Source organism: Sus scrofa, chromosome 2 (assembly GCF_054392235.1).
Source record: "Sus scrofa isolate SSC_HxYL_T2T_F1_AM1 chromosome 2, Sscrofa_HxYL_maternal_Yorkshire_Landrace_v2.0, whole genome shotgun sequence".
In the NCBI taxonomy this organism is placed as follows: domain Eukaryota; kingdom Metazoa; phylum Chordata; class Mammalia; order Artiodactyla; family Suidae; genus Sus; species Sus scrofa.
Genome location: NC_139384.1, coordinates 18195588 through 18300000, shown reverse-complemented (window position 1 = coordinate 18300000; position 104413 = coordinate 18195588). Strand labels below are relative to the sequence as shown.

Sequence of the window (104413 nt, the reverse complement as noted above, 5' to 3'; positions counted from 1 at the left end):
CCGGAAGCGCCCCACGAGGTCGGAACTCTTCTCCAGCACCTTCATCCACACCTGCAGCGCCTTCTCTGTCTGGTTAGACTGGTACAGCTGGAGCCCCTTCTCGATCTGCTGCTTCGTCTGGTCCTGCCCCATCCTCAGAGACCCTCGCCGCCCGCGGAGAGACCCTGGTGGCTCTGTGCCTCTAGGCACTCATGGCAGGGAACCCACTGTGCCAGCTGCCCACTGAGCCCTCAGAAGGAGTGGGGCCTGGATGGAGAACGGGCGCCACCCTGGGAACAAAGCTGGTCCGGCCCCTGTCTGCAGCTGTCCCTGCCAGTTGGGGCCACGTGGCTGCTGAGGAATGTCAGGCACAAGGTCACGCGGGCCTCTGCCGCACCCACCCCCAAGCTGGGAGGAAGGTGTTCACTGCCCCCCACCCCCCTGCCCCGGACAGCCCCTTGGGGCATCTCTTTAGCACCTCTGACAGTGGCCCTGAGCCCCCTGGCAGGGCAGGCCTCCTCGCAGCCCAACCAAGGAGCTGCCTCCAGGAGTGGGCCGAGAGCGGGAGGAGGAAGGGATGAGGCTGGGTACATGGGCGGCCGGGAGGCTGAGGCGGGTGCCCAGCACTGAGCCCTGCCTCTCCTGCATCGCAACCTCCCCTCTCTGCCCACCCTCCCGAGGCTCTGTTCCTGTGAGTCACCAGCACCGAGGTCACTTACCCTCGGTGCCCCTGTTCACACCATCCCCACACGTTGTCCTAACTCACAGGCTGGCCCAAGCCGATCGCTCACCTCTCTGGGCCTCAGTGTCCCCCTCTGCAACATGAGGCTCTAACAGGCTAATAAACCCTAACTCGCAGGCTTGTTGGGAGCAGCATCACGTGGTGGGTAACAGCCTGGACCCCAGAGCCAGCTGCCAGGGTTTGAATTCTGACTCGGCTGCCTGTTAGCTGTGTGGACGGCATGACTTTGGGCAGGACGTAATGCCTCCTACTCCACCGGATTGTTAGGGGGACTACATGACTGCATCAACAGTGCCCGACACCTAGGAAAGACTGTGTGACATGAGCGACAGGTTCTCTTGAGCTTTGTCCATCTACTCTGTGGAAAACTGCCCACCCGGAATAGAAGTTGGCCTTTGAAGGTTTAAAAAAACACCCAACTCCAACCCCAGTCCCAGTTTGAAAGAGTCCTTGGGAGTTCCCTATATGACTCAGTGGTTAACGAACCCGACTAGGATCCATGAGGATGAGGGTTTGATCCCTGGCTTTGCTCAGAGGGTTAAGGATCCAGCATTGCCATGAGCTGTGGTGTAGATCGCAGATGCAGCTCAGATCCTGAATTGCTGTGGCTGTGGTATAGGCCAGTTGCTACAGCTCTGATTGGACCTCTAGCCTGGGAACCTCCATACATGTGGGTTCAGCCCTAAAAAAAGACAAAAAAAAAAAAAAAAAGGTTTGAAAGAGTCCCTTATAATGAGGTTAATGCCAGGGAGCGTGGACAAGGGCCAAGTTGTTTTTGTTTTTGTTTTGTCTTTTGTCTTTTTAGGGCCACACCCGAAGCATATGGAGGTTCCCAGGCTAGGGGTCGAATCGGAGCTGTTGCTGCCCGTCTACTCCACAGCCACAGCAATGCCAGATCCGAGATCATTAATACACTGCACCACAACGGGAACTACCAGATACTGTATTTTTCACAAATTGAGGTTCTGTGGCAACACTGCCTTGAGCAAATCTATTGGCAGATCCAATTCGCCTCTGTGACCTACACCACAGGCTGAGTTGGCAACGCCGGATCCTTAACCCACTGAGCAAGGCCAGGGACCGAACCCACAACCTCATGGTTCCTAGTCGGATTCGTTAACCACTGCACCACGACAGGAACTCCAGACATAACTTTTATACCCACTGGGAAATCAAAAAATTTGTGTGACTTGCTTTCCAGAGATACTTGCTTTATGTGGTCTGGAATGAAATCTGCAGTGCCTTTGAGGTGTGCCTGTACTCACTAATTTGTGCAACGATCACCACTACTACCAGAACATTTTCATCACCTGAAAAGAAGCCCCGTGCTCATTAGCAGTCACCCCTCATTCCTCTGTGTTACGGGTAGAATTGTCCCCCATTCATATGTGGATGCCTTAACCCCAGTATCTCAAAATATGACTTATTTGGAGACACTATCGTTTTGCTGCTGTTGCTGGCTGCCCCATGGCGTATGGAGTTCCCAGCCGGGGATCAGTTTGGAGACCCAGTTGTGACCTACATCACGCTGGGGCACTGGCGGATCCTTAACCCACTGCAGCGGGCTAGGGATTGAACCTACGTCCTAGCTTTACAGAGACGCCACCAATCCTGTTGCACCACAGCAACTCCTGGAGACACCACCTTTAAAGAAGTAAAAAGAGGCCATTAAAATGGACCCTGATCCAATATGACTAGTGTCACAAAAAGAGATTAGACACAGACACATAGAGGAGGAGAAAGAGGGACATTGACAAGGCAAGGAGAAAGGCCTCCCATGAAACCAACCTTTTCAACACCTTGACCTCTGATTTCTGGCTTCCAGAACTCTGAGAAAATTAATTTCTATGTTTTAACCCCCTCCTCATTGTACAGTGTCATGGCAACCTGAGCAAACAAATGCAACTTGCAGCCACAATCTACTTTTATGGACTTGTCTATTCTGGACATTTCATATAAACAGAAACGTATAGGAGTTCTCTGGTTGGTACAGCAGGTTAAGGACTCAGCATTGCCACCACTATAGCTCGAGTTACTGCTGTAGCTTGGGTTCGATCCCTAGCTCTGGAAATTCTGTATGTTGTGGGCACAGCCAAAAAATAAATAAATTAGAAATTAAAGGAATTGTACAATAGGTGGCCTTTTGCGATTGTCTTTTTTTATTTAACATAATGTTTGCAGGGTTCGTCTATACTGCAGCATAAATCAGTGCTTCATTTCTTTTTTTTTTTTTTTTTTTTTTTGTCTTTAGGGCCACACTCGCGGCATATGGAGATTCCCAGGCTAGGGGTCGAATCAGAGCTACAGCTGCTGGCCTACACCACAGCCATAGCAACTCGAGATATGAGCTGTGTCTTCGACCTACACCACAGCTCGCAACAATGCTGGATCCTTAACCCACTGAGGGAGGCCAGGGATGGAACCCGCGTCTTCATGGATGCTAGTCATATTTGTTTCCACTGAGCCTTGGCAAGAATTCTTTCATCTCTTTTAATTGCCGAAGAGTAGTAATTGAACAGATATACCATTTTGTTTATTCATCAGTCGATGGATATTTGAGTTGTTTCCCTTTTGGTTACTATGAACTATGACGCTATAAACATTCACGTGCATGTTTTCATGGGGACGTATGTCTTTTTGTATGTCTTGGGTGTATACCTACGAGAGGACCTGCTGGGTCACAGGCCATCCTGTGTTTAACTTGTGGAACTGCTCACCTCTCTGCCCTGGAGCCTTTGCCCCTGCTGGGCCCCTTCCTCCTCCTCCCTGCCCCAGCATCCTGCCCAGGAGGGTCCTAGTTGGAATGGCTTAGCTTAGGACACTCTCACAGAGAATGACATTCCATTCTGATAGGAGATTTATCTCTATAATTTTATATTCTTTTTGGGGGGGGTGCCCAGTGATCAAACCTGGGCCGTGGCAGTGACCTGAGCCACTGCAGGGACAACACAGTGCACTTAACGTGTCATGCCGCAAGGGAGCTCCTACAAGCTTACATTCATTAATGAGGTTATTAGCATAGTGTCTGTTTCCCCATTCAAATATGGGGGCAGGGATTTCATCTCATTCATCATTGATTGTGTCCCCAAAAGGAAGACCTGGGACACAATAAATATGTGAAATGAATCAATGGGAAAAAAGAGGAATGGAAGCTTAGTTCAGAATTTCTTTCTTTCTTTCTTTTTTTTTTTTTTTTTGGCCACCCACGGCGTATGGAGTTCCAGGGCCAGGGATCAGATCCCAGCCCCAGTTGTGATCTACGCTGCAGCTGTTGTGACCTATGCCGCCGCTGTGGCAACTCTGGATCCTTTCACTGTGCTGGGCTGGAGATCGAACCTGCATCCTGGCACTGCAGCCAGACAGCCGATCCTGTCGCGCCACAGCAGGAATTCCTAATTTTGAAATTTAAAGCAAATGCTCATGTCTGCCTCACCCCAGGGAAACTGAGCAGAGGCAGAAATGATCTCCTATTTACTGAAAGCAAAATGGGTGGAGAGAGGGGCAATCCGGGAGGCAGGTTGTGGGGTTGGTCCATGTCCCAGGGTCACGGCTCAGCAGAGGTCAAGGGGATGGAGAAGCAGGCCCTTAGGACTAGACAAGAACACCAGCACTGTAAACCAGCTATGATGGAAAAAATAAAAATCATTAAAAAAAAAAAGACCACCAGGACGCCCCTGGGGAAATGCTCTTGAACTCTGACTACAGGAAGCTGGGGGAGCGGGGAGAGTCGGGGAGCCACTGGCACAGGAGAGTTGGTGGGTCCTGGGTTGAAGTTAACCTCCAGAGGGGAAGGAAGCTGAAGAGCCAGCAGATTCTCTCCCTGTGGAGTCCAGATGCGAGTTCAACTTGAATCTTTGGCAGGAAGGAAAGGAGATGGGCAGCTGGTTTCTCCCCAAAGGAGTCTGGGACCACAGCCTTCTGGGTACCTGGGAAGTCGATGATACCAAAACTCAAAATCTTGGGAGTTCCCGTCGTGGCTCAGCGGTTAACAAACCCAACTAGCGTCCATGAGGATGTAGGTTTGATCCCTGGCCTTGCTCAGTGGGTTAAGGACCCGGCATTGCCGTGAGCTGTGGCTGCTCAGATCTGGCATAGCTGTGGCTGTGGTGTAGGCTGGCGGCTACAGCTCCGACTGGACCCCTAGCCTGGGAACCTCCATATGCCGTGGGTTCGGCCCTAAAAAGACAAAAACAAACAAACAAAGCAAAAAATACTCAAAAACTTGACAGGAAAAAGGCATCCTCTGTCCCAGCATCAGTGAGGTCGAGGTCAAGGTCATGCTCCTTTAAGGCAAGGGTGTGGTCTTGGTACCACTAGCACCTGCACAGTCCCCGGCAAAGTGAGAGGAGACCAAGAGAAGGAGAGCAACTACCATTTTCTAAGGTCACTGGGAGGCACCCAGAGGTAAAGTGACCTGCCCAAGACCATACAGCGACCTGGAGACAAACAGGGACTGGACTCTAGGGGTGCAGCATGTAACCATAATACTATCCCAGAAGAGGAGAGGGAGAAAAGGGAAGGGTGACAGTGGCCAGCTGTCCTCAGGAGTCACAGTGATGCTCACCAGACACACCCAAGCCCACTGGGAGCACTGTCCAAGGCCCTGGCATGGGTGGACAGAAAAAGATGGATACAAAAAGGCTAAGCAGAGGGTGTATGGAGTCAAGCCTTGCCCATCAATGGGCTAACAAAAGGCCCCCAGAAGTTGGGCAGGCGAGCCTCAAAATGAAACGGTACTTTCTGGACCACTGACCTCACAAGGTGATGGGCCAGCATGGCCCTGGGGCTTGTTCCATGTCCCTGCCATGTCCACTATCAGCGACATGCCCTACATTTTAGATCCCTGTTTTATAATCCAAAGTAGAGAATGAAGCTCGGGCCTGAAGCGAGGCTCACAACCTTGCATGTGAGGGTTGAAGATTTCCAAGTGGGTAGGCTACACCTGTCATCTGGGAGGCTGCATATAAAAATCCGAATTTCGGGAGTTCCCATTGTGGGCACAGAGGAAACAAATCCGACTAATAACCACGAGGTTGCAGGTTCGATTCCTGGCCACGTTCAGTGGATTAAGGATCTGGTGTGGCTGTGGCTGTGGCATAGGCCAGCAGTTGTAGCTCCTATTCGACCCTAGCCTGAGAACCTCCATATGCCGTGGGTGCGGCCCTAAAAAGCAAAATGAATAAATAAATAAATAAAAGCAATCTGTATTTCCTGCTTCTCTTGACGACTGGAAGCTCCAGCAAACCCCGGGCCTGTGACTCTGCCTATCAACCTGTCAAAAGGTTGGTGTCTGGCCCTGAGAGACCACTCCCTGTCCGCCACTCCCCGCTGCTCCCCTTGACACTGAAGCCATGTCACTTGTCACCTTAGATTGGCTTCCTTTCATATGCTTGCATCACCCATCTGGGCCCTGCAGCACCTGCACTTACAGCCCCTGCACAACAGATACAACTGGAGGGGACAGTCCCAGGCCCCTTCTGCCACAATGAGTGGAATCCTTGGGATGTCAGTCCCTCTTAACAAATTCTTTTCCTATTGATAGATGGGGCTTTACCTTTCTAATATGGTTTCTGTGAAAACCAAATGACATGATAAAATAAGAACTTGGGGTTTCCAATTTGGCTCAGCAGTAATGAACCAGACTAGTATCCATGAGGATGCAGTTTGATCCCTGGCCTCACTCAGTGGGTTAAGGATCCGGCGTTGCTGAGAGCTATAGTGTAGGTTGCAGATGTGGCTCAGATCCTGTGTTGCTGTGGCTGTGGTGGACGCCAACAGCTGCAGCTCAGTTCAGCCCCTAGTCTGGGAAATTCCATATGCCATGAATATAGCCCTAAAAAGACAAAAATAAAAATAAATAAAGAAAGAAAGAAAGAACTTACTTTGTGGAGTTCCCACTGTAGCATAATGGTATGGGCAGTGTCTTGGGAGCACTGGGACGCAGGTTCAATCCCCTGGGGTTATGGATCCAGCGTTGCCACAGCTGTGGCTTAGGATGCAACTGCAGCTCGGATCTGATTCCTGGCCCCGGAATGCCGTACGCTGCCGGGCAGCCAAAAAAGGAAAAAAAAAAAAAAAAGGACTAGCTTTGAAAACACGATGTTTTACTAATGCCTCTTGAATGGACCTCCTGAAGTTTCCTTGAATTGCTTTTTATTGTTTTTAATAGTGAAAAACCTAGAAATAATTTGTGTCCAATAGGAAAGATGCTGAGAAACCATGAAATGCTATATAGCCTCTAAAAGTGAAAGCTGTAGGTACCGATGCATGAGCGCAGATGGAAGGACACCCGTGACACCATAACTGAAAAACTGCACACCACAGAACATTCTGCACATTGTGGCATGATCACATTTTTATTAACCAAAATTATATATGTACATACTTTTGTATATAGATAGAAACTGGAAGCAGATTTCCCCATCTGTTTAGCGATTATCAATGGGTGGTGGGGTGGGGAAAACGCTCACTTTTAACTCGGATGTACTTATGGGTTGCTAGCAACCTGAACGAGCACTTTTGCCAATGGCGGCACCATGACAAGCGCTGGAGACAATCTCTTATCTTGCAAACCCTGTTGAATGGGTGTTTTCATTTCCATTTGGCAGATAAGGAATCTGAGACTGAAGAAAGTCCCTTGCTCAAGGTCACACAGCTGGTATTACAACCAGATTAAGAGACTCCTAAACACAAGCTTTTCCCACTGCATGCTCAGGCATATGAGGTTCCCAGGCTAGGGGTCTAATTGGAGCTACAGCTGCTGGCTTTCGCCACAGCCACAGCAACACCATATCCGAGCCGAGTCTGCGACCTACACCACAGAGCACAGCAACGCCGGACTCTCAACCCACTGAATGAGGCCTGAATCATCACTCCTAGTCGGATTCATTTCCCCTGCGCCACAATGGCAACTCCCTCTTATGTTTTGCATTAAAAAAACCCAAACAACAAAAAACCCCAAACCCTCAAATCTTAAAATGACTTTAATAAAAAAAGGCCATTGTGGAGTTCCTGTTGTGGCACAGTGGAAATGAATCCAACTGGTATCTGTGAGGATACGGGTTCGATTCCTGGCCTCACTCAGTGGGTTAAGGATTCAGCAATGCTTTGAGCTGTGGTGTAGGTTGAAGACTCAGATCGGATCCTGCATTGCTGTGGCTGTGGTGTAGGCCGGCAGCTGTAGTAGCTCCAATTCAACCCCTAGCCTGGGAACTTCCATATACCGTGGGTACAGCCTTTAAAAAAAAAGGCCACTGTGTCACATAATCCCCAGGCTCTGGGCACTCTCCACTTCAGGAATGACCAGGTGGTGGCACTTGTGGGGCCGCAGGGCCACATGTAGCACCCCCTCCCTCAGGGGCCTTCTGGCTGCCAAAGGGGCTCTCCAGCAGCACCGGGGGCTCTCAGAGCAGGTGCCAGCATCAACTTTCTCACAGGGCAGAAAGCTCTAACAGGATTCCTGTAAAGCTGCTCTAAGGGACTCGCTTGTCATTTGTTTCACAGCCACAGAGGGCCTACAGAGAATTTGGGTACAGGCTGGTAGCTAGTAATCTATAAACAGGTGTGAAAACAAGCTATTCTTTTTCCTAGAGTGGGTGGAAGTTTCTAAATTAAAATTCCAATGTAGCCGGTGGGGAAAAAAGCACACCAGTGAGCTCCTGGACAAAGGCAACTGTCATCTTTCGATATTTGTTACCCACTCATCAAATGTTTCCTGGATGCTTATGATCTGCCAACTCCTGAGGCTTCAGTGAAGAGCAATACATAGCCCCTGCCTTCATGAAGCTCTATTCTAGCGGTGGAACTGAAACCAGGGTGCCCAGGGTCCCCCATTCACTCTCAAAGGAACATGCTCTGCAGAGACTTCGGAGTCTGGATGACCCGAGTGAAAACCCACGTCCCAGTCTAGCTGTGAGACAGAAGAACTGCAGTGTATCTGTCTCAGTCTCCACCTCCGACACTGCCAGTGGCTGGGTGGACTGGGACAGGTGCTACAACCCATAAAAAGTACTGCTTTGGCTTTCTTTTTTTTTTTTTTTTTTTTTTTTTGTCTTTTTGCTATTTCTTGGGCCGCTCCCACGGCATACGGAGGTTCCCAAGCTAGGGGTCTAATCGGAGCTGTAGCCACAGGCCTACGCCAGAGCCACAGCAACGCAGGATCCGAGCCGCATCTGCAACCTACACCACAGCTCACGGCAACGCCAGATCGTTAACCCACTGAGCAAGGACAGGGACCGAACCCGCGACCTCATGGTTCCTAGTCGGATTCGTTAACCACTGAGCCACGACGGGAACTCCTGCTTTGGCTTTCTTAATAGCAAAGCAACTCTTCAGAACAGTCCTGACCACCATGACTGACTGTGATGATGGAACTGTTCCCTGCCCTGCAGAGTCCGATACGGCAGCCACTAGTCACGTGCAGCCTCACGGTGAAACTGAGAAATGAAGGTTTATTTTACTTTTTGCTTTTTAGGGCCGCACCCTTGGGATATGGCAGTTCCCAGGCTAGGGGTCCAATCGGAGCTGTTGCTGCCGGCCTACGCCAGAGCCACAGCAAATGCCAGATCCGAGCTGCGTCTGTGACCTACATCACAGCTCACTGCAACGCCGGATCCTTAACCCACTGAGCAAGGTTGGGGATTGAACCCACAACCTCATGGTTCCTAGTTTCTGCTGCTCCACAATGGGAACTTCGAAATGAAGTTTTAAATTTAATTCATAGCTACAGTAGCTAACAGGTTATCCTACTGGACCAAGCAGGCAGGTCTAGAAGACTGTCAGAGTCTGGTCACGGTGAGTGATACAGCAGGTAAGAGAAGGAGCTGGGAGGAGTGGAAGGGACGGGGCCTTGCAGAAACACGGCTGAACTGCGAGAAGACAAGCTCAGAAAGGCTAGAAATGGCAGGAGCAGGTGGTCCAAGGCTAGTGCTGTGAATAGTTTTCAAGCACGGGGAGGAAAGGAGACCTCAGGAGGTAGGCTAAGCGAAGGCCGGACACAAAAGGCACCACACTTAGGTGACAAATCCAGAAGAGGCAAATCTACAGAGCAGAAAGATGAGTGGTTGCCAGGGGGTGGGAATGGGGCTGAGGGAGGAAGGGGAGTGACTGCTAATGTGTATGGGGTTTCTTTTTAGGGTGACGAGAATGTTCTAAAATTAGGTTGTGGTGATGGTTGCACAACGCTCAAAACCTGGCCTGGATGTTTTAAGTGGGTGAATGATCTCTTAGGCAGTTGGAAAACACCCTCAGCCTCAGGAGGATTCAAGGCACCGGGACCCTGCGCAGGGCGGGCTGGGAATGGAGGCAGGTCCTACGCACTTGGCTGCAGGAATGTTGGGATGGTCCTTCCTGGCTGAAGTGTGTTTAAGTTCCCATCCCAAGACCTGACTTTGATTCAAAAGAACAAGAGCCCTCCCTCGAGCCGGAACCTTTAGCAGTAAAGAGAAAGTCAATGTATGCAAAAGAAATTAAACACCAGATTTGGGGGGGGTTGGAGAGGACTCCCGAGAGAGAAGGAAAGCGCTTGGAAAAGGCAGAAGGTGCGAGAAAAAGCCATCTAGGCTCCCTCCTGGAAGGGCAATGTAATCAGACATTGGTTTGACATTCTCAGAGGTGAAGAGACAAACCGCCTCTTTCATTTCTTTCCTGATGGCTTTTCACCATCGGGGACTGAGATGCTCAGGTGTGAGCACAGTATGTAAAGTACCTGGGAGCATTAGGGACGCTGGGTACTGACTGAGAAAGCCAGTAAGCCAGAACCAGGGGTGTGGCAAAAATCAGGTGCTGGAAGAATCTCTTCAAAAATAAATGGTGACTGCACATGGGCTTTTAAAAGAAATACGAACAGTTTAACTAAGACACAGATATATGATTATAAGGATGCATAAGCAAAAACATTTTTTAGAGGTTAAAAATATTATCTCTGACATATTCCCTTTTTTTGTAAATTTTGAAGTGAAATAACAGCCTTTAACTATGATGATAAACTGGAAGATGTTCAAGTTGTACTTGACCTTCTATTTTTATACCAAGTTCTACATCAGGAATACTAGGTGTCTAAGGCAGACTTACAGAGATGCTCTACCACCTGGATCGTGAGGCACAGGAAATGTGCTGGGTGGGAGACAACTTCAGATTCAACCACTCACTAGTCACAGGGAAGCCCCTGACTCTCTATCCTGGCCCAATTTCCCAAAGTGTGAAATAGATCTCTTTGAGAAGGCACCCATGGACATTTTACATACACTGATGATTATGTAGCTTCATGCCTATTTTTCATTTTTTTTTAGGGCCACACCTGTGGCATATTTAAATTCCCAGGCTAGGGGTCAATGCAGCTGCCGGCCTGCACCACAGCCACAGCAACACCAGTTCCAAGCCACATGTGCAACCTACACCACAGCTTGTGGCCACGCTGGTTCCTTAACCCACCGACTAAGGCCAGGGATAAGACTCAAATATTCATGGATACTAGTTGGGTTCTTAAACCGCTGAGACACAATGAAGACTCCTACAATTTCTCTTTTTTTCTTTTTAGAGCCACACGTGCAACTTGTGGAAGTTCCCAGGATAGAGGTCTAATTGGAGCTGTAGCTACTGGCCTACACCACAGCCACAGTAACATGGGATCCAAGAGGCATCTGCAACCTATGCTGCAATTCACAGCAACACCAGATCCTTAACCCACTAAGCGAGGCCAGGGATCAAACCCACATCCTCATGGATGCTAAACCCCTGAGCCACAACAGGAACTCTTCAGGTATATTTTTAAACATATATTAGGACATCAAACCTGTGACTTCACAAGTACTAGTGGTCAGGATGAAGTGAGGGTTTTTTTCCCCCTCCTTCAGCCACCCCCACAGCATACGAAGTTCCCGTGCCAAAGGTCAAATCAGAGCCAGAGCTGTATGACCTATGCCACAACTGCAGCAACCTCAGATCCTTAATCTACTGAGCTGGGCCTGGGATGGAACTGGAGCCTCCACAAAGACAAGCCAGATCATTAACACACTGTGCCACAGCAGGAACTCCCCTGAGGTGAAGTTTTAAAACAAGTTGTTTTAAAACATTAGTTGATGATGTTGGACAACACTGTGAATGTAGTCAATGAACTGTTCACTTAGTAACCATGAGGATGTGGGTTCAATCCCTGACCTTGCTCAGCGGGTTAAGGAGCTGGTGTTGCTGTGAGCTGTGGTGTAGGCTGGTAGCTGTAACTCTGATTCAGCCCCTAGCCTGGGAACCTCCATATGCCTCGGGTGCAGCCCTAAAAAGCGGAAAAAAAACAAAAAACAACAACAAAAAAACCAGTTAAAAAATAAAATTGTTCTATGTATTCTATCATGAAGGAAAAAAAAAAAAAAACCCAAACATAGACAAAGCATTGCTTGGGTGGTAACAGATCTAGCAGAGTGTGCAACGGAGTGATGTTTTGCAAACACTCCAGTCCTCATGGGAAGTGGTACCTTGCAGGAGCAGGCTGACCAACAATGTGGAGCATGGAGTTGCCAGTGAACCCCTTACACAGCACTTTTGAGAGCAGAGCTGAAATGATTCACCATTGAGGGAGCCACAAGAGTTGTAGGGTCCCCCACAGCACTAGAGCCTAGAGGACAGCATGCAGATCACATGTGATGAGGCTGCACAGACTAGCTAAAGCACACTGACCTGCTTTTATTGACTTATTTCCTCAGGAGCAGTAAAGAGAATGGGCCTGGGAGTCAGGCAGACCTGGTTTGATTCTCAGTGCACACCACCTTCCAGTGGGCAACCCATTTCTTTTTAGTATGAGTTGTTTTATTTTTAAAATGTGCACAGGGAGGGAGTTCCCCCATTGTGGCTCAGTGGAAATGAACCCGACTAATATCCATTAGGATGCAGGTTTGATCCCTTGCTCAGGGGGTTAAGGATCCAGCATTGCCGTGAGCTGTGGTGTAGGTGGCAGACGTGGCTCGGATCCTGCATTGCTGTGGCTGTGGTGTAGGCTGGCATTTGTGGCTCCAATTCAGTCCCTCATCTGAGAACTTCCATATGCCATAGATGCAGCCCTAAAAGGCAAATAAATAAGTAAAATAAAAAAATAAAACGTGTACAAGGGAAAAACATAATATGAAATATCACATAATTATATAATAACCAGAAATATAATAATAACTGGTTATTTCTGGGGAGGGGTTAATGCTGCCTTTTTTTTTTTTTTTTTTTGCAACCCAATTTCTTTCGGTCTCAGTTTACTCATCTGTAAGATGGGGGTGCGAAGAACAGCAGCTCCCTCTCGGAGGTGTTACAAGGACTAGAGCACATAAGGTGTATGGAGTGTTTCCCACAGCACCAGGACAGTGGTAAACAGTCAAAACATTAGTTAGGACAATCAGTGCATAAACATTTCATGGGCTAGTACACAGTTCAGCTTCCACTGGGATATGCTACGCAGGCACACCCCACATAGCGGGACTCTGGGTGAGGAGGTTGAGGCCTAGTCCACCCATAGGCCATGCTGGCTGCATGCCTCTGGATAGGCACCAGTTCATAAGGACCGGCCTCCTGGTCCAGGGGCTGACTGAATCCTCATTTCAAGAGGTCTGAGGCAGCCCAGGTACAAGAGTCATCTAGAATTTCTGAGTAGTAAACCCAGAAAACCTCACAAATGCCCCTCTGCGATCTTGTTCTGAGGTCAGAATGATGGGGAAGGAGTGGTGAAGGTATAGAGAAGAGAGCCCCACGCTCTGGGCTTCTGTGCTGGTTGGCCGCCACCCCAAGCACAGAACTCCAAGCAGCCAGGGAAGGGACTTGCACACACTAGGCTGGGCCAGTTCTGCAGGTGGCTGCCACTAAGAAAAAACACAAAAATGAAGGGTGCCAAAAGAAAATTTTAAGTGCCTCCCTATTATCGGGGTGTTGAGAAGAATGCAGGATGACAGAGAAGGCAGTTTTCTTGCAGAAATCCCATTTTTTCCCCCCCAGGAGTCCAGGGTGGTTCTGACACACACCGACTAGTACATCAAAACAAAACCATACCAGGGTGCCCACCCCTTGTAGGGGAATGCCACCAACCCCTCCAGCCCCAAGGACCACAGCCCACCCCGGCAGTCAAACACTCTGAAGACAGCATCAGTTTTTCTCAAACAGTTTAATAGCAAATAAACAAAGGAAGGTACCACACTTGGCAGATACAAAATGACTTTTTGTCCGTGTGTCTGTGCAATTAAAACAGATTTAGGTTCCCCATTGGGACAAAAGGAAAAACACACAAAAAAGGAAGGAGAATCCTTTTAAACACATACTCCCTTGCTTCAAACAATTTTTTTTTTTCTTTTTTAATCCACTACACAAACTCTGTGATCAGGTCAGAAAAGCAATAAGGGCTCTTCTTGCCTTTTTTTTTTTTTAAACCATTAAAGTAAAATCCATAATTTTCTACATAGTACAACACAATTTCACACAAAAAAGACATTTTCTTTTGCAAATCAAAACAGGAAAGAAAGGAAAAGCTCAAACAAGGTAAAGAAAAAGCATTTCTACGGCTGAATCACGACTTTGAGTTGATTGAATCCCGTTTGTTGCTGCAAGAACAGACTGTGCGTTTGGTCATAGTGGCAATTTTTTTTTCTCTTCACATTGTGAAATCACTTTACATTGTTTTCTAGTAGAAAAGGCAAAAAACTGTACAAAACCCCTAGTGTTAAATACAACGTTTGTACCAATAAAAAACTCACACAGGTTTGTCTCCAAAATGTAAAGTTTCTTTTTTTTTTTTTCTTTTTAAATTATTCACAAAAAGCAGCTGGAAATCAGAAAGGCAGCTGCCGCTCCAGGGTCTCAAATCCATTAAAACCACCACAGAACAATTAAAACAATCAGAGAGAGAAAAGGAAAAGAAACAATGTCCAACGTTTGGCATTTGGTTTTATCCACAGGTTTTCCCAGAGCTCCTCTTGGAATTGAAAGCAAAATATCTTGGCAAACACGGGTTCTGAATACACAGAAAGGGGAGCCTCAGCGCTTCTGCCAACAGAGGCAGCTCTGTGCAGTCAGACTGTGGGGTGCACGGCAGTCTCGCTCAGGCTGGGGTTCCTGGCCTCGTTCCATCCAATCACCCCTTCCAAGAAATTAAGCAGCCTACCATTCATGGGGCCATTTGGCCACCCTCTCCTCCTAGAAAGAGTGGCCCCAAGCATAGTACTAGGCAACCTGCTGGGTCCCAGAGCAGAAGTTCTGCTGGGATCCGCTCCTTCATCAACCCCAGCATGGATGATGCTAACAGTGCTTCTACCTTCCCCACCCCCCACCCCAGACCCTCGGCTAGCCCTCTCCACCCTTCCCTGACAATCCTACTTCCCAGCTCTCTCACCCACCAGCAGCTCAGGCCTGGGTGGGATCTATCCCCAACTCCTCCCTCTGCAACCTCTTACCTCCACAGACCCATCCTGTGACCTCTCACCTCCTCTGGCCTCTCCCTCTGCCATTCACATTCTTACTCAAGTCCCTAAGACCCTGAGGCTGGATGGTGCCACAAGAGAGGAGGGCAAGTTCCCCTCAGGGAACCAAGGAACTAGCTTGCCTGGCACCCAGGGACAGTAGCTATTTGGCTCTTCACCTGATTTAAAAAAAAAAAAAAAAAAAAAATCCCCGCCCTTACCCCCACCCCACTAGCTAAGCAAGAGCAGAGCTGTGGTGAAGAGCCAGTGTGGGGTGGCTGGTGCCCAGGGCTGTAAACAGTGTGAAGACTGTAGTATTGTGCTTGTCACCTAGGAAAAGCGCTGGCAGGTGTGGGGCCGCTTAGTGCACAGACGGCTTCCTCGAGTGGTTAAGAACACCCTCTTCACTCGGGGCCGAGGGATGCTCACTACCCCTAACGCGCTAAGCCTTTCATCCACCCACAGCCACCTTCTGGGTTCTATCTCTGCTCCTCGGGCCTTTCTGGACCCCCTTCCCTCCCGTCTCTGAGCAGAGCAGCCGGCCTCCTGGAGGCCCCGCCGAGGCCTGGAGGCTGTACGAGGTGACAGTCTAAGTGCACAGGCAGACGCTCTAAGGGCAATAGAGGAGAAAGTTGCCACTTCAAAATAAAACAATACAATCTCGAAAAAAAAAAAAATCAACCCCACAACAATTTAAAACAGCTTCTTTGAAACCCTTTTAAATCGGTCAGTTTTTGCACAAACTATAGAAAACAGAGAGGTGAAGGTGATATTTACGAAGGTGTGAAGAAACAGCAGGAAACATGCAAAACTTGTTTTTTCTGGGCATAATCTTAGTAGGAAAAGAAAAAATTCAAAACAAAAACACAAAAACAATACAAAAACAAAAAAAATCAAAGCATCACATTTTGCTGTGGAGACTGTAGGAACAAGCATGGAGGCGGGCATGGTGGAGCTGAAGGGAAGGGGCCAGAGGGGTCTGCACACCCCTGCAGGGTCGCTACAGGGGAGAACCACAAAAGAAAAAGAAAAAGAAAAAGGGCTGGCTGGGGCCCAAACTGCAGCCGGCGGTCAAGAAGGCAAAGGGTTTCAGGTGTTTTCTGCAGTTGAGAACTCAGAAAAACAAAAATAGGATCACATGCGGTCTCCTCAAGCCCCACAAACTATATCAGCAAAATGTGCTCAGGAGCCTCAAAGGTTTTAGTGACATCTTTTATTTCATTGTTTACTTCAAAGTTGTCTTTAAAACTAAGCACACAGAGAAACGAAGCCTAGAAACGGACTGGCTGTGTGTTCACAGAAATACAAACACCACGCGGTATGTGCTAGTAGGGCTGCTCTGAAGACAATTACAAAGAATTGGAATCACAAAATCAAGTGGTTATCTTATGAAGTTCTAGAAAAATAGATTTTTTTATATTCAAATGCAAGTTTAAATATTTCCCCTTCAGCAGTCGTTCTAGCAAAACCAATTTGGCAGCACAAAAGAAAAAAAAAGGAAAGAAAAAAGAAAACAAAGAAAGAAACAAACATAATAAAAATACACATCAGCATCAAAGATCAACACAAGGTCAAAGGTGAGAGTTCAAGCATCAGAGAAGCTGAAGAGACAGGGATTTGGACGATGTACTTGACGCCACATCGACATGCTTTAGGCACAACGATGAACAAACGGCAGGAATCTAGAAAAAAAAACAAACCAGAAAGAGGGAGACCCACTGAGTTACACAGAGCAATACATCCAAACAAAGAGAGAGAGAACAGGAACACTCACTGTGCACAGCCCTGAAATGAGGAGGCGGGGGCGCGGGGGGTGGGGGTAATGACAGGAACTTGTGCACATGCTAACAATGGACACAGGGAAAAGTCAAAAAAGGACATGGAGGACACCAAGAAAACATCCAACTGCCAGAGACAGAAGGGAACCTAAGGCTTGGATTTCCCTAGAAGCGCCCAAATGTGTCCAAAAAGGTCTCCGGTGGAGCAGAGCCTCAGCCTCTCTCCGACTCCTGGTCAAGACTCCAGGAGCAAGTGGAAGCTGCTGGCTGGGGTGGGGAGAATTCTTTAGCGGAGAGGGCAGGATTTCTCCTCAGTACTAGGGTACGGCCCCTTGTTCCCAGAAATCCAAGCTCTTAGCTTCCTCCCAGGCCCTGGCCACTCATGTGGGACCCAGGAAACAATGTCTGGCTGCGTTCAAGGCAAATTAATTTCATGATGAAACCCAAGTAAGAAACAAAACCACAGCAGAAATCACATTTATGTGAGTGAAACCCCCACACAACAGAAAAGGATTGCTTAAGACTTGACTGCAAGTCTCCACTCTCCCAGCTGAACCCTTTCACACCGTAAGACTTGTAGGGAAGCAGCTTCTTCACAAAACCATCTTTGGCCTGGGGAGAGAACTGTGCTCAAGGGCAGCACTGCTGTGCGAATCCACTGGGCAGTGGATGAGAGAACAGAGAGAAACGCCTGGGCTCATCAGCTGGCCGCTGCGGCAGCCCAGGGCCCTGCTGAGGTGCACGCTCCTTTTAGAAACAAAACCCACAAACAGGTATGAAACCTCGGGGTGGGTATCAAAGGCGACTGATCACACCTTTATCCTTCATGTTAACAGGAAAGGGGTTTTCATACAGTCCCAGAGCCCAGGACAAATCCATGTACAAATGACAGTGAAACAGGGGAGGAGGGTGAGAAAGCGGAGAAAGTGGTAAGAGTGGCGTTCTGGGCTTTGGAAAACCCCCCCGATGGCCAAGGAGGAAGACAGAACAGAAGGTTAGCGGTCACAGCACCGGCAGCACCCTGGGGAGCACAGCTCTCTCCTCTGCCAATTCACAGCATTAACTCCTTCCCCCTCTGGCAGATTAGCTGGGCTGCAAAGGGCCACAGAAAGTCAGTAGTTTCAATCATACACAGCACCCTGTGTGTACAACAATCACATTCTGGATTCTACAAAATCCTGGCCTTTTCCAGAGATATAATTTAGGTAATAAATATTCTCCACCCCGGAGCTGTATAAAACTTCTATAAAAATAGAAACGACATTCTTGGTTCCAGCTGGTTGGGATTCAGAACAGCGCCTCCCCAACCTAGCATTTTTTTCTTTTTTTGTTTTCTTTTTTCTTTTTTATTTTTATTTTTATTTTTTTTGCATTTATTTAAAAAATCCCATCATGACCCTGGAAGCCTTTGGAACAGTTTTATCCTTGAAACACAGGACACATTTCTCCCAGTGCGCAGAATTCAAGTTTACGTGGTTCAGCTTAAGAAGGATGTTTCATGTTTCTTAGAGGACAACAGACCCAAGTTATCACTATGAGAAGGGAACAGCTGTCCCAGTTTCAATGGGATAATCCAACACCACCAACTACGTGTACAACGTCAAGACGGTCAATCCTTGTCTGTGGCCCAAACGGACAGCATGACAAGGACAGAGTCCCCACCTGACTTAATAGCAAACCAACCCCTTTAATCTCATCTGCTGCTAGGGACCAGGACTGATGCTAGTGAGGTTAAGACCTCAGGGACCCAGTCCCTGGCCTTGGCTAAGAGTCACATCCTAACAGGGCCTCCTCTGCCCAGGTGCACATTCCCAACAGCAGAACCTTTCTGGTTCTCCACCCCAGCAGCCTTTCTTGGAGCCGAGGCAGAGCCCAGAGGCTGTATGGGTCAGAGGCAAGAGCTGGAGTGAGACCTGTGGGAGGCAGCAGGGAGCTAACTGTAAGCATGAGGACACAATTAAACACGGCAATACTGAGGTAAATGAACACTAAATCCATATGGAAGCTGTAAACGTCCTGTTGTCTCCTCTGTCGCCAAGAGCAGGAGATGGGCTGGAGTGGTCAGAAGAGGGGCCTGCCTCGTTGGGAACACTACATCTGGGATACCTCAACCAAGGAGGCAAACAAGCATGGATTTCTTAACCCTTCTAAGTACAAAAGTGCGTGCACTGGCACATGCAGCACTGGCTTAAAGGGACCTTCTGATTCAGGTACAGCAAGAAGCAGGCTCCTCCCCTGACTCGATGGCTTTTGATCACTCTGCTCAGGGGAGGTGCTCCCTTCAGCTCGATACGACAAGCCCTTCTTGGATATACCCTCCTAAGAAAACTGTGGCTGGGATGGGAGTGACATTCCTTGCTGTGCTCAACTACAAAAAAGGAAACCAAACAATGTCTTCCCTAGAGGCCTTCTTTAAAGGAACCTGGTAGAAATGGGCCGCTGTCTAATAGTTTGGTGTTGAAATAAACTAAATATGATCTTGTTGACCGGCTGCTTCTTCCTAACAGCCAACAGCCAAGCAGGGCCAATCCATCACCCATGGCTGGCTGGGAAAGCTGCTAAGAGGTGATGTACCCCTGCTTTTTGCATATGTCAGGCTAATTTAACAGGTGCTTTATTTCCAGAGAATTGTTAGCCCCTATTTAGGAAAAAAGGGGCAGAAACCCTAGATAAGAATCTAAAAAATAGGTGGCAAGAACTCGGTATTTCCACAGAAGGCAGCCATGGAGGAGTTTTAGCCACCAGCCCCCAAGGCCCTTGGGTGTCAAGTCACTCTCACTCTCCAAAGCCAACCCCACCTTCTCCCCACCCCAAAGCCCCTGGATGTCAGTCATCCTTTCACCCACTCTCGCACTCAAGATTCTGGGGGCCAGTTTTTCGTTTCACTCAGTCCTCTCTCTTGGGGTAGTTGGGGGAAAATTCTGCTGTTCTTTTTTAATGTTTCTCCATCCCCTGTCCTCCCCCAGGGCAGTATGATGTTGGTCCTTCTCAACACACACTGGTTACAAACACAGCAAACTTTAAATAAAGGAAAAAAAAAAAAAAAAAAAAACTCAGGATATGGCACCTAAACTCCAAAGTAAAACACTGGAAACCAAAGCACAAACTTGTCCTCTGTATGAAGCGAAATTCCCACAGAAGGCAGTAGCCGAGTCTTCAGGGCAAGCTGTGCCTGCGAGAGTGGCAGGGATCAGGGTCCAGGGCTGTCAACACACAGCCTTAGGGCTTCGAATCATTAAGGGTGCTCCTCCCCCACTTACCAGAAGACCCTCTCACTCCAGTCTCAGAGGGGAGCACGCTCAGTAGGGCTTGCTGTCATTCTTCGAACGTTTGAGCTGCACTTTAAGCCGCTTCATGCCAATCTGAAAGCCGTTCATGGACTGGATGGCAGCTTGAGCAGAAACAGGATTGTCGTAACTTACAAAACCTGTGTGTCCAAGCAGAAACCTAGGTGAGGGACATAATGAGGCAAGGAGATTCTCAGTCCCCTTACATAAGAGACAGCTTATGAGCTTAGTCTCAAATCCCAACTTCTCTCAGTAGGGATGAGAATTCTTGAAATTATACCACATGAAATAAATCAAGTTCCTAGTAACATCACCATACTACCTTAAAGTTTTTTGGCCAAGCCATTTCCATACATTATTATTATTATTTCTTTTAAACTTTGGAGTGATGGTGTAGGTAGAGATCACCATTCCCACTATAGAAATGAAAAAACTGGGAGTTCCCGTCGTGGCTCAGTGGTTAACGAATCCGACTAGGAACCATGAGGTTTCGGGTTCGGTCCCTGGCCTTGCTCAGTGGGTTAAGGATCCGCCATTGGTGTGAGCTGTGGTGTAGGTCGCAGATACGGCTCAGATCCTGCATTGCTGTGGCTCTGGTGCAGGCCAGCGGCTACAGCTCCGATTTGACCCCTAGCCTGGGAACCTCCATGTGCTGTGTGAGCGGCCCTAGAAAAGTCAAAAAGACACCCCCCCCAAAAAAAAAGAAATGAAAAAACTGAGGCTCAAAAAGAGGTAATGTAATCTACCCAAAGCTAATATAAACCCAAACTCAAACTCAGCTCTTTCTGCTATTAGTCCCTTCTCTTTCTTTCTCACTGGTAAAAATACATAACCGTCCCGACACCAGAAGAGAAGCCAACATACCAAAACACTTGCTCAGGTTTGTCTGCTTGTCTATAAAAACCTTGGCAGACACGACATTCCCAAAGGGCATAAACATCTGCAGCAGATCCTGGTCTCCAAACTCCTGGGGCAGGTGGTAGATGAACAGGTTGGCTCCTTCGGGACCTTCAAAATTCCCAGTGATTGAAAAGGTATCAGTGTCAAGCACACTCATCCCCCTGCACTGTCTCTCAATCCACCTGTGTTAAAACTCCTAGCATTCCCATAGACAGAAATGCAGCTGAAGAACTAAAAAGAGTCTCCACATACACCGCAATGAACTGAAGGTTCCGTCCCTCTTTCCTGTTCATTCTCATGCTCTGTCTCTTTGCTGGAGGTTAGAATTCGACCGTGTGGGGGAAATGGTGTGCTGTGACAATAAAGTAGGCAGATTTGCACAAACAGCAATAAAACCAGAGACTGGAGGCTCGTAGAGGAACAAGAGAAAAGGAGGTAGAAAGAGATTACAAATAAAACAGGTTTCAAAATTGTACCTATAGGGACAGCAAAGAGACTGGTAGTTGCCAGAGGCAGGTGCGAGCAGGGAGTGACTAGAGAGGGACATGAGGGAATTTCTAGGGGTGACAAAAGTCGTCTACATCTAGGGTGGTGGTTGCATGACCGTGCGTGTTCATCAGAGTTCAGAGAGATCCCCCAAATGGTGAACTTTACCATATGTAAACTGAGCCTCAATAAAAATTGTTTTAAAAATGTGCCTGTGATTAACACTATGCTGAAATACTATTGTTCTTTTCTTCAATCACTTACACTCAACAATTTCTTAACCAAAGAAGAGCTTTATTACAATTTGGTCCAGCCAGTCTCCAGCACCCTGGCCTTCCTGCTGCTGTTAAACACGTATGGAACACTGCTGCCTCAGGGCATCTGCACTTGCTATTCCTCTGCGCTCATCAATCTTCTTCCTCTAGATATGCCCATGGCTCCCTTCCTTAAGGTCTCTATTACAACATCAACTCAGAGAGACCTCCTTCTCTATGTAAAATACTATCTTCCTGGCACTCTCTATCCCTCTTTCCTGTTCATCACTCTTTAGAGAATCATTTGGGATGCCTCAGGCTTTTGTTTACTGTCTGTCTCCACAGTTTAATCAGTTTCTTTACAACCACATCCTAGGGCACATAAGTGCCCAATTCAGAGCAGGTGAAGAGATACTGCATAAGACTCCCTGCCGCTAAAGCAAGAGAAGATACTTGCCTTTTTCCTACATTAGTGCTTAAATCCTGCTAGCTCCTGGTTATGAAAACCCAAGCAATTATGAGCACAGAGATGTCAGCAGGACTTTCTATTCATACAAACCACTTTTAGGCCTTTTCTGCCTAGAAAGCCTCTCCTCCATTTATGTCAAAGCTCATACTTCCCATTCCATCAACCCACGGGCTGTTACTCTGTCTCATCATCCTTCAGTTTGTCCTCAATTAGGAAAAAAGGAGATCAGAAAGAGAGGAAAATGACAAATGACAGAGCTAAAAGGGACACTTAGACAGAAGATATCCTCTGACAGATTTACAACCCTCAGAGAAACTTCCCAACAAAAAGAGATTGCCAAATGGTGCCAGACACTATAAGGTCAGTATGTTTCTTATCTAAAAACTGCAGCCCCAACCCAGGAGAGTGTACAGAGGTTCTGATTTGAGTCACATCCAGAAAACATTCCAAAAACTGAAAACACAGTTTCTCAATCTACCCTTGACACTGACAAAAAGAAGTGTTGACCCGACCACCTAAATGGCTCTCCTGGCCTTTGCCCTGCCTTTCGGTGCTGGTGCAGATGGAGCAACCTCCCTGCCCCTGGCTGCAGTTTCCCTTGGCACTCACCTTCCTTCTGGCTTCCAGCAGCACCAATGCTCTGCTGCGTCAACAGGTTCTGGTTGTACAGAGTTGGGAGCGCCGCTGCAGCGTATTGCTGGATCCCCGAGTAGGCCTGTGTGAGAGCCTCCATGGTGCTCCCAGTGCCATTGGAAAGGCCACTGCTGCCCAGGCCACCATTTAAAGCGGCCATCCCTTGGGGTGCAGGGTGGGGGGAAAATACGGTTAACAGATTGGAAAGACTCAACTGATGCCAAAGTCCTCCCTTCCATCTCCTTCTTAGCTTCTCCCTGAGGAGGAATATCCAACTGAGTGGTCAGATTTCAGGACACCCACCAGGCCTTGTGGCTAGTGTGGGCATTTCAATGCCACAGCCATTATCTTCTTCCAACCTGCGCAAGAAGTGATACTATTACACAGGACTTGCCCAATTTTCTCTTCGGCTTTGTCGTATTTTCTCACAAAGAGCTGGAATGTGGAAAATAAGTCCCAGAGTGGGGAATAAAAGGAGTGCATGGGGTCTATGACAAGATGTGGGCAAATCCGACCATCAAAATCACAGCTAACATTTATTGGGTATCTACTAAATGCCAGACACTGTACTAAATAATGTGGTCAGCACTTTACCTAGGGTCTCACCTAATTTCCTTTTTTCTTTGTCTTTTTAGGGCCACACCCAAGGCATATGGAGGTTCTCAGGCCAGGGGTCGAATTGGAGCTGTAGCCACTGGCCCACGCCACAGCCACAACACCACCAGATCTGAGTCACATCTGTGACTTACACCACAGCTCATTGCAACGCCGGATCTTTAATCCACTGCATCCTCATGGATACTAGTCAGATTCATTTCCACTGAGCCACGATGGGAACTCCTCACCTAATTTCTTAATAACCCTCAAAGTATTCTACTCTTACTCCACTGATGAGGAAATGATTTTAGAAGGGAGTCTTAAGTTACAGCTAGTTAAGGGGCAGAGATAGATAGGATTTAACTCAGGTCTGTCTCAAAATCCCATAACTTCACTTGGCCACCCCAATCATTCTTTTTTTTTCTCATTTAAAAATTTTTTTTATTAAGAGTCGATTTCACTCCAATCATTCTAACAGTGCCCCTACTTGGGTTGTTTAAAATGTGCTACCTGCACAAAAAGTAGCTTGATGACATCCAGGGACTGGCCCTCACCTGCCAAAGAGCTGACGTTGAGGCCTGCTGTTGCTCCAGCTAATGTCTGCAGGGCTCCAAGGGAGGCAATGGGGTTGACAGAGCTGCTGCTGCTGGAGCTTGGTGAGGACCCTGCTATCAGAAATCCATGAGTTAAACACAAACCAATACTTGCCTTCTCATATCGACAGGAAGCAAAATACAAGCATGATATCACATTCAAGTATTTGCTTTGTAAAGAGGTGTTCAGTTACTGATTTTTTTTTTTTTTTTTTTTTTGTCTTTTCGCTATTTCTTGGGCCGCTCCCGCAGCATATGGAGGTTCTCAGGCTAGGGGTTGAATCAGAACTGTGGCCGCTGGCCTATGCCAGAGCCACAGCAACACAGGATCCGAGCCGAGTCTGCAACCTACACCACAGCTCACGGCAACGCCGGATCATTAACCCACTGAGCAAGGGCAGGGATGGGACCCGCAACCTCATGGTTCCTAGTCGGGTTCGTTAACCACTGCGCCACGACGGGAACTCCAGTTACTGATTTTGACAACTGTCCCTGTAGGACAGAGAGGCAAGGGATGATTACAGCAAACTTAAAATGATGAAATTTCTAAGTCAGAAGATGACATTTGAAAGAAAATTTTATTTCTTAGGGCCATGCTTCGAAGCTCCCAGGCGAGGGGTTGAATGAACCAGAGCTGTGACTAAGGCCTATACCACAGCCAGAGCAATGCTGGATCCAAGCTGCATCCACCACCCACACCACAGCTTGTGGCAATGCCAGATTCGAAAGACAGTGAGTGAGGCCAGGGATCGAACCCAAATCCTCACAGAGACTGTTAGGTCCCTAACCCATTGAGCCACAACGGGAACTCCTGACATTTTATGGTTCATGATCTGACCCCTTTAGAAATGGGTGTTAGCAACTGTCCAGAATGATATACCCCTCTCTTGGGATTCTGCCCAAGGCAAACAAGGGAACATTGGCCCTACATGCTTACCTGAACTGGTGAGTACGCTGAGGGGACTGCTGGATGTAGTGAGAGCATTGGTACCACTTGGTGTGTTCTGAGCTGCACTAGCTGCTGCAGCTAGTGCAGCCAAATTCTGTAACTGCATTGCATTTAACCCTGAAACATCCAAAACAAGAGATCAGCCAGCAGATAGGGATGACTCACATCCACTCCAGCAATGACAGTGCACTCTGGCAAAAGGCTGGCCCCAAAGAGGAACTGTTCTGATAAGCCTTACAGGCAACCCTACAGGGCTCTAAAAAGAGTCAGATATCACTCAACTCATTATTAAACTTGACAACATTTCCTCAGATAAGAGACACCTAATCCAATAGTGTGCCAGCCCAAGTGAGCATTAATAAAGGGATGGACAACTGGGAAATCAGGTAAGAGGGCTGGATTCTGCGGTCCACCGTGGGGCCAGGTATCTAAGAGAAAAACAATATCCAACCCTTTGGCAGAGACCGAGTCTACATCTGAGCCCATCACTCATACTTTATAGGGGATTTGTTCTCTGCAAGTGGAGGTGAACAAGCAGAAAATGTAGTAGAGATCCAGAAAGCCACGGAGGAAAAACAGGGGAATACATGTGAAAACAGCAATAGGAAAAAGAATAAAGGGGAAAAAAACAAACAAACAAACAAAAAAAAACACCCCTTGAATAGCAGATTAATCACCAGGAGAAGAGAGAAAAGGAAAAGACTTCCAAGCAGAATCTAGGCAACACAGGTATAAGGAGAACAAGAAATGGGAACTACTCTGACATCCATTTACTAGATAATGAAAGGGCGGATGGTGGGGGTGGAAAATTAATGAGAAGGAAAAGGCTACAACACAGATTTATAATCTGACAATTTGCCAGAAACACAGCAAACTCTGAGTTCCTGGGATAAAATGAACGAAACCACCACCAAACTTTTTCAAAGGGGCACAATGCAGTTCGCCTCAGGCTGGCCCTTCCTCACAAACACTTGCTACCCTTCTCCCGCTGTAAGTGGCAGAGGCAGGAAGCTCTGAAATGGGCCCCCGCCCTACCCCCTCAACTTTTCTGACAGCCCCTGCCTCAGGCTTGTCCATGGAGCCTCCTTTTGTTATAAACTCAGGTGTTTCATCAATTAAGGTTTTCATGCATATTAATACCAACAAATGGTAATTCACCTAAGAAATAATATGTGTAAGACAATAAACTAACTGGGTTCTAGCACCTTCAGGGTAAGCCATATGCAAAGAAGCTGTCTTAGTCTCTTCCTCAGAGAGTCACTGAAGAAGTCACTTTATTATGGAAATGTCAGGGCTGCTGTAACTTTCTCTTGATCAAAATGGCTGCAGGTCCAAAGAGCTCTGCTCCTCCACCTTCCACCTCCTTAACAGAAACTTAAATGGGTGGGGGGCAGCAGACAACCTGAGAGCAATCTGGCATCAACAACCAAAAAAGCCACCTTCTAGACACAAGGTAGTTGAATCCTCAGATAGTCTTATGTCAAGTTTATGTAAAGAGTAGAAAAAAATTTTTTTTTCTTGCACAAACGGTACAGAACTCTGAGAATGCTGTTAGCTGGGTCTGCTGGCCAGGCTGCTGCTGCTCCTCTGTAGCAGTGAAACACTCACCTCCCATTGGGTGGAGGCTGCTCAGGGTGTTGAGGTTCCCAGAGGAGGCAGTCTGCTGAAGGAGCTGCAAATAAAGCTAGACATTACACCAAAAAACAGAACAAGAGTGAGAGTGAGGGCTGGTTCTGCATCTGGGATAACTCTACAGCACAGCAAAGCGAGAGTGCAGAGGCCCCCAGAGAGAAGAAAATTGAAGACAAGAACCCAAGCCAACACAATATAAACATGAGGCTTATGACTGCACAGGACAACACAATAAAGCTAAAGTTCTGGCCCAGAAGACAGTTATGTTCACTGAGTACTAAGCCAGGCTTGAGTCCCTGGTAACAGAATGCAGCACAGCAGAGGACAGAGGCAGAGCAGAGAACTAAGCTCCATTCAAGCAGCCATGCAGTCCACTGTGATGAGTGTCTGCATATGCATTTCTAGTTCCTAAATTCTCCCAAATTCTCCTTGCTTAGGTCCATACATCTTATTTTGTAGGTTTTCTTATGGAGACCTAATTTTTCTACTTCACACAACTTTCTTTTTTCTTTCCCCCACTGTACAGCATGGGGACCAAGTTACACATACATGTACACATGATTTTTTTCTCCCACTGTCGTGTTGTGATATACACACAACTATTTAATATTATAATATTTAAAATATTAAACCTGACTGTTTCAGGGTATTTCTTGGAGTCATTCTTTACCGGTCACAATAAATTTGTGACTAAATCAATCTTACCATGATTGGAATACAAGTTCACCTAGCCCCATTTATCTCACTGTTGCAGATGATCAAATGATTGGTGGATCAATCCATATCCATTCGGCATACATTCTATTTCAATGGTTGTTCCATAACAAAACAAGAGAACCTGTCCATGAGCTTATGGATCTCCATGACTTTACTCTGTACATAAGCCAATCACAAGCGCCATCTAACTAATTTGCTAAAACCTTTTGTTCCATTCAATCACTGTTCCTTATATGCAGCTGGTATTCTTGTTCCTAGATCCTTTATTTAATCTGTTATCCATTCCTATAAACATATGACCTGGTTCCTCTGTCATCATGAATCTCTCTAGTCTGTATGCATATCAGGACGTCTACAAGCCTCCAGAAATAGAATGAAAAAATGCACATACACAGAAGTTTTACCACCTTCTCAAAGGGGTCCACAACTGCTCAAAGTTTATGAACTACTGCTCTAGTTTCGAGTTTACATCTTCCGGAAAGAACCTTCTAATTAATGATGATGTACTATCACTTACACAGTCCATTCGCACTCACGTCTTCATTTTTGTCTTCTTAAATACCTTGGGCAATGTGTTCAGTTCCAACTGGTGGACTGTGCGTACTGTACCTGGCACTTCATTTCCTTCCTAAATGCTAACAGCTCTTAGGGCTGAGACGGTGTCTAATTGAAACAGAGAGACCACGGCTCTCAACGTATACCATCTTGCGTCTGGCTGGATGTGGCAGTTACAACAAAAGGGGGAGTCTTCCCTAAAAGAAGGCTCCAAAAACTCTCTAACAGAAGCAAGTGGACATTGTGGAGATAATTTTCAAAGCATTATCCTTTTAGCAGACTAAAATCTAAATTTCCTCAACTTGTAAGCAAGATTCTAGCACTGAGGTGCAATTTAATCCGTAGAAATATAACAACTTTTTGAAATACTGCTGAGGATAAACTGGGATTTCTTCTAACATTTTATAGACGTGGAGACCAAAGGGCATCATATTAACCAAAACCCAGTACTGGCGGATAGAAATCAATGCCTTTCTTCTGTTTCCATATAAAACAGTATTTTAAAAAGGATGAGGATTCGGAGTTCCCACTGTGGATCAGCAGAAACAAATCCCACTAGTATCCATGAGGACGAGAGTCCAATCTCCGGCTTTGCTCAGTGGGTTAAGGATCCAGCATTGCCGTGAGCTGTGGTGTAGGTCACAGATGCAGCTTGGATCTGGCACTGCTGTTGCTGTGGTGCTGGCCAGCAGCTGTAGCTCTGATCTGACCCCTAGACTGGGAACTTCCATATTCCATGAGTGCAGTCCTAAAAAAGCAGGGAGAGAAAAAAAGAGAGGAAGAGGAGTAAATGACTATGTGAACTCCTATGTGAACATATATATTTTTTAATCTTTTCTTTTTTTAGGGCTGCACTAGCGGCATTTGGAGGTTCCCAGGCTAGGGGTCGAATTGGAGTTGCAGCCACCAGCTTACACCACAACTACAGCAACACCAGATCCAAGCAACACCTGCAACCTACACCACAGCTCATGGCAAAGCTGGATTCTCAACCCACTGAGTGAAGCCAGGGATTGAACCTGCAAACCTCATGGTTCCTAGTCGGACTTGTTATCGCTGCGCCACTACAGGAACTCCCAATATTCATTTAATAATAGCCATGTTAATCTCTTGATCTCTCAGTCAGCAAAAACATTTATCATACTCTTCAGAGAAGACTCAATGAGGATTTTATTTTATTTTTTAGGGCCACACCTGCAGCATATGGACATTCCCAGGCTAGGGCAAGAATTGGGAGTTGCAGCTGCCAGCCTAGGCCACAGCCATAGCAACACCAGATCCAAGCTGCACCTGTGACCTACACCACAGCCCATGACATGCCAGATCCTTAACCCACTAAGTGAGGTCAGGGATAGAACCCGAGACCTCATGGATACTAGTCGGGTTCATTACCACTGAGCCACAATGGGAACTCCTAAATGAGAATTTTAATGATCCCCTTTATACCTAGAAAAAGATATGAAATAAGATATTTGATAAAATTAATACTCCCTCAAATTTTTTTCTTGAGGGCAGAGATACATGAGATGTTAATCTTTTTTATTCCTTTAATTTTTTTCCTTCATTTTGCAACCACACTTGGGGCATAAGGAAGTTCCCAGTTTAGGGGTCGAATTGGAGCCGCAGCTGCTGGCCTATGCCACAGCTACTGCGACAATGGATCCAAGCCACATCTATGACATATGCTGCAGTTTGTGGCAATGCCGGATCCTTAACCCACTAAGCCAAACCAGGGATCGAACCCACATGCTCACAGACACTATGTTGGGTTCTTAACCCACTAAGCCACATTGGGAACTCCTCTAAATATTATTATTAGTACATCAGGATTTCACTTTAATTATAACAGAAGCTCAAGACAAAGATGTGTGACCAGAGACAAAGAGGAAAAGAGAGACAGAGACCTAATATGACAAAGAATATTGCCCTGCCTGAATTTCTGTGTAAGATTTTGATATGCTAAAAGTTGTGAATGTCATTTGTTAGCTAGGGACAGCAGAAGAAGAAACAGCTGGGAGCTTGCACAGTCTGCAGAAAGCAAACCACAAAGACTCACTGCTAAATACTGGGGTCCAAGAGTATTTAGACCAGCAAGGTTCCCCCACACAGACGCTGCACTGATTTGCTGCATCTGCTGCTGGAGCTGCTGGGCCATTCTCTTCTGTTCTTTGTCCTTCTGGGTATCAGCAAATTTTACCACCATGGGGGATGAGCAACCCTATGAAAACACCAAAACCAAAGGGTCAAACTCCTCCTTCTGGGTGAAGAGAAAATCCTCCTTTCTAGTGACACACAGACTAAATTCTAATTTCATTCACTGCCAAAAGATCACCTTCCTGATAGACACAAGTGGCAAAAGAAAATTTAAAAAGGTAACTAGCTTCACTATGCTAATACTATTTTAAAAAACGTATTTATTTTCTGGCTGTACCCATGAAATGCCGAAGTCCTTAGGCCAGAGAATGAACCCAAGCCACAGCAGTGATAATGCTCATCCCTAATCGCTAGGCCACCAGGAAATTCTACAATATGCTAATTTTTAAAATTTAATACGCTTGGCCTGCTTAACTTTTGGGAACAATCAAATGCACATGCTCTGGCCTTTGATGGCCAACTGTCCTAGCACTTTCCCCCTTTCATTCAACTGCCCCTTACCTCCATGGTCTGTGCTTGGTGCATTGCCTTGATAGCCGTCTGTGCCATGGCTCTTGTTGTAAAAGTCACAAATGCACACCCTGGCAAAAGAAAAGTCAATAAAAGGGGGAAGGGGGAGAAGAAGAGTCAATAACTCATCCATTCATTTGTTTAATTATTTATCTGACATTTACTGAGTACCTACTATGTGCCCAAGCACCATGCTAGCAATTCAGACACAGTTCTTGCCTTCAGAAGTTCATGATCGGAGTTCCCGTCGTGGCGCAGTGGTTAACGAATCCGACTAGGAACCATGAGGTTGCGGGTTCGGTCCCTGCCCTTGCTCAGTGGGTTAACGATCCGGCGTTGCCGTGAGCTGTGGTGTAGGTTGCAGACGCGGCTCGGATCCTGCGTTGCAGGCGTAGGCCGGTGGCTACAGCTCCGATTCAACCCCAAGCCTGGGAACCTCCATGTGCCGCGGGAGCGGCCCAAGAAATAGCAACAACAACAAAACAAAACAAAAAAAAGACAAAAGACAGAAGTTCATGATCTAATAAAGAAAACAGATATGCTACAAGAGGGTATATATGCTTTAATGAAAAACCAGGGAAGCACAAAGAAGAGAGAAAGTGCTTAAGGGATAAAGGAGGAATCATATTCTCTAGTTTCTCTTGTGTAAAAAGTGTTTCCACTTTGCATGAAGACCCTCCCCAAAGACAAAACAGAATTTTAATACCTGAAATTAAATGCAGAATGTAGACGCCTCGGGGGGACTGGGAGAATACAAAAGCAATCAATTGACAGGAGGAGTCATTATGGGAGCTAGATATACAAACCAAGCCAACCCTCTCCATCCATGACAGGGCCACCGTGGCTAGAGTCACCAGTTTCCACTGGTGCAATTAAAAGGAGACTCCAAACTTAAGATGAGTACTTTTTTAAAGCCTAAAAAATGTACCCACCTCGGCTCAGGCCATCAGGTCCTCTCAATATCCGGCATTCTTCAATCTGCCCAAATGAAGAGAACATGACTCGGATGTCATTTTCAGTGCACTTCTTGGAAATCATACCAATAAACAGCTTCCTGTCTTCCACTGCTAAGAGAATAAAACACAAAAGGCTTGAACATTAATACTACAAGAGGTAGTGTAGCAAAGAGCTCTGTGCCTTTATACCATGTCTCACAAATTTTAAGATACATTTTTTTTTCATTAATTTAGCACCTCCTCTTATAATCGATGGTATCTTAAAATTGTAACTGGAAGTACTGAGATGAAAAACAGTAGCTTTGTGAACTTGTGAAAGTTACTTAACCATTCTGTGTCTATTTCCTCGTGTGATTTAGTTGAGGTTACTTCAAAAGTAGCTGTAAGGTATTAAATGCAAAGTACTCAGCATGGGAGTTTCCGTCGTGGCTCAGTGGTTAACAAATCCAACTAGGAACCATGAGGTTAAGGGTTTGATCCCTGACCTCGCTCAGTGGGTTAAGGATCTGGCGTTGCCGTGAGCTGGGGTAGTTCGCAGACGTGGCTCAGATCCTGCACTGCTATGGCTTTGGTGAAGGCCAGCGGCTACAGCTCCGATTAGACCACTAGCCTGGGAACCTCCATATGCCACAGGTGTGGCCCTAAAAGGACAAAAGACCAAAAAAAAAAAAAAAAAAAAAAAAAAGAAGTACTCAGCATCTTGCCTAGCACTTAACAAAGTCAGCTTTTTTCTTTTTTTTTTTTTTTGTCTTTTTGCCATTTCTTGGGCCGCTCCCACGGCAGATGGAGGTTCCCAGGCTAGGGGTTTTAATCGAAGCTGTAGCCGCCAGCCTACGCCAGAGCCACAGCAACACGGGATCCAAGCCGTGTCTGCGACCTATACCACAGCTCACGGCAACGCCAGATCCTTAACCCACTGAGCAAGGGCAGGGATCGAACCGCAACCTCATGGTTCCTAGTTGGATTCGTTAACCTCTGAGCCACGATGGGAACTCCAAAGTTAGCTCTTATTAGCAATACTATTGTACCAAAGAAGGGCAAGTTTTCACACTTTATTGATATGACAAGAATGTAACTGTCCACTTTCATTTTTTGATTATTCTCTGAAAAACTAAGTTTTTCTTCTTAACTTGTTCAGTTCCCCTCCTCACCCTGTTCATAAGAAGGTATACTACTGATCAAAGGCATTCCAGTTCACTCTAAAATGTTTTTGTAATGTTTCCCTGTCAACTCTTCTTTTTTTTTTTTTTTTTTGGTCTTTTTAGGGCTGCACTCACGGTATATGGAGGTTCCTAGGCTAGGGGTCGAATTGGAGCTGTAGCTGCTGGCCTCTGCCACAACAATGGGGGATCTGAGCTACGTCTGTGACCTACACCACAGCTCATGGCAACAGTGGATCCTTAACCCACTAAGCAAGGCCAGGGATCAAACCTGCATTCTCACGGATACTAGTCAGATTCACTTCTGTTGAGCCATGAGGGGAACTCCCATTTTCAATTTTAAAATAAGTAAGCTGCAGGGATGTAAAGTACAGTATGGTGATTACAGTTAATACTGTATTGCGTGTTTGAAAGTTAAGAAAGTACATCTTAAAAGTTCTCATAACAAGAAAAATATACTTTTAATAACAATGGTGCTGGATGTTAACTAGACTTACTGTAGTGTCATTTCACAAAATAGACAAATATCAAATCATTAAGTGTATATCTGAAACTAACAAATTATATGTCAATTATATATACCTCAATTTCAACAACAAAAGATTAACTAGAGCACAATACAATCCAAATGCCATGACAACAGCAAATAACCGAAGAAGAAACCTTATAAGGGGAGGGCTTTAAATGTCTGCTTACCATTGTTCTTCTCACTGTCAGCAGGTTTCATCTGTATAGGATGATGCATCTGAAAAAGAAAACACATCAATATAATCACTATACACACTGAAGGCATTCAGAAACATAAATGAAGCTTCTAAAGGAAATACCAAAACTAGAGCCTTAAGAATAGTCTTTGAACTCAATGCCTGTGTTGTTAACTCCCCCTAACAAAGATATCAAAACAGAATGTGAATCAAGGAGTCAAAATTTGTAAGTTCCTATTGTGGCTCAGCAGTAACGGGCCCGACTAGTATCCATAAGGACTTGGATTCAATCCCTGGGCCTGCTCAGTAGGTCAGGGATCCAGTGCTGCTATAAGCAGTGGTGTAGGTTCACAGGTGCAGCTCAGGTCTGCTGTTGCTGTGGCTCTAGTGGAGGCCAGAAATTGTACCTCCGATTCTACCCCTAGCCAGGGAACTTCCACGTTCCGCAGATGTGGCCCTAAAAAGCCAAAAAAAAAAAAAAAAAAAAAAGGTCAAAACTTGGACTTCCCATTGTGGCTCAGAAGGTTAAAGACCTGACATTTTTCCCATGAGGATGCGGGTTTCATCCTTGTCTGACTCAATGGGTTAAGAATCTGGTGTTGCTGCAAGCCAGAGTGTAGGCTGCAAATGCAGCTTGGATCCAGTGTTGCTGTGGCTGTGGTGTAGCTGCAGCTCTGATTCGACCTCTGGTGTGGGAACTTTCATCTGCCACACGTGGAACTTCCATATGCCACAGGTGCAGCTGTAAAAAGCAAAAAGAGGGAAAAAAAAAAAAAAGGTCAAAACTCCCTTGGCTGAGAGAGAATTACTTTCAGCCTATCTTTGAAACATTTCCTTTACGCTGTCCTTTGCATCAATTCCTGTGGTAGTCACCCTTTCCCCAAAATGGTTTTCAGTGTGTCTGAAATGTATGTTTCATGTGTCAAAACCACCACAGTTCCACTTGCTAATAGGAACCTTCTTACCCCTGGGAGGACTTTCATGTTGTGAAGAGCATTCTGAGCTTCTAATGCAGCTTTTCGGGTGTAAAATGTAACAAAACAGCACCCTGCAATAAACAACATTTCAGGAAATCAAACCACCACCACTGCCATCCAATCCACCCTAGGTAGCGTCCTGGGCAAGAGAACTCTGCTACAAACCAGATAGGCAGAGGCCCTGTACTCTTGCAGCCTGGAGTCTACTAGGAAATCTTTCTTTCTCAGAACAAGCTTTACCTTGTGGCCAATTTCTACTAGATGTCTCAAACATAATTATAATTTATTAAGTTACAAAATGACTTAAGGAGTTCCTGTCATGGCGGCGCAGTGGAAACACATCCAACTAGGAACCATGAGGTTTCGGGTTCGATCCCTGGCCTCGCCCAGTGGGTTAAGGATCTGGCACTGCCGTGAGCTGTGGTGTAGGTTGCAGATGCGGCTCGGATCCTGCATTGCTGTGGCTGTGGCATAGGCCGGCAAATGTAACTCCTATTCAACCCCTAGCTTGGAAAGCTCCATATGCGCAGAAGCAGCCCTAAAAAGACAAAAAGACTACAAAAAAAAAAAAAAAAAAAAAAAAAAAAAGACTTAAGAATAAGAACCTCATAATAACTTTTTTTGGATTCTTCTTGGTTCTCATCAAATAAAATTACATGTCTAACAGCATAGGGCACTTGACTGAGGAGACCTTGTGCTCTGTATCTTTACTGGGGATAGTAGGGGGGTAGTATGTCTTATAAATCTTGGGCCCACAGTGCCACAAAATACAATATAGGTTCCTTTCAAAATCACTCTGTAATTAAGATTTTTAAATCACTATGTTACATTGTCATTCATTCCCAGAAACTATAACACTTCATGTATTTGGTTAACTATGTCACAGAGAAAATAACTCTTCAGCTTCTAGATCCTCTGCTATTAACTTGGTTTCAAACATGACAATCATGCTTGCGCACATCTACACTTCGACCAGCTTTCCAAGAAAATTACTCTGAAATGGGTCATTTTGGATGTCTGTACACAGGGGCAAAGCAAACGCCTTATCAACTATCAGTTCCATTAAACATCTACTCTGCTGGGTATTTCTAGAAACACCTTGCTTGTCTCCCATTCATTTTGTAGCCTACAACAAACAGGTCACCTACCAACAAGTCCTTCTTAGCTGCTAAGCCATCCCGGAAAGCCTCTGTAACGCTAACAGAAACCCAGGTACCTGGGAGAGTCTTCCTCTTTGCACATAACCTAGCCAAAACACTGAAGAAAACCTTACATGGTTGATTTACTTCACCTTTTTGTCACTGCATTCCCAAGGCCAAATGAGACATACATATAAGCCTATCTCCTGAATTTAGAGATCTGGAGAAAGACTGCCCAAGACCCAATTTACAAATTATCCTCATGATGTCATGTTTAAACTTAAGTGTGTTTGGGCTGGGAAATAAGCTACATTAAGAGCACAGGGTTTTCCCCCCTATATAACCACCAGAGCATTCAGGCAATGACAGAGAGCATGCACACAACTGAAAACACATACAAAATTCAAAGCCCTTACCTTTGCTCTGAGGAGGGTTTTGGCTCCTATCCCTTAGGACGTTGATTTCATACACAGCACCATACTGTTCAAAGAGTTCCCTCAAGTCCTTCTCAGACCAGGTCCTTGGAACCTGGCCCACAAACATCTTGATAGCATCAAGATCTGGTTGGTCTGGGTGGTCCAGGGTGCCGTTCATTTTCTTTGAGCTGTGTAAAATAAAATAAAACTTCTATTTTGTATTCATGTTGCTTCTCAGAGAGAGTCTTCTTTTCTTTAAAGGTCTCAACTACTTCCTGAAAAAGTAGGGGGAATAATTCTACTTCCTTTCACTACTTCCATTTAATTTACCATAGTTCTCTGATCCTCCCTCAATGCCATCAGATGCCAAACAAAGTGACCATTCTGGTTAAGACATCCTGGGTTTTCACTAAGGAAGTGAGTATGCTACCCCTTGTCTAGCTAGAGAAAATTCTCAGTAGAACTTAAGAGGTAAAGTTCCTAAAGCAGGTTTTCAAACAGTTAATAAAACTTTAAGAATGTCCATAAAAATCACAAAAGACTACTGCTTACGGATAAGATTTAGGATTCTAATTTACACAATGATGGGTAAGAAGTTTTCTCTCAATAGATGCTAGAAAAGAAGCACCTGATTTCCAAGGCCTAAGAACTGACTAGAATGTTGGCCTTTGGATGCTGCCATCTCATGCATAATCCCAGTGCTCTTGAGGCCCCCAAATCAAAAACAAAGCTTTGTCTCTTATACGTTCACAAATAATTTGTTATATAAACAAAAACAATAATGCCATCATTCTAGCGTTTTTTTGTTTCTCGAGTTACCCAATTTACTCCTGTATCTCTAAGATTTTACCAGTTAATTCCCTTACTCACAGCAACCACTTATAATGTCCACAAAATTCCTCCAAACCTATCACATCAAATGTAACTCTCCTACTTTAATACCTTCATCCCTACCCCTGCCACTGCCAAGAACCTAGGGGAACTCCTGCACTATAAATGTTTCCACTCAGAATGAACTGAAGTCCTTCTCCTACTACCCCTTCAAAATCTTATTCTCTAACATTTATCCCAAACAGTTATTTAACATGTTTAACTTTTGTTAGGAGTTCCTGCTGTGGTACAGAGGGTTTAGAATCCAACTGCAGTGGCTCTGGTCTATGCAGAGGCGTGGGTTTGCTTCGAGGCCTGATGCAGTGGGTTAAAGGATTGAAGTTGCTGCAGGTGCGGCTTGATTCAATCCCAGGCCCAGGAACTTCAGTATGCTGCTGTAGCAGCCGTAAAAACAAACAAACAAACAAACAAACAAAAAACCCCCAAAGAACCAAAAAAAAAAAATTTGTTAGTATTTGCTTAATCTAGAAATCATGTCATCATGTTCAAATGTTCCATGTTCTAATATTCAATCCTAAATAAAATGCCACTTTTCTTTAAAGGAAAAACAATAGTTTTTTTCACATCTATCTTTTGAATAGTATTTGATGATCCCTGAGAATGCTGAATCTAGCAGTCCTAAATCTCTTGTAACTGAATATAGGGCTATTCTCAAGTTACTTTTGCTGAATTTAGCACTAACTAAACATCAAAAATTGCTAAAGACACATGGCATACAGATCAACCCTTGTTGCTATGTCTGCAAAGATTCCCTCCCCATACTCTTCCAGGTTATCTAATCAGTTTCATCAGGACTCAAAATAGTATTAAATTTCCAACTTCATTATACTATTTATCACCTTTTGTAACAATATGGCTCTATCTACCTCTCCCAACTAAACTGAGAGCTCCTGAACGCCGAAACTGTTTTTTTTCCTATTCATTCTCATAGCCAAAGCTGGTATGGTGCCTGGTTCAAACTAATTACTCAGATGTGGGATGGGAGGAACTTCGTGTTCTCAACAATTCCCTCATTTAAGCAACTAATCCTGATAAAAATGAAAGCTGTGCACAAAAAGGGCTCACAAATTAAAGAGCAGCTATTATCTCCTATGATTATTTGATTGTCACAAGTTCAACCTACCTTTTTTCCCCTTTTAAGTATTTTTGGAATACACTGTTTTATTGGTTTTCCTTTATTCATTTAAAACCAAGTTGTTACAAAAATATAACAGCTGTTTCTAGAATCATGCTACCATGAATTTTTAAAGAAGTCTTATGACTAGTGAAAAAATGGGTGTCACTCCCTACAACCTGTCCCCAACAACTTTACCAGTTTTAATATCATTTTATTAAAATGTTGCTCATCTTTAATCATAGTTCTATCCTAGGGAGGGTTAACACAGAACCCAAATAAATGGTGCTCCAAATATTTTGATGATAAGGAAGCTGACCATTACTTCTGAAAAGAGGCAGGAGTTTCTTAGGTTTGTATTATATCGGAGGCAACTACTCTCCTACTTCTGTATCTGTGTGCTGTTTCTACGTCACTATTTACTGCACAAACATTAACACAGTCAATGTGAACTGTGATTTATCCAAAAGTTCAACGGAGACTCAGCATTCCAAACAAGCACTTTTCCTTTCTCTCTTTACTCTCCAAATCTCTCTCCACTTCTTTTTTCTTTTTTGGTCTTTTTTTTGCCATTTCTTGGGCCGCTTCCGCGGCATATGGAGTTTCCCAGGCTAGGGTTCGAATTAGAGCTGTACCGCCGGCCTGCACCAGAGCCACAGCAATGCAGGATCCGAGCCGGGTCTGCAACCTACACCACAGCTCATGGCAATGCTGGACCCTTAACCCACTCAGCAAGGCCAGGGATCAAACCCGCGACCTCATGGTTCTTAGTCAGATCCGTTAACCACTGAGCCACGATGGGAACTCATCTCTCCATTTCTTCAAGTCCACCTACTCCAGGAACCACCCTTTTACCCTGCATATACACCAATTCATGAGCCAGAAGAATCCCCTAAGGACCAGGGACAATATTCAAACTTAACCCATTAGTAACTTTTATAGCCATCAGACTGCATAATTTTATGTATGTTCAATCTAATATTAAAAAGATACACAAATGCAAGACAACACCTCTTTGTTTTTCTACGCAATTATTTCATTGTATTTTACAAGCTGGGTGGCAAGGAGGATGGGACATGGTCCTTCATCAGTTTGAGAAGCACTTCTAGAGCAGAGCAAATGATCATGCTCTTGAGCATGCTTAAGATGCAGTGGACATCATGTAACTGGAGTTATGCAGTGATTTATTCCCTCCAATTAATATTGAGAGGTTTTTTTAATGTACTATTGGGGGGGGGGCACATTTGCAGCAGGGAGAAGTTCCTTGGCCAGAGATCAAATCTGTGCCACAGCAGTGACCCGAGCCACTGCAGTGACAATGCTGAATCCTTAACCTGCTGCGTCACAAGAGAATTTCAATACTTCGTTCTTATACAGGCCAGGCACTGTGTTAGATTGTAGTTATCAGTGAATAGGAAAACATGGTATTTCTTTGGCGCACATGAAGACAGAGTTGGTAATTGCCAAGATCAGCTAGAGATAAAAAAGAAAGATGCAACCACACGCGTACTTATGTATATGTAATAAGTGGTCACAAATTGTTTCTCATCAACTGCTAGGGTGTCTGAAGAAATGACCACAATGTTCTTTCCGCAACCTCCCACACATACTTCCAGTATGCATGTTATCTTTAAAAGTAACCACTGCATTAAAACTCACCAGGGGACAAGACTCCCAGTGTGATATGCCAAGGATCCTACAACATGCAGGTATGGTATTTACTCTACATATCTCTAAATATACTCTTAAATTTGTGCTTTACCTCTCCATTGATGGAGAGCTCCTCAGAGTCAGTGATCATAAATTATATATAATTATTACATCCACTCAAGAACCAGTGAATTCAACAGCCCCCTTGAGAAGTATTTATACTGTCCCTGTCATTCCTAAGAAGCAAATCTGGAAACTCTTATCTTCTGTGGTACTGACCTGGGAGTAGGATGGAAGAGAGGAAAAGCAGGGCATGCAGCACTAAGAGAGATAAGAAGACAGCAAGTGTTTTAGCGGGGAGGGATGGTACCAAACCACTTCTTTTTGTTTTTGACCCTGGTAGCAACTGGCAAATAGCTGAAAATGAGAAACTATGAGAGATCAGAACCAAAGGCTGCCTTTTCTACCTGATTCTCAATGGAACATGCCATAAGAAAATGAAACAACTAATTTGGGAGACAGGAAGAGGGAAAACAAAGAGTTTTATTTTCAAAGCATACATTCATTCAAAACTCTTAAACCCTTTCTCCTATGTTTCTCTCAAAATTTCCCAGCTCCAGGCCCATATCAGAGGGCAGAGTTAATGTTCTGCCCCACTTCTTTCCCGTCTGTTGGCCCCAGATGACTAGACCAGGGGGTGGAGCTTTACCCAACAAGCTGATTGACTGGATGGCTAGAAACCTAAGACTGTGACCTATGCTTAAAACAGAAAGATAGGCCAGCCAATCAACATCCTGTACAGTTGTACTGAACAAGACAACAGCCACTAGCCACATGTGACTATTTAATTTTAAAAATCCAGTTTCTTGGAGTTCCCATCGTGGCACAGCAGAAATGAATCTGACTAGGAACCATGAGGTTGTGGGTTCGATCCCTGGCCTCACTCAGTAGGCTAAGGATCTGGCATTGCCGTGAGCTGTGGTGTAGGTCTCAGACGCAGTTCAGATCCTGCGTTGCTGTGGCTCTGGCATAGGCCGGTAGATGTAGCTCTGATTAGACTCCTAGCCTAGGAACCTCCATATGCCGCAAATGTGGCCCTGAAAAGCAAAAAAATAATAAGAAAATTAAAAAAATGAAAATCCAGTTTAATTGCACTTATCACATTTGAGTAATATCTACTGCACAGGATAGCAGAGACAGAAGAGGATTTTTAACATCCAGAAGTTCTACTGCATAGGACTGTTCAACAGAATCTGGACCTGGTTAACAGAAACTTTGCCTTCCAACAGGTAAAATCGGAAGAGGGAAAGTTACAACCAGGGATAGAACAAGAGTTAAGCTGAAAGATGAAAGGGCAGTGGCAAGAGATAACAGGAGTCGTGCTATAATATAGAAGAAACCTGAAAACATCATGCTAAGTGAGAGAAGTCAATCACAAAAGGCTACATATTGTGTGATTCTATTTATATGAAATTAATAGGCAAATCTATAGAGATAGAAAGTAGGTTAATGGTTGCCTAGGAATGGGAGTCAGGGGGTGGGGGAAAAGGAGGAAATGATTAACGACTGGAACAGGGTTTCTTTTGGGGTGATGAAAATGTTCTGGAATTAGTGGTAATAGTCACAGAACTTTGTGGATATAGTAAAAACCACCAAATTGTGCATTTTAAGAGGGTAAGCATAAAAAAATTTAAAAATAAATTTAAAAAAATAATAATAAATAAATAAATAGAGGAGTTCCTGTTGTGGCGCAGTGGTTAATGAGTCCGACTGGGAACCATGAGGTTGCAGATTCGATCCCTGGCCTTGCTCAGTGGGTTAAGGATCCGGCGTTGCCGTGAGCTGTGGTGTAGGTTGCAGACGTGGCTCGGATCCTGCGTTGCTGTGGCTCTGGCGTAGGCTGGCAGCTGCAGCTCCGATTTGACCCCTGGCCTGGGAACCTCCATATGCCATGGGAGCGGCCCAAGAAATGGCAAAAAGACAAAAAATAAAATAAATAAAAAAATAAATAAATAAAATTTAAAAATTAAGAAAAAAAGTAAAAGGGTAAGCTTTGTGTTATGTAAACTGTATCTCAATTTGAGATGGGAGAGGGAATGTGGAGGGTCAAGACAGCTTGGAAGGGCAGGGGCAAAGCCAAGCCATGCTGCAACCACAGTTACATGGTAGATGAAGAATAGAAGCAGCAACACATGCAGAGAGCAGAATGTGTGTCCTGGGTCTAAAAGACGAAGTTTCCGAGTCTTCCAGTTGTGGAGTTCCTTATTATATAGTCCAGTCCATTTGTGTCCTTACCAGAAAATCTTTTCATATATGTTAGCTTGAGTGGGTATTTGTTCCTTAAAACCAGAAAGGCTGGCAAATACTATCTTCACTCACATCTGTTTTAAAAATATCCAAAACCTGGAATTCCCGTCATGGCTCATTGGTTAACGAATCCGACTAGGAACCATGAGGTTGTGGGTTCGATCCCTGGCTTTGCTCAGTGGGTTAAGGATCCGGCGTTGCTGTGAGCTGTGGTGTAGGTCACAAACGCAGCTTGGATCTGGCGTTGCTGTGGTTCTGGCGTAGGCCGGCGGCAACAGCTCCGATTGGACCCCTAGCCTGAGAACTTCCATATGCCTCAGGAAGCAGTCCTAGAAAAGGCAAAAAGCCAAAAAAAAAAAAAAAAAAAAAAAAAAATCCAAAACCTTTCATTACTCATTTTTTTTTCATTCTCCCCTTCTCATTACCTGTTGATCTCTATTTGTTCAACATACAAACAGAAAAATTTCAAATACTTAACCAATCCCTCCACCTTTCCAGCAGGTAGAAATACTTGTTGCATCTTGTATCCTAATCTCCAGCCACCACCACCACCCACCCCTACCAGGTCCTCAGGCTCACAATGTGCTATGGAAAAACTAGCACAGAAAAGCATCAGAATGAAAAGGACCCAGAAACAGTGGCCTGAGTTACTTACCAGCTGTTTTCTAGGGAAGGACAAAACTAGATGCATCTTACACTGAAAGGAAGGAAGCAATTTTCATTTGGATAAAGGGAGTATCTTCTTGTTAGGTGAGGTGTTAGGTACTAGAAAAAGCTATCACAAGTTTTAAACTCAGCATTCAACAACAGAACAGTAACAATCTGCTTGTGAACGTTTTCAGCTTTCTTCCCTGAGGAAGAGATAATGTCTGGAGACCTTATCTCAGTAACCATCCCTAATTATATTCAAAAAAATCTCACCAGGCTTATCATTCACTCAACTGTACTTTCCAAGCTCCTACTATGTACCAGATAGCACTCACTACAGGGGCTATAAGAGTGGACTGAGCAACACCTGCCCTTGAGGCAACGGCACTGAACAAGTGGAAGGACACAACTACAGTACCCTACAAATGCTGTAACAGATATATAGAAATTCTGTGAAAAAAATGGTTAATATTGTTTAACTTATTTGGGGGAGGGTGTATGTTGTGCACAGGGATGTTAAGCTGAATAGACTAAGCAGCTGGAAAAAGTGGTATACAGAATGGTGGTATGAATGTCTAAAGGGTAATGAGGAAATGTTAAGGACTCAGAAGAGAAAGGAGAAAAGAGTGATTAACATTAGAAATGTAGGAAAAGAACCTGAGAAAGGTGAGAGTATAAACATTTTTAAAGATTAGAAAGAAAATACTAAAAAATTGATGAGAACAAGGAGGTTGGAGAGATGGAGTAAATGGTTTTCCCTGTTACACTGACAGGCTTAAGCTTTATTAAAGGTTGTTAAACAAGGGATGATTAGATCTGTCTTTTAAAAGACATCTGGCAATAATCTAGAGGATGAAATAAAGTGGCAAAATACAGAGATCAGGAGACTCTTGCACAAACTAGCTCCTTAGATTAGGAACCAGTCTCAGGCAATGCTAAGAAACTTGGGTGGTACAACTCACTACAACTTGGAGATCACTGGACAAAGGAAATGAGGAAAAGAAAGAAATTACTGACCACTTTTGGGTTCTAGTACAGACAATGTGGGGAATTGTTTTTGCATGGGGAGACCTCCATAAAGGTCACAGAACTCAAGGGACACCTGAAGGATAGATATAAAGGTCTGAGAAGAGTACCAGTGCCCCCTTAAGCAATGGGAAAGCTAAAAGGAAAAGGCCTGAGATAGAACTCCTAGAGAACACACATGTCCGAAGGTGCAAGTCAAGTAAAAGGAAACAATGGAAGCTGAAGAATATTATTTATTACAGATAATAAATATCTTGTTACTACAAATAAGAACTAGAGAGCAGGTGTGTCCCCCACCCCTTTCACAGCAACTCCAGCAGTTTTTCTCTGTTGTAAAGAAATTTGGGGAGTTCCCGTCATGGCTCAGTCATTAACGAATCCGACTAGGAACCATGAGGTTGCGGGTTCAATTCCTGGACTTGCTCAGTGGGTTAAGGATCTGGCACTGCTGTGAGCTGTGTGGTGTAGGTCGCAGACACGGCTCAGATCCCGCGTTGCTGTGGCTCTGGCGCAGGCCAGGGGCTACAGCTCCGATTAGACCCCTAGCCTGGGAACCTCCATATGCCGTAGGTGCGGCCCTAGAAGAGACCAAAAAAAAAAAAAAAAAAAAAAAGGAAAGAAATTTTGGAATAGATATATTGCTAGATCATATTCCTAGGCAATATCACTTCAGAGAGAAAACTACTGGTAAAGAAGTATGAGTGAAAAGAACGGCTGAGAATCCAAGATAGAGGCAGAAAGCACACACCATTCTCTAGAACTTTCTTCTCAACTATGTGGTTTGGATATGTGGAGTGGGCCAGAGGACTGGCTTGGATATGAGGAGAGGGCCAGAGGACTTACAATAACGAGAAGAGCTGATGGTAACTGCTTAATGATACCTGAGGCAATCAGGTCTAGGGGGCAAAAATAAATAAGGTATCATTATACTTGCATTCTAGGCCCTAGGTTGACACCAACTGTCCTTAGTCAAGTCAGTTACAGCCTCTCTCAATTGGGTTTCTCATCTGTAAAACAGGGGCAATAGGCTATGCCCAATTAACCTCAGAAAGCTTTTGTGGAGATGGATGACTAAAACAAAGGCAAATGTACTTGAGAAAAAAAATGTGATTACTTCTACTCAGAATGAGCACTGTAGTCAGTCCATTAGTTCTCACATATTAGCATGCACATGGGACACTGTTAAAATAGATTCTTGGACTCACTCTAGCATAAGAACATATGGGCATGAGTCCAGGAACCCACCTTTTTTTTTTTTTTTTTTTTAAATGGCCACATTCCCAGCATATAGAAGTTCCTGGGCCAGGGCACTGAATCCAAGCCACAGTTGCAAGCTATACCACGGCTGCAGCAACATCAGATCCTTTAACCCACTGTGCCAGGCAAGGGTTAGAACCAAACCTCCGCAGAAACCCGAGCCACAGTGGTCAGATTCTTAACCCACTGTGCCATGGCAGGAACTCCCAGAAGCCTGCACTTTTATTTCCCAGGTGCTTTTCACACAGTGATCTAGGATCCAGATTTCATGGGATACTGAATTAGTCCAACCTTGTAAAAGAGCAAACAGGCTGAGGAAAAAAAATGCTTTATCTAAGGATTGAACACTAGGCAGTGGTAACACATAAAAGAGCAGGTGTTACAATGAAAGATAATTTGAGCCACAAAGTCCTATTTCTAGGGATCATATATGCAGTACGAGGAATATTTTTATTATGTATTAAGTCTTTATGATGGCATTCGTTGTGATCTCACTTGTAATATACTGCTAAAAGGTGCTGGCTTTTTTTTGTTTGGCTACCCTGAGGCAAGTGGAAGTTCCCAGGCTAGGGATCAAACCCACACCACAGCAGTGACCCAAGCTGCTGCAGTGTCAACACTGGATCCTTAACCCACTGCATCACGGTTTGAACTCCTATATTGCTCAAGTTTTATTTTAGCAGTAAAGAGAACTCTCATAAAAAGACATCTAAATTACCATTATTCTGGGGACTACAGAGAAGGCGCAGGATCCATTACAAATGAATGAGCCAACTAACTTTGAGGCCCCTCTGAACTATTATATAAAGAACTGTTCAAAATCTGCTATTACCACACATAATCCCAGGGCAGACTGATTTGCACATGGAGGCCTAAACTCAAAGACTTGCAATATCACCTGTTACCTAGGGAATATCCTACCATTTAAAATTCTTGGCATTGAATAACCTAAGGCTCTTTTATTTGGGTTCCAAGGTACTTTTAAGCCTGGTTAAAGCACCTGAAATCAAGAGTTAGAAGTGTGTGTTCTTTTCTACAAAGCTCAGCATTCATGCTCCCCATAGCTGCAACTCAGGACCAGGCTGGCATTTTAGCTGCGTATAATGGGAGTGTCATTGAACAGTATTGCAAACTGATCAGGTTTCTCATTCCCATGTTCAAAATTTATTTAGGCAAAACTGCCAATTGAGATTAATCCAGTTTTTCCTCTTTTTGGGGAGAGCACAACTGATGTCCCCCAAATCATGTACTGCGTTGCATTTTCAGTTAGGCTGGGGGCTGGGGTAGGGAGGAAATCAAGGTTCAGGATTAGTTTACATGTCAATACAGTATTCTGTGTACACTACTAAAAACACCATAGCTGCCAGTTTTCTCTGTGATATGAATATAAGAATCTGATCATTAAAAATAAACACAGAAATAAATAAATAGCTTCCCAAAAGACTATTTGAACTTGCACACCCAACCCAAAGCAATAAAGCCATGGTTTAAAAAAAACCTTGGAATCTATCATATGGGAAAACTACAGCTTGAAGGAAATGGAGCCAGCACACTTGAGCTGATGTTGCTGGTCATATATCAAATGCACCCTTATGTACAAAACTTAGTTATAGCCTAAAGGAAATCAGCAGTAATGAGAAAGAATCAGACTACAATAGAAAATTACAATAATGTGGACTCTGACTTCCTCACCCAATTTTTTTCTTCCCTCTTTTAAAGAAAGGGACCAATTTCATCAAATAACAAAGAAAACAGCCCAGTTCCTCTACTTATGATTAAAAATTAGACAACAAAAATACTTACACAGGACTGGAATTCAAAGAGCAATGATCCACCATCATTTCTGGAAGGAAATCCAACTTAAACGCAGCCATCACCTCACTCTCCCCTTCAGAAGCCAATGATATTAACTTGCTGCACTTGTCTGATCCACAAATACACACAGCTTTAGCTTCCTGGGCCCCACAAAAAACACAAAGTGGAAACAGGAGCTCAGGGAAACCAGCAATAAGTGCCACAGAAACAGGCAGGACTGGGGAAGGGGAAGGGAGTACTGGATTAAAAGGGGGATGTGACCATGTGAAGGGAGGCTCAGCCCAGCACACAATGAAAGTGCTGATGCGCCAGGCTTGTTTTGTGTGATTTTCCCTGGCGAAGCAGTACTAAGTGCACTGTCAGATAAATAGAGTGTCAGATCCATGAAGATAGCAGTGGCTAACAGAGCAGAAGAAACACAAACTTGTTTCACATCTTCTAAACTCCTCCTTGTTAATCAGTTTTTGAGGACCCCCAGAGTCTGAAACTACCCAAAGCAAAAGAAAAAAAAAAAAGTTCACTTCACGTGGTCTGAAATGTTTTTAGAAAGAACTCGTTTGTTAGCCTTGGTCTGAACTTAATTTCCATGTGCCAAAGACAGCAATGAGCACACTGCTTGGGTTCCAAACTCAGAAGAGTCCCTTAAGGAAGAACGGTTCAGTCCATCCATCAGAAGCAGGTCAGAGGCAAGATGGCTGAAGAAGTGCCCACCGAAGCACACTGCCCTCATATTACTACCTGCACTGGAACAACCTTGCTTTCTTGATGGTGCTGAGAGCAAAGTGTGCTACTTAATGGTTCCTCACTGCAGTGAAGGACTTTAAAAAAAAACTGCTGTTTCAGTGGCATTCATTTAGGTTAGCAAAAGGCAAAAAAACTTCTTTTACTAACTCTGAATCTTAATTAATTTGCTAGAAAATTTAAAAAGCAAAAAATAAAAAATGGAGTAGTATGTTCTGCCTCTTGAGAGACTACTAAGAAGCATTGTTTTTTTCAGTAGTGTGACCTTTCCAAAGAAAGGAAAAACAAAAGAAAACAAAAGCCACCACAGTGATAATAATGAAAAAGAACTGGGGCCTACCAGGGACAAACACTCAAACACTTAAGGAAGGACAGAGGAATATAGACTAAGTCTCTTCACGCTCTGCCCTCTTTTAAACTGCTGCTAAAACCAAGATTAATGAATGCACACATAAAAATTCTATTATGGGTGAGCAGTAGAGATGGATATACTTAGCAGTCAAGGCAGATGTGGTACTCCCATTCTTATTTTGGCTCCACATCCCTCCAAACAACAAATGGTGGCATTTCAATATTTAGGTGGTGACTCTAAAACTGCATCTCTGAAGACACCCAAATTTCTTTCACAGGCCTTTCCATTTTTATCATTAGGGTTGCCTTACCTCAAAGATTTCACTTCACTCAAGCTCAGTTCACAATACAGGGAACTTTGAAAAAAAAGAAGTTATGTTCGGCCTATAAAGACGTAAATGAATGAACTCTTAAACATATGACTTTAACAAAAAATAATGAAAGGTCGTATGTCACGGCACAGGCCTAAATGTTCTGTCTGTGTGATGACTGACACTTGTCTGCAGGAAGGTGGAAGCTCTGTCTTCTAATATTTAGACATAACCATCCAAAATTTAGAACTTTAATAGCACATAACTGCCTTTCTATTTTGTCAGAGACCCTGACCCATCTGATCTACTACTTTAGAGACAGAAGTGACAGCTCTCTTCCACCTTATTAAAGGAGGAAGCAAAAACAGGCTGCAACTGAGAGAAGACTGTGCAACTAGCACACAGTACACCAAGCCCTAACTGCTGGACAAAAAGATGGTAACCTGAGCTGGGACTGGTTGAGCTACTGATTAGGTTTGTCCTTGTTTCTAAGTCCACATACCTCTTCCTATAGAAAACTATCTAAACTAAGAAGTAACTCTGTGAGGTTAACAACCTCACTGCTAGCAACCAGATTAGATTTTTTAGTTCAAGGATTCCTTTAAAAAGGAATCAAGTCTTCAGGAAGCCTACTGGTTGTTATGCTTTTATTATTGACTACAAGTACATGACTTCTAATTACATCTCTATTTTAATCAGAATCACATCTATAACAAGGGAGTATTTAAATGTGGGAGACTTGACTGAATAGCCAGGCACTGCTCAGTGTATGAAAGGATGTGCACTCCTCACAATAATTTTCACAAAAGGCTGTACAGTAATGTTTTCAAATTCATTGTATGATTTATAAGGCTGCACAGTTTTAAAAACCTACAAGATGGAAATGTTATTAAATGAAGGAGGGTGCTTCTCTTTAGGCAGGTCACAAGAGTTATCTCAGTATAATTAAATTCAACATGCTTGTGGGAAAAAAAGAACAGAAATTAATCACAAGTCACTCAATTTTAGAAAAAGGTTACAAAGTTAAGTGATGATAAAAACAATTATGGGAATACAAAAATGCAGCTGTTAGGGAAAAATTAAAAAGTAGAATTAAAAAAAAGTTATTCACAGAAAATTGTCCATTAAGTAGTTGCTTTCTGTAAATTCTAAATCAGAAACACATTCCAGATTATAAACCAGGGTCCACTGAAAAAGGAGGCCTTAACTTCCCCTCAGTTCCCTCCCCACCTTTTTTTCTGGCCAGCCCTTGGCAATGAAAGTTCCCAGGCCAGGGATCAAACCCTGAAGGGACTTGAGCTGCTGCAGTGACAATGCTGGATCCTTAACCAGCTGTGCCACAAGGGAATTCCCCCCCCCACCCGCCCCAAGTCCCTCTTTACCCCTGTCCTCTCACTCTGAATTTACATTCATGGTTTCCTCTTCTTTCCCATTGGCTATCTGTCTGTTTCCTTTGCCCTGAGTATTCTCTACTTTTTTTCTAAGGGTAATAATTCAAAGCCTGATTACGTGAGGACAGGGGCAATCAGCCTGCTGTAATATTTAAGAACTCAAATCATTAAAATGAGCAGAGGATAAGGGAACCCTCAAAAGAATAGCATACTCTGCATTTAGAATATCAGAATGGAATAAACATAAAAACTGGACTGGAAGAGAGAAATGCTAGAAATCACAGCATTTGTCAAAAGAGTAAAAGAGCAAAGAAAAGCAAAGTTATGCAAAAAAGCCCAGGTGATATGTGCAAACATCGGGCTATCTATCTTGACTAATGTAACCAGGGAGTTCAATGACAACTGAAGAGATTTTACACTCCCAACTCAATAACCTAAATGTGTTTTAAAGGGCAAAAATGTGAAGTCTGGTTAAATGAGCACAGAGAAAATTAAAGGCTACTACTAAATTACAAAAGAGAGCCTATGCCCCATCTATTTAAGGAAAAGTGCAAAAATCTAGGGAAAAGCCATAACATACGATAATTAGTAAACTGGATTTTCCACCCCAGAGCTTCCAGCAGTTAGATGATATAAGGAATGTAGAAAAGAAGCAACAAATTGATACCATTTGAAAATAACAAAGCAAAATAACTTAAAAAATCTTTACGGACTTGAATTTCATTTCAAAAATTGAGTACTTCTAATATAATTAGCGGGTCTCCTAAAACTCCCAATTTAGTACCTTGCTTATGCAAAATATACTGACCTAAATTGCTAAATCTCTGTGATATCTCACTTTGTGGGAGCCTTTCAGCAAAAATGTGACAGTTAAGTATAATTTAAAACAAAACAAAAAAACCTTTGTTGAGTTTCCATGAGAGTCTAGACAATGAAAACAATTCCTGAACTTGGGGGAAGGGAGGTTTTAAAGCAAAGAAGGAAAAGAAATACTGCTTTTTTTAACAAAGTTCTATTCCAAATCTAAAAATCACAGTAAGACAAAAAGCACTAAGTTTAGTAATTGTTGTGCACAGGTTGGTTTGCTTGTAAAATTATCACATATGGTATACTGAGAGGGCAGGACAAGGTTGAAGGGAGAAAAACTTACCTTTTTTGAAATCTCAGTTTCCCATTTCTTCCCCCCTTCCTTAATCTCTACTATCTCCTCAGTGTCAAATCAAGTGTCCCTGCTTAGCACTCTCAGTGCCTCCCTTCGAGTTTCTGGGACTAGCCCTGACCTAATAAATTGTCCTGTCAAACTGTGGCCACCCTTCAAATCAGGTTATATTTTTAGGCTCCAAACTAGTTCTGGAACTTAAGTGTAATTCTTAGTTGATAACAATATAGTGTGAGTTTAAGCTTTATTTAGACTCCAGTGCTGATTTAAAACTCAGCACACTGAACAAATTCTAGTTCCAGGAAGGTAGTATTGTCTGTGTGAAATACACTAAGTTCTGTCCTAATCCTTGCTCTAGTTTATTGGGGGTCTTCCAACTATGAAATGGAAAAGGGAAAGAAAGCTAGCTGGGCAGCCGATGTCTACAGATGTGTACACACACACACACACACACACACACACGCACCCTCTTCACCACACAGCCGCTGTGTGCAGATGTGTATGCAAACACACACACTCTCCCTGCTTCACTTCCTTCTCCACCCCTTGCCCCAGTTGTTAGAACTAGGCAGTAGCTAGTTCAAATAGGAGGATAAGTCTGCCTTGGGAAATAGCTAAGGAGAAAGAGTTGGGAAAGAGGAACAAAAATTTTTCCCATTAACTTCCTAGGAACAGGAAATTAAATCTCATAGTGTAGGGGAAAAGCCATCACCTTTCTGAAAGCAATTTTTTCAAACCTGCACAACAGGCCTCATGCAAGAAGGTTAAAAAGATGTCCACAGAGCACACCCATCCAGCAGTTAGCCCATACCTGTAGCTTTCCACCTCCCTCTCTGGACTATGTCTTCACTCTAAAAAAATCAAGGAAAGAAAAATAAGTGGGCCATGCCTACACTTCTCATAATTCCAGATACATAGCTTCTTTCCAAAGAAAAAGATCCTTTGTCACCAAGACTGAAAATAAAAAACAAACTTTCCTTCTATTTTTAGAGTATAAAATACTTAGATACATTAAATTTAACATCTCAAAGTTTATTTTAAAATGCTTTAAAAATGGGGAACTGAAGTACTAAAAGGTTTAAAGAGAGGCTTGCCCCCAAATGTCACAACAAATAGCAAAACAACGACTAGGATTTATGAAGTAGAACTGCAGTAAATCTAGGTCACCAAAACAATCATTTTTAGCATATGCTTTTGAGCGGGAAACTACAATAAAGCTAAAGCTGTATAATTCTTTTAGCAATTAAAGGTCTTGTTATTAATGTGAAGAGTCCATACTATTTCCCCAAAGCAACCTTCTTGAATAGGCTGGTGCCAGGCATAAAACTCTTCAAAAGGGAACCAAGTTTCTGCCTATGTAAATGCATAATGGTAGCCCCAGGATGGCGGTGAACCACTGAAACCAAAAAAAAAAAAAAAAAAAAATCGGAAGATAGGGAAGTTAATTGAAAAGCAAACAGAGGAACCACAAAACCAATCTGTTTCATTTTTAAACATTATCAAACAATCTTGCAATCAACAACAATCTTGATTCTATAAAAATTGCCCAAGTTCCTACAAACTTCCACCTACAACTCCTGCCAGATGTACTTCTATCTGGTGTTGGCAATAGAGAGAGAACTGCTGAAAGTCACCAAGAACAATGTCTTCACTGCAAAGTGTAAATATTCTGAAAGACAAAGCCAGAATCAGAACTCACTCTGAGAAGTGCATTCCACCTAACCTCCCTGAACACAAAGACATTTCTTTCTCTTAGGGCATGCGGAAGTTCCCTGGCCAGGGACTGAACCCACACCACAGTTGTAACCAGAGCCACAGCAATGACAACCCGCTGAGCCACAAGGGAACTCCTCAAAGACATTTCTTGAATGGCATAAAACAGGTGCTTAAGTACTTAATTTGACTTTCCTTTTTAGGGCCACAGCTGATGCATATGGAGGTTCCCAGGCTAGGGGTCAAATCAGAACTGCGGCAAAACTGAAAACCAATTAGGTTCATATGAAAAGTTAAATTAGGGAGTTCCTATCATGGCTCAGTGGTAATGAACCCAACTAGTATCCAAGAGGACATGGGTTCAATCCCTGGCCATGCTCCGTGGGTTAATGATCCGGCATTGCTGTGATCTGTGGTGTAGGTCACAAACACAGCTCGGATCTCGCACTGCTGTGGCTGTGGTGTAGGGCAGAAGCTATCAGCTCTGATTCAACTCCCTAGCTTGGGAACTTCCATATGCTGCAGGTGCAGCCCTAAATAAAAAAATGAAAAGTTAAATTAGGGAGTTCCCGTCGTGGCGCAGTGGTTAACGAATCCGACCAGGAACCATGAGGTTGCGGGTTCGGTCCCTGCCCTTGCTCAGTGGGTTAACGATCCGGCGTTGCCGTGAGCTGTGGTGTAGGTCGCAGACGCGGCTCGGATCCCACGTTGCTGTGGCTCTGGCGTAGGCCGGTGGCTACAGCTCCGATTCAACCCCTAGCCTGGGAACCTCCATATGCCGCGGGAGCGGCCCAAGAAATAGCAACAACAACAACAACAACAAAAGACAAAAGAAAAAGTCAAAAAGACAAAAATAAAATTTAAAAAAAAATTAAAAAAAAAAAAAGTTAAATTAGGAGTTCCCATTGTGACTCAGTGGGTTAAGAATCTAATAGTATCCATGAGGGTGTGGGTTGGATCCCAAGTCTCACTCAGTGGGTTAAAGGATCTGGTGTTGGTCACAGATGCTCCTAGGATCTGGCATTGCTGTGGTTGTGGTGTAGGCCGGCGGCTGCAGCTGATTCAACCCCTAGCCCAGGAACTTCCATATGCTGCAGATGCGGACAGAAAAAGAAATAGGAAAAAAAAAATCTGACCATTTAGGCAGTACAAACTTTTTTTTTAAATAGCTGCACTAGCGGCATATGGAAGTTATTAGCCAGGAACTGAATATTAGCCACAGTTGCAACCTACACCACAGCTGCAGCAATGGCAGATCCTTTAACCCACTGCACTGGCCCCGGGGATCGAACTCATGCCTCTGAAGTGACCCAAGCTGCTGCAGACGGATTCTTAACCCAATGCACCACAGCAGGAACTTCGGCACTACACACTTTTATTGGGACACTGCATCTTGAGAGGGTTCTGGAGTAGCAGTCACCTTGGAGGGTAGAGAGCAAGTTAAATGTCTACTTGTTAGTTTTATTCTGAAAGATGTAAAGGGCAAATAAAAGACCAGGGAGTCATGTTTCCCAGTATGTTACATGGAACAGTTGAGAAACTCTGCTGTTGTGTGACCCTGTGAGACCAGACCCAGACTGCACACTAGCTGGGTAATCTCCAAGATATAAAGAGCAAAAGGGAGGTTTGGGGTCGTTAAGGCCATTATATTAGAATAGGAAGGACACACATCTAGGTCCCAGAAAACACGGCAGCTCTACAGGGGCTAAGGAACACCCCAGATGAAGAGCCAAGAGAAAAATGAACTCTCTTTTTAAAAAAACAAAACAGGAATTCCCATCATGGCTCAGCAGAAACCAATCTGACTGGTACCCATGAGGATGCAGATTCGATCCGTGGCCTCACTCAGTGTGTTAAGGATCTGGCATTGCTGTGAGCTGTGACAGAGGCCAGCAGCTGTAGCTCTGATGCAATCCCTAGCCTGGGAACCTCCATATGCCATGGGTGCAACCCTAAAAAGACCCTACATATACATAGAGAGAGAGTATTAATCATCCTAAGTGACCCAAAGACCTTTTAAAGGAAAACTTAAGCACACAGAAAATGGATCACACCATCTTCCTCCACACAGGCTCTAGTCACTTGAAGGACAGTGGGACGACTAACACACAAGAAGGTATCTTCTTTAAGAGCTTTGACATTCCAGTTTTACTTTATCTACAGTCTTTTGCCTTGTCTGTAAGAAAACGAACACTTTAGGGAGAGAAGAAAGCTGAATGGAAACTAAATGCTTAGGCTTGAGTTTTTCACGTCTTTCATTTCTGTGGGGAACCGAACAAAATGCATTACGATCTGTGAGGAAAAATGAACTATACTTTCTTAGAGCACGGCAGAGTCTGTTTTTATTAACATTATCTTCGTGTTCTTAATCACATGTAGAGAGGCAAAAGGTGGTTCCAAAGTGGGGTGAAAAGAGTTAAGGGGAAAGGAGTGCCAAAAAATGTAGGTGGGGTGGGAGGGCAAGGCAACAGAGAAGGATGGAGGGCAAGTTAGTGCTGAGGGAAACAAGCAGGACTATCTACATGTTTGTGTGTGTCTTTTTAGGGCTGCATCCTTGGCACATGGAGGTTTCCAGGGTAGAGGTCGAACTGAAGCTGCAGTCAATGGCCACAGCCACAGCAATGCTGGATCCAAGCCACGTCTGTGACCTACACCACAGCTCACAGCAACACCAGATCCTTAACCCACTGAGCGAGGCCAGGGATCAAACCCATGTTCTCATGGACTCTAGTCAGGTTCGTTACCACTGAGCCACAATTCGAACTCCAGGGCTGTTCATGACCTCCCATAAAGTATTAAAATTGTACTTGGCAAATCAAGGGTAACAGGGGACTCTGAAAGGTAAAGTACCTATCCCATAATTTCCTCAAGGAAAGATAAATAACCTGGAAGGAATTTATATTTGGTTTTGGAATATATCTTGGAACTTACATATAATCCTGATATGTTTCAAGGATTTAAAGGTGAATGAACAGTATCATCTCTTAGGACTGATAGGAAAGGCCTCAGGTCTCCTATATATCTTCCTTAACACAGGCAAGGTAATGAACCTTTTTTAGTTCTCAGTGTTTTCTACTGGCCTGTATGTTGAATAAATAACAAAACACTGTCTTTCACAGGAAGATGGTCACTGACTCAATCACCACCGACAGTTCTTACACAGTATGCACTGAATCAAACTCCAGATACAGGGGCTAGGAACAGGCACGGTAATGCTCAGTGACCTATATAAGGCCTGAACCCATGACCCCAGCCTCATAAGCATGGCTCACTAACTCACAATTGTTAGTAAGTGCTTTCAATAATACCTGCATATAAAGCAGGGAGCTAATGAAGAACTTGAACAATCTAGATGAGAGGTTTTTGAAATGTTATTTATTTATTTATTTATTTATTGTCTTTTTGCCATTTCTTGGGTCGCTCCCTCGGCATATGGGAGGTTCTCAGGCTAGGGGTCTAACCAGAGCTACAGCTGCTGGCCTACGCCACAGCCACAGCAACATCAGATCTGAGCTGCGCCTGCAACCTACACCACAGCTCACGGCAACCCTGGATCCTTAACCCACTGAGCGAGGACAGGGATAGAACCCACAGCCTCGTGGTTCCTAGTCAGATTTGTTTCCACTGTGCCACGACAGGAACTCCTATTTCTTTTTTTTTTTTTTTTTTTTTCCTCTTTGCCTTTTCTTGGGCCGCTCCCATGGCATATGGAGGTTCCCAGGCTAGGGGTCTAATCGGAGCTGTAGCTGCCAGCCTACACCAGAGCCACAGCAACACTGGATCCTTAACCCACTGAGCAAGGCCAGGGATGGAACCCGCAACCTCATGGTTCCTAGTCGGATTCGTTAACCACTGTGCCTGACTTGAAATGTTTTTAAATGCAGTGTTTTCCCTGTAAACATGAAGGTGAAGCTGTTCAGCTTGAACACAGAAGAGGGCAAGGCAAGCCCCACCCATCTGCCTCTCTCTGGCCCTCAGGGTAATCCCTAGGTCTCTTGAGAAACTGGAGAACAGGCCTGGATAATTCAAAATAATTTCATGCCACGTGGTATTTTCAGTCCTTTATATTCAATCCTCTACCTAGTCTATGTGTTTACAGACAAGACACAAAGAAAGAAAGAAATGAAGTAATTCTCAAGATCACAAGAATCCAGGCAAAGGGGGAATTGGATGGATTTATAAAGCCAGGAAGTTAGACTCTTGGGTGAAAGGCTAACAGATACACTAAAGCATATAGTAAATTCCCTTCTCTTAGTTCCATCATTCCCAGAGCATCGCTTTCCACTGTAATAAACTGCTCTGCTTTGTTTGAACAGTCTGGGTCCTGGAGAACAGGTTAAAAACCGTCTACAAGGAAGATCATGCACACAACCAAGAAGAGATTGTTCAAATGCTGAGGGCTATAAAGTTGAGTCTGATCATTTTTCCAAGGTAATCTTCTAAGTAAGTAAATGCTCAATGTCCTAAGAGAGTTAGGATTAAGGGTGGTGAAAACTTCCTGCCGTTACTCAGTAGATGTGGACTATGATCAAGTCAACTAACATTTCCTATGTGTCAACCTCCTCACCTGTAAGAGGACTCTATATACATATCAAAAGGAATTGAATGGATGCCTAGCATACAATCAGGTCACTATACAAATTTCTAAGTGGAAGAATAAATAAATCAAAGACAAATAAAGGAATTACTTGGGGAAATTATTTTTGGCCATACCTGTGACATGTGCAGGTCCCCAGGATAAGAATCGAACCCAAGCCATAGCAGTGACAACACCAGATTCTTAACCCTTGAGGCACCAGGGAAATCCAAGAAAATTATGCTTTTAAAAAATGTTACCTCTTAGACTATTTACAATGCCCTCAGTTCTTTCTTTTTTCTCCTATTATACGGCTGGCTCATTAAGAAGGCTGATCTTACTGCTTTGGAAAACTGCATGTCTTCCCACCCCCCATACCCTAGACAGCCAATAACCAGATAAAAGGATCAATTTTAGGAGTTCTCCTTGTGGCGCAGAGGAAATGAATCTGACTAGTAACCATGAGGTTGCAGGTTCGATCCCTGGCCTTGCTCAGTTTGGTTAAGGATCCAGTGTTGCCATGAGCTGCGGTATAGGTCGAAGACGTGGCTCCGATCTTGCATTGTTGTGTCTGTGGCATGGCAGCTGTAGCTCTGATTTGACCCCTAGCCTGGGAACATCCATATGCCATGGACAAGGCCCTAAAAAGTAAAAAAAAAAAAAAAAGATCAATTTTAGAAGCAATCCTGGTTAGCCAAGCTCATACTGATGCAAAACTCCACCAGGAATTAGTGCTAAATCCAGTTGAGTTTGCCTGGATTAGCCAATCTATTTTCCTTGGGAACCTATAGCCAAGGGAATGGTGGTTGCCATCATATTCTAATCCGGGATCCTGGGCACATATATCAAAACTAATAGTGGGTTAGAATCTACCTGAAAGGCTAGAGCATCAAATGAAATAAAATGTATAAAGTAATTAGCAACAAATAGGTGGACCCAAGAATGAGAAACTATTTAACCACTGTTTTGCTTATCTGTAAAAGTGGGGTGGTGGTGGGAATCAGGCAGATTAAACAGATACACTGAAACACTGTAAATTCCCTTCTAAATCCCATCTTTCCCAGAGCATCTCCTTCCACACTCCATGATGAACAGCCTGGGTCCTGTACAACGGGCTTAGTTCTGACTTGTCTTGGTCAGCAGCAATGAAATTTGACACTTTCTCAATGGGGTGTATAAAAACCGTTTTTCTCCCCCTTGTGACACTTGCTCTGTGGCTACCATTTCCATGATTCAGACTCAAGTCTGGGACCTCTGACTCTTTACTGAGTCATCCATGTGTGTTCTCTCCCTGACCCTAGTATAGAAGTTTATTAACAGATCTCAACCTCATTTCCTTTCCACTATGCTCATCCTTTCTTTAGAGGAAACAATTTTTCCCCAGCTTTAAACAAAAACTGTAGTTAACAAACACACAAAATTTACCATCTTAACCATTTTTAAGTGTACAATTCAGTAGAGTTAAAAGTGTTATGCAATATGGCATTAATTTTTAAAACTTTCCTTTTCAATCAGAATTCTTAATCTGGGACCCTCAGATCTCTTCAGAGTCCACAGATGGGCTTTGGGAAAAAGGAAACCCTAATAGTTTTTTTCCTTAAACTACGTGAAGATGGACTTGTGAGATTTCCTGAAAAGAAAATCCATAGATTCCACGAGATTCTCTAAGGTGTTCACGACCACTATCAGACTGGTCTTGACTCTCCTTGCTGCGAGGTAATGAAATGAACAGTATGTTAGACAAAGGCCAGATCTGATGGTAATTCGTGTGATCTGGAGTGAATCACTGTTTTCTGGGCCTCAGTTTTCTCATCTATAAAGCTAGGGCTTAGAACTAGATAAATCCAGGAGTTCCCACTAAGGTGCAGCAAGTTAAGGATCTGGTGTTGTCTCTGCAGTGGTGCAGGTTTGACCCCCAGCCCGACACATTGGGTAAGGACCCGGCATTGCCACAGCTGTGGCACAGGTCACAGCTGTAGCTTTGATTTGATGTCCAGCCAGGGAACTTTCATTTGCCACAGGTGCATTCCCCCCCCAACCAAAAAAAAAGAAAGAACTAGATAAATCCAGACCAAATCATCTAAAATCATAACTAAATTTCTCCAAACTGATTTTAAATAGTTATCCAAGGTCTAATTCAGTTCCTACCACATGAGATATATCTGAGAGAAACTACGTGTAAAACTTATTTGTAAATTTTTGTTAATGAAATATATTTCAAATGCTACCATTCTGAGAACAAGTAAGGAGCCCCTCCTTCTCTTTTCTATCTACCTCCAGGACAGCTAGAATAAAGATAACATGTATCAGATCTTGAACTACTGAAGTGAATTCCCTAGTTTACTCTAATTCATACATTTTCCATTAACATTTTATTAAACTGAGACATATATACATATATATTTGCACATTTTAGTAAAAAAAAAAGTTTTCACCTTTAAATTGTTGGTATTTAGGTAAAAGCAACATTGTGAGCCACCTCCCTCCCTTTTTTTTATAAAACTAATATTAAGTATTTACTCTCCTTTAATTTTTCTACCTCCTCAATTTAAAAACTGTTTCTATTTATTCATCTTTACATAAAACCACCTTTTGGTTTTATTTCCTACCAGGCTTTTATATATATATGTGTGTGTGTGTGTGTGTGTGTGTGTGTGTGTGTGTGTGTGTGTGTGTGTGTGTGTGTGTGTGTGTGTGTGTGTGTATATATATATGTATATACGTATATATATATAAAATACATACTCAAATACACACAAAAAAAAATTTTTTTAGGGCCATACCCGTGGCATATGGAAGTTCCAGGCTAGGGGTTGAACTGGAGCTGCAGCTGCCAGCCTACACCACAGACACACCATATCTGAGACACATCTGTGACCTACATTGCAGCTCACACCAACACCAGATCCTTAACCCACTGAGCAGGACCAGGGGTCAAATCCACATCTTCATGGATGCTGGCTGGGTTTGTTACTGAGCCACAAAGGGAACTCCTCAAATACATAAAATTATGATCAAACTAAATATTGTACTGTATCATATAACCTATGTTTTTCACATGATAATTATAAGTATTTTCTTGTAAGCAGCCCGTATTTAAGAATCAGTCAGAAATGGCCTAAAGCCTAACTTTGCCTTTATCTCTATGTCACAACCAAACAAATATAACATCGATGTGACAATATCAACATAATTATTAAACCCTCTGAAACTGCTACAAAAAGTGGTTCACAAAGTTGAACTGGTGGTGAGTGAGTTGGGCTTTGTTCCTCCTTTGCCTGTTCTGCCATCTCATCGCCTGTTCAGTTATGTGCCTTTCAACATGACTACAGACACACCTAAACAAAGAGTGCGTTCCACCTGAGAGGCATCCCATTTTGGAGGTGTTCAGGTGAAACAGATAGGGAATACAAAATACATTAAAAAAAAACAAACATCTTTTCTGGAGTTCCCGTAGTGGCTCAGCAGAAATGAATCTGACCATTATCCACGAGGACACAGGTTGGGTCCCTAGCCTCGCCCAGTGGGTTAAGGATCAGGTGCTGCTGTGAGCTGTAGTGTAGTGGCAGACGCAGCCCAGATCTGGCGTTGCTGTGTCTGTGGTATAGGCTGGCAGCTGTAGCTCCTATTCGACCCCTAGCCTGGGAACTTCCATATGCCACGAATGTGGCCCTAAAAGAAAAAAAAAAAAGTCTTATCTTTCTTCTTCCCCAAATGCCTATACTCTCAAAGTAATTCTCAAATCCCCATTAAGTAACTCCTCTCCCCTTCCCATACAGTTCTGTATTGGGGGGGCCGGGTGGGGGAAGAAAAGTGGGAATTTGTCTTTAGCTCCTCCTGTTTCCCTGGCACCACTGTCAGTAACGGGCAACAAAACTGCGGGACACAGCAGTAGCAATTTACATATGGTAGTTAAGCTAATGTGCAGCTTTCTCTGGGCAGAACAGTTAACTCCTCTAAGTATCTTTCTAGTATGAACCCAATATTCCAGTATCCTTAAATATTTACCTAGTGGCTTCTACCTTCAAAGACACAGCGAACGATGCACAGAAATCAGAGGCACCAAAGGTTCCCCACTGTAAGAAGTGGGGCTCCAAAGACAAAGAGGGTAGAGTTCCCCATTGTGGCTCAGCGGGAACAAATCTGACTAGTATCCATAAGGATGCAGGTTCGATCCCTGGCCTCACTCAGTGGGTTAAGGAGCCGGCAGTGCTATGAGCTGTGGTGTAGCTCGAATCTGGCGTTGCTATGGCTGTGGTGTAGGGCGCCGGCTACAGCTCCAATTCGACCCCTAGCCTGGGAACCTCCATGTGGCAAGGGTTCAGCCCTAAAAAAAAATAATAATAAAGACAAAGAGAGCTACAGGGATTGAGACACGAAGCACCTGAGACCTCAGTCATTCTACTTTTCCATGATATTCATGTATCATTCGCTGAAATTTGGCATTTTCTAAGACCACCAGTTCCGCCTTAGTTTCACTGCCCTGCCATAAGGCCAAATCTGTCTCATCTAGTGAGTCACTACTGCTCCTCTCTCCAAACACATTTTGATTTCAGCCCACATGAGCAGCTCATCAGGGCTGCACCATATGTTAGTACCATGTAGGCAGAATGTGACTAATTTTTTTTTTTCTAAAACACTGTCAGAGTTACTTTTTAAATTACCTTATAATCTTGCTGTCTCTGGAGTCATTTCTGTAATACATAACCTTCTGAAATGACTTCATAATTATCCTTCTGAGTGCTCAAAGAAGATTTTTTAGCATTTTCATTCCCATTTTTCAGATAACATAACTAAAGTTAAGATACCAGATTGAGTGACCCAGATTCCACAACGAGCCAATAAGACTTTTACCTTCTGGAGTCATAGCATTCTACTTGGTAAAACAGGCCAGTCTGTATGTAAAGTGCTTTTTTTGGGGGGGGGGGGTGCTAAGGGGAGCTCAAAATATTACTCTGCCTTTTATTTTTTGACGTGATTAAACTTAAACAACTACTTGGAATTATATACTGATTCTGACGACTAAGTGGTCTCATGATATCCATCTGAATAAGTTTTAAGAGAAAAGGATTGGGAGTTCCCATTGTGGTGCAGCAGAAATGAATCCGACTAGTATCCATGAGGACTCAGGTTTGATCCCAAGCCTCGCTCAGTTTAAGGATCTGTAGTTGACTGAGCTGTGGTATAGGTCAAAGACGTGGCTCGGATCTGGCCTTCCTGTGGCTGTAGGGTGGCAGCTGCAGCTCTGATTCAGCCCCTAGCCTGGGAACTTCCATATGTCAATAGATGCAGCCCTAAAAACCAAAAAATAATAATTAAAAAAAAATTTTTTTTAAAGGAGAAAGAAAGAGAGAAAAAGAATAAACCATGGACCACAAATGTTTTTCTAAGGCAGAGATCATCAATGGGTGAAACTAACATTTTGAGAGTAAAAGAAATACATCTGGCTTATAGATACAGCTACCATCACCATGTTGCCTAAAAATAAAAAAATTTTTAAAGGAGGGGCTATCCCTTGCCTACTCTAGGCAACATGCTTTTTCTTCAGCAATAATGGTTGCTGGGTTTGATAATTAAGTTTATTTGAGGATGTTCTCTTTAATTTTTCCCTTTCAGGTCATATATTCACTCTAGTAACTGTTTATAGAGTAGTAGTAGGACTGCCATTGCATTAAGATCTTTCTGTCCCCTAATAATAATCTTCAATAGATAATATCACTTGCAAAATACAAAAAAATGATCTTAAGTATCTTATCAATATTGAAAACTGCACATGCCTTCTGAATCCAGCAACTCAGAAATGACAATTCTAGAAATATAGCCTTCAAATAAACTTGTACCTGATGTACACAAAGGGGTATATATAAGAACATGTCTATAATAGCAAAAACTAGAAACATAAGCCCTTTGGTTGGGTGCTAGTTAGATAAACTATAGTTTAGAGACACAAAAGAAAACTCTACAGCAATTAAAGTTCCAATGTACCACATCAGGAGGATATATTTATATAAGAAAGAATTTATACACAGCTTGTTCATAAACAGAGTATCTCTGGAAGGATAAAGAAAAAAATTGCTAACAAGGTTGCAGAAGTGGAATACTGACTGAATTGTTTACATTTGGATATATTATCTATTCTACATAATTTTTAAAAAAGAAAACTCTTGAAACTATGAGAGCCAAAGTAAAGAAAAATCCCAACTCATGCTCTGTTACAAAAAAGCATGTTTTGTATCCTCACCCCCATCCCACCAGAAACTTGTGTATGGCAAAAGCAAATGTCCAGGTGAACCAGCAGTATATCTACCACATGTGCGCCGAATAATACCATTTGAAATTACCCCAGCAACTCAACTGATGTTCACACAGCTTAGACTACAAACCTTATGGCTGGCCTATTTGCAAAGTCTGGAGCTATTTTCAATCCCTCGGCTGTGTATCTATCTATGTGTATATTTTTCAATCAACCTTTCCTGCCAGGCAGAGTGCAACATTAGCTGGATTCCAGTAAGGAAGGCAAGGGACAGGGTGAGATAATATGTCAAAACAAGTTCTATAAATACAGCTTTTGGCCTAGTATCTCAAAAAGGAATCAAAACAGCTCAAGCTTAAGTAGAAAAATCCTACAGTCCTGCAATATCTTACTTGAAGGCTCTAAAGAACAGAAGAGGCCAGGGATCTTGAATCTTGTTTCTCACACCATATCTTGTCTCCTTCCTAATCTGAGGGAGATTAAGATCAAATTGTAGGTATATTTCCAAGTCAGCATCTCCCTGCCTCTTCCCTTATCCTACCCTATCCCACATGCTACCAAGTCCATCAACAGCCTCTCACTGAGCTTACTCCAATTCTTAGGCCAACAAGCCCAACACACATAACCTACAACAGCTCTTCCACGGTACTTAGCATCTAACTTCTATCATCTCCAAAATCCTTGACCAAGCAGCCAGGAACCCTGCCTGTACCATCTGCCCCAACCTCAACCCAAATACATGGGCACTCAAGCAGGATGTTTCCATATGGTCTTGTTTCAGAAGGTCTGTCCTGTTCTACTGAAAAGCAGGAAACTTTATTCAATTTCTCTCCATTCTTAACATCATAATCCTACAAAACCAGAAATCACTTATTTCTGTGGAGATGCTTCCTAAGATAGTTAGGTTTTATGCCAGAAAGTACAAAAATTACACCTTTGCTTCAGCCAATCAGGGTGTGTGTTCAGGGTGGCTTGATTCATCCAACGGATACACAGCACTAGGGCAAATTCTAAATTATCTCCTTAATACTGTCACATTTTTAAAAAGTGACTTCAATTAGCATGCTTTCATCACTCTCAAATTGTGCTCCTAAAAGTGTTTCTCACATTTAAATATCCATTTATATGATCTCTGTCACCCCCTTCAAATTACTCCTAAAAAAAAAAAAATCCCACTGTTCCACAAAATTAAACCTGTCAGTGCTTTGACTTCATTTTTATAAAAACAAGCTCTTTATAATATGGAACATCTATCCATCAAAAACACACACAGAGAACATCCACTCTATACCTAAGACTAGAGAGGACACAAAAAAGGCCCAATCCCTGTCCTTGTTCTAAAGACTTGACTTAAGAAACTAAAAACAAGAGGTTCCCAGGTGGCATGGCAGGTTAAGGATGCAGGATTGCCACAGCTGTGGTGTAGGCTACAACTGTGGCATGGGTTCAATCCCTGGCCGGGAACTTCCAGATGTCGTAGGTGCAAACAAAAACAAAAATAAAACACAGGACAGCATATATACGAGGGAAAGTCTATATAGTAAGGGGAAATTGTCATCAATTCAAGAGACAAACACCTCAGGAAAGCTGGTTCTTATTTCCCTGTCTAAATCAAAATTTTGTGCTATTTAATAACATTGTCTTAAGACAGAATAACATTTTTTCTATCCTCTACCAAAATATCTCAGCCCCTCAATAATTCACCCATCATTTCTTTTAAACACATATCCCTGTCATCCTGCTACACTCACAAAGATTATAGCTAATGGACTAGGCAAATTCGCCAGTTTTCTCTTCTGATGCCCCCCATGAAGGAATTTCCTAAAGACGTGTAGTGCAGGGACCAAGAATTAAAGAAGCTAAATTTAACTCTGCTTTCAATATCTTCTAGTCTGGCACTAACAGAGATAAACTAGTAATTTTAGTTATGCTCCACAGACTCCCTATATGCCTTCCAGCTCTTTATCATCAATAAATGAATTAGTTGACAGTGACCTGCAACACCAAGTCAATAATGTAGTCATCTTCAGAAGGAAATTCTTAACTGAAATTGGGTTGACTGATTCATGATTCACTGATTTCCAAATAAAATTCAGAATATGTTAATAAAACTGACTATAAGCCTATAATACATCCTACTCTCAGACTCTGGAGTCACACCACTGATTCTAATCCCAGTTTTGAGTTTAGCCAGGTTTAGCTTTGAGTAAGTTGTTTAACTTCTTTATACCAGTTTCCTACTTGGTAAATGGCTATAGTAACTACCTACTTTAGAAGGTGTTTATTAGAATTTAAAATATTAGGAGTTCCTGCTGTGGTGCAGCAGGTTAAGGATCTGACATGTCTCTGTGGCAAGGTGGGTTTGATACCCAGCCCAGAGCAGGAGGTTAAGGATCCAACTTTTGCTTGGATCTGATCCCTGGCCAGGAACTTCCATTTGCCGTGGGTGCAGTTTAAAAAAAAAAAAAAAAGGTTTAAAAAAAATTTATACATGCAAAGCATTGAGAACAGTGCCTGACACACAGAAAGTACTCAATAAACTTTTGCTATCATTATTACTTCAGGCACTAAGGTTGGTGCCTATGATGGGAAAGGATGAGTCTCCAAAATTTTGACAAGATGATTGTCTCTCTTCAAAATGGAGTATCTAAGTAGATTATACAGAAATATCACCTATTAGAAAGAGTGAGTACAGATAACAAGAAAGTGACTGGCTGACAGATCTTCAACTGGACCTGGTGACAGATCTTCAACTGGACCTGTTAGCATCCAGTGTAAGTGTAACCTTCATTACAAAACACTGAACCATTTGTTCTAAGAGCACTTACTTATTTATAAACATTCATTACCCTCTCACACCAAAAAGGATTTATGGAAGCTTTCAAAATGCATACAATAAAAAATTACAAATAAAATGAAGCCATGGAAATGTTTTTAAAAGATCAAGAACAAAGGGAAAGCTGAAATAGAGATGTGCTAACCACAGTGTCCTTTACTGGGGTGGGAGCTGTAAAATCAGAGAGCTGCTACTGATTTTAATCTCCAATGACAGACCCTAAAGAGGGTGTATAGTGATTCATGATATAAGTGCGAAAACATTAATAGAATGGTAAAATAAGACAGGCACTAAGCTGCCAAGGGGAAAGTGAGGCTGACTTACTGCCACACTCAACAGAATTTTAGAAAGTCATTAAGTAATGCAGGACCCATGACAGACTCAGCACCAGGTCCTAGACCCTAAACAAACACCTGAAGCCAACAATGAACAAGTCACAGAACAGACTCCTAAGGGATGCAAAGGCAGAACACATCAGCAAATGGTCACATAGAACTCTGCAACCATATCACACAGCTATAGAGGAGGCTGCCTCAGTGAATGTATTTCTCCAGCACTTAAAGTCCTTTTCTCTCATCGGCCACAGCTACAAATATGTGCAGAGAACTGTCTCATCCCTCCTCAGCTGACAAGTTCTATTCCCAACTCTGCATGCTTATTATGACTCATGGGGGAATGGGGGAGGGGAGTAAAAGCAAAATGTAAAACAGAGAAACCAATTTGAATTTAGACTTAAGTTGATCAAGGGTGAGGAATTCATTTCTGTCTAATTAGAGTATCTCAAAACAAAGCAAGAAAGTACTCCTTAAATATATAACAAACCCAGTACTCTCTGGAAATAGCCTGAAATCTGTCTACATGTCATGTCCCGTACTATTCCTTAAATAGACATGACACCAAAAAACATCACAAGCCTTCTGTAAAGCCTAAACTTTACAAAGCACTCTGAATCAGCGCAGGGCATAGGCCGCTGCAAAGCCCAAAGCCATGGGGCATTTATCACAGTTCCTTTTCCAGCAAAAGGCCAAGGGAAGAGGCTTAAGTCCTACTGCACCCTCTTCCAAAGATGTGTATGATATCATTTCTTAAGGGAGCAGAGGTGTCTCACCTTTTATGTTCAAATCTTAATTTGTATGCTAGGAATGGAATTCATTTCCACTCCTAAGAACTAGGCTCTTTGTGAACAGTGAAAAACAAAAGGGAAAAAATACTACTACTTTAATAAGCTAAGTTTCTAAGAGAACCCAAAGACCATTTCTGACACTATGTTACTGGTCTGGCATCCTTTACCTTAAAAAAATCTTTGTTAAATAATACGAATCTTGCCCCTCATCCCATCCCCAAGGTTCTGAAACATTCTCTACCTTATATAATTGGCAAAACAAAACAAAGAAGACAAACAGGTCACCTCTTTAACTTGAAAAACTCAGTCCTCCACAGAAATGAACACAGACAGACAGATGGATGCACGTAAAAACACAAATTTCGAGCCCTGGCTGAGCCCTGAGCAGGCCTCAGCTAGAATGGACGCACAGGGCAGCTGCTCGGCTGAGCTAGTGGGCTGCTCCTGCTGCTGCTGTACAAATATAGAAAGCTGAAAAGTGGAACAGCAGCTTCAGCAGAACAGATCCTGCTCCGTGCTCAGAGAGGGAGGAGCAGGGACCTGAACAGCTTTCTCCATACATGGTTGCCGAAAGGGAGCCATTAGTGAAAGCTCAATTATCTCACACACATGCACTGTGTTCACATGCTCCAGACAAAAAACAGAAACACACAGGCTGGTACTTGAGGAAAGGTTTGAGATTCTATTTCAGTCAAGGAACTTCTCAATAATTTCAGACACTTACACCAAGAATCCCTCTGCCACAGGAAACAGAAAAGAAACTAAAAAAAAAAGGAAAGAAAGAAAAAAGAGAATAAAAAATTGCTGTCTCTGGCGTAGGCCAGTGGCTACAGCTCTGGCTGGACCCCTAGCCTGGGAACCTCCATATGCCGTGGGAGCGGCCCTAGAAAAAGGCAAAAAGGCAAAAAGACAAAAAAAAAAAAAAAAAAAAAAAAAAAAAAAAGACAAGACACTAAAAACTTTACTAGGTCAGATCCTTACCAGATCAGTAGCAGCCATGAGGCTTAATTTATCCTTTAAATTCTGGAATTTAGTATACAAAAAAGGTTATTCTGCATTTGTGGGGAGGATCCTAAGCTTCACGGGTCCTTTGCTGTTTTCAGAAAGAAGGTCTTATTCCAACTTTCAGACTATGTTTTTTTGTTTGTTTATTTTTTTTTGTTTGTTTTTTAGGGCTACACCTGGGGCACATGGAAGTTTCCAGGCTAGAGGTTGAATCCTATAGCTGCTGGCCTACTCCACATCCACAGCAACACTGGATCTGATCCTCGTTTGTGACCTACACCACAGCTCACAGCAATGCCGGGTCCTTAACCCATTGATCAAGACCAGGGATCGAACCTGCATCTTCAGGGATACCAGTCAAATTCATTACCACTGAGCCACAATGGGAACTCTCAAACTATGTTTTGACTTTTTTTTTTTTTTCTGATTTACAAGTTAAAATAAACTTTTAAAATATATCTTCCAGGATGGTTTATATAATCAGAAGCCAAATGTTTATGTTTTAAAAATTACTTTGCTTAGAACAATTCATTCAGATTCATCTCAACATGAAGTACACGAAAAGCTTAATTTCTGGCCAAAGTGAACTCTCCAAAGATAAGAAAAACATGGTTTAGGGGGAAAAAAAAGGGAATCAAAAACAGAAAGAAAGAAAATGGTTGGATGATTGATGGGCTCAAATGATTCTGTACTTTAGCCCTCAATGAATCAACCAAGTAATTACTATGCACTGTGTGTGTGTGTGTGTGTGTGTTTATTCAGCATCATGAGGGCTGAGTGCAAACATAAACCACAGTATCACTGATCTCCAATCTTATAATCTAAATACTGGGTAACATTAACACATGAGATAATAAAGGCTGATAGTGTATGACTAGCACTAAAGTGTGGGGTACAAACAAACTATAAATGCTATGCAAAATTAAAAGAAAAAAAGACTGAGGACAGGCAGATCTAGATCTTCCAAAGGTACCACCTACCAGCACTCTAAGAACAATTGCAATGTAAGGACACAGGGATGTGGACTAGATGATTTTTAAGGTCCCTCCACTTCTGAAATTTTGAGTCCATAATTTTATTTTATTGCTTTTTAGGGCCACATCTGTGGCATATGGTGGTTCCCAGGCTAGGAGTCAAATAAGAGCTGGATTTGCTGGCCTACGGCACAGCCACAGCCACACAGCATCCGAACCGAGTCTTCGACCCACACCACAGCTCAGAGCAACACCGGATTCCTAACCTACTGAGCGGGGCAAGGGATCAAACCTGCATCTTCATGGATACTAGTCTGGTGCGTTACTGTTGAGCCACGACGGGGACTCCTAAGTCTGTAATTTTAAAATGTAAAGTAATTTAAACCAAAATGTTTCACAGAGTGTGAGATTAATCCCACACTGCTTATAGAAGCAAAATTAGCTTTAGCTCACTTTAGAGAAAATACATTCTAAGAAAGATAAAAATTAATTCAGACCATAATTCAGTTTGTTTTGCTTGTTTGTTGGGGTTTTTTTTGGCTGTCCTGCAGCCTATGAAGTTCCCAGGCCAGGGATCAGATCTAAGCCGTGGTTGCAACCTAGGCTGAAGGTACAGCAACACTGGATCTCTAACCCACTGTGCCAGGCCAGGGATCAAAGCTGCGTCCCAGCACTCCCAAGATGCCACCGAGTTCCTTGGGCCACAGTGGGAACTCCGCTGCCTAGTCTTTTGAGGAAATTTTATACCACTATTAAAAGGGGGAGGGGAAAAAATTGCCACAGGGAAACAAAATGGTGGGATAAGAAATGGTGATGCTGGAGTTCCGGTCGTGGTGAAGTGGTTAATGAATCTGACTAGGAACCATGAAGCTGTGGGTTTGATCCCCAGCCTTGCTCAGTGGGTGAAGGATCCGGTATAGCCGTGGGCTGTGGTGTAGGTCACAGATGCAGCTTGGATCCTGCGTTGCTGTGGCTCTGGCGTAGGCCAGGGGCTACAGTTCAGATTAGATCCCTAGCCTGGGAACCTCCATACGTGGGTGTGGCCCTAGAAAAGACAAAACAAACAAAAAGAAATGTGATGCTGACGTACTTTGAGATTTTCATTACAAAACACTTGCTAAAAGCCATGCAGTCACGAAGGGGGTAGCTCCCAGGAAGAGAGCACTGCCTAGCTCCTTTCCATCAATGAAATGTTTGGTATGTGTGCACAACCCCTCAGCTCACAGGACACAAATACTCAAACATACTAGGTAGCACCCCAGCAAAATGCTTTCCCTAAAACTTTGAAAAAAAAAACCCAAACCCTTCAAATTCTTAAAATATAACTGGTCCACCATAATTATTTAATATATTGTATAGGCAAATTAACCATTTGAAATTTTCTTAGCCCTTCGTAGGTAATGCAGTAATGGTAAGTGCAAGATGCCAAATTATAGCAAACCTGATTTCTCAATCCCACCACCTACATCTCCTAGAGCAAGACAGAGCCTTGTCCACACTGTTTCATGTGCTGAAAAAGAAAAGAACACAGCAGGATTCCAGGAGAGGTATTTTCATGTCGCACAAAACAAAGACATGCAAATGTTCAATATATTATTTAAAATCTCTTGGAGTTCCCAATGCAGTGTGTTAAAGGATCTGGTGTTGCCACAGCTGCAACTGTAGCTCAGATCTGATCACTGGCCCAAGGAGCTCCATATGCATGGACAAAAAAGAGAGGAAAAACAAAAAAAAAAAACCTCTTAACTGTGCTAGTGGCTTATATATTTAATTTTTCTGAGCAGGCTTGTTATAGCAACACTGATTTCCTAAAGCATAACTTATTGTGGACTACTATGCTACTTTCTGAGCCAGATCAGAGCACTTATTGCCCATTAAAGTTATTTATGTAAAAATAAAGAACTATGGAATTTCTATTGTGGCTCAGCAGGTTAAGAACCCAACATAATGTCCATGAAGATGTGGGTTCAATCCCTGGCCTCACTCAGTGGGTTAAGGATCTGGCATTGCCACAAGCTGTGACACAGGTTGAAGATGTGGTTCGGATCTAGCATTGCTGTGGCTATAGTGTAGGCCTGCAGCTGCAGCTCCAATTTGACCCCAGCCCAGGAACTTACAAATGCTATAGGTGCAGGCATAAAAAAAAAAGAGAGAAAAGAAAAATAAAGAACCAGAGTTCTCCTGTAGCAGAGCAGATTAAGAATCTGGTGTAATCGCTGCAGGGGCCTGGGCCACTGCTGTGGCACAGGTTTGATCCCTGGCCTGGGAACTTCTTCGTGCTGGAAAAGAATAATAATAATAAAAAAAAGAACACAATGCAGGAGTTCCGGTCATGGCTCAATCTGACTAGGATCCACGAGGACAGAGGTCTCATCCGTCACCTCACTCAGTGGGTTAAGGATCCAGCGTTGCCATGAGCTGTGGTATAGATCAAAGACACAGCTCGGATCTAGAGTTGCTGTGGCATAGGCCAGAGGCTATGGCTCCAATTGGACCCCTAGCCTGGGAACCTCCAATGCCATGGATATGGCCCTAGAAAGACAAAAAAAAACAAAAACAAAAACACAAAGCACAACACAACTGTATATACCAAGGGTGATTAATAAAGTATAACCATAAAATCAAAATGGCTATATACACCTACAGCATGGCCTATGGCAAGTCTTTTTTTTCTTTTTTGTCTTTTTTTGCCTTTTCTTGAGCCGCTCCTGGGGCACACATGGAGGTCCCCAGGCTAAGGGTCCAATTGGAGCTGTAGCCACCGGCCTATGCCAGAGCCACAGCAACTCAGGATCTGAGCTGCATCTGCGACCCACACCACAGCTCATGGCAACGCCGGATCCTTAATCCACTGAGCAAGGCCAGGGATCGAACCCACAACCTCATGGTTCCTAGTCGAATTCGTTAACCACTGCACCATGACGAGAACTCCAGCAAGTCATTTCTTTCCTGTTAACCTGCTTCTTCAAGTGAAAAATGGTATTGGTCCAGATCAGGAGTCCATATCTAGGGTCCACCAACCTACAGAATTCAGATATTTAATGGATTTCATAAACTGTACTATAGTATGTGTAAGATTTTACATATACATGTAAAATATTTTTATGTACTTTATTTTTATTTATAGAGAAATGGGTCCATAACTTTTTACTAGATTTTCAAAGAGGAACTATGATCTAAAACAGGTTTAAGAAACAAAGACTAGGGAGTTCCCATTCTGGCTCAATGGTAGCGAATCCAACAAGTATCCATGAGGACACGGGTTTGAGCCCCAGCCTTACTCTGGGTTAAGGATCCGGCATTGCCGTGGGCTGTGGTACAGGCTGAAGACGTAGCTCGGATCCTGCATTGCTACGGCTGTGGCATAGGCTGGCAGGATTCGACCCCTAGCCTGGGAACTTCCATATGCCGAGGGTGCAGCCCTAAAAAGACCAAAAAAAAGAAAAGAAAACAATATATACTCTCTTTCATCTCTAACACCCTGTAATCTCCTCTTGCACTTCCTAGTACAAAAAGAAGGGAATCTTCATGACTAAAATCAAGTTACCCTGGCTAAATTACTCAAAATAATGTATTCAAATTCAAACCAAATCGGAATTGTTTTTAGAAAACTAACATCACAATGCTTTTTAAAAATATTTTCTAAGTTATTATAAATCAACCACACTTCAATTTAAAATAAATAAATAAATAAAAGCCTAGTACAATTGACTCAGGAGAAAAAAATTTATTTTTTCCCTCCAAGCAAATTTTACCACCAAGGGGCTTACATGAGAGTTTGGTAGATGTGCTTAGGGATATTCCAGTAGACAGTTCCTCTCTGACCAGGTGTGCTTTTTTAAGAAGGCACAGCTTTCAGTTTCCTACTTCTAATTCTATCCTGTAGAAAGTAATAGAAGACAGGCAGAGAAGAAAAAAAGTAGAGCATGGAAGATTGTAATAAAAGAGACTGATAATAGGGAAACATATTGCTTACCCATTCTGTCAGCAAGACGTGATATACAAGAATAGCCACTGCTTAATATCTCAATTTGTAAAAAGTCTATTAGATTAAAAAAAAAAAAAACTAGCCTTCCTCTAAGACAATAAAAGGAAAAATGTCACTGAACCATTTAATCCTAAAATTTGTAGGTTCTCATAGCAACCTAACTCATCATACTGCACATACTGTATATAAAGCACATATTTAGAGGCTTTAACCAGTAAACTCAGAATGTGACATATGTGCAATGTGGGCGACAACATTATTCTGGGAACTTTAACTTCAAAATCTTCCAACTTTTATTTTGCAGCCTCAAAGATGATATAATAGAGTTAACTATGCAGAAGGTACAAGCTCAAAGAAGAGGTACAAAGAACATAAATAGAAGCGAAGAGATGAAAGACAAGAAAAATCAGGCTATCAGAAAAAGTTTCTGAACATGATTCGCCCCCTACTGTGAATCAACCTGTAAATGGAGACTTAAAAAACAAGATTGCTAGTGAGGGCACAGCATTTAGGACTCTCTTTAATGTGGGCCCAGACAAAAGAGGACATAGTCACAGAGCAGACCATTTGGTAAAAGTGTCACTGATTGCAAGGCAGCCAGAAGAAACTGGTATTTTCTCCCTCTCCTTTCTAGGAGCTCATGGAACATGGTTGCTTAGAACTAAAAGCAATATCAAAGCCAAAAGGATGGCTGTGAGGCATGGGAGTTGGGAGACAGAGACCAGACTTTAAAATAGAGAAGGCAAAGGCAATCTTTTTTTTTTTTTTTTTTTTTTTTGCTTTTTAGGGCCACATTTGCAGCGTATAGAGGTTCCCAAGCTAGGGGTCCAATCAGAGCTACAGCTGCTGGCCTACACCACAGCCACAGCAATGCAGGATCAAAGCCGCATCTGCAATCTACACCACAGCTCATGGCAATGCCGGATCCTTAACCCACTAAGTGAGGCCAGGGATTGAACCCACAACCTCATAGTTCCTAATCGGATTTGCTTCCACTGCGCCATAACAGGAACTCCAAGGAAATGGCAATCTTTTATGTCACATCATGTCTCACTAAGAAACCAAAGAAAGAGGAGTTCACCGATGGCACCCAACACTGTAACTAACTGCTGTCACCCAGGATCAATCCCTGGCCTGGGATCTTCCACAAGCCATGGATGTGACAGAAAAAATTAAATTAAATAAAATTAAATAAATAAAATAAAATAATACAAATAGATTCAAAGACATACCATGCTCTTGGATTGGAAGAGTCAATATTATCAAAATGACTATACTACCCAAGGCAATCTACAGTCAATGCAATCCCTATCAAATTACCAAGAACATTTTTCACAGAACTTGAACAAAATATTCTAAAGTTTGTTTGGTAGCACAAAAGACCCAGGACAGCCAAAAACATCCTGAAAAAGAAAAATGGAGCTGGAGGAATCAGGCTCCCCAACTTCAGACTATACTACAAAGCAAAAAATCATCAAAACCGTATGGTGGAGGAGTTCCCGTCGTGGCGCAGTGGTTAACGAATCTGACTAGGAACCATGAGGTTGCGGGTTCGATCCCTGCCCTTGCTCAGTGGGTCAAGGTTCCGGCGTTGCCATGAGCTGTGGTGTAGGTCACAGACGCGGCTCGGATCCTGCGTTGCTGTGGCTCTGGTGTAGGCTGGCAGCTACAGCTCCGATTAGACCCCTAGCCTGGGAACCTCCATATGCCGTGGGAGCGGCCCAAGAAATGGCAAAAAGACAAAAACAAACAAACAAACAAAAAAACCGTATGGTACTGGCACAAAGACAGAAATACAGATCAGTGGAACAGGATAGAAAGCCCAGCATTAAACCCACACACCTACAGTCAACTAATCTATGACAAAGGAGGCAAGAATATACATTGGAGAAAAGACAGCCTGTTCAGTAAGTGGTGCTGGGAAAACTGGACAGCCACATGTTTATAAACACCTCCTACCACTCAATACCCAAAAAACAAACAACCCCATCAAAAAATGGGCAGAAGATCTAAACAGACAATTCTCCAAAGAAGACATACGGATGGCCAAAAAACACATGCAAAGATGTTCAACATCACTCCTTATTAGAGAAATGCAAATCCAAACCACTCTGAGATACCACCTTACACCAGCCAGAATGGCCATCATCAAAAAGTCTACAAACAACAAGTGCTGGAGAGGGTGTGGAGAAAAAGGAACACTAGTACAATGTTGGTGGGATTGTAAATTGGTGCAACCACTCTGGAAAAGCAGTATGGAGATTCCTCAGAAAACTAAACATAGAACTACCATTTGATCCAGCAATCCCACTCCTGGGCAGCTATCCAGAGAAAACCACGACTCGCAAAGGCACATGTACTCCAATGTTCACTGCAGCACTCTTTGCAATAGCCAAAACATGGAAACAACCTATGTGTCCATCGACAGAGGAGTGGATCAAGAAGATGTGGTATATATACACAATGGAATATTACTCAGCCATTGAAAGGCACGAAATACCAGCATTTTTAGCAACATGGATGGACCTAGAAATTATGCTAAGTGAGGTCAGTCAGACAATGAGACACCAACATCCAATGCTTTCACTGACATGTGGAATCTGAAAAAAAAAGGACACAATGAACTTCTTTGCAGAACAGATACTGACTCACAGACTTTGAAAAACTTATGGTTTCTAAAGGAGACAGTTCAGGGGGTGGGGAATACGCTGGGGTTGTGGGATGGAAATCCTATAAAACTGGATTGTGATCATTGTACAATTATAAATGTAATAAATTCACTGAATAATAAAAAAATAAAATAAAATAAAACAAAAACAAAGACGTAACATCCAGTTTTCTCACCTAGTAAGTGACCTGTCAGTAGGATACCCCCACCTATCTGCCCAGAGGAACTCCACTGTGATCCATCCATTTTTTGCCCTCCCCCCCCCCTTTTTTTTTGCTTTTTACGGCCACACCCGTGGCATGTGGAGGTTCTCAGGCTAGGGGTCAAATTGGAGCTACAGTTTTGATCCTAAGCCACAGCCACAGCAACACAGGATCCGAGCCATGTCTTCGACCTATACCACAGCTCACGGCAATGCCGGATCCTTAACCCACTAAGCAAGGCCAGGGATCGAACCTGCAACCTCATGGCTCCAAGTCAGATTCATTTCTGCCTCGCCATAACAGGAACTCCCATTTTTTGCCCCTTTTTTGGCCCTGCCTGAGGCAGGCAGAAGTTCCTGGGTCAAGGACTGACTTGAGTCACAGCAGTGACAACGCTAAATCCTTAACCTGCTGCACCATCAGGGAACGCCCATTGTGTTTCTTTTTAAAGACTGGAAGATGCTACGAATGCTATCTACCTTAAAAGCACATTTCCATGCCACTTATGTTACGGTTAAATTACTCTTACTTTTCAACAAGAAAACAGATACAGTTTAGAAAACTGTTTTGGTAAGACACACAAACAATATCTTATCAGGGCAGTTAATGAATATGCCCACATTTTCCTAGCTCAAAGATAAGAACTTCCAAGAGTCCCCTGGCAGACTAGCAGTTAAGGATTTGGCATCGTCACCGCTGTGACTTGGGTTTGATCCCTGGCCCAGGAATTTCTGTATGCCGAGGACACCACCCAAAAAAAAAGTAAGTACTTTCAGAATGAGTAGTTCCCACTGTGGCTCAGCAGGTTAAGGACTCAATGTTGTACCTCTGAGGACGTGGGTTCAATCCCTGGCTTCACTCAGTGGCTTAAGGATGCAGCACTGCCTCAAGCTACAGTGTAGGTCATAGATGCAGCTCAGATTCATTGTTGCCATGGCTGTGGTAAAGGCCTCAGCTGCAGTTCCAATTCAACTTGCCTGGGAACTTTCATGTGCTGCAGGTGCAGCTATAAAAAGAGAAAAGAAAAAAATATATTTCTAGAATGAGACTCTGATTTACATTGCTGCTTAACTCTTAAAAATACTACCACATGAAAAGGAGTGGTTACAAAAATAAATTATTTCATTATTTTTATAAGACTGAGCCTCAAAAACCAAGAAAAGGAAAATGCACAGAAATTGGAGTGTGGACTAGTAGCCCAGTCCTGACCTACCACTTGATAGCTGGATGCCCCCAACTAAGTTACTATCCTCACTATGGCTCCTAACCTAGAGTTTCCTAGTCTACAAAATGGTAGGGATGCAACCATCTCTCTTTTTCTCTCTCATTCCCTCCCTCCCTTCCTCCCTGACACTGTCTCTCTCACTCCTGCCCCCGACAACCCAAAATGCGAAGTCTAATGTTAGTTTCCCTTATTACACTGTAATTCAGCATACTTTATATCAAGAAAAAGTTCATACAATGAACCATTGTGCAAAAATTCACTAATCAAATTAAGAACCAGAATAACTACAAAAATAAGAAATATATTTGGGAGTAAATGAAGGAAAGGGCCACTGGCTGAAGCTAGGATTAGAGATTTCTTTCAGAGCCAGGCCACACCTGCTAATAACTAAAATATTTGATTACCTTAATTACCTTGGCTGCACAACAAGAAGTGGTGGTGGTCATGAAATTCCAGAATATTAAAAACTCAGCCACATTTTCATTATAGCATTCTCTACTGTGTTGAAGTCAAGACAGCAAAAGACTGCCAACAGCATTTTCACTTTAATTTTCTGGTAAGACAAAAAGAAAAATTAATATTGGAGCCAAATTCTCCATTTTTAGATATGGTAAATAAATTCTTTGAGGACAAAAAATTTTTGGTTACATGGTTATAAGAAACTGAAAACATTTCTTTATACCTTATTAGAAAATATGCATTTATGCTTTGCTTAAAAGGCATTTAAAAAAATCCTCAAGCTAATAATCTTAAGTGTTTACCAGTTACTACCTTTCAAATAGTTCAGAAAGAGGAAAAGTGAAATAAAAGCTGAAGCACTTACTGATGGGGAATTAAATGATGGGTATATTGAGCAACAATGACATTCATGAGCAACAATGATATCCTAAATAATGAATCTTGGGATTCTCCTTGAGGCTCAGTGGAAACGAATCTGACTAGTATTCATGAGGACACAGGTTCAATTCCTGGCCTTGCTCAGTGGGTTAAGGATCTGGCATTGCCGTGAGCTGTGGTGTAAATCACAGACGTGACGGATCTGGCGTGGCTATGGTGTAGGCTGGCAGCTACAGCTCTGATGTGACCCCTTGCCTGGGAACTTCCATGTGCAGTGGGTGCAGCCCTAAAAAGACAAAAGGAAAAAACAAACAAAAAAAAACCCACCTAAATAATGAGCCTTAAAAAAAAATCCTTTTTTGGTATATGTAATTACCAAAATAATGTTGGTTCTGAATTCAAAACTCACTTCTGGGAGTTCCTGCTGTGGGCAAAAGGATCTGTAGCGTATCTGCAGAGCCAAGATGCAGGTTCGATCCCTGGCCCAGCACAGTGGGTTAAAAGGATCTGGTGTTGCTGCAGCTGCAGCATAGGTCACAACTGCAGCTTGGATCTGATCCCTGGCCCAGGAACTCCATATGCTGTGGGTGGCCAAAAAAGGAAAAAGAAGAAAAAACAAAAGAAGTCAAAACTCGCTTCTGTGTAAATGAACCTTCTCTAAACAACGACACAAACAGTCACAAATGGAGTGTTTAGTTTTTGGTTTGCCTATTTAGTTTTTGATTTTACTTTTAAAATACTGTGAGGCCTCTTGATATTCTTTAGCTCACCATCATCTATCTCAATCTCATTAAGCACATTATAAAATACTTATAAGGAGTTCCTGTCGTGGGTCTCAGCGGTTAACGAACCTGACTAGCATCTATGAGGACGCTGGTCCGATCCCTGGACTCAATCAGTGGGTTAAGGATCTGGTGTTGCCATGAGCTACGGTGTAGGCTGCAGACATGGCTTGGATCCTTGTTGCTGTGGCCCTGGTGCAGGCCCGAGGCTACAGCTCCAATTGGACCCCTGGCCTGGGAACCTCCGTATGCTGTAGGTTCCGCCCTAAAAAGACAAAAATAAATAAATAAATAAATAAAATACTTTAAGCTGCATATAGCATTGATCATCTCTTCCCTCCCAGATGTTAAAGACTAGCTTGTTCCAAATATGGCATTATCTTTTCAAAGTTCAAGGTTTAGGCATGATATAACTCTTTTAATGAATTATCTGTCTTGTCATGACTGATAAGCATGCCTTAAACGGAGATAAACAGGCTTAATGAAAAACATTTGGGTCTGATTTTCAGTTGCTATTTCACAGAGGAGAAAAACAAAGCTTATAACTTTAAAATGGGAAAGCCATGTAAAACTATCTTATCCTTGAACTAAGACAGTGAGGTCTTTGCTAACTAGACAGGTGTAACCCCCGCCTAAGGGAAGAGGCAGAGGCCACATGCCCAGGATGCTACAGAAGGGATTCTTTTGCTAGGCAGAAAATTTCCCTACACGACTTTTAAGGTATTTTCCTAGCCTCAGAAACTGAGATTTCATTTTTGAAAAGTAGAGGCATGGCAAATGTAATGTGTGGGTGGAGACAGCAGAACAGTGTGCTGGAAAATTAGAAGGCCTGGGTTGTAATCCTACTTCTGCTTCTATGTGAACTTAAGCAAGGCATTTCACTTCCCTTATTTGCAAAATGAAAGGTTTAGAGAAGAAAATGAAGATTCTAACATTCCAAGCCTATGGCTGCCTTCTATGCTGGCCTCCATCACCTACCACCTCCCACTACTGCATCTTACCATAATTAGACAACTTTTAAAGCATCTAATTAATGGAACGCAGAAATTAAAAACTTTAGCTTTCTATTTCTGGCTCATTGCAAATGTACAGCAACACTTTACCAAGGAGCAGTTAATGCCACACAGTTCTTTTCTTTGAACCCAAGTGACAGTTACATATTAACAAGTTGTAAACTAGGAGGTTGTTACCACGGGGACCCACTAGGATTCTTGGGGATGAACCTAGTAGGCTTTCTTTTTGGCTGCCCCAAAGCATATGGATTTCCTGGGCCAGGAATCAAATAGATCCAAGTCACAGTTGCAATCAATGCAGTATGGAAGCTGTGGCAACACAGGATCCTTAACCCAGTGTCAGGAGGTGGATCAAATCCATGTCCAAGAGCTCCAAAGACACCACCAATCCCACTGAACCACAGCAGGACCTCCTTTTTTATTCCTTCCTTCTTTTTTATTCCTTCCTTCTTTTTTATTTTTTTCTATTGGCCACACCTTCAGCATGTGGAAGGTCCCAAGTCAAGGATCAAACCCAGGCCACAGCAGTGACAACACTGAGTCCTTAACCACCAGGGAACTCCTCTAGCAGACTTTTTTTGGTCAGAGCCTTTTTTGATATTCTGGATCTAGCAATTCAGAAAGCCTGATGTAATTTTTCTTCAGCAAGCTTCTTTCAAGAAATATTACCATGTAGTATACAATTCTGAAAAAATATTAACTATTTTCGTGACTCTCTTGCAAGAAATAAATGTATTCAAGTCTTCCTTTATTTTTTTTTTTTTGGTTACACTCACAGTATGCAGAAGTTCCTGGACCAGGGATCAAACTTGTGCCACAGCAGCAACAATGCCTTAACCCACAAAGCCACAAGAGATCTCCGATATATTCAAGTCTTAATCTCCCTATCCACAAAAACAATTACATAAATATAAGCTCAATGAAGTTTCAGTGATCTAAACATGCTATTTTTTCTTTCCAGATCACCACATTTCATAAATTATATTACTTAGTATTTTTCCTATTAAGATTAAAGTTCTTGGAGTTCCCGTCATGGCTCAGTGGTTAACAAATCCAACTAGGAACCATGAGGTTATGTGTTTGATCCCTGGCCTTGCTCAGTGGGTTAAGGATCCGGCGTTAGCAGTGAGCTGTGGTGTAGGTCACAGACACGGCTCGGACCCCGCATTGCTGTGGCTCTGGGGTAGGCTGGCGGCTACAGGTCTGATTGGACCCCTAGCCTAGGAACCTCCATATGCCATGGGATCAGCCCTAGAAAAGGCAAAAAGACAAAAAAAAAAAAAAAAAAAAAAAAAAAAAGACTTAAAGTTCTCCAAAGCAAGTCTCTACTCAAGAAATTTCATCTTCCCTGATTAGGTCAGAAATATAACAAAGTATAATTATAATAAATAAAAGTGATTTAAAACAAAGCACACTGCTTAGATCAGAAGAGACTTCAAATTTCACATCTGAGAAACACTGCTTTGGGAAAGATCCCTGGTTTTCTCCTTACTTGTTGCAAGTAATAAATCCCTCCTTCTCCTGGAAAAATAAATATACGAACTCAAGTCTGCCTCCAAAATTGCTGTGTACGGCCAAAGGGGATGTAAGTCAGGGAGATGAAACTACCATTCTCAAGTGTGAGGTCACTTGGCTCCCCCGAGACCCACTCTGTAAGAGATACATTAGGAGAAGGGATCATTTACAAGTCTGATCTGTGGATCTGGTTTGTTCAGAGAACTGCAACAGTCAGAATTCACAAGAAAACACTTCTCTAAGTCTTAGCCCAGAGCAAAGTTACATCAGACAAATTCACATTAATAAATAAAAACGGCACTTGATTTCACAGTAATAGTCTAAAACTTCAGCTATCCTAAGCCTAACTCACAAACTTGAGAGCTAAAAAGTATTTGAAACAAAAACTCAAAAAGTGTCCCTGTGCTCATAAAAATCTTTCCTTGCCCTCAAACTAATAATTTATTGAAAAACCTAAATATAAACACCACTAAGATAAAGTATGTGTTGAAACCAAATTCATAACCATATTAGAAAAGTAAAAGAGGGAGTTTCTGCTGTGGTGTAGTGGGTTAAGAATCTGACTGCAGGAGTTCCCATTGTGGCACACCAGAAACAAATCCAACTAGTATCCATGAGGATGCAGGTTCGATCCCCAGCCCAGCACAATGATTAAAAAGATCCAGCATTGCTGCGGCTGCAGTGAGGTCACAGCTGTGCCTTGGATTCATTCCATCGCCCAGGAACTTCCATGTCTCAAGCGCAGCCATTAAAAAAAAAAAAAAAAGTAAAAGATGAGTCCCCTTGCGGTGCAGTGGGTTAAGGTCACCGCAGCAGCTCAGGTCCGATCCCTGGTCAGGGAACTTCCACATGCTGCAGGCACGGCCAAAAAAATAAAAATTAAAAAATTTTAAAAATAATTTTAAAGTAAAAGAGAAATCACAAAAAAATCTGAAGAGAAAAAAACGGATTTAGGAGACAAGACACACCGTCAGCTAAAGGTAAGAACAGGCATCAGCATATTCCATAGAAATATTGTATTTGGGAGTTCCCTTCGTGGCGCAGTGGCTAACGAATCCGACTAGGAACCATGAGGTTGTGGGTTCGGTCCCTGTCCTTGCTCAGTGGGTTAACGATCCGGCGTTGCCGTGAGCTGTGGTGTAGGTTGCAGACGTGGCTCGGATCCCGCGTTGCTGTGGCTCTGGCGTAGGCCGGCGGCTACAGCTCCGATTCGAACCCTAGCCTGGGAACCTCCATATGCCGAGGGAGCGGCCCAAGAAATAGCAAAAAGACAAAAAAAAAAAAAAAAAAAAAAAAAATATTGTATTTGGTTGTTTTTCGTGTTTGGCTGTGCCTGTAGCAGCACATGGAAGGAAGCTCCTGGGCCAGGGATCAAACCTGTGCTACAGCAACCCTAGCTGCCACAGGCAATAACATCATATTTCCAACCCACTGTACCACAAAAGAACTCCTGCATCTGGTTTTTAATATATTAACTCACCTAAGCTTGCCTGCAGCAGTATTATTATCATTACTTTTTGTCTTTTTAGGGCTGCACCCTAGGCATATGGTGTTTCCCGGGCTAGGGGTTGAATCGGAGCTGCAGCTCTGATCCTACACCATAGCAAGAGCAACGTGGGATCCGAGCCACATCTGCAACTTAAAGCACTGTTCACGGCAATGCCAGATCCTCATCCACTGAGTGGGGCCAGGGATCCAACCCACAACCTCATGCAACCTCATAGTTCGTAGTTGGATTCGTTTCTGCTGCGCCATGATGGGAAGTCCCCAAAAGGTTATTTTTAAGTAGTTTCCCAATCCTGTCACCACAATCTATAACCCAAATTAGTTCAGTAAAGAAGTTTACACAGGAGTTCCCGTCGTGGCACAGTGGTTAACGAATCCGACTAGGAACCATGAGGTTGCGGGTTCGGTCCCTGCCCTTGCTCAGTGGGTTAACGATCCGGTGTTGCTGTGAGCTGTGGTGTAGGTTGCAGACGTGGCTCGGATCCTGCGTTGCTGTGGCTCTGGCGTAGGCCAGTGGCTACAGCTCCGATTAGACCCCTAGCCTGGGAACCTCCATATGCCACGAGAGTGGCCCAAAGAAATAGCAAAAAGACAAAAAAAAAAAAAAAAAGTTTACACAAGCTTACAAATGTTTTCTCAGGTCAGTCTCTCAAAGCAACAGAAATAAAAGTAAAAATAAACCAATGGGACCCTATCAAACTGATAAGCTTTCGCACAGCAAAGGAAACCATAAAAAAAAACAAAAAGACAACTTACAGAATGGGAGAAAACAGTGTCAAATGATGCAATGACAAGGGCTTGATCTCTAAAATATATAACAACTTATACAACTCAACAGCAAAATAGCCAACAACCCAGAGGAAAATGGGCAAAAGACCTGAATAGACATCTCTCCAAAGAAGATATACAGATGGTCAATAAGCACATGAAAAAATGCTCAACATCAATGACTACTAGAGAAATATAAATCAAAACTACTATGAGGTACCACCTCACACCTGTCAGAATGGCCATCATGAACAAGTCAACAAGTAACAAATGCTGGGAAGGTGTAGAGGAAAAAGCCCTCCTGCACTGTTGGTGGGAATGTACATTGGTACAACCAATATGGAAAACAGTATGGAGGTACCTCAGAAAACTAAATATAGAACATATGACCCAGCAATCCCACTCTTGGGCATATATCCGGACAAAATTTCCTTGAAAAAGACACGTGAACCCCTGTGTTCACTGCAGCATTATTCACAATAGTCAAGACATGGAAACAACCTAAATGTCCATCAACAGATGATTGGATTAAAAAGATGTGGTATATATATACAATGGAATACTACTCAGCCATAAAAAGAACAAAATAATGCCATTTTCAGCAACATGGATGGAACTAGAGACTCTCATCGTGAGTGAAATAAGTCAGAAAGAGAAAGACAAATACCATATACAAATACCATATATTACTTACATCTGGAATCTAATATATGGCACAAATGAACCTTTCCACAGAAAAGAAACTCATGGACATGGAGAACAGACTTGTGGTTGCCGAGAGGGAAGGAGTGGGATGGATTGGTAATTTGGAGTTAACAGATGAAAACTATTGCCTTTGGAATGGATAAGCAATGAGATCCTGCTGTATAGCACTGGGAACTATATCTAGTCACTTATGATGGAGCATGATAATGTGAGAAAAAAGAATGTATACATGTATGTGTAACTGGGTCAGGTCACCTTGTTGTACAGCAGAAAATTGACAGAACACTGTAAGCTATCTATAATGGAAAAAATAAAAATCATTATAAAATAAAAAAAGTTTACAAGCTTTTTAAATTAATTATTTATTTACTTTGCTTTTTAGGGCCACACCCAAGGCATATGGAGGTTCCCAGGCTAGGGGTCCAATCAGAGCTATAGCTGCCAGCCTATACCACAGCCACAGCAACGCCAGGTCCAAGCCATGCCTGCAACCCGCGCCACAGCTCATGGCAATGCCAGATCCTCAACCCACTGAGCTCAAGGCCAGGGATCGAACCAGCAACTTATGGTTCCTAGTTGGATTTATTTCTGCTGCGCCACAATGGCCAACTCCACAAGCTTTTCTTAAATTAGATTTGTAAATGTATTCAGAGGCTATTAAACAAAAAAATGACGTGATAAAAATAAATATACAATAAACACGGCATCTTTCCATAATTATTTCCCATAAACTGAAAAGAGGAAGTGCAAAGGACAAGCCCAGAGTACAGTTTTGTCACATTAGTTTACTATCAGACAGTCTACAGACAAAAAGAGACTCAGGCCACAGGACATGAGAAGAGACAAATACTTAGGTGCTTTATTTGTTTTTACTACTGGTTTATAATTCCTTGACTTTATTTTTAAGCGCATGTCTTGGCCAGAAAAGCAAGAGAGCATTGACTGCCAGCAGTATCAGATTCTCCTTTTCTTATTTTCTAGAACTACAAAAAACAGAGCCAGAATCAGGGTTTCTAGGAGCCTTCTGTTTTGTACAGGCAACATACAGTATGAGGTTTTTTTTTGTTTTTTTTTGTCTTTTTGCTATTTCTTTGGGCCGATCTCGCGGCATATGGAGGTTCCCAGGCTAGGGGTCGAATCGGAGCTGTAGCCGCCAGCCTACGCCAGAGCCACAGCAACACGGGATCCGAGCCGTGTCTGCGACCTACACCACAGCTCGAGGCAGCGCCAGATCATTAACCCACTGAGCAAGGCCAGGGACCGAACCCGCAACCTCATGGTGCCTAGTCGGATTCGTTAACCACTGCACCATGACGGGAACTCCAGTATGAGGTTTTAAGATACACAAAGGCTTTTATAGCACAAATCTTAACCAACTTAATGTCTTTCAATGGAAAGCTACTAACTTTTTTTTTTCCAGAAAACCCCTTGAAGCTTTAAAGTACTGATTATTTTCAAAAGACAATTTGAAGACACAGATGCATAAAATTTCAATTTTAAAAGTTTCCTTCCTCTTACTAGTCCTCAGTACTGAACTGTCTCAAAACATAAAATTAAGTGCCATTCAACCAGACATGCAGTATTCAACAAATATTTATCAAGTATCTACTTTGTGCAAAGGCCCCAGACCAGTAAATACTACGGACTGTAAAAATGGAAAACTTCCTCTGCACTATCATTTGGTTCAATACCATACACACACTATAGTGTCTGAAGGCAAAACACTGTTCAGGTTCATATTCTCAACAATTTGGCCTCCAGTGTCAAATAACGACTTCCAGGTTTTTCTATCCTGCAAATCTACTCCTTCTTGGTAGTACACAAATTCAAAGATCAAAGCTGGCTTTCGTCTCTTTAATTCCTGCTATAGTATTACAGGGAAATTTTACATTTCTCTGGAAAAAAGTCTTTGAACTTAACAGAAACCAAATGATCACAGGAAGGAAAAAAAATCAAATTAGAAACATTAAACTGGCTTCTTTCTCAGAGCTTCCCTCTTTCCCTCATTAACATTTCTCAAAGAGAAAAACACCACTGTGATGCTCCTATTACAGATCATTCATGAAGTTACTAACTGAGCCGAGACCAGACAGACTCCATCAACTGGGCACACAGCCACTCACCATTACCCTTTGTTTAAAGTCTCAACTGCCATTCAACGCACATTATTGTGTGCCACTCAAGTCCATCAATGTTTTTTTAAGAAACAACCAAATGTGTTAACTAGAAATGAAGAAAGCACCTAATCCACATGCCTTACAAAAGGCTCTTTTTAAAATAATGGCTCACTGGAGTTCCCACCATGGCACAGTGGTTAACGAAACCGACTAGGAACCATGAGGTTGCGGGTTCGGTCCCTGCCCTTGCTCAGTGGGTTAACGATCCGGCGTTGCCTCGAGCTGTGGTATAGCAACGTTGCAGACGCGGCTCGGATCCCGCGTTGCTGTGGCTCTGGCGTAGGCTGGTGGCTGCAGCTCCGATTCGACCCCTAGCCTGGGAACCTCCATATGCCGCGGGAGCGGCCCAAGAAATAGCAAAAAAGAAAAAAAAGAAATAAAATGATGGCTCACTTTACATTTCCTATCTGAAATAGCAGTATTATTTTAAAATACTGATAAGTCTTACATGCCTAAAAACAACTAGTTGCAAACAATAATCATTAGAAACTTGTTTAACAAATAAAACCCTCAATCTTGAGCTGGTAAAGCACCAGAGAGAAGCAATCTGCACACTAAAAGGGACAACACAGATGAATGTCTACAATACAGATGGAAGCCAAGACCCCAAGCAGCCTAAGCCTGGAGGTGGGGAGTCTGTTGGGGGGAAAAGGGCAATCTTCCTAAGAGTCATGATCCTAGGCGTGACTGTTCTAAAATTCAAATGAATTTAAGAAATGCGGAGTTCCCGTCATGGCGCAGTGGTTAACGAATCCGACTAGGAACCATGAGGTTGCGGGTTCGGTCCCTGCCCTTGCTCAGTGGGTTAACGATCCGGCGTTGCTGTGAGCTGTGGTGTAGGTTGCAGCCGCGGCTCGGATCCCGCGTTGCTGTGGCTCTGGCGTAGGCCGGTGGCTACAGCTCCGATTCAACCCCTAGCCTGGGAACCTCCATATGCCGCGGGAGCGGCCCAAGAAATAGCAACAGCAACAACAACAACAACGACAAAAGACAAAAAAAGAAAGAAAAGAAATGCCAGGCAGAGCTCTGCACTAAACATCTTATTCAAAGCTCCTCTGGAGTTGCCACTGTGGCACAGTGGAAACGAATCCGACTAGGAACCATGAGGTTGAGGGTTCAATCCCTGGCCTTAATCAGTGGGTTAAGGATCTGGCGTTGCCATGAGCTGTGGTGTAGGCTGGCAACTGTAGTTCTGATTCAGCCCCTAGCTTGGGAACCTCCATATGCTGCGGGTGTGGCCCTAAAAAGCAAAAAAAAAAAAAAAAAGCTCTTATAATTGTAATTAATTAAGAAAGACTTTCTCCAAAATACCTTAAGCAAAGAAAAAAAAATCATTAATTGGTAACACACTGGATTATCTTACAAAACCCAAAGGCAACAGAGTACTACAGAGCCACCTACAAAGCCCTTTTGCACCCAGGCTTCTATTCTGCATGTGTTTGTTGTCTGACTCTCTCTCCAGAGCTACACTTCTCCTCAGTGCTTTTTTTCTGAATAATTCTACTTAATTCTCCCTCCCTGTAGATTGGCCTTCACTGCTTCCACATATATGAGCTTGAACTTGGCTGCACTCCAGTTTAAATGTTTCAAATTCTCTAAATTCAGGTGATATTTGTTCCCTAATGACCTGAATCTCAGTTCCAACCTCAAATTCCCAGAAGAAGCTGATTTGCCACCTTAAGTGCCCAGCCAGTGTCCAATAAACCACCACAAACAGCTCACAGAATATAGCTGGGATGCCTGACTCTTCAAAAGATATGTAATACACTAAATAAGCAATGAGTCAGTCTCCATCCTCAAGAAATTTAAAATCTCACTGAAATGAAAAAAAGTATGTTAATACTAATATTCTATGATACAGTATTAGAATGAATATACAGGAAAAGCTTCATGACAAAGATGAGCTGTGCACTAAATGACAAATAGAAATTGAACCATGAGCAGGGAAAGGCTGAAGAACACAAAATGTGATTCCCGCTCCTCTTCCTCTGGCCATCTAAGAATTACGGGCATAAGGAATAAATGGTCTTTTACCACACAAACATCTTCCAGTGAAATATCCTTGTTGAAAGCCTCCTCTAAGTTTTAAAACTAGTATGTGACCACAAATCAGTATTGTTTCAATGCACAGTAATAACCAGCTAGCTGATGAATGTCAGTTACAGTTTCAAGGTGCATATCACCACCACCCTGACTTCCTTTTCACTCCATGGACCTCCTAAGACTCCTGCTCAGACAACAGCATTCAGAGTCAGGCAGGCAGCCAATAGGACCGCACAGGTGTTTCTCACTGGTAATATCCCACCCAACCTAGCCTGGTTAAGTTAGCAGCATCATACAGACAATTCATGCAAGAGAGAAAAAGACACCAGCTAAGCTACGTAATCCTAAGTGTGCAGGGAGGGGATTGGAGCAGAAAAATGATTCCCACACTCAAAAAGCTATAAGCACAAAGAAACTGGGAAAAGCCTACAGTAAATTATCTGTACAAAACAGAAATCAGCAAAAACTTAACAGATGTCCAAACAATATTGGGTTAAAAAAGACAGTCTACTCACAGTACCCCACATTATCACCAAAATATCACACATTCCCACAGATTGAAGCAAGGGTTTGCTTCAACATCACAGGAAACACAAAGGCAAAAGAACAATGGGAAAGTGAAGGCAGTTTCTAATTTAACAATTACTTTGCTGAAGAGTAACAGTGTTATTATATAAATGAAAACTACCAACCTATCAAAATTAAAAGTGTAACACTATAAGAGTTCCCTGGCGGCCTAGTGGTTAAGGATCCAGCATTGACACTGCAGCCAAAAGAAAAAGAAAAAAAAGTATAACACTATAAAATTCAACAGCTTTAGAACAAAACTTCATTTTGTATAATCTCCAAACTAAACACATTTCCCAACTTGGAAATAAAATTTCAATGGAGTTTCAACACAGGAAAAAATGGTGTGTAACTCCATTTTGTCAAAGCTGAACATAGCCCTGGAGATCAGAAAGTTAGTGAACAGTTCTTCCTAAAGTAACACTCCACATCTATGAACACATCTCCAAAGTGGCATTAATTAATTAAAATCAGTCGGTGAGATGTCAGATCTCACTGCAGCCTCTAAAACAGAACTCACCATTCGTCCTCATATTTGCTGCCATATTTTCTCAGTGGAGGAAAAGAAAAATCAAAACGTTACAATTCAAAGGCTGTTCTGAAAGTGAGTCCATTACTTGCACAATGGAGAAAAAGGTCAGAACTTCACAAAGCTCTAAGAGTTAAAATGCTTTAAATCATTTAATATGTGTAATATATTTTATACTCCCCTAAGTGTCATCTCTTGAAAACAGTCTAATTTTAATGTGGATTTAATGTAATTTTCATAAAAACGTTTAATGAAATTTATGCTCTCTGTGTAAAAATCTTAAAATAACGGTAAGTATGAAATAGGAAGTATGGTAAGTATGAAGAAAAAAAAATCACTCATGTCCCAAGATCCAAAAAAATTCTGGTATTTATCTTTCCTTCTAGCCTGTGAGATAATGTTTTTAGAAAAATTAAAGATTTCCTTAGCAGAAAGGATATGCTAAGTTAATACGGAGTTTACGATGGATAGAAACCCTTTTTTTTTTCCCTTGGGCTTTTTTTAGAACCACACCCACAGTATATGGAAGTTCCCAAGCTAGGGGTCGAATTGGAGTTGTAGCCACTGGCCTACACCACAACCACAGCAACACCAGATCCGAGCTGCATCTGCGACCTACACCACAGCTCATGGCAACACTGGATCTTCAACCCACTGATCGAAGCCAGGGATCAAACCCGAATCCTCATGGACACTAGTCGGATTCATTACTGCTGAGCCACAACGGGAACTTCTAAAACATTCCTGAAAATTTTTACAGGTCTGGAAACCAAAGAAGTTAAAAATACATGCTCATAGCCTCCATAGGATAAGAGAGATTTAAAAAAATAACTATGAAACAGTTCGGCTGATTAATCCTGTAAGAGAATCAGTACATTAAGGAGATTCTAACGGCCAATTTCATGACAAGGACAAGTTACAGCTGCAATGAATTCATAAGAAAACTGTCTTCAGGAATTCTTCCACAGCACAGTGGGTTAAAGATTCACGGTTGTCACTACTGTGACACGGGTTCTATCCCTGGTCCAGGAACTTCCATATGTCACAAGCATGGCCAAAAACAGAAAACTGTCTTCAGCAAATTACAAAGCCCAGATAAGGATTCTTGACACAATATAATTTAAAAAGCAAATAGCTAAAACTGACTGCTCTTTCATCTACATTACACCCCTAAATATTAGAACCCATCCTCTCTCCAAGCCTAAAATTAGTAATTTATAATTAGGAAGAGACTGAGGTGACCCTACAGCTAATCTAATAATACACCCATCTGCATTTTTCAGTTTTCTGTGAACACTGAAGACTCCCTATCAACAGACTCCCGTGTAAAGTATAGACAGTGAAAATGAAATCTAAGAAATCACATTACCTAGATTCCACAGAAACCATGAGCTAAAAGATTCTATGAGGAAGGAGGCCCTTCAGAGCAAAACATTTCAGAGGCACCAAATGGACTTTAGGAAACAATCTCATCCCTAAGCCACAACAGACAAAGGTAAATACAAAACACACCTAAAAGGGGAAAGGAAAGGAACACGGACAGAAGCTGCTGCCCATCTATATATGACACTGCCAGTCATTTTACCAGCCTCTTTTATTTATTTATTTATTTTATTTTTTTGTCTTTTTGTCTTTGTTGTTGTTGTTGTTGTTGTTGCTATTTCTTGGGCCGCTCCCGCGGCATATGGAGTTTCCCAGGCTAGGGGTTGAATCGGAGCCGTAGCCACCAGCCTACACCAGAGCCACAGCAACGCGGGATCCGAGCCACGTCTGCGACCTACACCACAGCTCACGGCAACGCCGGATCGGTAACTCACTGAGCAAGGGCAGGGACCGAACCCGCAACCTCATGGTTCCTAGTCGGATTCGTTAACCACTGCGCCACGACGGGAACTCAGCCTCTTTTATTTAGGTGAACTGCACTACTGACCTATCTATGAGATACGTTGTAGGCTCATTTTTACCGAAGAAAAAAGGAAAGAAACAGTATTATCAATACTGTACCAGGCACTATTCAGTGCCTAGCTTATCTCAATTAATTCTGACATTACCATTTCAAGTTGGTTACCTCCATTTTAAATATAAAATATAGGATTTCCCGTCATGGCTCAGCAGAAATGAATCTGACTAGCATCTATGAGGTCGAAGGTTGGATCCCTGACCTCACTAAGTGGGTTAAGGATCCGGCATTGCCGTGCGCTTTGGTGTAGGTCGCAGACACAGCTCAGATCTGGCGTTGCTGTGGCTGTGGCGTAGGCCAGTGGCTACAGCTCCAATTCGACCCCTAGCCTGGGAACCTCCACATGCTTTGGGTGCGGCCCTAAAAGGAAAACAAAACAAAAAAAAAAGATGAAAGAAAATAACAGACCCAGAAATGTTAAGATCACACAGTGGTATTACCAATTTTTAAGCTCAATAGCTGGAACAGTCAAACCTATCCTTCCCAGGCTATGTTTATAAATACCATTCAAGTCACAACATTCTTTCAAACCACAGATTTCAAACCATTTTTTTTTTTTTTTTTGTCTTTTTAGGGCCACACCCAGGGCATATGGAGATTCCCAGGCTAGGGGTCAAATCACAGCTACAGCTGCCAGCCTACAGCACAACCACAGCAATGCCAGATCCAAGCCATGTCTGCAGCCTACACCACAGCTCATGGCAATATCGGATCCTTAACCCACTGAGCAAGGCCAGGGATTGAACCTGTGTCTCATGGAAACTAGTCAGGTATGTTAACCACTGAGCCATGAAGGGAACTCCCAAACCAATTTTAAGAACTCAAACTCTCAAACATCGAGAGTTTCCCTGTGGCTCAGCAGGTTAAAGATCTGGCATCGTCACTGCTGTGGCTCAAGTCGCCGCTGTGGCATAGGTTCAATCCATGGCCCAGGAACTTCTACATGCCTCAGATGCAGCCAAATATATGTAATTTGCAAGATTCAACTCTCAATTATGGGAAGGCCAATTCTTTAGGTTTTGTTCAAAATTTTCTTATTTAAGAGTTCCCGTGGTGGCCCAGTGGTTAACGAATCCGACTAGGAACCATGGGGTTGCGGGTTTGATCCCTGCTCTTGCTCAGTGGGTTAAAGATCCGGCGTTGCCGTGAGCTGTGGTGTAGGTCGCAGACTCGGCTCGGATTCCGCGTTGCTGTGGCTCTGGTGTAGGCCGGCGGCTACAGCTCCGATTCAACCCCTAGCCTGGGAACCTCCATGTGCCGCGGGAGCGGCCCAAGAAATGGCAAAAAGACAAAAAATAAATAAATAAATAAATAAATAAAATTTTTCTTATTTAGGAGTTCCTGTTGTGGCTCAGTGGTAATGAACCCAACTAGCAGCCATGTAGATTTGAGTTCGATCCCTCGCCTTGCTCAGTGGGTTAAAGATACAGCATTACTGTGAGCTGTGATGAAGACCTCAAACGAGGCTCAGATCCCGAGTTGCTGTGGCTGTGGCATGGGCCAGCAGCTGTAGGTCCAACTCAACCCCTAGCCAGGGGACTTCTATATGCCACAGATGCGGCCCTAAAAAGCAAAAAAGTCATCATATTAAAAAAAAATGTCAGAGTTCCCGTCGTGGCGCAGTGGTTAACGAATTCAACTAAGAACCACGAGGTTTCGGGTTCAGTCCCTGGCCTTGCTCAGTGGGTTAGGGATCTGGCATTGCCGTGAGCTGTGGTGTGGGTTGCAGACACGGCTTGGATCCTGCATTGCTGTGGCTCTGGTGTAGGCCGGCGGCTACAGCTCTGATTCGACCCCTAGCCTGGGAACCTCCATATGCTGCGGGAGCGGCCCTAGAGAGAGAGAGAGAAAGAGAGAAGAGAGAGAGAGAGAGAGAGAGAGAGAGAGAGAGAGAGAGAGAGAGAGAGAGAGAGAAAGAGAGAGAAAGGAAGGAAAAGAAAGAAAGAAAGAAAGTCAGTCAGTCAGTCAGTCTTGGGAGTTCCTGTTGTGGTGCATCAGAAACAAATCCGACCAGGAACCATGAGGTTGTGGGTTTCATCCCTGGCCTCGCTCAGTGGGTTAAGGATCTGGCATTGCCATGAGCTGTGGGGTAGGTTGCAGATGCGACTTGGATCCTGAGTTGCTGCTGCTGTGGTGTAGGCCAGCAGCTGTAGCTCCGATTGGACCCCTAGCCTGGGAACCTCCATATGCCAAGGGAATGGCCCTAAAAAGCAATAAATTAATTAATTAATTAACTAAAATAAAACCCCATGTCTTAAATACTGTGAGGGCTGTAATACCTCTTTAGGACAATAGGGTTAACTGAATAAAACTTTCTTTCAGTTCATCCACTGTCCCAAGGATTCATACTAAACTTCCTTTATTACTGTAGAGGAGGAAAACAGAGTTAGAGGTTGGGTCCAAAAAGCAAAGAGAGGAAAAGTAGGCAATCAAGCTGCTCAAAATCAGTTATGAACTTCTAAAAAATTAAGTAAAAGCTCACCTTAAGAAAGCCTTGGGGGGTAAAAAAAAAAAGAAGAAAGCCTTGGAGTTCCCATTGTGACTAGTATCCATGAAGTTGCTGGTTCGATCCCTGGCCTCGCTCAGTGGGTTAAGGATCCAGTGCTGCCATGAATTGTGGTGCAGGTCACAGAGGCAGCTGACATCTGGCATTGCTGTGGCTGTGGTGTAGGCCAGCAGCTACAGCTCCGATTTGACCCCTAGCCTGGGAACTTCCCATATGCTGCGGGTGCAGCCATAAAAAGACAAAAAAAAAAGAAAAAAAGGAAAAAAAGAAAAGAAAGCTTTTCATGCATGAGAATATTCTGAATATCTCTGTATATACTGAAACAAACTCGGAGGCTTATGATAATCTTCAAAATGCTCTTACTCTCAAAGTATTCATTATTAACTTTAAGTAGGCCATTAAATGTCAGGTTTATAAGCTTATCCCTATACAATATGGAATACCTGGATATTAATCTAACCCTCTAACAAAAACCACTCATATATCATAGCTATACAGCAAAGTAGAAACTTGCCTATTCTTTCTCTTCATTTGATACTTTTTCTACACATAAACCATATTTTGAAAATGACTGGAAATTATGATTAGAACAGGAATTAGGAATGATGCTGTTAACTGTGATCTGGGTTACTGTTATATACTTTTAAACACACTGATATGTTTGAATTTTCCAGAGATTTGAGCATGGCACTGGACATCCCACTGTAATGTGCAATTCACAATATGAAGAACATGAATTCCAAGCAATTCAAGAGCCTTTATGGAGCGCCAAGAGGGTACATGACCAACATGAAAGAAACATCATTTTTGACCTCAGTAAGCAAAGGAATTCAACCACAAATGGAAAAGAAGTCCTGATACATGCTACACATGAACGAACCTTGAAAACACTGTGTTAAGTGAAATAAATCAGACACAAAAGGACAAATATTGTATGATTCCAATTATATGAAATATCTAGGTGAATTTACAGGGACAGACAGCAGGCTACAGATTACCAGATGCTAGTAGCAGCAAGGAATGACTAGTTATTATTTAATGGTTATAGAGTTTGTATTTGGGGTGAAGTAAACATTTGGGAAATAGATAGTGGTGATTATTGCACAACATGGTGAATGTACTTAATGTCACTAAATTTTACTTTTCCTTTTTTTTGGGGGGCGGGAAAGGCATGTGGAAATTCCCAGACCAGGAGTCAAACCTGCACCACAGCAGTGACCCCAAGTCACAGCAGTGACAACGCTAGATTGTCAATCCTTAACCCGCTACACCACAAGGGAACTCCTCCTCAATTGTATTTTTTTTTTTTTTAAGGCCAAAACTGTGGCATATGTAAATTCCCAGGCTACAGGGTGAATTGGAGCTGCAGGTGCCAGCCTACACCACAGCCACAGCAATATAGGATTCAAGCCACATCTGCGACCTACACTACAACTCACAGCAATGCCGGATCCTTAATCCAATGAGTGGGACCAGGGATCAAACCCTCAGCCTCATGGATATTGGACAGGTTTGTCACCACTGAGCCACATGGGAACTCCTCGACTGTACTCTTAAAAACGGTTAAAATAGGGAGTTGCCGCTGTGGTGCAGTGGGATGAGTCTCACTGCAGCAGCTTGGATCAGTGCACAACCATGGGTTTAATCCCCAGCCTGGTACAGTGGGTTAAAGGATCCAGCATTGCCACAACTGTGGCACAGGTCGCAGTTGCAACTCAGATTCAATCCCTGGCCCAGGAAACTTCCATATGCCATGGATGCAGCCACAAAAAAAGAAAAAAAAATTTAATAGTTAAAATAAGCTAAATCTAAAATCATAAAACTTCCAGAAAAAATAGGAGATAAGCTTCATGGCATCTGACTGGGCAGTGATTTCTTGAATAAGACACCAAAAGCACAGACAACTAAAGGAAAAAGAGACAATGTGACTCCAGCAAACTTAAAAAAAAGTCTGTGTTTCAAACGACACAGTAGAGTGAAAAGACATAGAAGAAAGTATGTGAAATCATATATATCTCTTATGGAGTTAATATTCAGAATATATGAAGAACTACAACTAAACAACAAAAAAAATCTGATTTAAAAATGGACAAAGGACTTGAATAGACATTTCTGCAAAACTGATATACAAATGGCCATGGATGCCGCCAACAAGCATTATGAAAAGATGTTCAACATCATCAATCAGAGAAATACAAATCAAAACCACAATGAGGTATCATCTCACACCTCTTAGGATGGCTACTATTAAAAAAGAAAAGAGAAAACAAATATTGTTGCAGATGTGGAGATAATGGAATCCTGGTGGGACTGTAAAACAGTACAATCAGGAGTTCCCGTTGTGGCGAAGTGGAAATGAATCCATCTGATATCCATGAGGACGCATGTTCGATCCCTGGCCTTGCTCCGTGGGTTGGGGATCCAGCAATGCCGTGACCTGTGGTGTAGGCTGCAGACACGGCTTGGATGCCACGTGGCTGTTGCTGTGGCATAGGCCAGCAGCTATAGCTCTGATTCGACCCCTAGCCTGGGAACTTCCATATGCCATGGGTGCAGCCCTAAAAACATAAAAAAATAACAAATAAAACAGTACAATCATTATGGAAAATAGTATGGAATTCCGCCCCCCCAAAACTAAAAACAGAAACACCATATGATCCAGCAATTCCCTTCTGAGTATTATCAAAAAGAACTGAAAGGGTCTCAAAATGTGCATACCCATATTCATAGCAGCACTAATCAAAATGTACAGAAGGTAGAAACAACTTGTGTCCACCAACAGATAAACGGATAAACAAAATGTAGTATATGCATAACAACAGAAATTTATTCAGCCTTTAAAAGGAAAGAAATGATGAGTTCTCACTGTGGCACAGTGGGTTAATAACCCCAGTGCAGAGGTTTGGGTCTCAGATGTGGCTTGGATTCAATCCCTGGCCCAGGAACTTCAACGTGCTGCAGGTGAGGCCATAAAATAAATAAATTAATTAAATTAAATAAAAGGAAAGGAAAGGAAAGGGAAAAAAAAAAGAGTAACTTTGAAAAAAAATAAAAGAAATCCTGTCACATGCTACAACATGGAGGAACCTTTAAGATAGCATAGTAAGTTAAGAAACCAGTCACAAATGCCAAATACTGTATGACTCCACCCCTTTAAGATAAACAAAAGTAGTCAAATTCATAGAAGCAGAAATGATCAGAATGGTGGTTATGAGAGGTTGGGGCAGGGAGGAAGAAAAGATGAGTTGTTTAATGGGTATGGGTCTACAGTTTCAGACTTAGAAGACAAAAAAGTTAAGATCTGTTTCCCATTAACAGAATGTACTTAACGCCCCAAAACTGTACACTCAAAATTAAGATGGTAAACTTTAGGTTATGTGTTTTTTAACACATTAAAAAATACAAAAAAAGGCTAAAATCGCTAATTATATATATTTTACCACAATTTTTGAAATTAATAATGTAATATAACAAAACTGTTGAGTTGTATGGCATGTGAATTATATCTAAATAAAGCTGTTTTTATTTTTGTCTTTTGAGGGCCACACCTGCGGCACATGGAGGTTCCCAGGCTAGGGGTCAAATCGGAGCTGTTGCTGCCAGCCTACGCCACGGCCACAGCCACGCCAGACCTGAGCCTCATCTGTGACCTACACCACAGCTCACGGCAATGCCAGATCCTTAACCCACTGGGCAAGGCCAGGGATCGAACCCGCAACCTCATGGTTCTAGTTGGAGTCGTTTCCACTGCACCGTGACAGGCACTCCAAAATAAAGCTGTTTAAAAAAAAAAAAAAAAAAAAAAAAAAAAGCAGAGGAAACAGAGTTTAACCAAATCCTATCACTCACTGTGACAGGATTACAGAAAACAGAGCAATGTGTTTTAAGTACCCAAAGCCTTGAGCAGGGAGGAGTCTATGCTCCTACTTTCTCCAACTTCTTTACTTGGGTCTCCAGGTGACAACTGTCTTTCCCTTTCCAAGGTCCACTACCACCACCACCACACCTCCCACTTCCTTACTAGGTCTGGCCTCACAGGAAAATTAAGTTCAAGAAGCTACAGTGGCAGTCACAGTAAGGGGCATGGAATTCAAGACTCACATTCTACATTTAGCAGCAGAGCCCAAATTTAAAAAAAAAAAAAAAAAATCACACAGTATACATACAATAAATGTTAGGTCTCTGCACTTCCTTTCCTGTCTTCCAGCCCAGATGTTCCAGAGAGACTTTTCCACTCCAGTGCTGAGATATCAAGTGGCCTACTTCACATGTGCTGGAGCTATTAAACACAGAGCATCATTTAAAATGTGGATGTTGCAGGGAGCTCCCACTGTATCAAAATGGGAGCACTGGGACGCAGGTTCGACCCCCATCCGGCACAGTGGGTTAAGGATCCAGCATTGCTTCGGCTCCAGCATGGGTAGCAACTGCAGCCAGGCTCTGATCCCTGGCTTGGGAACTCCATATGCCAAAGGGCGGCCAAAAAAGAAAGGAAAAAAGAAAAAAAAAAAAAAAAAGTAGTTATTATGGAGTTCCCTTGTGGTACAGCAGGTTAAGGATCCAGCATTATCACTGCAGAGGCTTGGGTTATTCTGTGGTAAGGTTCTATCCCTGACCTGGGAACTTCCACATGCCATGGGAGTGGTCATGGGTGTGGCCACAGGCTAGGGGCATGGCCACAGAAGACATTTCCAACATCTTTGGAATGCCAACACACATCCAAATTAGAGCTTGAACAAATTAAATTACTAGAAAAAAAAATTTTTAAGAAAATTTAAAAAAAAATTTTTAAATAAAATGTTGTTAAACCATGCCTACCACCTATTATTAAATCTTAAAAACATACCATAAAACTGTAACTAAGATAAGCCTATTTTGGTAAAATAACAAAATTTCTATAGGATGATATGATAAAAGACCAAATATTAACAATCACCTCTGAGTGGTGGGACTAAGGGTGAGTTTCTCCCTTTTCAGCTTATCTGTATTTTTGTATAATGAATCTGTAAATTCTGTAGTAAGAAAAATAACTAGGAGTTCCCTTGTGGCACAGTGGGTTAAGGATCCACCTTCGTCACTACAGTGACTTCGGTCACTGCTGTGGCACAGGTTCCATCCCTAGTCTAGGAACATTCACATGCCACAGACGCAGGCAAAAAAAGAAAAGAAAAAAAATGGAAATCTTTTTTTTTTGTCTTTTCGTCTTTTCTAGGGCTGCTCCTGTGGCATACGGAGGTTCCCAGGCTAGGGGGCGAATCAGAGCTGTAGCCGCCGGCCTACGCCAGAGCCACAACAACGCATGATCCGAGCTACGTCTGCAACCTACACCACAGCTCAAGGCAACGCCGGATCCTTAACCCACTGAGGGAGGCCAGGGACTGAACCCGCAAACTCATGGTTCCTATTCGGATTCATTAACCACTGCACCACGACGGGAACTCCTGAAAAAAATGGAAATCTTTAGAAAATAAATTATTCTGGCTCAAATTTCACTGTCTACCTCTTACACCACAGACACTTTTACAAATTACTGCACTAAAGCTCAACTGACACCATGTTAAACAGACACTTTCTCCTCCATTTTGCAGATGAGAATAAACTGAAGCTCAAAACAGTGGCTTGGTCAAGGGTGTATAGATAGTAACATCGCAAAGATTACAACCCAGGCCTTCCAATTTCAAGCCTGGGTCTGCTTCTATTCTGCCACATCTTAAAGGGCAGATATGCATTACTGCTCATGACATTGTTTAAAAAAAAATTGTGTGGAAACTGTTCTAAGAGCACTTGCTACCTAATCTTGAGCAAGTAAGTCACTTAACCTCAGTTTCCTCATCTGAAAAGTGAAAGGGTTGGAAAAGCTTAAAAGGCTATCTCTAATAACCCCACCAGCTAATAGACTTTAAGTCTAGGCACCACCTGAGAAGAAAGCCCCTGGACAAGAATGAATGGTTGGAAAGAAGCTGAGGCTTATGCTCTGGGCGGAGAACCGTTCTTAATGGAAACAGGTGGTGGACAGTCAAGAGGAAAGAACCACTGGGGAAACCATAAACTTCCTGGTTAAATCAACAGCTGAAAGCGCCGGCTTTGCTTTACTAACAGCAATGTTTCAATCAGGACTAACTCAAGATCAGAAACCACACAAAGTAAAGCTAGAAGAATATCAAAACACAGGGGTAGAGGAGGGACCTGTAGCCATAGTTATATATAACTATGCTATGATAACTGGATGATTTTCCAAGTAGACTTATTAATGTTAAAACAGAACGAACCCTTGGTGATTCTGAGAGAAGACTCTTCTTCACCAAAAATTTAAGGAGAAAATGAAACTTGCATACCACTCTACAAGATGTCACACTTGTGGAAAAGATCCCACCCAACATTTGCGGAAAAGGTGAAAGAAAGCAATTAAAGCCTCTCCAAACTGCAGGGAATCAAAGAGAGTGAAAAGACCTTCATTAACGGTGAAGTTTCTGTAAAGGATTCCTCTGGTATTTGTAACCTCTTACACTGCAGACATTATAAAGCACTCAGTGCTATCTGAAACTGTTATACAGCCTTTTCACTCGAGAGTAATAAAAAGTACAGTATTTACTTCGCTGGCGAGAAAAAGATTCCATTTTGCTAAAACGGGCTCCGACCAAAATCTCACCACCTATCCCTTAACTACGAGGACAAGACTAAACCAAGGAGAAGCTACTTAGAGCCCATGCAACAGTCCTAGAGAATTCAAACAACATCCTGCCTTGAGAACCACAAGACACCAGCGGCTTTAAATCCAAACCAAGTACTTAACGAAAAAAGCTCACCGCGCTTCTGGGTGCGAGATTCCAGCCCCGCTACTAGGCCATGACTGGGTGAGCACCTGACATGGGGGGGAGGGCGAGCCAGGGCCCTAGCAGATCTGGGGCGAGCAACCAGGGGCTCTCGAGGCACCACGGGGGAAGCTCAGCCCTCTAGAGGCAGGGGTCCTGGGGACCCCCCCACGGTAGGCACCAAGAACACGTGGGGCGACAGGAGCAGGGAAGGGGTGTCCTGGGCAGGCAGCCTGGGTCTGGCACCGCGGCAGGAAAAAGGAGGAACGACTACCCCTAGACAGAGAACTGAGTCCTCTGGGCCCCGAGAGTGCAGGCAAAGGGCGCGGAAAGAAGCAAGGCCACGAGGAGGGCGGGTCTCCCTAGGCACGGGGGCACGCGCTGGGCAAGCGCAGCGGAACCCGGGCAGCGGAGGACCCCGACACACGCGAGGAGACCGCAGACCTGCCTCCACGACGCGGCGAACTAGGAGCGGCCGCGCTCGGAGGGCCCTGTGACCCGCGGCTGCCCGGACCGGACCCGCCCCGCGGCGCCTCCCTCCTGCCCCTTTCCCTCCCTCGTTCCCTCCCTCCCACCCGCGGCCCGTTATCCCGCGGCCGCCGCACTCACCAGCGGCTGCACCTTAGCCCGCCGCTGCCTCAGCTGCTGCCTGCGCCTTCGCAGCCGCCGCCGCTGCCGCCGCCTCGCTGCTGAGGCCGAGTCCCGGGGGAGCCTCCGCGTCCCGCCGCCGCTGCCGCTGCCGCCAGAGCAGAACACCCCAAAATGGCGGCACTTCCGGCACCTACCACCGGCGGGGAGGGCCAAGCAGGAGGGGGAGGGCGGCGAGGGGGAACGTACCACCGCGGGGCCGCCCGCAGCGCGGATCCGAGCGGAGCACCGCGCAGGGGCGGGCAGAGCGCCCGGCAATGCAGCGCCCCCTGGGGCTGGGGAGTGGAGAAGCAGCCGCGCCAGAGCCCCCGGGGCCTGGGGCGGAACCCTCAGCCCTAGGAGCGGCAGGGGCACGTCTCTTTGTCTCCCAGCACTGCTCTTGGGAAGAGTGGGAGGACCCCTGGCTTAAGAAGCTGAAGTTCTCGGCTCTGCGCCCCGCACCCACAGGAGTTCTGGATGAACTGGTGGGCTAGGACCTCTGCTTGGAACTGAATATGCGCGTAATAAAATATTTGATGAATGAATGGATGAGTGAATGGGATGGTGCTTGGCCAGCGCTGGGCACATGACACACCCTCCTTTCTACCCAACGGACAAGCAGCAGTATCCAGGCCTTCCTTCTCTACTGAGACGTGGAATGTGAGTGTATTGCAAGCTTTCAGAGTTAGCAGGATGATTGGCTGTATGAGCACACAACCTTGCAAAAATCCTTGCAGCGCTGGGAAGCTCATAAAGGTGCTGTTAAGAGACTGATTTTCCAGCCCTAACCTTCTTCTCCACGATTTTTTTTTCTTTTTAAGTTTCTTTTTTTGTTTGTTTGTTTTTTGTTTTTTGCTCTTTAGGGCCGCACACTCCGTATACAGAGGTTCCCAGGCTAGGGGTCAAATCGGGGCTACAGCTGCCGGCCTGCTCCACAGCTCACAGCAACGCCCGATCCTTGACCCACTGAGCGAGGCCAGAAATGGAACCCGCAACCTCGTGGTTCTTAGTCGGATTTGCTTCTGCTGTGCCATGATAGGAATTTCATGATTTTTTTTTTTTTCAATAACCCAGGTAAGGTCCCTGAAGACCTTCAGAGTGACCCAGGAATCCCAAGATCTAGGTGGACTGCAAACAGTACAATAGTTCGATCGTTCCTTTGTTTTTTTGGGGTGTTGGCTTTTTTTAGGGCTGCACCCCCAGCATATGAAAGTTCCCATGCTAGGGATACAATCTGAGCTGTGGCTGCTGGCCTATGCTACAGTTCGACGCAGCTCAGGACTTCGCAGATCCTTAATTCACTGAGTGAGGCCAGGAATGGAACCAGAGTACTTAAGGATTCCACTTGGGGTTCTTACTACTGAGCCATTATGGGAACTCATTGTTTGTTTGTTTGTTTGTTTTAAAGGCCAATGTCATTTATTCCACAGTTTCTACACATCGTGGAATAGTAAAATACAGATAGAGAAAGAAAACTTAGTTCTGGGACCCTTTGGCCCCAGCAACACGCAAGTAACTCATGGGTTTGGTTTGCAAATGATTTCTCTATAACATCTGGCTTCCCAGAGCAAATAATTCTCATACCCACAAATACTGATTATACCTTACCACAAAAAACTGATGGACTCCCAAGCCGAAGCCTCAAGTGTTTTCCCATGTGTTGGAAGCACTTCTTTCCCCCTTGGGGGAAGAAAAAATCTAATCACAGTGTTTATGATACCATATAGATCAGAACAATTAGCCCCTAAATTTTACACTATCATATTTCCTAATTGCACTGTGCAGTTTACCATTTTATATACATTTATAATGCTGATATTTGATCTTGTTAACAGTTTTATGTGTCATTTAATGAAAACATTTTTTTTTTTCTTTTTATGGCCGCACTTGCAGCATATGGAAGTTCCCAGGCCTAGGGGTTGAATTGGAGCCATAGTTGCTGGCCTATACCACAGACACAGCAACACCAGATCTGAGCTGCATCAGTGACCTATACCTCAGCTTGAAGCAACACCAGATCCTTAACCCACTGAGCAAGGCTAGGGATTGAACCCACATCCTCACAGACACTATGTCAGGTTCTTAACCCGCTGAGCCACAACTGGATCTCCCCTCCTTCAGGTCCTGACACTTTATCAGCTATGCTTCCCTGACACACCCGCCGTTTTTTTTGGTGGGTTTTTTTTTGGTTTTTTTTTTTTGGTTTTTGTTTTTTGGTTTTTTTTTTTTTTTGCTTTTTAGGGCTGCAAGTGTGGTATATGGAAGTTCTCAGGCTGGGAGTCAAATCAGAGCTGCAGTTGCTGGCCTACACCATAGCAATGTGGGATCCAAGCTATGTCTGTGACTTACACCAGAGCTCATGGCAACACCAGATTGTTAACGCACTGAGTGAGGCCATGGATACTAGTTGGATTCACTTCCACTGAGCCACAGCAGGAACTCCAAGACCACCCTATTTAAAATTACAGGAGTTCCCACTGTGGCACAGTGGGTTAATGATCCAGCTTGTCCCAGTGGAGGCACCGTTTTTATCCCTGGCCTGGCACATTGGGTTAAGGATCCAGTGTTGTTGCAACTATGGCATAGGTTGCAGTTCTGGTCCTGATTCGATCCCTGGCTTGAGATCTTCCATATGCTGCAAAAGGTGGCTGAAAAATAAAAAATAAAATTACAGGAGTTCCCTTTGTGGCTCATAAGGTTAAAGATCCAACGTTGCCCTTGTGAGGATTTGGGTTCAATCCCTAGCCTCATTCACTGGGTTACAGATCCAGCATTGCCACAAGCTTCGATGTATGTCTCAAATGCAGCTGGGATCTGGTGTTGCCACAGCTGTG

The 104413-nt window shown here is 43.3% G+C and overlaps 2 protein-coding genes across 54 annotated transcripts in view; both read right to left on the bottom strand.

The window, feature by feature from the left end:
- Positions 1–277, bottom strand: part of RAPSN (receptor associated protein of the synapse) — a 17836-nt gene extending 17559 nt beyond the window's left edge. For all 4 annotated transcript variants that reach the window (XM_085011191.1, XM_085011189.1, XM_003122810.7 and 1 more), the window contains exon 1: positions 1–277. This exon is cut by the window's left edge and continues 60 nt beyond it. In XM_085011191.1, the coding sequence (XP_084867317.1) occupies positions 1–132 (132 nt within the window). In that variant the 5' untranslated portion in view covers positions 133–277.
- Positions 278–13838: 13561 nt separating this feature from the next.
- CELF1 (CUGBP Elav-like family member 1) lies at positions 13839–101716 on the bottom strand. Of its 50 annotated transcripts, XM_085011176.1 has the most exons (17): positions 101562–101716; positions 77637–77785; positions 51480–51519; positions 46704–46855; positions 36008–36195; positions 34441–34523; positions 33468–33516; positions 31588–31722; positions 30647–30726; positions 30048–30209; positions 26696–26759; positions 25076–25204; positions 24100–24210; positions 22925–23110; positions 21071–21214; positions 20180–20346; positions 18324–20091 (listed from the first exon to the last, which is right to left on the bottom strand). In XM_085011176.1, the coding sequence occupies exons 4-16, from the start codon at positions 46772–46774 to the stop codon at positions 20219–20221; spliced, it is 1530 nt and encodes a 509-aa protein (XP_084867302.1). In that variant the 5' UTR covers positions 46775–46855; positions 51480–51519; positions 77637–77785; positions 101562–101716; the 3' UTR covers positions 18324–20091; positions 20180–20218. The 50 variants fall into 50 exon arrangements, with proteins under 50 accessions (XP_020938740.1, XP_020938747.1, XP_084867275.1 ...); XM_021083081.2 differs by lacking the exons at positions 18324–20091; positions 77637–77785 and adding an exon at positions 13839–16823 and having other exon boundaries at positions 24100–24213; positions 26696–26771; XM_021083088.2 differs by lacking the exons at positions 18324–20091; positions 77637–77785 and adding an exon at positions 13839–16823 and having other exon boundaries at positions 26696–26771.
- Between the last annotated feature and the right edge of the window lie 2697 nt (positions 101717–104413).

What these genes read in the sequence shown, in the direction of transcription:
- CELF1 (XM_021083081.2), bottom strand. Translation starts at nt 46,774, where the DNA reads ATGGCTGCGTTTAAGTTGGATTTCCTTCCAGAAATGATGGTGGATCAT. An exon ending in ACATGAAAGTCCTCCCAGGG is followed by an intron (nt 33,517 to 34,440) that starts GTAAGAAGGTTC and finishes TTTCTTTTTCAG; the next exon opens with ATGCATCATCCTATACAGAT. An exon ending in AAACCTGAGCAAGTGTTTTG is followed by an intron (nt 20,347 to 21,070) that starts GTATGTTGGCTT and finishes TTGGACACACAG; the next exon opens with GTTTTGTAAGTTACGACAAT.